Source organism: Sylvia atricapilla, chromosome 21, assembly GCF_009819655.1.
Source record: "Sylvia atricapilla isolate bSylAtr1 chromosome 21, bSylAtr1.pri, whole genome shotgun sequence".
In the NCBI taxonomy this organism is placed as follows: domain Eukaryota; kingdom Metazoa; phylum Chordata; class Aves; order Passeriformes; family Sylviidae; genus Sylvia; species Sylvia atricapilla.
Genome location: NC_089160.1, coordinates 2,033,293 through 2,174,857, shown reverse-complemented (window position 1 = coordinate 2,174,857; position 141,565 = coordinate 2,033,293). Strand labels below are relative to the sequence as shown.

The window sequence follows — 141,565 nt, the reverse complement described above, 5'->3', positions numbered from 1 at the left end:
GCATAGAATTTTTGATACAGAAAAAGATGAATTGTAATTGTGGTTTTGCTCAGCCGTTGTTCCTCTATTCTTAGTAAAACTGGCATTTTTTTTCCTTCATTTTGTTATAGCAATAGCAATGTTTTGTTATCTCATTGATTTAGCTGGGAACCTGCTGGTGAGATTAGCCCCAAATTTTTTCTTACTGCATTTTCATCAGTACTTTCCATGTAAAGAGTTTGATGCTGAAGGGATTGGTAACTCTATTCTGCAGGGATGGAACCCAAGGTCACAATTGTAGATGTCTTCTGTCGAATTTGCAGCCTTGCTGCTGCCAGCTGCAGACACACAAAGTGGATTTCCAGATTTCCCAAGGCCATCTGGTTCATGCTCAACGGGACCTTCATCCTTTCAGGAATTCCCTTTGGTGTTTCCCTTTGTATGTAAAAACATGTCATGAGCATAAAATTACGGCACTGTGAGATGGGAGTAGATTAAAAAAAAACCAAAACTGGAAACTGTGCTTGAACAAAGGGAGTGAGGAACATCCCCTCTGGCATCTGTGAGGTGGGAGGACTGACCCCAAAACCAGCAGGGCTGATGCTGCTCCTTGCTGGGAGTGCAGGTGGGCTGTGGTGCTGTTCTTTTGTGGACATCCAGGAGCTGCAATTCCTTGGGGAAAGGGAGGCTTTGTTATGAGCAGCGATCCCAGGGACTCACTTTTTCCAGAAGATACCTTGTACTTGCTCTCAGATTGTTGCTCTGTGTGGTGATGAATAACACTTGGAAGCAGATGTCAAAGGCATCAGTGCTCAGTGGAAATAGTACATTTTTTCCATTTTATGTCTAGTTTAGACTATATTAAGGAGGAGGGAAAAAATTTAAAAGCTGAAAACATGTTGAAACAAGTTATGGTTGTAACAGAACTGACGACAGCCAGGAAATTCCAAGTTAGGGTCCTCACTCCATCCTCTCTGGGCACTCAGAATAAGAGTTCAACATCCAAAGCCTTTGGGTTAGTGCTGGTCACAACAGCTTCAGCCTTGTTATTTGCTATTTTGTGTCTGCCTCTTTGGTGCTGGCTGTTTTCCTCTTTTCTTTTGATCTTTCATAAAAATTTATCAAGTCCCTGTTCTGCACCATGTGCCTTCATACCAGCTCAAAGCTGTTAGGTAACTATGAACTTTATAAACACTGGTCTAAATTGCTCTGCATCCCAGAAAGGTCACAGAAGGTTTGTTCTAGAGACAAGAATGAGCACAAATATGAACTTCCATCACTGTTTATTAAAGCATGTGATATTCGCATAAACATTGCAATATTTTCTTTGCATGTGTTAGTAATAAAAAACATTCTGTATTACCAAAATATGAATATTTAAATCATGTCATGTTGTTTTTTCTTGAAGGTAATATCAAATTTTATTTTGCTCAAGTGCTGACAATCAAAACTGCTCTGACTGGGCTTGTTTTGATGGCACAGAGCAGTTCCATGTAGACATGGAGAGGCACAGGCCAGGTTACGCATTAATAAATGTGTATGACCATGCCTCTGCCCTGTTTACCCTGCTCCTCTGGTGTGGCTGGACTGTGCATTTCTGCCATTTGTTAGGTTTGGAGAGGTGACGTTATCTGGAGACTTATAGGTCATAAAGATTGCAGTGAAAAGTGGACTCCCGTGGTCACGTACAGCAGTTCTGGATCACAAGGCTCAATCCCCATTGCACAGGGAGAATCCTGATCTTACAGTTTCCACTGATTCATCCCAGTCTGTCTTCACTTATTCCAATAGCTGGTAACCAGAGTGTTTAAATTTGCTCCTTAACTCCTACTCTCTATTTGTGCCCACTGGACTTGAAAGCATTCTTGTCTCTAGACTGAAATGTTCCTCTTCTTGGATTTCTTCTAATTTTTTAGGTACCTCAAAAGTCAGCACAGAATCCTCTCTTTAATAAGTTAAACCAGTGTTGCTCTTGGACTTCTTTACCCAGAACAAATTTCATTTTTAATCCTGAATCAAACTGAATTAAGATTGGGGCAGTTTTTGTCCATACCAAATTTTGGGGGTTGTACCTGCACCAGTACCGTACCCAGAGATGACGTAACCACACTTCCCATATGGGATATTCCAGCTTTGGGAGTTCTGGGTCATCCAGTGGGATCCCTGCGGAGGCTCTGGAGTGGCTGTGGAGCAGAGGGAAGCAGAAGCAGGAGGGCTGGGGGCTGTGTCTGACACAATTTGGCTGCACTGGGGCTGCTGCTGTTGCTGAGCAGATCACCATCAGTGACCAGCCTCTGCTGCTTTCTCCTCCCTGTTCTTTGCACTCACCTTTGGTCGATGTTCATTGTTTGTTTCTTCCATTTAAAAGCAGAAGTTGTTAATGCAGTCTCACAATCACTTTGGGATTCAGTGGGCAGGTACATTTCTGACTCCCCATTTAAACGCAGACAGATGCCATTTAACCAGTTTTAAATCCTCTTAATATCTACCACGCTGATTTTGTCTTTCTCGCTTCTCAATAAACAGCTTTTGCTGATGTTCAGCCAAAAGAGTTTTCTGTAAACCTCTATTGATTTGAATTAATTATCAATCCTCTTTGAGCTGCATGGGTTGAACAGTTGCTGTTATCCCTTTATTTTCTTGTCTGGGAAGTGAGGCTGACCAGGCTGTCTTTGCCACACTGTCCAACCTACCCTTTTTAGAAAACTGGCCCACCACCAGCTTTCTTTTAGTGCTCTGGAAATTCCAGTCTTTCAAGAATTCCAAGTATTCCAAGACTTACGATGTCGTGCGATCTTGAATCCAAACTCTCCACCACATTTCCCTTCACAAAAATAACTATGAACTTTCTAAATTCAATTTATTTCTTTAAAGCATTTCCAAAGGTATAATGTTTTGTAGAATGTCTTTTATTGCAAAACCTAAATTTGAAGCGAAAAGCTAGTTGGCTTTATCTTTAAAAACATGTTTTTTAAAATATTCTCATTGTTCTACCCAAGCAATTCCAGTCTGTGGTATAAATAATTGTTTTAGTGTCTATTATGCTTAAGCACACTGTGTGAAGAAAGTGAAATTCCAGCTGGACATGTGTAGATAATTAATTTTGGGAGCAAGTTGTATCTCAAGTATACAGAGGTTTGAATTTTCTATTTGAAGTAAAATCATTATTTATCTACACTACAAGGCACTAACGTGTACTTGCTGAAGGAATACCATCAAAACACACTTCAAAACAGGTTAATTTAAAAAAAAAAACAGAGAAGCTGGACACCCTGAGATGTTTAGGGTAGGGAAAGCTACAAATTATCAACTCCAAAGTGCCTAAAGAGAAAGGAAGGCTTTAAAGGACAAGTGTCAGAAGGGCTCTGGGATCACTTGGAGTTATTTGTTAGGCTGAGAGCAGGGGTTTGAGATGTCAGGGTTCTGAGGAGGAGATCACGGCATGGAAAGAACAGGGCCAGCAGTGAGGACATCCTGGTGGTGCAGGCTGTGGTCCCACACAGGGGAAAGGATGATCACAGCTCCTGTGGTTTTTGAAGGCACGATCTAAAGTTCAGGAGCCTCTTGGCTGGAGCTGCTCCTCTTCTCTTTCCTTCTTGATGTGAGGGGGAAACATTTTAGCTCTTAAGCAGGTCTTTCAAAGGCCCTTCATCCCTTGTCTGAGCAAGCTGAAGGATCTGTGTGAATTTTAGCCACACAACTATATTCTCCTGTGCTTAATACAATTATTTATTCTCAGAAGACCCCTACCAATGCAGCAGAGGGCAGATGTTATTCCTCATCACACTGGTTCATGCTACAAGCCTGTAGTTGTCCCTCAAGGCTTGATGGCTTTGGTGGCTTTGGTTTCTCTAAAATGCCACTGGAAATTGTCACACACGAAATTAATGTCAGTTATTGTCTGTTTAAAACTGGAAGTGCCTCAATGGTCTGTGCATGTGGCTTACAAGTTTAAAGCATTTTAAACCCTGTAACCCATTAAATACAGATCAGTTTCGTGGCATGAGAACCACTCTGTGTTTTCCAGCTGAAGGAAACTGATGAATAAAAACACCAGTGGCAGAGCTGGTGGGAAAACTCTCAAGTGTTGAACATCAGGGCACCTTCAAGGACCCTGGTTTTTAACCTCAGCTCACATGGCTTCTATTATTTATTGCATTTCACTCTTTTATCAGTGGCTTTAATATTAAAAGATGTTATCCTGGGTGAACTTCTGTTCAGCAAATGTGCTTTCTGCCTTTAATCTGCTACATGCAACCCAGAGCTCCCAAGGTTACTGCCAAGTTATAAACCCCTATGAAAATGGGCAAAACAACCAAAGTGAACCAAAATGAGATCCAAGATGAGTTTCCCTCGCCCCAGTTTTGTTGTCAGGGAACATAAGGACTGATGTGACCTCAGTGGCCTAAATGGAATATTTGGAAGTGCTGCCTTTTGGGAGCACAGCTAATCTCCAGCATCTCTGCCAGCTGATGCTGCTGGCTATGTGTGGCATTTGTGGGTGAGGATGAGGTTTTGATGCTACCTTTTATTAAACTGGAAAAAAAAAATCAACTCCAGTCTAAAGCAAGCTGCTTCCCATCCAATTAGCTGAGATATGGGATATTTGGGGTTGGGTGATGGGGATAATGAGTGTGATTGTTTTGTTGTGTCCATCCAAACTCTGTGGCAATGACCTGGCTGTGGTATCTGCTCCTGACTGAATTCAGCCCTGATTCATCAGGCAGCCACAGGAGGCAAAACATCAGCTGGCCCTGGTGGTGCTCATGGTACTTTTTTAGGTTTGGGGTTTTATCCCTTTTCTTTCCTGCACAGTTTCAGACACATTTCTAAAACTTGATAAAAATAGTAATGACAATCCAGGTGAAAATTCGTGCTCTTAAACTCATATTTGGTTTAGGTTTTGGGCTTTGTTAAAAATCTGCAAATCAAGACCTATGTATTTGTGTGTTTGCAGTGACCTCCCTGAAATCCTGGCTGCCAGGGCAGCACCCAGAGCCCCGTGACCCTTCTGCCACCCTTCCCCAGCCCTCCACACCCCACACCGTGAAACCTGGGGAGAATTTGGTACTTACAGGTCTAGCACAGGAGTTGAGGATTTCAGCTACACTTCTGTATGTTTGGGTCTTCAGTTGTGCTTGGAAATCTTTATTCTGCCAATATGCTGCTCACGCAGTGTGCTACCAAGTGTTCTCACTTCTTAAAGTCTTTGTATCTGGAGCATGAATTTATTGTCTCTGAAAAACAGAGTTGATCTTAAATTAAGATGCTTTCAGCTTTGCCAACCTGAAGCTCATAAAGTAATTAATGCATCGAGTTAGTGAGTCTTTGTTGTCATTATCTGTAGATGGTTCCCAAAATGACTTTACTCCCTACCAGAGCAATAAGTCTTCCCTTGTACTTCTGTGAACATCTGCAGTCCCACAGGAAAACACTCTGCACAATCACAGCGCTGCCTTTTTCCAGGAAATATCTGCAAATCGTGTCAGTCAATCAATAAACAAAACTCCCTCTTGTTGTTGGTTAATTTTTATTTTTTTTTATCTTTGCTTCTTGTAAACGGCCGAAGCGCTGCCTCTATTGGAAACTTCTTTTACAAGTGCTGTAAGGGCTTGGGAAACGTGTCAAACATCCCGAGCAGCTGCTGAGCAGAGCCCTGCGATCCCTGTGTGCTTTGGCACCGGGGGGATGCACAGGAGCAGTGGAGGAGCAGCCCTTTGAAGTCTGCCTGGTGATGTTATATTATTCTTGGCTCCCTGCACGCTGGAAAATCCACTGCAGCGAGTTCTCAGCGCTGCTGCAGCGCACGCTCCTTCTCCAGGCTGGGGAGGGGTGGTTTTAGCATGACATTGGCCTATGAAACACCTCAGTCGTTTTGCTGCTGAGATTATGTTATTTTATTAAATTCCCATTAGGTTTTGCCTTTTTTTTTTACGATTGGAGCAGTTCCCCGGGTTGTTTCTTGAGGTGGTTTGTGCTCTCACCACGGCGCTGATGAGTCCCCTCGTCTGCTTTTAAAACAAGCTTTTGTAATGACTAAATCACAGCTGAACTTTCTGCTTTGTAATTGGATTCACCTACACCCCACACTTGAAAAATAGAATTACTTCACCTTCTATTGCATCTTCCACCTACAGCTGAAAAAGCTCTTTACAACCTGTAATGTACTCAAGCTCAGAAGACAAAACCACGGTTCTGGAGCACTTAATAATTGGAACATGGGATGTTTTCTTGGATATCTGATTGGTGGCCTCTGAGAGATGTATGGGAGTCGGTGAACTCTGTGTGAGGAAGGTGCTGTGCTGCAAGAACTCTTTGTGAGGCAACAGCAACCTGTGCTTTTGGAACAGGAGAGTCTGGAAGGCACTGCCACTCTCGGAGCTGCCAAGTGGCCACGACTGGGCTAAGCTGTTATCTCAAACTCACCCCAGTGTTCTCCCTTTAGCCAAGAGAAAAATAAGAGTCAGGAAGATTCAGGGAAGGGGCAGTGGCAGGAGAGAGGGGACATGAGATGATTTAAGCCACAGGAAAATGTTGGTTTTTTTTTTTTCTCAAGGCAAACTTGAAAACCCACATGGCAGTTCAGGAGAGTCTTAGTCTCCCTCCAGCTGCATCCCAAGGAGTCATCCCCCTCTGGTACAAACAGTGTAGTTTGCACTCTTAACTAGAAAAGCATGTTGAGTCCAAAGTGCCAAATTCTGCTTGCCAAATATTGCTACAGATCTAGAGCGTTTTTCTTCTTCTGTTTCCAATTTTTGGGTTGCTACTCCATGGCTTGGTAATGTTTTCCTACATGCACACTGGCATTCCCACTCGTGTCCTTATTATTATTATTATTATTTGTTGTTATTAGGGTTCCTGGTGTTATTTCAGTGAATGCCTCACAGTTGCATCTTTCTAATCTTTAAATTGCAGTGCAACGTTTTTAAACCCATTACATTTTCTCCCCTCATGACTTGAACGAAGTATTTTCTTCAGAGCTTTCTTTATTCCTTCATGTCTGAAAATACTCACATGGCTCAAACCCCAAAGTGAGCTGTAGATGAACAGTTCATCTCAAACTGACCTTTGATTGTACCTCAAGAAACAATAAGGGACAAAGGAATTCTCATGGACTTGTAAATCCATTGTGAGCCTTTGGTGTGGGCACAATGCATGGATTCATTCAAAATTTGCAGCAGAACCCCCCCAAAGACTTTTGATTTTGCAAAGAGTCAAACTTTTTAAAGGGCTTCACATCCTGACTGCTTAACCATGTCAGGTATTCTTGCAAATGAGTCTCATGTCATGTGAGCAAAGGGTGTTGAAGCAGGTTCTGAAACATTACTGATCCAAATTGCTGCTTTTCTCTCTTTTATTTTGGATATTTTTGTCTTGTCATGCACATTAAAGGGATGTGAGGGGTTTTTTTCTGGACTAAATTAAAAATAAGTATTATTATTGACAATATGCACTAAGATTGTAAATGAGCTCAGTTGTTCTCAGTGTGGGCATTAATCACTGCCAGAGGGGCTTCAGCACCTGCTGCTTTGACTTGGGATCTTCCAGTGGGAGCAGTTGCTGCATTTCTGCCTCTCTACAGCTCAGGGAACTTTGCTCAGATGAGGTTAAAGAACTGGAACTGCCAGGGCTCTGTGTAGCTCATAGGTGAGGAGAAAAGGAAGTTTGTAAGTAAAGTATTTCTGTAGTTCACTGAAGTCTAATTGATTCTTTTCTTTTCCAGAAGCAGTGGGGGCAGAAGAGCACTGAAGAGGGGTTCCCAGGCCTTTAGGGAAAAGGGGATTTTATAAAAAGCAATAGACTGATGCCAGGGAGGTGCCAGTGGGTGTGGATGGGTCTGAGCATCCCAGTGCTCCCAGGGGAGCTACTGGGGCATTAATTTGGTGTATTGTGCACTGTCTCCAGTCACACGTGGCTGGATTTGTTCCCTCTTTTTTTAGTCACCAGAGTTTTGGGGTCTCAGGTACTGAGATTTTACAGAAAGGAAAAAAAAAATCAGTATAGAGACACAGAAAATAATTGATTGCCAACTCCTAAAATGGTTTTATCAGCCTCTGGTTTGTTACTTGAAAGACAAACAGGAGTTTAAATATAGAACAGATAAATTCACCAAGCAGAAAAGTTGCTTCACCTTCATTGATTTGAGAATTCTCTTCTGTCACTGCCTGTTTTCCTTCTTGACACAGAAGTCACCCTGTTGGCCTGCAGGAGATGCTGAGCCATGAGCAGGGGGCACATGTTTCTGTCTTAGACAACACAAAATCTCTGAGGCAGCTGAGGAAACAGGACTGGGAGCGTGTCACAGGCATTGGCAGGACTGCTCTGGTCCCCTCCTGTCTCATGTTCTGCTGGTTTCATTCACAGCAGAGGTGATGGCCAGGTGTCCCCAGCACGCTCCTCTGGGCTTCACAGCAGCTCCTCATCACATTGTCCCCACTGCCCCTGGAGCTGTGGCTGGTGCAGCCACCTCCCTTCTGTGAGTCTTGCTTGGTGTGTGTCACAGACACCCTCCTTCTGTCCTCTGGCAGCACTCCCAGCTCCTCTCACACACCAGAGTCCCACACTCCAGGGAAATGCAGCATCTCCTCAGAGTCTGGGGTTATTTCTGAAGGATCTTTGCAGCTGCTGAAGGCACCAAAGAGCCCAGAAAGTCCGAGGGTTTTGCTGCTCCAGGCAGAGCAGGGTTTAATTGCCCGTGCAGCAGCACCTCTCCAAGCACGTGTTCCAGACAGCCAAAGCCCCAGAAACTTGATGCTCCATGTGAAGAACACAATGTTCACCTGGTGCTTGCTGCCAAGACTTGAAGGATGATTTTTCGAGACCAGGGCAGCCTATAAACTCACACATTAGGCTGAGTCACTGTTCTGGCAGGATAGGTCTCATTTCTCTTTATATAAACTTATCTCCAAAGTACTTTATCATCCAGCAACTGCTCCAACACAACAGCCTCTGAATGGCTGAGGATTGCAGAAGCAATTATTTACATCAGGTGGGGGAAACAGCTCTGTGGTAGGTCTTCCAAAGAAACGAAGCAAACGCAGATATTTTATTTTTGTGCTTTGTTTTAATACTCAACTCCCCTTTGGACGGTTCAGATCTCTCAGTTTTCCACGCCAATTTGTCTTATCCTCCCCCAGAGCATTGGGTCAGTTCGTGCAGCTTTCCATAAAGGCTCCATCCCTTCCACAAACACACACGCACTGACACCACTCAGCAATGGCCCCTGGTCGACAGGAATGGTAATTGCTGGTAATTATAGGCTACGAGGAGGAGGGAGGCATTTAAAAGAAGCTGCAGGCTTTGCAAGACAACAATTTGTAGCTGGATTAAGCTGGAATAAACCCAGGTCCCAGGAGTGAAAAGACAGCGTTTCTAAGCCTAAAGCAACACTTGTCTGCCAGTTGGCTTGGAGTGTGCCGTGCCCAGTTGTAGTTCCAGGCTCTCTGGAAGCATTTAACAGCCAAACATTAAGGGGACAGGAGTTTAACCCTTACATGCTGGAGGCCTGAGTTGTTTAGGGTTTTCTACCTGTATAGATGAGTCTAGGAGGGTGTTTGATAATTTTTTAACCTAAACATAACAAAATTTATTTTTCTGTAGTATCTCACGAGCATCACTTCCTTAAAAAGCAACTCGAACAGTTAAAAGAATTAAGCTGAAATTCTTGGATTTCACTGGAAAGGCATCCTGTCCCTATCCATCAAGGTCCTGTCGCCAACAGTTTTGCCAGGGATTTTGTTGTGCAGAGTGATGGATGGGCAAATGTTTGTAGAAGTGTTTATTGTAGACTTTCCTGTGTCCAAGAGCACACTGGCCACAAAGCTTATCTTGACAGACATTGGAGAGTGGCCATACAGGACAGGTATTTTGTCATTTTGGGCTGTGAATGGTGGGCAGAACTTTTCTCTCCTGGAGTGTTGGTATTTCCAGACCTGAGGGAATTGTCAGAGTTTTGAAGAAATTAATCCCTGTTTTGGACCGTCCCAGAGTCTTTATGTCAAACAGCACAGTTTGTAGCACATGGTTTGTGCACTTGGGTAGTTTTTCCTTTTCCCCCTTTTCTGGCCACAAGTGCAAAGATCAGATGCAAATCCGAGGTTTTACAGGAAAAAAAAAAAATTGTCCTCACAAAATCTGGGCAAACTTTAGAGGGGCCTGGAAAATTATTGGCTTCATCATCAGTATAACTCACGACTGTTAGATAAATACACACAGCAGAAGAGCACTTAAAACTTATTTTTCTCTGCAGATCCTTTGGATGGAGCTGATGCCATCAGGGAAGGAAAATATTCTGTTCAAGGCTGGGTTTTAGCAGAGGTTTGAGGAACTTGGTGCTTCAGAGGAGAACTGCAGGACAGGGGCACGTGGGGTGTGGAGGGGATGTGTGGAGTCCATCAGGAGCTTTTTAGGTGCCTTTGATGCTACAGAAAATACTCATGGAGCTGCATCCTCAGTTTTGAGTGGTAATCTCCTAGAGCATTCTTTAGGGCATGCATAAAGGCTTGGCAGAGTTTTGATATAATAATCAATCATCTATAAGGAATATTCAGTGTCTTTTTAAGTATTGACTTTCCAAGAAAACGCGTGCAGCAGAAGAAATAATTTCAGGCTTAAGGTATTTTTGGGTTGTTTTTCAGCTGTTGCAATTCCGTTTTCTGAAGTTTTCCTTTAAAAATGCCAAGCTGATTAGTCTACCTAGCTGCTTTCCCGGCCCAGCAGCCTCTTGCAGGGTTAAAGTATAAAAAAGCAACAGTTGCTAGATCTTTTAATTTCTGGGCTTTGCTGAATGTGCTGCCTGTTAACCCCTGAGGACTGCTGAAACATTTGTGCTCTGCAGGCCCCTGGCCAAGCTTAGCATGCCACAGATGAAGTAATGCCATACCTGTCCATCTGTTTGGCCTATTGCTTTACAATATTTGGAATAAAAATCGAATTTCATCTCATTTTCTCTGACATTGTTTAGAAATAGACCCTTCTGACGTGTCAGAATGAAATGCAAATCACCCCCTCAGCAAACCAAAGTGTGATTTCTGACTGATATTTTGCAAGCCCTGACTGTTATGATTGCTACCCAGTTGTATATCCTCCCCTTCCTCCAGCAGAAAATGTAATGGAAAACGTAACCCTGACAATTACATACAGATGGCACCGTCCCATGATTTCAGCTCGGCGTGGTGGCTTAGATTTCTCTGCTACAACTGGTGTAAATTAAACTGTAGTCATCCCCTGCACATGGATTATATTGTATCTGCAGCAGCAGTGAGAGCTGCACATCTGCTGGGTGAGAGGCCGTGCTGGCAAAATTCAATTTATTTGCCTGGGACATGGTGCAAGTGCCAGTGAGGGCCCAGGGATCCAGCTGAATTTGCTGGAGGCTGTATGAGACGTCTCAGATCACCCCAGGCAGGATTTATCATCTCTGTGTGGTGACAGAGCAGGCTGGAGTGGCATTTTTTTCTTCATCTTCTCCCATGCCAGGAACAGGAGCCTTTTCCAGTTGGAGTTACGGGATCTGTTATGGGATCGTCGTGTTCAGGGGGAGAGAGACTGGGTCTGTCAGAGCAGAGGGAGGGCAGGGAAACAAGAGTCTGCACCCTGCACACCCCTGAAAATCAGATTTCTGTTCAGGGAAACAACAGTCTGCACCCTGCACACCCCTGAAAATCAGATTTCTGTTCAGGGAAACAAGAGTCTGCACCCTGCCCACCCTTGAAAGTCAGATTTCTTTTCTTTTTCTGTCTCACAAATGCTTAATTTTTCTTTTAAAAAGAATCAGAGTGAGAAAAGCTGTGGTGTCCCTGAGCCACACACGGGATCCAGCTCAGCTCCAGTGCCATGGCCAGTGATGTGCTGTCCCTTGTCCCTCCTTAAACCTGGAACAGTTGTACAGCCCCAGGAGGTTTGGTCTTCAGCTGAGCTAGGTGAGAACCCTTTTAGAGGCAAGGTGAAATGATCTGGGGGTTTGTCACAAGAGTCAAAACATCAGCAGCGGAGCTTTATCCATCCGTGTTCCCAGGGCTCTTGCTGTAGGGATTCAGCTAATTAAAATTCCTTTTACCTGCATTTTCCTTTACTGCTTCAGGTGGTTATAAGAACCTTCATTTCATGTCCCCAACTATTCTAATGTGTAAACCAGATGTTCCACTCTGAAGTGGCAGCTTTTCAACAGTGGATCAAATGATCCTCCTGCATAAGATCTGTTACTGGCTTGTGCCTTCGAAGATTGTGGCAAGAATTTTAATGAAAAGTCTAAGAATAACATGAAATTTTAAGATTATAAGTCTTTGTGCGGTATGAAGTGCTGGGTTTATTTGATTTTACCTTCTTTCCATTCAATGGGTGTGTGTTTATGTGTGTATATATATCTCAATAAATTAAATTAGGAGCTGTTTCTAAAGACCTGGCTGGGTGATTCATGCATGGAAAAGGGACAATACCAAACATGTGAGTTGTTACTGTAAGATTATGAGCCCAGTCTTATTCCCAGGGAAATTGCTTTAAAGCAAGGCCTACATCCTTAATGTTTTCTACAGAAAAGCCTGAGACAGTAACCTTAGGAGAATGAAACGTGAAACCCCCGGGGCAATTTAAGTAGGGCCACAGTTGAAAAGCAGCAAGAACAGGTTCCCTTTGTACTTGTCTGAGCTGCACTTGGCATCCCTTGGGGCAAATGGGGAGAATTTCAGCCTTCAGTGTCTACACAATCCCTCATTTTTCAGGAGGGAGGCTCGTTATTGAGGAATGCTCTCTGTTCTTGCAGAGCCTGGAGTGGAAGGTGATCACTGATTAAAGCAGAGGTTTTTGATCAAATGATGAGGCTACTTTAGTGATTCAACACACACACACACACAAAAAGGTATTTTGGAAGGTGCTTTCTGCAGGAGGTTGGGTAGGAGCTGAAGTAGAAGGGTCAGTGGTGGTTTTGGTGGTTGGGAAGGTGCACAGCTTGGAAGGGGAAATTACAATTTCAGGATTATGCCAGTATTCATCTGTAACTGGATCTCTGTTTATTTTTGTTTCCCGGGATGCTGTCACAGGCCTGTATTGTATTTACCTCTCTGACTCCAGACACACAACGCTGTGTCACTCATCACAGATAAAAGGCTTCAGTGTCCTCGGATAATTACGGAAGTTTTATTAGCTACGATGAAACAATGATAAAAGGTATCAGGGCTTTGATTCCATCTTTTGGAAGGGAGCCTATTTTTTTCATCCACATTTTCCATTTATTGGAGCAATTTTTAAAGGACTGGTAATTTTTGAGCAGTCAAACTACCCCTTTCCATGCAGCTTTTACCCACATTCTCAAGATACTGATTTTTGTAATCAACCATAATTAGCACTACACACAGAGCCACTGTTGCAGAATGATTCATTAGGACAGAAACTCTCTGGTTTCTGTGTAACTCTGCTCTGTGCAATGCCGGCTCGGTGGAACTCCTATAAAATCGTGGAAAAGGGCTGTTCTGCTAACATTTGTTTCTATGTATTTTGCTGAGTTGCTATGCTTGCATTTTTTCGTGTTTACATGCTGCAGGGATGTAAAAAGCACAATGTTATGGGGGAAAGGGCAGGGCTTGCTTCAAATTATCATTGAAAGAAAGAAAGAAAAAAAAAAAGCAGAGAAATGTCAGGAGATCTTGATGAACATGTTTCTGCGGGAACTGGAAAAGAGACCAAGCCACAAACTTGAGAACCAGATCCAGATTCCATATCCTTCAGCCTCACCCCTAAGGGGATGAGAAATTCAGAGCTGAAATACCACAAGTTTGGATGAAGTTTCTTGACTTCAACCCCTCTCCTCACAGCCTGGTTACACTGATAACCCCCTCAGAAACATTAGCAGAGCAACACCTCTATCTCATTGTTATATCTGAGCATAACAAGAGTGTTTGCAATCACATTAGGCATAAATATAATTTCTTCCTATTTTTTTACATGAATGCATTGTTTCAAACAAGCACTTATGCTAGATATTACTGAGTTGCCTAAGAAAAACATTGTGAGGTGTTTTATGCTTTTAAATTCAAACTAAAAAAAAAATCATTGAACTTGTTTACACTCTGGCCCTTGAACCGATAAAACATAAATTAGTGGTTGTAAGAGATGGGCAAACATGTCAGCTTTTGGACTGAACGTTAGAGGGTTTTAAAATCTGAAATCCTAATTTGATTCCAAGCCAAACCAACCCACAGGACAATACCAGAAGCTGCATTTAACTAAATAATCCAACCTTTTCTCCCAACTGTTTAGATAAATGAATATTTATGTCAGAAATTTTTGCCACTGCTTTTTATTTCTAATAGCTCGATGACATTAGGTGAGAACTAGTTGTAACATGTCTTTGGGTACCACAGTATTTCCCCTTCCTGCATAGCAACATTTAAGACAAAGCAGAAAAGAAAATCTTCCTGTGAATTTTAAGATTCACATTAATGTTGTTATAATAATGAAATGAAACTGGGGTTTGGTGTCTTGGAAGAAGTGATTGAAGTGTCTGTGATTGAAGCACAGAGATTGATGCATTTCTGTCCTTCAGTGTTGTACAGAAAATGGTCTGTCCCTGAGCCTTTGGGATTCTGCTGGCTCACCTCAGCTGAGACTTTTAGGGGCTTTACTCATTTCATTTATTATGTAAAACTCTGCTAATTATCTTCACACTCAGAATGGTCTCCTAATTTTCTCTCTTCTGGCTGAATTCCTCTGATAAAATAGAAGTGAAATGATGTACAATGATGGGAAGGAGGGACCACATTTCTTACTAGACATAAAAGATGAGATAAAGAGACTCAGGAACAAGAATACATCACATCAGCCTGATCCTGGCTGTCTGCCTGGTGTCTTTTATCCTCCATCACAGTGGTACCTGCTTGTCTCTCCCCAAGTCAGAAGTTCTGTATCATTGGTGAGCTGCCAATGATAGAAAAGAGTTTACTTTCTTAAAGAGAAAACTACTGTTGAACAGGCGGAACTACAAATTTTAGGGGGAAAATTTTATAGAATTATAATGATAGAATTATTATAGAATATTTTTATCGGAATTCTGTGCAGTGCCAGTTCAGTGGGTTCAGCCATACCTGGTCACCAGAACTGGGCAGGATAACTGACTTTCAATAACAGTCATGTGTTTATAACTAATCCTAGTTCAATACCTTGACTTAGGTCAATTGGTTTATTGATTAGGGCTAGGATATTATAACCTTTGAGTAAAAGTCTCATTTCTTGCACTGTTTTACTCTGTTCAAGCGTTGCAATGCATTTAAAAAGACATCTAGTAGATAAAGGTGATATTTAGGTAAATTTAATCCGATCTGAGTTCTGCAGAACTTGTCTTCATCTGTCGATCTCAAAAGCAGGAACACAAAGCTGTCATTGCACCAGAGCAGCAGCAACTGAACTCTGAGACATGTGAGGAAGATATTTGCCTTCAGCCTCTCTCCATGGGTCCTGTCTTTTGACAGGACTCCCACCAATGTACAGAAACGTTCTGGTAATGACAATTACCTGGATTTGTAAAGGGCTTTTTTGTTTTAGGGCTGTCTGTGCTGGGTTTGTGTTCTGTTCCAGCAGCAGCCCGGGAAGGGGCTGTGGGAGCCCAGGGGACAGGGCTGGGTGTAGGCAGGAGGAGGAAGGTGCTGGGGAAGGTCAGGAGGAGCCAGGCTTGCCTCTCCCAGCCCAGCCAAGAGCCAGGGCCGGCTGCTGGGGCACAGGAAGGGAACCGGCTGAAGGTGTTCAGAGACTTAAATCAGCACAGCTGCCTTTTTCCACCCGGTTTTGTTCTGCCTCCTCTGAATTCCGACACCTACACAGTGCTCTGTCTTTTCAAAACAATGTTGGAGTTCCCGACATTGAACTCTGCAAACAAGTGTGTTCTCAATTAAGGGAAGAACTTCTCCTGCCCCCCCTGCTCCATCCCAGCCTTGGCTCAGATGTGCCGGCCTCCAGAGGAATCACACCAGCACATTTTTCACAAGGTTTCCCCCTCCCAAAATCCCATTGAATGGCTGTTTCTTATAAACCAATGGAGATAATTTCATGGCTTTTCCCTTTCATGGCCACCCACCTCCTCTTCCCAGCTAGCTTTGATATAAAAAGACAAATCCTTTCCCATTCACATCAAAAGCAGGAGGGTCGCCCTGTGTCACCTACCCTGGGATTTTGACTCAAGCTTTTGGAAAAAAAAATTAATGGAAAGAGCAACTCGATTTTAACTCCACCACAGTGTGTGTCACCGAGAGTTTTCAGGGTCATTGACAGATCAGTTTCATAGACCAAACAGATAAATAGGCACGAGTTATTCTTTATTATTATTGTTCATAATTTGTTCATGCCATAAGTGTGCTGAGTGCACTGCAGGGATACCAGCCTTACCTCAGGGAACGCGGGGTCGAAGTTGGACATATGTTTTGTATATTTTCAGTGTGTATTCAGGCACCTCCAGCCCTGGATAGGCACTTTTAAAAACAAATTTGAAGTAATAACAATAACATGCTGAGTGATAACAACAGGCATGAGGGTGAGAGGAGGACGAGGGTTACAAAAATAAAGATCATGTGAATTGTTTGCTTTATGTCACACATGAGGCTTGGGATCTCTCTGTTTTTCTTTTTCTTTGAATGCTTTTGTCATTCCTTTCTCTTTGGCAAGAAAAGCTGACAGACTTCAGAGGCAAAGGAATTGCTGCTGGAGTGAAGGAGCAGTGAGGCAGAGGAAAGGGGCTGCTCCTGCTGATACCTGAGAAACCTCTGGCCTTGCTGCAGGCTGAGGGCTCCCTTAGAAAAGGGGAAAGAAAATCTGAACACAATTTCTACCGTCTCTGGTGTATGAGGCTGTCCCTAGTACGAGGCTTAACACTGATTTTCTGAGGGTTAAAACTAGAAATACTTTTCTTTGTTATTCCAGCTGCCTCTGACAATAGCGAAAGTTTGTGAAAGCAAGAGAAAAACTGAGTGAAGTTCCCAGGACTCAGCACTGATAGTTCAGTGCTCGTTCTCAGCACATTTACCTGCTTCTACACGTATCTGGTGTCTTCCCTTGAATCTGCTCAGTGCTTGGAGCAGTCCCTGGATATGGTGGATAGTTCTAAGACACCTTTGGCCCCAGATAACTGCTGGCCACCCTGCTCTTCTGAATGGTGTAATCCTGCTCAGATCCATCCTTGAGGATCCTCCCTGGTGCATGGTACCAGGACCTCTGTGTAAGCTCCTGTTTGCTCCTGTGGGAGCAGTTTGCCTCTGTGGGGTCAGGAGGCTCTGAAGAGCTCTTGACACACTGGAGCATCTCCTGAGGAGCACAGGCAAATCCCAGCCCCACAGCACCCTCCCTGCCCAAGCCCAGCACAGATTTGTATTTTACATCTGCCCTGGTTCTGGGCCAGCCCTTCAACAGAACCAGGAGTTACTTGGACTCGTGGTGGGAGTCACTGGCTCTTACTTTGTCTCAAAAAGTGGGGTATAAATCTGCTGTTTTCTTTGACAAGGTTGTCATTACACAAATGCCTTTTTGCCATCCTGTTACATCCTGCAAATCCCTTCTATTTCAGTATATTCCCACCACTGCATTCCCAGTGCCAAGGCCTCTGCCTGCCAGGAGATGTGGTCTACTTGTGCTTTTGTTTCCAGTTAAGTCTATTTTTTCTCTTCATCAGCGCTTGAGAAATGCTCTGGCCTGTAGAGATAGAACACATTTTTGCATTTTCTCCATTGTGTGAAGGAGTTAGCTGCTAATAAAGCCAATTCCTTTATCAGATGCTGTTTGCAAAAATATTTGTAACACATGCTGGAACTAATTTTTTTATCAGTTATTTGCTTCATGTGGGGATTACAATGGGCTGTGCTTCATCTGATAACTTTTGCAGTTTATTAGATGTGAATTTACTAGCTGTGAACAGTTGAATAATATAAAACTCACAGAAGAAACAAGCTGCACCATCACTAGTGTAACGATCTCTCTTAAATTAGCTCTGGCCAAAGTTCATATTTCACAATCCACTAAATAGCTTTCTTATGGATCATAAGATGAAGATACACTGAGTGAGACAACTGAGTTTGTAATATCTTTGGTATAAGGTGAACACTTTCTAACAGATCATGACATTATCAAAGTGCTATTTGAAATTGGCTCCATATGCTGCAGCAATGCTGTGAGATTTCACCCAGAATTTCATTTTCAAATGTTTTCCATTCAAGTTCACTGAAGGTAAATTGGAAACACTTGGGTATATCACACTTGTGGACCTGTTAAGACCCACTTAATTTTAACATGTGGATGTGCAGAGAGAGAGGAAGGAGAGGGGAGCTGTAGGATGGGGTGAGCAGGAATGACTCTATCTACTGATGCCTTTGGAAAATCTGAACAGCCTGTGTTGGGCAGGGGTTGCTGTAAACCTCCCCTCACCGTGTCTTGTGTGAAGGATGGGATTTTGCTTTGGAGGGGGTAAGAGTCAGCCTTTGGCTCTGCCTGCTGAAGCTGGCAGCAGGCACTGAGCAAGAGCCAAGGTAGAGCTGCACTGGAGCTGTGCTGTGGCTGGCAGGCTCTGGGCTGACTGCAAACTGCCCTGCCACTGCAGGACCTGCTCAGGATGCTCTGGGCTCCTGCAAACTGCCCTGCCACTGCAGGACCTGCTCAGGATGCTCTGGGCTGGCTGCAAACTGCCCTGCCACTGCAGGACCTGCTCAGGATGCTCTGGGCTCCTGCAAACTGCCCTGCCACTGCAGGACCTGCTCAGGATGCTCTGGGCTGGCTGCAAACTGCCCTGCCACTGCAGGACCTGCTCAGGATGCTCTGGGCTGGCTGCAAACTGCCCTGCCACTGCAGGACCTGCTCAGGATGCTCTGGGCTGGCTGCAAACTGCCCTGCCACTGCGGGACCTGCTCAGGATGCTCTGGGCTCCTGCAAACTGCCCTGCCACTGCAGGACCTGCTCAGGATGCTCTGGGCTGGCTGCAAACTGCCCTGCCACTGCGGGACCTGCTCAGGATGCTCTGGGCTCCTGCAAACTGCCCTGCCACTGCAGGACCTGCTCAGGATGCTCTGGGCTCCTGCAAACTGCCCTGCCACTGCGGGACCTGCTCAGGATGCTCTGGGCTCCTGCAAACTGCCCTGCCACTGCAGGACCTGCTCAGGATGCTCTGGGCTCCTGCAAACTGCCCTGCCTCTGCAGGACCTGCTCAGGATGCTCTGGGAGCAGGGCTGGGAGTTGCTCACTTTGTTTTGTCAGGCTCTGCAAGACAAAGGTGGTGATTTCAGTATCATCCTTTTTTGTGATCACTGGGTAACAGATGCCTCAGAAATTCCAACTGGGTTTAAATTATTTCCTTTCTTTAGAAGAAACTCTATGAGAGACTTTATTTTGCAAAGCAGGGTTCAAGTTTCTTATTTCACCAATGAGAGGAGCTGAGGAAGAGACTAAACTGCTTCAGTGGCCACGAGCTACAGAGGTGAGGAGTCCCCAGGAGGTTTGTTACACTTGTAGGCTAATGGCATTCCTTGTGTGAATATTCTGCATCTGCTGCTAGGAATGGGTATAAAAGATGGGATTTGGTAGCAGTACTAAAGAGTCGTTTTAGCTATTTGTATAAGATATTATAAAGTACTTTAATTTGGATCTCGGGGCTGGACTCAATGATCCTTGTGGGTCCCTTCCAACTCAGGACTCTATGGATCATGATAATTAATTCAATTTAACAGGTTATTTGGAATAATGCCTGAAGGGGAAAAGTGCAATTTTCTTAGTGCAAGTTCAGTTCTGCATTTACATTTATCTGTGATATTTAATTATGGGCAGAAACACTGACTATTATTTGCATTAAGTATCTCGGTACCCGTCTGGTCCTATTAAATATATTCCATTTTTCTGGTGCTGATAGTTGTTTTTGTAGGTTAACCACATTCTCAAAATGTGTGGGTTGTTATCACACTATTCCTAGCAGGTTTTCAGTGCCAGACAGGACATCTTTTCCCTAAGGGGGAAATGCAGAAGAGAGCTAACTAGGCTGGGAGATGGGATGCAACAGCTATCACAGCTCCACCACATCACCCAGCAGAAACCACAGCAGGGGAGGTGATTGCACAGCTTATCCATGGCTGGAAGGGTCTGGTTCTCATTTGGAAACTGCTATTCATCTAAAATCTCCAATTCTTCTGCCTTCAGCCTGAGTGTTTCTGAGTTTTGCATCAGAGCCTGGAGTGGAGCCGCACACGTGCGCACCTTTACATCTGGTGTTTTATGGCTCGTTTGGAGGAGCTGTTACTAAGCAGCAGCTATATCAGGGCTCCATTTTATAAAGAGGAAGGGCTGTGTTACTCATTTTGTTTCCAAAAAATTCATTTGTTTTGCATTCCCAGAAGGTACTTTTATTCTCCCAGAAAGGTCAAGCAGAAACATTGATGTAAGTCCTGTTTATGGCAATTTTGTTAGATTTCCAGCAACTGCAATGGAACATATTTATAACAAGTGTGTTTCTCTCTAGGGTGATACCATTAGTCAAAATATGCTTTCTCATATTTCCTCTACATAAACACAAATATGTTTTAAGATTCAAACTCACTGGTCTTGAGGATTCCCACAGCCACATCTTATTAGAGGTTCAGAAGGCTGCACTAGCCATGGTTTCAATTTGGGATGAAAAGGTTTGGTTAGGAGAAAGAACTTCAACCGAACTAGAAGGATGAAAAACAGGATAATATTCCATGTGTGGGCTGTGGTCCTGAACAACACAGCAAGCCTGAGGAGTCCAGTGTTTCAAACACACGAGTTGTGATTTGGTGTGCTGAGGATCCAGGTCTGGGCTGGGATTTGTGCTGTTTCCATAGCAGTCAGCATCTCCCAAACTTCCACTCAGTGTGCTCAGGATCCAGCTGTCACCTGTGCTGCAGTGCAGCCTCTGTTCTCTCCAGGTATCCCAGAATATGTGGGGTCCTAGCAGAAAGTGTAAGGAGCCAAACTGTGCCCTGCCACAAATGTCAGGAACAGACCTGACAAGTAAAACTGATGGCTGTGAAGGAGATCAGGGGTTGAGAAGATCAGAAGTTGTGACTGATATAACCATGGGGGTAAAATAAGCTCTGTATCTCCACTTCCATCTCATTTCTTCACTCGCAGGGCTTCTCTTTCAATAACCTGAGTGTTAACCTGGAAAGCATCCAGACAAAGAGGTAAAAATCGGTTGAGCTGAAATGACATTTTAAATTTCAATCTAATAATGGACTGGCCATGAATTAATTATTGAAAATGAAGCCTCCTGTGATGCCTTAGGAGGATATGTCTGAGTGTGTGTCAGCTGCTTTCTTCCATGTACATCTCAGTCTGAACAGAGCTGGGTACAGACACAAAAACTGGTTTTATAGGAATCCTAGAACTCTGGTACCTTGAACTCTACATTTAAATGCAAATCTCACTGATGTACATGGAACAAAAGTGAATAAAACTGGAAAGTGCAAAACCTCTTTTTTTCCCCTCTCCTCCTGCTCCAGTTGAAGAGCAGCTGTTTGAAATGCAGAGCCCCCCCTTCCTGGGGTCTACCAGCATATGCATTAACTATTTTTTGGCAGCTGTATCTCCAGCTGATCTCCACGTCCTAGGACCTCAGCGAGTTGAAACCGAATTTCAGGCTGGAGTTCCAAAGAACAGCATTAAGGGCGTTGTTATGGATCACTATGTTAAAAACACTAACTACAATTCAGCAGGAAAAAAAAAGCTGGCAAACCCCTGCCTCCTTTGCTCTGCCAATATTTATGAGCACTCTGGGGGCTCATCGGCGCTGTGAGGGAGGAGCGAAGCGAGTGGTCAGATTGTGTTCCGAATATTTGGGGCCAAAACTTGGGTTTTTTTCACACAGCATTTCAAGAAAAGTATTTTGTTTTTCCCACAGATTAGAATGGGCAATTGACAATAAATTGCATTTTTCTCAGGGTCATCAGCCGTAATTCCCAACATCCATTATATCCTTTGCAGTCACAGTTTAGAGGAGCTTGAGCTCGTGTAAGGCAAGAGAAAAGGGACGTGGGCTGTCAAAGGTGGGTTTAACCAGCAGCAGTCACTGCACTGTTATTATATCCTTTTGGACATTGAAGGCTAAAAGTGACAATGCCAGGTATTTGAGAGTGTCCTAGTTTTGTATGAAATGGATTTATTGGAGATTCATAACAATGAGAACGAAGTATTCATTGCTGATGGACTGAAGGGTATCCCAGTAAATAGAATTAGCTGAAGCTAAGACAGATCCCATGGCAGCTCAGAAGAGAGAAATCGTGTGCTAGGAATAGAGAACAATTGAAATTACACAATACTCACCAAATCTTCTCTGGTATCTCATGAATGGAATAAGAACAGGGAAAAAAGTGACGGAGAAACAGAGGTGGAGAATTAAATAATGGTTTTGAGAATCACTTTCTGTGCAACCAACTTCCACTGACTTTTTGACAGCTAAAAATAAGTTTAGAAATAAAGCCATGTGGATAGTTGCACTTCATCAGTTGTGGATTTCTCGACATCTCCAGCTTCTCTACCCCAAAGCTTCTAGCAGACAGTGAAAGCAAAGGAAATGTATTGAACTGAAGACAAAACAATAATGAAGAAAATGGATGTTATCTCTAAAATGGAGTAAAAATGGAATACTGCGGACAGAGCAATGCAGAGTCTGCTAAGGACAGCTGAGAAGACACATTCTGAGATGATTCCCACTAGAAAATGTTTCCCTGTGTGCACCACAGTCATGCTGGGGTCTGTCTGTCACTGCTGGGGTGGTTGAACATTGTGAAAAGAAAAACAAAGGGGAAGGTTGTCATGATTGACAAGAGATTAAAGGATTAAACAATTACAACTTGGATAAATGACAATTAAGGATGAGAAAACTCTCTGAAAGTAATTGAAGTTGAGGCTCTGGAGAGGGAGTAGAACTGTTCAGGGTTTTTCATGGGGCCACAGGTAGGAAACTGAGAAAAAGAACTTGGTAAAACTGAGGGTAAACTCTGAACTGTGGTGCAGTGGTTCTGGTTAAAGTGGTAGAAGCTCCACATTTTAATATTATAAATCTTTTTATGCTGTGAGGGATGATGTGTTACTGTCAGATGTGCAAACTAAATCTAACATTCTTAATAGATATTAATTGTCTTCTGTGTGTCCTTGCTGCTCGGATAGGGCAGCAGAGGAAAAAGGTCATGGAATTAACAATTCATCAGCTATAATTTGTTTCTCTTTAGGAATATATTTTACACATGTAGTAGGAGATTCTTGTGGGCTTTTCCATATGTTTTCTGAGTCAGGAGTTAATATATTATAAATGAAAGCACTAAAAAATTGTTCACAGGACCAGCTAAACTTTGTGTATCTTGGATTCAGAGCTTTAGACAGGCAATATTTGCATAGATCTTTTTTCAAAGAAATCAACAATTCCAGTGTCCTAGCAACAGTTCCATAGTTGATTACAAATATCAGACTTCCCAGGGTATTGTGGAATTCCTTCTAGCAATCCAATTTAATTAATTCTCTCTTCAAACTGATCACCAGACTGACCCAGGTTCTGAAGCTTGGAAGAAACCTCAGATGTGAATGAGAGTGGAGCATCCTCCATGGGATGGGCCTGGATCCATGAAAAAAGGAGTAAGAAAATCCATTGTCACTAGTGATGGCATTGATTTTAAAAAAAGTGCCTAAAGCCAAAGCTTATTTCTCTTTCATGCTGGTGGAGGAGTAGCAGGATGTTTGAGAGATTTCTGCAGCACTTATCGTACTGAAGGAATGGACACTGCTGCTTCAGGGGAGACTCTGCCTCGGGAAGTGCAAAACCTGAGGAATCAGCTCAGAAGGTTCAGTTTGTGCTTTACTTTCAGAGGCTGAAGAGCAGTGAACTGCTGGAGTCACACCAGCTCTGTCCCGTGGGGCATGGGGGGAGTTTTCAGTGTGAAACCCTTTAAAGAAAAAAAGAAAACTCCAGTAAGATAAGGCAAAATTACATAAATAGAAAAAGACAGTTGCTTTTTCCATATGAGTGGTTCTGTCGGCAAGAGAGCTTGAGTCAAATGCTGCAAATGCCTCCCGTGGTTCATTAAGGATGGCTCCTCCTTGCCTTGATTAGTCCAAATGAGGGAGTTCTGTGCCAGGGATCCTTAGCAGGGCTCATCAGCAGGACCATGGGGTTGGATTTCTGCTGTCCTGGTCCTGTGCAGGCTCTTCTGCCTGGTAGACTCAATTCTGTGGTGCTCTGCCTCAGGCTTGAGCTTTCAGCCACAGCGTGCAGGTTCTCCTCACTGAAATACATTCATCTTTCATTATTTTGCAAAGGACAATCCTGCAAGGACCATGAGCAATATTTTCAAGTCTATACCATGAGTAGAAACTCAAAGCCACGTTGTTCTCCCGATTTCCTTGAGATTTTTTTTCCTCCTTCACTGCCTGGGGGATAAAACCAGTAATTTGAAATTTGCATCCATATTATCTGCTGCCTTCCCCATCCATATGCACCATCTCCAAGAGCCCAGGGCAAAGATGCCATTTATGCTCAGTCACTGCCCAGCCAGGTGCAGTCAGGAGATCTAACAATGTTAATAAAAGGGCTGATGAAGAACAAAAAATAAACAAACCTGCTATTGTGCCTGTAAGAATTGCTGCTACCAGGAAATTAAAAAATTACACGTGGCATATGCTGCCTGGCTGCACTCAGCACTGCTGTTCAACTCTGAAATCACGGCTACCAGGTACAAAGAAAATCAAGATTTGCAAAAAAAAAAAAAAAAAATCAATTTATAAAACCTGGTGAGGTTACAAAAAAAGTCATTTTCTTCTCCGCATCTCTGAGACTGAATATTTATTTTTATGGCCTAGTACAGAACTCTAAGAAATCACATTACTGTATACATCTCATTCTTGAAAGATGGCAGACTTAAATTTAAAAAAGTTTTCCTGAAGCTTCACCACACTCAGAGGACTACAAGCTCTACAGTGTGTTATTTTTAAAGATAAGGAAATAACTAATTGGCTGGGAGTGTGTTTATCTGCTTTCAAAAGTCAGTAATGTGAGGGAAAAAGGATCCCAGAGAGTGTTTGAAAAAGATACAGATTTAAAATAACTAATTATAGAAGGCAGCTGTTTCAGAAACCAGACACTGGGTGTCCTGCTGCAGTGCTCATAGACATGTCAGGATGGATCCATGGAGGAACTGAGTCCAAAAGAGCAGATTTCTGCCATACTTATTCCATCAGACATTCTGTGGGAGCAGAGGCAGGGTTTGTAGCGGGGCTCTGGGCTGGTGGAGCCCTGGGACTTGGGAAAATGCTCCTGCTTTTTTTAGAGAGCTGCACTGATAGAAAGCACTGGGAAGCTGCATTTTCTCTCGTGTGTTCCCCTCGTGGTGTTTTCTGTGCACAGACATTTCAGGGACAGAGGGTGGTGTAGCCCCAGAGGAGCAGCAGCACACACCCACCTGGGACTGGTGGGACTCAACAACCTTAAAGGTCTTTTCCAACCTAAAATCTGTGATTCCAAGACTGTTTTAACCACTGCAGCAACGCAGGGTTTGTCCCAGCATTCATCCCATCCCTTCCCTTCAGGGAGTCAAGTGGGACAAGGACTCCTTTGGCTGAAAAAAACCAGAGATTTAAGATATCACAGATGTAGATGTAGAGCTTCTCTCCACATCTCTCCTTCTCCAAGGGCACTGTGTGAGGAATCCCTTTTTTCTTCACAGAGTCAAAGGGAAAAGAACCCTCTGTCAGGTCAGTAGAGTCAGTTAGTGCCAATTACTGTGGTTAATCCAATGTCAAATAGCAAATGTCTGTGAGAAAAATTCAGGGTTCACTTGGTGAGCCCAGGAGAAGAGGAGGGATGAGTCAGACAGGTTGGCTGTAGGTCTGTAGAATGATATTTGTGTTAATGTTTTGCCTTTAAAAGGTATGAAAGGATATATATCAGCTGTCTTATTAAAAGGATGTTATTTAGGGTGCAAAATGAAGAATTTAGAAAATAGGAAATGTCAGGTTTATGGTATTTCATGGCACTTTTTACCTAAATCTACATCATTAACTGCAAAGATTCAGACGTGAATCTTTGTGGAGTCTGTGAAGACAAGGGCCGAGGGGAAATATTTCAATCGATATTTGGGCAAGGCTTATTATACACGTGACAAAACAAGAATATGATTTTTTCATCCCCAGATTTGTCTCTCTGAGACTCTCCTGTTCCTGTGGAGAACGAGCAGCTCTGGAGCTGGCTGTGGATTGGGATTGTGTGGACTCCAGCACCCTCTAATGGTGCAGGTACCCGCTCTCTGCACGTCCCTAAATCCCTACAAATCCTTTCAAACAATGTAATAATGAGAACAATTCCGCTGCAAATGGCCAATTTTTCACTCGGTGGCAATTAACAGTTTTGTGCTATTTTAAACAGCTCTAATTGCAATCTGTGCTGTCAGACCCTGTTGCACACTCCATATATCCTGCCCGTATTTCCACGTTAAATTAGGATAAAATGTTCCAGTGGGGGATGGGACAAATGAGAAATCGGAATGAGCAGATGCAGGTGATGACTAAGAGCAAACAACACCCCGTGTGCAGCTTGGCAAGGCTGGTACTGCTGGCTAGGAAAAAAACCCCAAAAAACTGAGAATCCTGAAGGGAAAAAGTCCATCCACTTTGGTTTAACGTTAATGGGAGGATAATTGTCTAAAGCTAACTTCTGTCTGAGAGCTGAAATCTTAAAACTGAATGTTCAAACAGAACATTCAGTCCACCTGCTTCATTTGAGCTCTGCTGATTTACACGAGTATGTTCGAGCAGTTTGCTAATTTAATTTCTCCACTGCAAGGTACCATCCACGCATATGTGGGTAAAGGAATGGCAGGACCATTGTGTGTGTGCACAAACTCCTGTGAAATACAGGAGTCCCAGTACAGAGCTGCAAAACCCTGCTGAAATAACAAAAAAAGAGCTTTTCCTGGGCTTTCTGGGAAGGTGTTAATGTGTAAATGTGGCAGCTTATCCCACATAGTGGAGAGCTCTTAATGCTTCTAACAAAAATACAGCTTGCTCGTAGGTCAGATCCAGTCCTCACTGCCTGTTCTAGGAAAGCTTTGCCTGGCTCCTCTGCACGAGCTGGGCTGCAGCAGTTTTGATAGAAAGCCCAAATCTGATATGAGAACATTCGGAATTTTAGATTAGATTTATCTGCTCACCTACAAGTATAGTGTGTGATAGGCCAAGATGGGATTGAGATTGGGGGATGCTGTGTTTTCCTACAGTAAAGGACAAAAATGGGCCAGCCTGGGGGCTCACAAGCTTTTTTAGCTCAGCAGGAGCTCAGGAGCCAGCCAGGGTTGGGTTTAGTTCCCATTTTAGCTCATGGATTATCAAATCTTCTTCTTGGATCTCTGTCACTGATAAGCAAAACCACGTGTAACCTACCCAGATATAAATGTGTCTGACAATTGGGTCACACCTTTATTTAACGTGCCCTGGCTTCAGAGGAGTTTGAAAAGTTGGCTGTGCCCAAGGTTTGGCTCCCTGCAGTTTGCAGGGGCTGGAGCTGACTTTCCCCACAGCTCCAAGGCTCACGTGTTACGAGCTCAAGCAAGAGTTGGAAATGAACAGTGGGGAAGTAACTTGTGCAACTTCGGTTTTCTGGATCAGAATATAATTCTGAAATTCAGACAGTAATCCAGGCACAATTTCACATTCAGCACTGCAACGACAAGCTGCATTTTCCAGTTGGGTTTTTCTTACAGGACAAGACAATTGAGAATTTTCACCCATGAGTGATTTTTTAAAGCATTTTCTCACAGGAAAGAGCATATCAGTGAAATTGGTACATGTGGGGTTTTCTGCAATTGTTGTAAAAACTGACATTTCTTTCCTGATTTCGACTGTTTCCTGATTTGTTTTAGCTGGCTTTGGACTGATGCCAGAGGCATCTTAGCTGCTGTCAGCTCTTGGGGATGACGTGTTCCCTGATGCCCAGAGTGTCTGTGCCACTGGTGAGTCACCACCCTCTTCCTTTCCTTAAGCACCCAACCATTTGTTTGTCGAGAAGAACCAGCCATAATGAACCTTATTTAAATTACTCTAAAGCTGCTGGGACTCGGGGGTTTTTCTGCAGTCTGTGCCAGTAGTTTTGAACAGTGTAGTTACACCGTGGATGCAGACACAGCTCCCTGAACTCTGCAGAAGTCTCCCTGGTTAAAGCTGTGTCAAATGTGTCTTAGCAGGAAACTGCTCATGGTCAGGGTTAAATTTAAAGATTGGGATGTTATTTAGGATAATCCCACTGTTGTAGTTTCTGTGGAGCCCACTGAGGCTGCACACCCAGAGAGGGTTTTTTCTCTATTTTTACAATAGGCTGGAGGTCAATTTAGATTTAATGCTTATTTTGAATAACACCTGCAGTTTTGATTTCTGGAAAGGGCACGAGGTGCCTTATCCCACTTACATCTCACTCCAGCTGTTTCAAATGGGGAGCTACCAGCAGAACCACAAGTGCAGAAACACACCCTAAGAATCACAAGATTTAAGGTCACCTGGTTGTTTTGTTTTAAAGAGCTGTATTTGGGAGTCTTACCTCAGATGAGCTCATGTTTATTTAACTAAGTCTCCCCTGGAAGCCCAGGATAGAAAAGAATTTTGAGGATAATCCATGTGGACCTTAGAGCACATAGAAAAACTGGCTGTTGAACAAAAGAAAAAGTCTTAACTTTATTTGGAGAGGCTTTATCTGACACAGTCTGCTCACTTTTGCATGTTCCTTTGCTGTCTGTTGGGAAGGTGCCTTCCTGCTTTATAGGAACATGCAGGAAAAATGTCCCATGGATGTGCTGTTCATCCCATCTGTCTCAGGAGAGCAGATCCTGTGAGCTGCTTCAGGGAGTGATTTAACTCACAGGAGTGATTTTTAAATCTTACTGATTATAAAATATATTACTGGCAAAAATATTCCTTCTCAGCACTTACACAGTGGGGGAAGGAGAGACAGCAGGGGTGCACTCACATCTTCTTCTAAATCCTCAAAACTTTATGAGTGTATGAGTTCTAAACCCCCTTCCTGAATCTCCTGGGAGGAGGTTTTTCATATGTGTGTCTGTATATACATAAAAATAAATATAAATCTCTAGTTCAGGGTTACATGCACCTCAGGCCAACCTAAGTTCCCCTGTCTGCAAAGCACTTTTGCTACAGCAAGGGCTACCCAAAATCTTGGTTTTCAACCACACACAGAAAATTAAAACAAGTGCCAAAAAGTTCAGGGTTTTATATTAAAGAAAGAATTTAGTAGCCTGGAGAAGAGGATAATACTGATTGTACAGCCTGAGCAGGGTAGAGAAGATGTTAAGATAGCTGTCACCTCAGTAGTGAACAGAGTTTTTGAATCATATCCATTTTAAAATATTGAGAGAACTAAATTGAGACAGGTGTGGTCTGAGGATTTGTGGTGATGTCTTAATTCATTGGTCTGGGCAGGAGAATGAGAAATGTGGTGCCTGCACCCAAAAAGAGAAGAGTTGGTAGAGGCAGCACAGATCCAAGTGTGATCCCAATAAGGGAAGTTTTAGAACAAATTCTGAGGGGAAAAAAAACCCCTAGCTGAACACAGAGGTGACCAGAAAGTGTCACAAATTACACCAGGGGTTTGTCAGAAGAACATTCTGTCACGTAAGTCATTCTCTTGATGAGAAAACTAATTTCCTTACCAGATATAATAGAGTGGAGTTAATTACCTGGAGCTGCAACCCAAATCACAGAGAGTGAGGAGATTCCTACCAGAATTCAGAGGGGTTTGTGGAGCAGTCTGGGGCAGGGAGGTTCTTTTTGTTTTCTTTTTTATACATTAAATGCCGTGTTGGAGAAGGCACTGCTTTTGTTCCACGAGTTGTCTGGAACCTGATCCTCCCATGGCTATTCTGTAGTAATATGTGAATATTACATCTATATTCACTAGTATATGTGTGTTTGTGTGTATATATATAAATTTACACACTCCCAGGCGTGTCCTGAGGGAATTGGAGAGCAAGGCCAAGCTCCTGGCTGTGCAGAGGACAGGACAGGGTTACAGGATCCCAGGATGGGTCAGGATGCCACATCCCAGCACCAGCAGAGCCATCCCAGAGCACAGAGCACAGGAATGTGTCCGACAGCTCCGGAATACCCGCAGGGAGGAGACCCCAGCCCCTCTCTGCTCTTTGTTCAGGGCTGGCCACTGCCCAGGGAAGTTCTTCCTCATGTCCAGCTAAAACTTCCTGAGCATCAGTTCGTGCCCGGAGCAGAGCCTCTGACACCTCTGACACCTCCTTTTAGATATTTATTAACGGGCTGTCTCCTCCCGAGGCTGCTGAGCCGCAGCTCCCTCAGCCTCCCCCCTCAGATGGCTCCAGCCCCGAGTGTGCCGTGCTGCGGAGGCCGGGACGGCGCACAGCGCCCCAGATGTGCCCCACAGGGCTGAGCAGAGGGGCAGCATCACCTCCTGCCCTCGCCAAGAGCACAAAGCGCGGAATTGGGCGGATTCTGAGGGAAAAGCGCTTGGAGTAAAGGCTCCTCAGCTGAGACCCGCCCGGGGCGGCACTGCCCGCCCGCCCCGCCAGGGGGCGCTGCTGCGGGCAGGCCGCTCAGCCGAGCGCCGAGCGAAGCGACCCCGGGCCAGCCCGCGCAGCCGAGCGCCGAGCGCACCGGCCCCGGGCCAGCCCGCGCAGCCGAGCGCCGATGCGCCGCGCTGAGGGCGGCGGGATGGCGCTGTGGCGGGGGCTGCGCTGCTGCCGCCGCGCCTTCGCCTGGCTGCCCGTGCTGCTCATCGCGCTGCTCCTGCTCTGGTCCTACTACGGATACGTCTGCGAGCTCTGCCTCGGTGAGCGCCCGCCCGCCTCCAGCGGGGCCCGTCCGCCCGTCCCGGGCCGCGCCTCGGCGCCGCCGGGGCCCCCGCGGAGCTGTGGGTGGGGGGCGCGGCGGGCCGGGGGCTTCGAGCAATTCCCCTTCTTCTCTTCCTCCTCCTCCTCCTCTCCCTCGCTTTCTCCCCTTCCTCCTCGTTCTCCTCATCCTCTCTTCTTTATCCTCCTCCTCCCGTCTCGGCGGTGTGAGCGCGGCCCCTCGCCCGCCCAGGTGCCCGCGGGGTCCCGGGGCTCCGATCCGTGCCTCAGGAGAAACGCTTTAATTGCGAGTCCTGTTGGCAATGAGTGAGGGGCTTTAGGGCGTGCTGCCCTGATTTCCGCGGGGTTTGTGCCCCAGCCGGGCTGGGTGCGGGCTGTGGGTGCTGTTTGTTACTCATCAGCCCTCGTTCTGTGTGTCCCTGTCGCACGGAGGTGACGGCTCCGAGGGTGATCCCTCAGTGAAAGCCGCCGCTGCTGTGATTTGATAACGTCCAGATGTGATTTACGAGCTAAACAGTAACAAACATCAATCTGTGCCCTGCCTCACAGTCCGTTTGTGTTTATATACCGAAAAGGAAAGAATGAGGTTACATGAAAGCGCACTCAGATGTGGAGTTGTTACAGTAGCACGGAAAACACTGCATTTGAGAAGAGGAAGTTTTATGCTGGCTAGGAATTGTATATTCAGTGTAGCAATTTAACTGTACAGTAAGTTGTAAACTTTCTTATGTTTGTTATTTCTGGTTTAGTGGGCTACTAAAAAAGATTAGTTGCCTGGTCTGGTGGAGAGAAGAGCTGGTAGCATGGATTTGTTGAAATAGTGAGGAGGAAATGTGGCTCCTCGAGACAGAGTAAGGCAGATAAATGAAACCAGAGGTCCCAGAAAGGATAGTTTGAGATGTCTCGGGCAGGAGCTGCCTTCTGGTGCTGCACAGCAGACATAAATCAGGTGTTTTTTAGGCTTGGCAGTGCAGCGAGACCTGGTGTTTTTTCTTGATGGGAGCTAGAATGAAATGCAGCTTCTCTGGTCTGTTTTAATCAGCAGCTTGGCAAAGCCCCCAAACACTTCATCACATTTCTCCCATCTCTGAGACTGTGGGCTGTTTCTTTTGAGAATTCACATGGAATGATATCTCTGAGGTGCATGTAACTGTCAATAGGACATGTGACAAAAAATGTGGTGTATTTTCCTGAAACACTGTCAGTCTTTTGAGATGTGCAAATTCAGTAATACTGAACACGGGCTGGCTTCAGATCTCAGTGCAGATGCTGCAGGAGACTCAGGTGATTTGAGTGAGGTTTGGATCAGGGCTGTGTTGCTCTGCAAGTGCTGGTTCAGCTGGCAGGAGCTCAGCTCACTGCCTGGAATCACAGCTTAAAATCATTCATTTGCCCACACCCACCTGGTTTGGGGTTTTTTCTTTGCCTCATTTCTCTCTCCTCTCTTTTATTTGTGTGTGGAGGAGTTTGTCTATGCAGAAGTTGAAATGACTGAATTATTTGAAGATTTGAGGATGAACTGTTGGCCTGTGCTGTTACTTGCCGAGCAGGACATTGTCTCTCTCCACACTTGTAACACAGCGAGGCTTGCTGAGCTGGCTGCCTCTCCTCAGCTGCTGTGAGCCTGTCAATAGTGAATGCTTTGTCTGGAATCTTGGTTTGCGTTTTCAGCTCTGGGGGTGATGTCTGGGAGGCATCTCCTGATGCTGGGTTTGAGCTCTCACTGCCTGGGGTGGCCAGTGACTCACGGGAGGCCTCAGTTCTTGTTTGGCTGGTGGTTGCTGCCACAGTGACAACAACGATCCTGCCACAGAACCTTTCATGTCATCTGTGTGCGTGCTCTTTTCTCAGGTAAAAGCTTTAGCAAGGCGCTGCTGCAGGTGTGGTCAGGAGGGAGCCAAGGCAGTGTTTGTGGAAATCTAATCACAGCTTGATTGGCAGCAAACCAAAGGAAAAACTGAAGGTTTTCTGCCACTCTTGTTTACCTGAAATCCAGTGGGCAGAAACACAGCAAAGATTCAGTTTCTTTTTTTCATCTACATTGCTGTGTGTCACAGAGCTTTGACTTCCAGGCAATCAAAATATCACAGAACTCTCTATTTTCTGTTCAAGAAAGCTGTCCTTGTCTCTTCTGTTAAATTTGGATACTGGCTTTTAAAATAATGGATGGATTTTCAAATAATCACTCCAAGAAAGCACAATGAACAATGCACCTTTAGCTGGTTGCTCAAAGAGCTTCTGTTAGTAGGGGCTTTTCTCTCATTATGGTAAGGTAAGAAGGGGTGGTACAATTTCTGCTGGTGGGAAGGGCAGAAACAATGAAGTCATTGCAGTTGCTGACTTGGCCAAAGCTGAGAAATTTGTAACTCTTTAATCCTGCTGGTGCAGAAATGCTTTGGGACAGCACAGGTTCCCTCGAGACCACCTGGAGACCAGTAGAAAGCAACTGCAAGTCTGTGGTAAATGCAGCTTGGACAAGTGCTAGAGCAACCCTGGTGATTTCTCACCTTCACCAGAGGATTGCCTGTGTCATATTTCTAATGCAGAACATCCAGAATGTATTTTATAACCAAGGAAAGCACAAGTAACAGTGAGTGAACATCTTGCTGTGGGTGTGTGTGTGTGAGTGATGAAGAGTTGTTACGGATGCTTTTGGTTTGATGCTGATCTATGGGTTCTTTCTTTGCCTCTTGAATTTGAACATTTTTCCTAAAATGGCTACATTTCACATAGAAATGTTAATTGTCACAACCTTCTCTGGGATTCGTATTTCCTCTGTGGACACATGTTTCTTTCTTTTCCAGTGACCGTGAGCAACCCCGTGGAGAAAGGTACGTGTGATAATTTATTATTGGGCATTCAGCCCTTGTGTAAAAGGACTCACAAATCTTCTGGCTGAAATATCAGAAATATTTGCTGTCATTTCATTTTTTTAAAGGTACATCCTTTTTCAGTGATCCTTCCTGTAATTGCACCCTCCTGAGGTACTCAGCCTGCTGCACCTTCTGGGTGCATTGGGAAATGCTCTGTTTAGTCACAGTCTGGGCAGAACATGGAAAGGCTTTGATCCCTCTGACTCTTCCAGGAAAAGCTGTGTGTGTCTGTGCACGCCCACATGCCTCTTCTCCCTTTCCCTTTCACATTTCCAGAGCTGCTTTTACAAGCCAAACAGAAAATACTAGTTCCCATCTGCAGCCCACCTGGCTTTTTTCACTGTTCCGTTTGATCTTTCAGTGAAAGCTATTTTTGATAAGCTTTTTCTCTCAGTTCTGGTGCCCACTAACAGATCCTGAGTCACAACACAGTGGGATTGCTCAATGACACTCTTCAGACTGGTGTGTTGGTGGAGGTAATGGCCATGTTCTAAGAATAAGGAGTCAGTGGCTATTTTAATATTTTTTCCTGGAGGTGCTTTGGGTGCTTTTCGCTAATCCAGGTGTTCTCTTGGTGACTTTTGTCTTCAGGGGCTGTGAAGGACACAGGTAGGTGTAGTGTAAGCTGTTCCATGAAGAACAGTGCCAGCTGACATTTAAAGATCCTCCAGATTGCTGCATCCAGTAAATTCCATTTCCTCTGTAGAGCAGTTCTAATGTTTGAAATTGATACAGAGAAACTGCAGGAAGTGGGATGTTAATGAATACTCAGCAGAGGAAAGCTAATTGTTGCCTAATCTGTTAGTGCATCTCCAGGTCAGCTTCATCTAATGTGCTGCTGGGCTGATCAACAAAATTAAACTTGTTGCAAGATTTATCTCCTTCCATATCAATTAAAAATGGCTCAGCTCCACCTGTAGTGTGAGGATAACATCTCAAACCAGCTTGGAGCATGAGAATGAGTTAGCTGTGATTCACAGCTCCTTCCCACAGTCCATCACATCCTTGTGAGATGTGTCCCATCATTTGCCATCTCATTAGAAAGTCTCACTGATGCATGTGGCCTTTTCTCCCAGTTTGCACACAGGAAAAGAAGTGTTTTGACATAGTTTTAGATTTCTCTTTCCACATAGTTATTTTAATCTTACTTTCTAGAATTTGAAGCTTAAATGAAATGGGGAAATGAGATAGTTTTATTTAAACACATTTTTCATTGCAATAACAATCTTGTAACTTTGATAATGTCTTAATGAGTTGAGTGTTAAAGAAATGGCAAATGCAGCTGAAGCTGAGGGGCAGCTCCTTTGGCTCCCTGTCCATGGAAGGCCTGCTGATGCCAAAGGCTCAGGTTTGCATGTTGAACTCAGACTGCTGTGACATGTGCTGGTTTCACATGATAAGGTTGTGTCTGCTGGTTTGCAATTCTTCCTCAATAATCACAAGCTCTATTTTGCTCAATTTGAGAGTTTTCCTGATTTATTGCATCAACTGTGGCAAATGTAAAAGATGTTTAATAAGAAATTTGTTTATTTCTGGTGATGTAAAGCTCATATTGTTTCTCTCTGCTCTCACAAGAAGAACGTGGTGCAGGTGTGGGCAGTGCACACTCTGCTTCCCACTGTTTTTAGTAGCAACTGAACCCAAATACTGGGAGGTGCTGGAGCATTGCAGAATTCACCTTTACACTGCTCACCACCAGCCAGTTCTGCTGGGCTTGTGCCTGGGATGTGGGAAGAGACAGGAATCCTGTCATTCCCAGGGACAGGGGGTTGTCACCTGCCCTGTGGGACAATTCTCTGGCAGCTGCATCTTCCTCACCCACAGAATGGGAGCAGGGGAGGCTCTGAGATTGGTCACCCCTGAGCCCTGGGATGCTGCTGACCCTGAGCCATAAGGTTTAGCTGGATTGCAGTAATGGGTGGCACTGGATGGACATCTGTCTTTTCTTTCCTTTTTTCTTTTTTTTTTTTTTTTGACAGTGTTGTGAAAAAATTGCATTATGCCCATGGTGGATGAAACCTTTGCCTAAGAAGTCATTGCTCTGTTTCTGTTTTTTTCTTTTCTCGTTTCTAGTGGCCTATCTTGTAGTATTCCATATTCTCTTTGTGCTCTTCGTGTGGACATACTGGAAGTCTGTTTTCACTCTCCCAATACAACCAGGCAAAAAGGTAAGAGAGCAGACACCTTTCATTCCTTGCAAAACAAAAGCAGAGATGTTAAAGAGAACTCAAAAATCCTTAAGCGTAGTTGGTCTGGAGAGGAGTCAGAGGCAAATATGTTTTAATTCTATTCAACCAAATATTTACATTGTCATGTTGCTTGGATTAGTATATTTAATTTTTTTTACATTTTTTTACCTCTCTATGAAATACTAATAAAACACTCAGTTTGAGGCAACAGAATGAGGTCAGTGTTTGTGTGGCACTCCAAATATGCACAGCCTTACTCTGATCCTGGTTACAAGAATGTAAATTTATATATAACAACTAATCCCAGTTTTACAAATTTAAAAATATAAAGGTTCTTGCTCACTAGAGAGGTGCTGAATGTGTTATAAAGGTGAGTAATGGTATTCATCTAAGGCAGCAATAGGAGCAATCCTAGTAAGTTGTTTTATGAGCTTTAATTTGACTTTTACATTTATTATTGATGCGTCTCTCAGTAGTCTGCCTCTCCAGCCTCTGTCTTTGTAACAACCACGTTTTCCCACTGCTTTAATGTCGGGGGCAGGAGGGGGCACGTTCCCAAGCCGAGCTGTGTTTGGGCTGCTCTCTGCTCCCCGTGGTGACTGACTGCTGCTCTGGTGCCTTCCTGCAGTTCCACATGTCCTACGCCGACCAGGAGCGCTACGAGAACGAGGAGCGGCCCGAGGTGCAGCGGCAGATCCTCGCCGAGATCGCCAGGAAACTGCCAGTCTACACCAGGACAGGGAATGGAGGTCAGCTCAGCCCCGAGCCACACACACACACTCACTGCAGCAGCACGGGCTCCACACAGGATCCTGCTGACCAGCTGCATGCCCAGTGTCTCGCTTTAGATAGACAGGTGTCTGCCAGGGGAGATGGGAATTCCCCTTGGAATGTAAGCCCGCCTCCTCCCCTTTTCCAAATTATTGTAAATTGGCAATTAAAAGGCTGTCAGTCAAAGATTTGGGGAATAGGTATAGCAGTTCTTTACTAGGGATATTAAAAATACAAATGTTGTAGTGCAGGAGAATAAGCAAGCAAACACACAAATAAGAAATCCTAGAAAGACTCTGAAAGAGTCAGAAATACAACCTGACTCCCTGTTGGTCAGGGTGTGGGAACAGTCCAAAGTCAGCCCTCGTGGAGTGGCAGATGTGGTCCTGTTGGGAGCAGAGATGGTCCTGTGGAGCCAAAGGGTCCAGAGATGGTCCAGTCTTCCTTTGGGAGTCCCCTGGGAACACCTGGATATCTGGTGACACTTGTGGCTCCTTTTTATCCGGGTGAAGATGGTTTGGCTCCTCCTCCCTGGGTAGAGCATCTTACAATGGGATGATGTCATGTGTGATGTCATTGGTGAGCTTTAATGGCCCATTAACAGGAGATATCCCCATTACCAGGAGATAAAGAACACTGGGATGATGTAATGTGTGATGGCATTGGTGAGCTTTAATAGCCCATTACCAGGAGATGTCCCCATGGGGGCAGTGGAGGAATGACCAGAGATAAGCAGCCCTGCCCCATCAGATAAGCAGCACTGCTCCTCCCGGTTTTTAACAGCTGCTTCTTCTCAGAGAAGGCAGTTACCCCCTCCCTACAGATAAAGTGCCAAGTGCTGCCTTTGGGAAGCAAAATGCTATCCTTTGGATTTACAGTCCAAAAGCCCACATGTGCTGTCTGTATTTAGAAATAACCGAATCTGTCATAATTTATACTTAAAATGGAGTCTGACTTAGAGATGCAGGACATACTTCTGTGAGCAGTTTTCTGGACTGTGTTCAGTGGTTAAATGCCTGCTGCACTCCCATCACAGCTTAAAGAAATCTGTGTTCATATTGGAGGCTCTGACCTGCTCATTTCTGTCAGGCAAGCCAAAGAGTTTTGAAGCAGAGAACTGGAATAAATAGGGAATTATCAAAATGAAGTGTAGGTAGTCTGAGTAAATGTGGATGCCAGTGTGCAGCTTTGGTTTGTCACTTTTGAGCTGACTGTGTGAGTTAGAGTAGGTTTGGGATAGATGTTGGGAAGGAATCCCTTCCTGTGAGGGTGGGCAGGGCTGGCACGGGTTCCCAGAGAAGCTGTGGCTGCCCCTGGATCCCTGGGAGTGCCCAACACCAGGATGGAAATTGGGCTCTGGAGCAGCCTGGGACAGTGGGAAGTGTCTCTGCCCATGGCAGGGGTGGAACAAGATGAACTTTAGAGTCTCTGCCCACCCAAAGCATTCCATGGTTCTGTGATTTTATGCTTTCACTGATTGTTGCCCCATCTGCAAGTGTCTATCAGAATTATGGGTGTTGCTTGCCTGATTGTGACCTGGCAGCAAACACCAGATCACCTGCTCAAGTGACAGAGGAAAGAAAAAGAAGTTAGGAAATGTGCGCAGTATCCACTAACACATTTTAAAAAAAAGAGCACTTTTCCATTGTGTTAATTAATCTCTAATTGCAGGGATTCGGTTCTGTGACAGATGCCAGCTGATCAAACCTGATCGTTGTCACCACTGCTCTGTTTGTGCCATGTAAGTCATGGGTTGTCCTTCACCCAGGTGCAGTCACCACGAGCTTCTGTGACTGGGCTGCTCCTTCACGTGCCTTTTTACACAAAAACCTTCCCCAGGGTCTGTGTTCCACCTGCAGCCAGCGGTGCTCTAGGGCAGAAATCATTTTCATGTCTCTTTTTCTACACAAGGACCAAGGACATTAGTTGGTCTTCAAACACTAAGAAGTGTTCCAGCTTAAAATTTTATTTACCTTAAAAAACTTAAGAGACAGCATAATTTTGAGTGGTGTAGAAACCTCACAAAAATTAAAGTTTTGCTGTTGATCTGCAGTTGCTAATGAAGTACCAATTAAAGATCTTCCTTTTTTCTTTTTTGTCCTTTTGCAGGTGTGTGCTAAAAATGGATCATCACTGTCCGTGGTATGTCCTAGATACTGGTTTGTAGTTTTCTGAAAGGAAAGGCTACTTAGATAGGTTTCTGTACACCTCTCATGTCTGAATGCCTCTCACATTTTAGGCCATCCATCTCTTTAGTTTGGGAAACTTATAAAATAATTGCACTTTGAAATTGCCTGAAATGAAATTTTAACAAATCATTCATGTTTGCTCCATAACCCATTTGTAAAAACGCTATTATATTGATAAAATTTAAACCCTAACTCCTAATTCACTCATTAACTATTATTCAAATTTGAAAAGAACCACAGCTTAGCCTTTCCTTTGGGCTCTCTCAGAATTTCAGCTGTACTTGGGGTACTTCCAATAACAACCTTTGCACATGGATTGTTTCTGACCTGATGCTGGTCAGAAACAGTCTGTGCAGAAAGCTGCATGGATGAATTGAGCTTTACACCTTTCAGAATTCCTGCCACTACATTTCCTAAACTCCTCCTTTTTTTTAAAAAAAAAAAGGAAGATACAAGTATTCAGAAACAACACAAACATTTTCCCTACCTGAACCTTCCTGGTGATCAAAATTGTAGAGGATTTTCCAAACCTGAGTTCTGACACAAACATCTACTCGAGTTTTTTTGTACATCCTCTTGTTCCCTTCTAGAGTTGTCCTGTGCATGGAGAATTCCAGCCAAGGTGGGGTTAGTTGTGCTCTGTGTAAACAAAGAGGCAGGGGTGAGGTGGCTCCTGGTGTTTGCAAAGGAATGAAGTAGCACAGAACTCCCAGCTCGGGGCGCCTTGGCAGACGAGACCCGGACAGCAGGAACGAGCTCCTGCCTCTGTCACCCATTTCCCTGTGGCACCGACCTTAAAACAATTCCCGAATCTGAGCGGTGCTTCTCCTCGGCCCGCAGGAGGGGTTTGAGTGGGCAGCAGAGCCGTCGGTTCTGTTCCCTGTCGGCCGCTAAGGGGAGCTGCTCGTTGCCCAATTCGGGTGTGTCGTCCGGGGCTTTCCAAGCCCCCAAAGCGGTCGTGCTCTTTGTGTTACAACCACCGTGTGCTGCACAAATGCTGATTTCAACTTTGCTTTTGTCCTCCAGGGTGAATAACTGCATTGGATTTTCTAACTACAAATTCTTTCTACTGTTCTTAGCCTATTCTTTGTTGTATTGCTTGTATATTGCTGCAACAGTCTTCAAGTATTTCATTAAGTATTGGACAGTAAGTCACGAAATCCGGTTACTTTCTCATCTCCTGTCAGTCTCGTGGGCTTTGCTGACTCTGGGTGCTTTGTTGCTCTCGGGCAGTGGAGGGGCTGCATTTTCCTGGGAGGTGTTTCCTGGGCCCTTTGGGACTCCACCTCCTGTTCGGTGTCCAAAATGCACAAAGCAGGAAGCAAGCAGACATGAGGGATTTCAGACTGTAGATTACCTTCTGGCCGAGAGGTTCTCTCCTTTCGCTGCCCTTGCGTTTGCATGGGTGTCCTTTGGAAAGTTCGGCATTGATGTGTAAGATGCCGCCATTGATTTGTACATTCACTGAAAAGAAAGAAACGGGTCAAAACTCCTTGTTCATTTTCTAACCCCCATAAGCCTCTTTTCTCAATTTAAAAACTGAATAAACCAAAGGAGGCTTTTATGCAGTTACTGCTGATTGTTTCTGTGAAGGCAAGGCCAGCTGGCTGCTCCCGTAAGACACTGGCCCTTGTCCTCTATTTCTGTCCCCTCTGCTCAATAACTCTGTATGTTTAAGTACCTTTGCTGTGCACTAATTGTTCCCCACACTCAGCAAGGCACAGCCCTGAGCCCTGGAGGTCCCCAGAGCCTGCCTGTGTCACTGCTGGGCACCTCTGGCTCTTCTGCTGTTGAGGGAAAGGAGCTTTTCTTCTGCTTGGAAGGTCCCACTTGGCTTTTAAACTTTCCCCATCCATCTGCTCAGTTCTAACACTCCCCAGTAGCTGCAGATGTGGAGGGCAGGTTTCTCTGGGCTCACCTTGAGCAAGGTGCAGGATTTTAATGTGTGCACAGGAAACTCAGCAGAACTTAACCAGAGCTTCAAGAGCTCCTGCCTGCCCGTTTTCCATGGGCACAGAGTGTTCCTCATGCCCACCTGGGCAGCTGGGCTGGCTCTGGGCCATACCAAGAGTTCATAACACCCCCCACTCTTTGTGCTGTGCTACAGGAGGGGAAATGAACCACATTCATTTCTTTGTCTCTTTTTGCTTTTTATTATAGTGTTGGCTTTTGCCTGTAAAAATTTAAAAACTCCCAATAGGAGTTTTAGAATTATATTTCTAAACACAAATAATTCCCATCTTTAATTTGTTCCTATCACTTGTTCTGTGTTGCTTTCCCTTCCAGGGTGAGCTGACCAATGGACGTTCCAAATTTCACATCCTTTTCCTTCTCTTTGTGGCAGTCATGTTCTTTGTAAGCCTCATGTTTCTGTTTGGCTACCACTGCTGGCTCGTCAGCAGGAACAGATCCACTCTAGGTAAGGCTCCTGTGTCTGTTCCTTCTAGTAAGACACACCAAAGGTGCTGTAAGAAGGAAAAAAAAAAAAAAAAAAAAAGAGAAGAAAAAAGGGCATTTGTTCTATTTCTCTACATTCCTGCTGGTTTATGAGGGGAGGAAGATTTAAGATCTTGGTACAAGCTGCAGAAATTTGTCATTGCAAATGGGCTGCCTTTCTTAGCTGGTGTGACAAAAGCTTTGTTAGGGAAACCAGAGCCTTTAAGTGTAGAAGTCCAATTATAAAAGTGTTATGCATATGTAAAACTGCATTTGCTGTGAGATGAGTGCAGCTTTTCAGGAATAATGGTTTGTTATACTGCTGTGTTGGGGTGCATCCCAACCAGCATGGCAAGCTTGGGAAACACTTTACTGATAAAGGCAAAGAAGTTGGGACTGTAAAACCAGAGAAATTATCATCTAAAATAGTACCATTTTGCCAAAATTTCTTTGCCTTTCCTCAGATAAATGTTCAACTTCCAAAGCTTTTGGGATAAAGTTTTGTAACGAAACAGACACTCTCAAAAGTGAGCAAATATTCTGATTTTATCAAGTTATTTACTTCAAAAGTCATTTCATGGGGCAGTGAAGCTCATCTATCCCAAAACATCAGACCTGTGCAGCAGCTGAGAAGGGAAATCAAACTGCTCCTAAGGAACTCAAGGTTCTTCTCTCCTCTCTCTTCTTAATTTTATGCCTCACCAGAACCCAGAGTTTATTTGCATTTGTTTGTCCCTTGTGCTTGTTGATTATAACATTAATGAATGAGGTGATTTAAATCTGCAGTGCCACTTCTGGAATGTGCATTGAAGACCAACCTATTTCATTCTGCAGAGTTTTTTTTTTTACCTAGAAACTTTTACCCTCTGACTTCCATCAAGTCCCACAGCAAGATCTTTTAACTCCATTCCCTGGGTGAAATGACCCATTGTGGGTTGGGTTGACTGTTCTCCAGGTTCACTTGTACAACCAAATTTCTGGCTTCAGTTGGAAAGTCTTTACAGGCTTTGCAGAATGGGAAAAACCATTATTTTGAAACTTTGTTGTGCTGTATCTCTATAATCTGTTAAATCACGTTGTCTTTAGATGGCTACAAGATACTCAACCCTCTTTCAGAGTGTTTGCCATTGATTTTCTTTTTTTTTTCCACTGAATTGCCTCTGTTTACAGAGGCTTTCTCAGCTCCAGTGTTTCAAAATGGCCCAGATAAAAATGGATTCAATCTTGGCTTTGTGAAGAATCTCCAGCAAGTGTTTGGGGAAGAAAAAAAGCTCTGGTTGCTGCCTATTGCCTCTAGGTAAGTAACCCTGCTAAAAGCTGAAGTGCTAAAAGCTGATATAATTAGAGTTTTTCACATTTTCTGTACAGGTTTAGGACAAAGGAAAGTGGGATTTGTGTCTTTCAGTAAGACTGGGGCCATTTTCTCTTGAGTGTCAGTCAAACACAAGTGAGATTTCTGCCCTGAAGAATCTGTGAGATAAATGGATAAAATTTCTACCTATTAATTGCTTCTTTTTCATAAATGTTTTCCTTAGTTCCCCTGTCACTTCTAACTGCCCACAGGTTAACTTTTCCAGGTGTTGTTTTTTTTTTCTGTATTCAAATTACTTGATCAAATTAACACATTTACCTTCTGCTAAAAAAATTACTTGATTCCAGGCCACAAGTTCCAACTTTTGTACTCCAGAGACCTTGAAAAAAAATGGAGAACCAAGAAGAAAGATGAACATGGGGTACTTTTCAAAGCTTAAATAAAACTTTAGGCAAACATGAGAAATACTGGCAGCAGAAAAATTGTAGAGAAATTGTCATCTTTTCGAGTCACCTGCTGCTTTTGCAGTGTCCCTCTCTGCCTTTCTCCACCCAGCCAGGGGGATGGACATTTCTTCCCCATGAGAGCCCTGAGTGAAGCTCGGAACCCCCTCCTGACAAACGAGGAGCAGTGGGAAGAGGATGGGATAGATGAAGAGCCTCAGGGTAAGGAAATCAGTGAAATTAATATCCTGACCCACAGTGGCCAATAGATGAATTAAAAGAGTTAATCAAATAAACAAAACTCTGTTGGTGAAGTCCCTGGGCAGCTCTGACTTGATTAATGAGCAGAGATTAAAAATAAACTCTGCTTTGGAAACAATTATTTCTTTTTTTTTTTAAGCAACTTTCTACTTGCAAGTGAATGAACTTAGAGGGTGTTTCAAGGGGTAGAGGAACTGAAGTTGCCACAAACTGAGAGTATTGACATGTAAATGCTGCTGCCTGCAGCACAGTTCTTTAGGATGTAAAGTGGTGCTTGCAAGGAGAATATTTAGATTTTTAAAAGAGTATTTAACCTCTGAGAGTATGTGAAAACAGACATGCAAACACCTGAGTGCAGGGATACATTTAGGAAGCTGCTTTATACTTTTTTTAACTTTTATTACCAGAGTAAATTTACCTGCTGTCCCTGCTTGGTTCTCTACATTTTTGTACTTACACAAGGTAACACAAATGACTTTTAAAACCAACAAAATTGACTTTAAAAATAGCAAACTGTGGCATTCCTGTGAATTTTTAATGATGCTTAAAAATAACTCCTTTAGGAATGAGTCAGAGCTTCTTCCAATTTCTATAAACTTTAAATCCTCTGAATAAATAATTAATTCTTCCATATGAAAATGGTGACAGTGAGGTGATTTTTGGCTAGGTCAGACCCCAGATTATGGTTTGGAACTTATATGAAGTCTCCCAATTTATAGTGCTTATAAAATAACTGACATTTCCAGGCAGTTGAACTGGATGATCACTGTGGGTCCTTTCAGCTGAAATATTCAGATTCTCTCTTACACAACAGAGGAAAAAAAAATACTTAAACCAGTAAAAATGTCTAACCAGAAAGACCTGAAATGTTCCATTAAAACTGCAAGACCTTGATTTGTCTTTGTGGCTTTAAAGCTTGTGACTTGGTTATGAAATAAATAAAGCCAATAATAATCTCAGTTAAAAACAGCTGTTCAGTTCTCTCTGACAAGTGGTTGTCTATTTTTGTTTGTAATTATCCTTAAAAACACAACCCCATGCTTAGTGAAAAACGTATTCTGAGTGAGAAAAGCAGATTTCTTTACCTCTAAGTGCTTTGGTTTTCACAGGTTCTGGTGAAGCCTCATCCCTTGCCATAGAAAGGGAGACATAGCAGTGTGAAAACACAGCGGTGTAAAGCTGCATCAGAAAGGTCAGTGCCTCTTTCTCTGTTTCCCTCAAAAGCGCTGCTCTGCAGGGAGTGGGGAGGTGATGCTCAATAGGTTTGGGCTCGAGCAGAGAAACATTTCTCCAGCTTGCCCAGAAATGCCTTGTTCAAGGGGCCCTGAAAGGGGGCAGAGGCTGTCAGTGGCCCTGGGTGGGTGACACCAGAGTGACACCAGCACTCTGTGGAGGGGAGGACACCAACCCTGCAGCTGCTCTGGAAACGTGGCAGGAATGAGCCTTGCTCTGACCTGGGCAGGGACAAGATGGGAGCTGTGGGAAGGTGCAGGGTGTTACACTGGAGCTGAGCACAGCCAAGCTGCAGCTGGGAGCACAAGGAAGTGCCTGGTAATGTCACATCAGCTGTCACTCTTCCCCAGGCTTTCTCTCCCCCTGGAAAAGGTGGGTCCCACACCAGCTGGGGCAGGTGCTGCTTCCAGAACATTCCCTGCTCTGCCTCCTGTTGTGACTTGGAGAACAAGGGAGATGCCCCCACACATCCTGCCCCAGGAGCTGCAGGCAGTGAGGAGGACACAGTGTCCTGCTGCCCCAGGGGGGTGGAACTGGCTGAGATTCCAGGAGCATCCTCTGCTGTCCCACAGGCAGGAGGTGGGATTGGCAGCTGGGGTTTGCCTCTCTCAGTTGCAAGGCAGTGAATAACTGGTGTGGCAGAGCTCTGCAGTCCCTGCCTGGTCCCCTGGCACACAGGGCTCCTCCACTGCTGTCACTGCCCTTCTGGCACTTGTAGGAGTCCACCTTGTTCCACTAAGAAAAACCCCGGAGTGTTTTTCTGTCAGCAGTGAGGGCTGCATCCTGCCATCCCACCAGGGCAGGCAAAATCAGCATTTTCCTCTTGTTCTTCATGGCTTTAAAATGACTCCCAAAGCCCAGATCAATCCCTCAGAAACAGCAGTGCTATGGTTGCACATTTGTATTTCTTTAAATTTCAGCTTCCCTCTCAGGAGCCAACATCCCTTCTCTTGGCAAGGACTTCAGTTTTGAGGGGCAGAAAACAGGTGGAGCTTCAAGATGAGAAAACATCCTGAAGTATTGTCTGATGGGAATCTGCATTCTAGAGTGCTTCTCCAGGAATCCTGCTGTCCAGATGTCCCAAGGCTTTATAAGTTTAAGTTACAGAATTAACAGAACACTTTTACAGAGTGATTCTGGCCAATCTTCTTTGGCCTGCTCTCTTTATTTTATAAATACTATATATTTTTTATTCAAAACAGGGAAAAAATGTTAATGCGAGTGCATTTCCAAAGGCCTTTTTATTTTGCAAATATCAGGGACTCGAGCTCTTGAAATTCTTCCAAGCCATAATATTCTTGGGGATGGTTATTTATTTTGAGGCTGATTCTCCAACCTTCTCTGACAAGTGGCATTTTCTATTGTGCTTAAATTCTGAGTCAGTTCAGCTCAATGCAAGACAGACCCAGTTAAATCTGGCACTAAATTGGTAGCTGAATGTAAGAGTGTTGAAAGCAAAAGTGCTGAACATGCACATGGCCATGTGCAGCTGTGAATGAAAATAAAATGCTCACATTGCCAGGATCAAGATTCAAGAATATTGTGGCCATAGATTTTTTTTGAAAACTTTTTTTTAGGAGAGTATTATTGTCTTAGAGTTTGGGTTACAGTGCTTTTGAATCCTCCTTGCAGGCTCCTAAAATGCAAAAGGGAACTTCAGACAGTTTGCATTAATTCCTAGGGCTAAAATACCATCTCATTCCTGGATGAGTGTTTGATGGAGATTTGTGTGTCCATGCAGTCAGAAAGGAAGATGTGAATTTGAAACATGCGCTGAAAACGTGGCTCCAAGAGTCGTGTTTGGAGTTTACACTCCACAGGAGTGGCTTGAACCCCAAAATGCTGAAGACACAATTAACATAATGATTTTTTTTCAGACTTCTTCCCAGCTCAGTGCACTGACTGGCTTCAGGGATTTCTGCACTAGGAGGTGATCAGAGTTGTTTCTGCATTTTGCTGCATTTACAGTCAAAGAGGTGTATCCCTGTTTCTGTTCTGGGGAGTGAAACTGAGACTTGGCTGCCCGGATTATGGACATTTTTCTAGACCTGAGTCCCTTTTTTTTTTATCTGCATGATTCAGCCCAGTCCATCATTCTTGTTTGAATTAGGTGCATGCTAAAAGTATTGGTGTACTGCCTCTAAGATCATTTAGTCCTGTTTTCTATCCCATTTTTGTGGTTGTTTATCAGCTCACTGGTCTTGGCAGTGACTACAGGAGCAGCTGTGCATGTCAGGAGACAGGAGCTGATGAGTGAGTTTGGTGATGGAGGCTTTGCCTACAGACTAAACCCCTTTTCCCTCTGTCCCTCTGCTGCTGCTGCCCTGGGGAATGTGTGTGTGTGCCAGGAGAGGCTGGCAGAGGTTCCTTCCCTAGGAGAAGGTGTTTAACTCCTGGTTGATTCCTGTGGGCAGGAATTCTGTCCCTCAGCCTGTGCAGTTTGTGTGGGGCAGGCAATGCTGACCCCTCTGGGATGTCTCACTGCTGAATTTGTTCAGGAGGGGCCAAGGTGAGCTGGCCCAGGTCCTGTGGGTTTGTGTCTCTCCTCAGGGTGGCCCTGAACACTGAAAATGTTCCTGCTTCAGCCACCTGAGCCCCGTCTGTGGAGTGGCTCTGTCACCAAACGGCTGCTGGGTGCTGGAAGGGTTTTTCCTGTCCATTTAAAGCTGCATTTCTAGTGTAAATCTGGTGTTGGACCTTGTGCTGTGTGTGGTGCAAGGTGGCAGTTGAATTAATCCCCTCATTCCTGGCAAATGTGCTCTGGAGGGGGAGCTTGAGAGGATGATGGCAGCTAAACACAGCCAGAATTTAGCACCTACAGAGGTGTTATTTGTGCCTTTAAAAACTTTCAATTCCTTGTCTCTAAAACCAGGAAGGTGATTTGGTGACTTTCTGTTCCATCCTGTCAACTAAAGTGTATTTTTCCAGAGCTTGTGAGGATTTACAGGAGTTTTCTGAGCAGACAGAGAAAGGGTTTTAAATGTTGCCAAGTAACTTTTATTCAGCCATTTTTCTTGTAAATTATTACGGTCATTTCTTCCCTTTCCTTCGAAGCAGCTCAGCCTCCCATGGTTGAACAAACTCTTGTCCAGGTTGAAACAATAGAAAGTTTATCATTTCAGAGCCACTTCTCAATATCCACACATCAGATGCTGGCAAGCTTCATGAAATGTGCAACAAACCCAAAAGTGTAAAACGAGGCAGAACAGAATGGGGAAAACCCCCAGGTCTGAGTGAGCAGCTCCATTTTGTTCCCTTCTGCCCTTCTGTGATATCCTTATTTTACCTTTGGCCTTTTAATGCTGAGTAAATGCACTGGAAAACAGAAGTTCCTCGGGCTGCTGTGGTCACTGCTGCAGGTGACAAAAGAGAGAATATTCAGCCCAGTGTGTGGTGGTTCTTTTCAACCTGCAAAGGGCTCTTCAGGGGAAACCCACTGCAGCTCCTCCTTTGTTTTCCATGCCCTGATCCTCATCCAGAGGCTCTCCACCATCATCCCTGACTGTAAGGGCTGTAACACCAAACCTCTCTGCCACCTGCCCTGCCTGCACCCTCCATCCCAGCACTCCAGGAGTGGGATTCATCCCACAGCTCCCATCAGCACCAAGGACACTGCAGCTCTGGGAGTCAGGGATTGCAGTTCGCCCTGTGTGTATCTCACACTGCCTGTGCCAGGAGCAGCCCAAGTGTTCCTGCTGGGATTGTCACCAGTGTTCCCTGTCACCCTCTGGGGGTGTGCTGTGGTGCAGTTCCATTCAGAGGACGGGAGGATTGTCCAGCTTTGGGTCTCAGTGGTGGTGCTGATGTCAGTTGTGTGACTGCAGGGGTTCCACTCCAGCTTGGAGCAGTGTGGAGGCAGCAGAAGAACTGCCTGAACCCCCTGCAGGGCTCTTTTCTCTGCTCAGCTTTGGATCTGCACTCAGCCATGAGCAGCTTTTCCAAGTGATGCCACCATGGGAAAGGAGGGAATGCTTTTGTCAGACTTTGCTGTGATGCCTCCATTGTTATCCCTCTACTCCTGGATTCATCCTCTAAAATAACTGAGCACTAACAGCCACCTCCTCACCTCTCCCCCTTCTCCCCCATTTACATTCAGGTACAAAAACCCCCAGAGTATTATATTGATGTTTCTCTGTGTGAAATTCTCTTAAGTCCAGTCCTGGGCCAGCAAGTGCTGCCCAAGGAACCAGGACTTGTGCAACCCTCAGTGCACTGCCAGGTTTCTCTTGCCGAGTTGGAAGGTTTTGGAGTAGGATAATGTTGTTTTCCTTCAAGCAGGGAGCAGTTCTGTGTGTGTGAGGAGGCTGCACCAGTGTGTGTGTGGGGTGCAGTCACTGGTGAGAATCAGGAAACTTCCAAATCTCACTATGCAATGAATGTTTGCTTCCTGGGACAAACAGGAATGGATTCAGCAAAATCCACACCAGCTGCAGCTCTGTAGTTCTGGATGCTGGTCTGGACTGAAAGCACAACTTGATGCATAAAGTCTGTAATATGATATGAATGTAAAATGTCAAGGGGAAAAAAAAAAAGCTATTTTTTTCCCTGAATTTAGCTATGAAGAATGATGTGCTAAGCAGTGACTCTGTGCAGTTACTCTGTGCAGAGCTGGTGCACTCATGGAAGGGTTTAATTAGCAGGGGAAGGAGCCACTGCTGACCTTGTTTATTAAGCCAGAATTAATTAACTCAGAAGGGTCACGTTTGCATTTCAGTGACTCCTGTGGTACAGATTTCTGAAGTGGATCCATAGTACTTGAAAATACCTCAATTTCACTGATACTTTTCCAATTCTCTCAGCTTCTGCTTTATTACAGAACAGTTGCAGACCTGAACTCATTGTGAACAGATGACTGAAGGTGTTGGCCTGGCAGAGGGGCTGTTTTCATTCCCAGCTGCTCTGTCTGACCCTGCTCTGGCTCTGCCATGGGCTCTGCCTGCTCACAAACACTGAGCTCACACCCACTGCTGCAGGGTTTTACTCTCCTGTCCTTTCTCCATCCCACTTTGAGTCTTCCCTCTTCCTCCTGAACATCCTGTTAGATATTTTCAGCTTTGAGCTGCTTGTGCTGGTTTTTTGGGTACTGTGAAATACTTTGGGTGTCATTTTATGCAGTTGTGCCATGTATTTTATTTGTAATTAATCTGTTTGTCAGGTATTGGTTTGTGTTTCCCATCATCAGGCCCAGCTGGCTTTGCTTAGAGCAGGATCCCACTTCCTGCATTTTCTCTTTCCTAAAAACCTCATTTCTTTGTTCTCCAGCTTCCATTTGGGATGTAAACCTTGTGAAATAAATGTAAGTTTACATTTCAAATACGAGCCTGTAAGTTGCTCATGCCTGCATGCTCCTTAAAAGACTATTTTTTTCTGTATGAGTTTTTAAGATTTACACAGCAGCATTTGTAAAACTTAGTGGGTAACAGCCATTATTAAAAAGAAAGGAAATTATGTCAGAGAGGGAGGAAAAAACCACAACCCCCAAAAAATCCAACATAAAGGACAAAGGGATCATCTCTGCTTCTTATTCCAGCTGTGCTTGAAAAGTGTGTCAGACAGCCCTTGGAGCCTGCAGGTACCTGACCTGACAGCTTCCCTGCTCCTCCAGAACCTCGTGAAGCACCTCCTTGAGTTAAACCTCGGACTAAATCCCCCAGGAAGCCTGAAACCCTCTCCTTCCTGCCCTGGGGGAGGCGTGTGCTGCCCCTTCCCAGCACTCCCCTCTGTAAGAAGCCCACAGTGAAAGTGTTGGTCTGTTATTTGCCCCCCAACTTTTCCTGGAGGATCCAGGAGCCTCCAGACTGTGTCCCAGAACTCCCTGGGCATCTGCAATGCTGCTGATGTCATGCACTGGTGCTGCACTGGTGCAGGTGACCTTCCCTGGGACAAGGCTGTGACTGAGATCTGGGGTGAGGAGGTGGAACCTCTTGTTCCTCTGCACTCACAGAGCTGCTCCAGAGTGATTCCAAATCCAAACTGGAGCAGGGCACTTTGGCTTAGGAACACAGGAAGTAGGAAAGGTCTTGTTATTTTATAAATTTATAATCTGCCTGCTCAGATGGCTGCTCCTCATCTGGAAATGCTGTTTGTGGTGCAGATGGGTCCCTCAAAGACAGAACTGAGCTGAATCTCAGTGTCAGAGAATGGCGGAGCCGTGGTGCTGTCAGTGTACCAGGAGGGTTTCACTGCAGGGGCTGCTGTGGGCAGGGGAGCCCTTGGGGAGCTCCCTGGGGCAGGGTCAGCACTGCCAGGGACAGCAGCAGTGCCCTGGAGTGGCTGTGACTGCAGCCAGCTGCTCTTTAGGAGCCCAGCACGGCCTGGGGCTGGCAGTTGTCCCAGTCAGAGCTGGTTCATACACATCCCTCCCTGCTAATTCAATGGGAGGTAATGATTTTCTAAGGAATGTCACTCCAGGATTGCTGCCCACCTTTTTGGGGTGTTGTGTTCAGGAGTTTATTGCTGCTGCTGGCATTGAGACTTTTGATATCAAATGGGTTTTTACAAAAGCTTTGGATACTCGTTTTTACTGTTGGACCAATGTTCTGACTATGCTGATGCTCTGTGGAGTTTCACTGGCATTTTCCAAGTCTTTGTACAGTTTCTACAGCTGAATATCCTGTATGTTCTGCTTTGTTGTTTTTTATTATGGTTTATACTGCACTGCAGGCAAGGACTGCATTAAAACCATTTTTGGCTAATTCATTAGACTTGTGAGTGGTTATTTCCTATTCTCAGGCTCAACATTCCCTCTCTGGAAGTGTTACACACCTTTAATTAATTGGAATTACTGCTTGGAACAGGGAAGGTTCTTTATCCGTGACAAAAAGATGCATTGGTGGGGGCAGCCCAGATCTCAGCAGTCACCTGATGAGAGGTAAGCACACTCCTTGAGACAACATTCCCTCATCCTGCAATTGTAGAATATGGATGTATTTTAAAATAATAATGGTTTCTATTGTATTTATGGATTTCCCCGAAGTTACAGTGAGGGGAGGTACTGGCCAGCTGGGTGTGGTTTACTGAACACCAGGGGATTTGAAGGAAAAGGGTTTGGTGCAGATTGATGATTAATGTGGCCCAGACAGTGTGTGCTCTGAGGCTTTGGAAAGGCTGCTGAACTCTTGGGCCACGCTTGTCTTCTGGCTCTCTGTGAACAGGACTAGAAATCAAAATTAAAATGTTCCAGCTTCTTGCTGCAGTTTTCCTGTCATTTAAAGGGTCGGTGAGACTGATCCAGCCACAAGGTTTTGTCTCTTACAAGTCCCAAGTTCTGTATGTGTGGAATTTCCACGGACAGTGCTGCTCCCACCCCCAGTTCCCACCCAGTCTGCACCTGTGCTGCAACAGGAATCTGCTTGATTCAGGACCCTTGAGCAAGACAACCAGGGCTCTTTCACTATTTGAGAATAACCTTTGCAGAGCAAAACTCCAAGAGTTGTATCTTTGGTCTTTGGCCATGACTCAAAGACCAAAACTCCACGTGGCTGCTCAGGGGGACACTGAGATCCAAGTGCACCCTGAGATTTGGAAACACTGGGAGTGGCTGTGGCTGGAGTGATGCCAGGTGACCCTAGAAATGAAGGACACTCCCTTGGGGTTTAGTTGGGTTTATTTTGCTCTTGCAGGAGGCCACAGACAGGCTGGAGAAGAATAAATAGGTTAAAGCAGAGTGTGGCAGTTCTAGAACCCCAACGTGGAGATGCTTGACCGTGAAACTGGAGTGCTTTGTCACTGTACCTGATCCCTGTCCAGGCCAGCACTAACCTCAGTTAGTTGGCCAAAAAGGTTTTTAAACATGCCCTCGACCAACTCAACAGTAATAAAATATAAAAAAAACCTCTTGTAATGCCATAAGAGTCATATCCAGTTGTTCCAAGACTGTCAGTCTGTCCCAAAATACTTCTGTCCGAAGTGTGTTGGTGCAACAGGATGCACTTCTGTAGTTAAAATGGTGATTTCTGGGAATTCCTGGATGATGGATTTGGCACCTTGGAAGAGACAGCAAAGGCAATAATGATTACAGTGCTTCAGCCCACATCGAATCATGATCAGCAGCATTCCAAAAGTAAGTCAGGCTCTGGACTTCCATCTCCTCTTCCTGCTCCTGCCTCAGTTAACCATCTATGAGGAAACTGTCTGACTTTAGGGGATTGCATTTTTGGGGTTTTCTTCCTTGGAATTGCCTTTCCCATGCACACATACTGCCAATTAAAGTGCTTACAGGCTGCTCTGCAGTTCAGCTGAGTTTTTTGATAGCAACCTCTGCCATGGCCAATTTCTAATACAACACACAAGGTCCTCTTTCCTCCCAGAGAAGCAGATGTTCCTCATTTAGATCCCCTTTAACCTGCAGCCAGGCCGGTTCTGTAGCTCCACCCAGCTCCCACTCCTGTTGTTTTGGTGCTGGAACAACCCCCCCCGTTGCATGGTCCAGAGCAGCAGCTGGCCTGGCTGTGAGCCCTGGGCCTGGCAGTGCTGCACACTGCTGCTCTGAGGAGCACTCTCCCATTTGCACTTTGGCCTTCCAGTCCCCTCCTCACTGCCCACACCAAACGCTGTTGGCTCCGTTTTCCAATTCAACCCCAAACCCCCAGAAAGCGATGCTGCCGTGGCAGGGGCACAGCTCTGCCCTCCTGTCCCCTGTGTGACTGCTGTCACTGTCCCCAGCAGACACAGCTGTGCTCACTCTGTGCCCTGCACTCACCGTGAGGGGTGGAGAAGAGGCTGAGCAGGATGATGACGCTGGGCTGGACCCCGTGTTCCACCAGCACTTTGACAGCCTCGATGACCGTGTTCCCAGTGCCTGGGAGGGCAAACAGAGGGACAGGGTTTAGGGCTTTGCCCGAAGTTTTCTTGCATTTTGAGTGTTTGCATTTTTGCAGTGGAGGTTCCCACGCAGCCTCAGGTGAACTATGTATTGCTCACGTATTTCTCCTCTGGGAGGGGAAAGATGATTGATGGTGATGTTCACCTATGAGGTTGAAGAGGTGGCAACCTGTGTAGCCAATCTTTTGCCTTTTGATAAAGTGTGTTATATATATGGAGTCAGAGAAATTAAAATAGAGCTTTCCTGCTTGACCTCCTGCTAATTGTCTTGTTCTTTCATGTCCCTAACAGTGACACAGGGGTTTGCCCTGGTTGATGAACTTGTCCTAAGCTGTCTGAGAATACCTGTGGTACAGCTGCTGTGACTGAATGGTGAGTCTATCCTTTCTGGAAAGGCATCACCTCTGCACATGCTCCTTGTAGAAAATATTGGTCTCCTAATGGCCTTGGAGTGGACAAGTCACCTCATGCCAACGAACTCCTTATAATATTAACCTAGGAATGTCGCTTAACAGAATTAGCAAATCACTGTTTGGGTATTTCCCCATGGCAAAATTAATATAATTAAATTTATATTCAGTCTTAATCTCAGCCATTCTCCCCAAAGCAGCCATGCCCAAACGATTTGCTCTGCATTCCCACTGGTGCAGGTGAGTAATGTGTGTCCTGGCACAGGTCAATTCCCTCCTCTGTCACCTAAACCAAGCAGAAAACCCCATCGAAGCCCCTGGAAAGTGGAAATTCTCTTTGAGCACGGGCTCTGAGCGTTCAGGAGCCCGGCTGCCCGTGCTGGGGCACACACTCACTCAGGATCGGGTACATGAGCAGCACTTTCCTCCTGTAGATGTCTGGGGGGAACTTGGCGTAGTACACCTTGGCTCGCTGCGTCTCCTCGTCGCTCTGGATCAGGATCTTCCCGATGCGGATGGATCTGCAGCAGTCCCGCAGGCCCTGCTCCATGGCCTCCCCTGCCACGAGAGCAGCAGTGAGCAGCTGGGCACGGGGACAGGGCTGGGCACGGGGACAGGGCTGGGGGCTGCAGGGACAGGGCTGGGGACTGCGGGGACAGAGCTGGGCACAGGGACAGGGCTGGGGGCTGCAGGGACAGGGACAGGATCCAGAGGGACAGTGCCCAAAAGGACAGTTTACCCCGTGCTGGTGAACAGTTCCGAGCATTAGAACACTTGAAGCTCTTCCCCTTTTCCCTGTGTTTGCAGCAAGCCAGGTCTCCTCAGCACTGCTGACCCCCTGGGTTTGGTGTCCCCACCCAGCAGGGGCAGGGGGCTTTGGGGACATCCCGGTGACACAGGCTGGGGCACAGTGAGGCCAGCACAGATCCCAAGGTTTGCCCAGCACTGGGCAGTACCAGGGCTCTGTCCCCATGGAGGTGGCTGGGCTGGGCCCTGGCTCTGGGCACAAGGGGACAGGGGAGGACACCCGGCCCCTCACAGGGAGCAGCTGCCAGGGCAGAGCCACAGGAGATCTGTTCCAGCCATTTGTCCCCTTAAAGGTTAATGGGGATATTCCTGGACATGCTGTTATCAAGGATACCTCGGAAATAATTAGGGTAAACCTGTTGTTGCACATCTTTGAAAGGAAGTTGCTTACAGGTCTCCAAAGCATTTAATGTGTGCTCCTTCAGCAGCACCTACCACTCCTCATGATGCTGACCCCGCAGTTTCCCTTTTCGAACCGGACTCCTTCATACTTGTGTCCTGTGAGGGAAGAAACCAGGGCTCAGTGACACTGGCTGCTCCCTTCTGCCCTCTGAACACACAGAAGATGGTCCTGGATCTGTCACTGATGGTGACAGATGTGACACTGGTGCCTTGAGAGGCTGACCTGCAACAGAGGCTGGGCAGTGATACAGGAATAAAGTAGGGGTTTATTAAAAAGGCCTTCAAAGGATCCACCTTGGGCAGTGCAAGAGCCTGGCTGTGGCTACACCGAAGATGGACCAGTTTTCACACTTTTATAAGTTTTGGTCTGTTTCCATACTGGGGTTAATGGTCCAGTTACAGCTTCAGGTAATGAAGTCCCATCCTCCCAGTTTGCTCTCCTCAATTCACTGCTGTTTGCACTTTTGGGGCCTGAAGCTGCAGTGGTGTCCTTGGTTCTGGGGCTGGAGAAGGATTGTTTTGTCTGACTGAGCTGTGAGGAGAACCTGCTCACACTTTGTATGAAGTTCAGAGTTACATTCTAATGCAGTGCAGAATCTGGAGAATATGAAAGCTAAAACTGAAGGCATCAACACCAATGCTCAAGAGGTGAAGCAGCTGCTGTTTGACATAAAAGGAGCACAGGTAAGGGTTGGTGCCTCCCGGGTGGGTGTCTGAACTCTGGTTCCACAGCAGAGGGTTTGCACCCCATCATTTCTCTAAGTAAAGCCACACCAATGCTTTAGAGCAGTGTCACCCTGCAGGAATGCAGGTGGAGCTCTCGGGGGGAGCAGGACTCGGCTGGTGCACATCTCCCAGTTGTGCTGGGGTCACACCAGGGAGCTGAGCAGTTCCCCCAGCCTGCTGCTGCACTCAGCAGCTGAGTGCTGCACACCTGTAACCTTACAGATCTTCACAGCTGACAGCAGGAAACACAACTCCTGCAGTGCTTTTCTCTAGAGCCAACACAGCCACACTTCATTTCCTGCTCATCCTCACTCTGGCCCCAGTGGCAGGGCCAGATTTAGGCTGGAAAGGCAGAGTTGCTTGTGCCAAGAACTTTTTCTTTTATGGGCCTGTGAAATGTCATCAGTTTTAATTCAAGGCTGTGGTGTGGGCAGGTGAAGTGATCTTGCACATACATTGTTCCATTTTCATCACGGTTTTGCAAGACCAGTTTAATCCTTAGTGAAATGACAATGTTGACTGTTTTGCTCACTTGTGTTGTTATGGTTGTTATGTGCCTTGTAGCTTTTTAAACCAGCAGGGACACTCACTCTGTGCTCTGGGCTCCCCAGGGAAAGGCTTGTGGCACCAAGTCTGTCAGAGTTCAGTTTTAAGCAGTTCTCTGAGGAGCAGAGAGTTGGACTCAATGATCCCCTGAGTCCCTTCCACCTCGGGCTATTCTGTAACTCTTGTCATAATTCCATGTATTTTTGTATCAGGGGTGATTTCCCACGTACCTGTTGGAGTGGTCACTGTACATTCTGTGTAGGGCAGTTGATTCAGTCCCTCTTCAACCACGAGTCTGATCTGTGGAACCAAAGAGATGGGGCAGCTCAAAGGGATTGTTATCTCAGGAGATAAGGCACTATATGGCAGCACTAGTTACGAGGACTGGGGGAGCCCAAAGGGTCTAAAAGGGTCACTTTAACAGCAATTAGGGACTGAATTTAGAGACCTTTTGGGGATGAGGCCTATGTTTTGGCCACAAATCAAACAAAGGCAATGCAGAACAAAATTGGGAGAAGAGAGGGTTCATAAGCAATCATAAAACTGACTTGATTTACATCTGGCAGGGCAGAGGCTTCATAAATTATTCTCAACAGATGAGTGAGGCACCAATGCAACTTCATTTGCTGACAGGAAATCCTGATGAGGGAAAGGGAAAGCTCCCCCTCAGCCAGGCTGTTTTCCCATCCCTGTTCTAGGACTGAACTGCAGCTGTGCTGCCAGAACAGCCCCAGAATGTGCAGCAATGCACACACACCACCAGTGCCCAGAAACAAGTCAGCAGGTGTAGGAATCTCTTTATCCCCTTCATCTGCCAGCTCTGGTTTCCCTGTGGTGCTCTGCCAATCCTGCACTTTTGGAAGGTGCAGGGGAAGGGGCAGTTCCCTCCAGCCCTCCCCTGGTGCTGCCCTGCACAAAGCACATCCATCTGCCCCAGAATGATTGTCCTGAAGGATGCTCTGGGTACTAAAAATGGGAGAATTCTCTCTGTGAGCCAAAGATTCCCAGGCCAGAACTGCTCAAGGAAAGCTACAGCCAAGCAAGAGCTTTAACTAAAAAATCACTGATGATTCAAAATCCTCTGGGGGATTGCATAAGTGAGGCAATGCTCCTGGGATGGAGCAGGTGTACTGCTCACCTCAGGCAGTTCTTATTCCAGAAACAGGGCAGCCTGAGAGGTTTTTTCTGTCCTTCCATTCTGCCCCAGTTCCTGGCAACACAAACAGCCTCTGCTAGAAATGGCTCCTTATATTTATCATCTTTCTTTTAAGGTATTTTTAGTAATTTTAGTACAACTTTTTCTTCCTGGTGCTATGTTTGTGGTGGCCATACTCAGGGGTTGTGGTCAGTTTCTGGGACATTTGTACCCAGTTATATTTTATGTTTTTGAACTTCACTCACCAAAAAAAAAAAAAAAAAAAAAAAAAAAAGCCAACCTATTTGCTAGGTCTGGAAGAAAAGCTTTTTTCATCTTGCTGTAGTGCTGATATTGCTACACATAATCTGCCAAAAGTTTAGAGTAATCCAGTGAAGGTCTAATGGTCAAATAATCTCTGTGATCTCCCTACACTTATCAGTGTTTTACACAGAGGCTGGAAGGATTCTTTGTAAACTTGTCAGTGTTGATAAAACACTTATTTTTGCACTGTGCTTTCTGCCACCTCCACACTCAGGGATTAATTTCCTCCTCTTTTCTCCTGTGCCCCAAGAACCAGCTGCTCCTCTCCCAGAGATGTGGCTGCCTTAGAAGATAAAACTGATATTATTACAGCCCCACATGAAACAGGAAGCAAAGCTTTGGTCCCAAGGTAGAAGAGTCTGACCAGAAAATCCTCTAAGCCATTATGTGTGGCTTTTCTTGGAAACTCAAGAGGAGGCAGAGCACCCTCTGTATCTGTACAGCTCTTTGCAGCTCAGCATTTCAAACCACTTCTGAATTCTCACCCCCTGAAAGAGGCAGGAGGGCAGAAAGGTGAAGTGACCTGGTCAGTGTTACACAGGGAGCTGCTGGTAGGGCTGAGAAATGAATTCAGGCTTCTGGTCACCCCCCAAAAATGTGCTGCAAAGGAGTGACAGTGACAGTGTGACACCAGTTCAGTGCCTCCAGTGTGTGGGTGCTGGGATCAGGGTGCTGCTCCTGCCCTGAGAGCAGCTCTCTGCCCTGAGCTCCAGCTGTCCCCAGCTGCAGCTTCTCCTCCTCCACAAACACCACACAGGCTTGTCCTGGCCCTTCCTCCTCTTGACTTCGATGTCACTTCTCTCAGCTCCAGGATCACAGCCCTGGCAGTGGCTTTCACACACTCCCTGCCCACCTCCACTGCCAATTGACTCCTGTTGCTCACAAATATCTTCAAACATTTCCTTTATCATCTCCTCCTGTGTGAAACAAACTGCCAGAAGAAAGAACTGCACCACCAGAAATCCATCACCTTTAAAATCCTTCCTTAAGACCTCTCCCTCTGGTGACCTCAGGAGACACTGCCCCAAAGAGCTGCCAAGCTTAACTCCAATTCTCCTTTTCCCACTGCAACAAGGTGTATTTTCTTCCCCTCTAATCCCACACTTTTCTTCATGTATTGCCTCTTGCCATGAAACTCTGTTTGCTCTCTGGGTGGAAAACATGGCAAGTCATAACTGCTTGCACCTTGCCAAGTTTAGTAGAGACCAAATCTCACATGAAATTCTAACTGTTCTTTGTCACACCTAGGAAAAATATTTGGAAAACGAGAGATCACATATTCTTTTGTGCAAAATTCCTCCTACAAAATGGAAATCAGAGCAGCAGGTTCTGTGGCAAAGAGCTGCAGGACCAGCACAGAGGATCTCTGGTTGTGCTGGCCAGCCCACAGAGGACACTGCTGCAAACACCTGAACTCATTCCCTGGATCTGCAGTTTCCAGCAAGGAGAGGGGGAAAAAAAATCACTGTTTGCCTCAGCACAGGGCAGGAGCCCCAGGAAAGGTGAGAAAGTACATGGAAAAAGGTCCTTCACACTAATTACTGGCAATGAGGTACTGGAATGCAGGAAGCATCCTGAAGAAGGGGAAAGTGGAAAGCCATGAAGATGAAAAGCACTGCAGTCACAATCTCAGGCTGTGGTCATATCTAAACCTGAGCAAGCCTGGATTAAGATGGGCTCATCACAGGAAAGCTCCTGCTGTGGCTGTACCTGTGAATGGTCTCTGGACTATGCTGGAAGCGGAAAAACACTTCCCTCTGTTAATGAGAGTGGATCTGCAGAAAGCAAACACCCTTGTGGACACAAGCAGGTGTGTGTGTGGTAGCAAGTGCTGGGGTTTTCTTTAAGCTTGTAATTTAAATGAGATAAAGGCTGCACTCCCCACGGTCTTTGTTCTGCCTCACTAAAACATGTGAAAACTTCAAACTGCTTTGTGCCTGCCAGTAACCACCATATGGCTGAAGACAAATTCTCCATGTGGGTGCACCCAGAGCTACTAATCTAACAAAAAGCAAGTGCCAGGAGGCACTTTCTGCATGCAAGCAATTGGTAACATCCAGGCTGTAAGAAATTGTACTGCTCTGTTCACAAGATCAAAAGTGCTGCTTCAAAAATAAAACTCAATTATCTGCAACCTCTGTGCATCTGTTTTTGAACAGAATTCACTTATTACTACAGGCCTCTGTCCTCAAGTAGCTGTGTCTGGTAACACCATGGTTTCTGGAACCCGTTGAGATGAAACAGTGAACAGAAGTCCCCATACAGAAAGTTGCTGTCACACAGTAATTTCCTTTGAGGACAAAAGTTGCTGTCACACCACCATTCTTCTGTTCTGAAAGACCCATTTTATGGAAAAGTTGCAAAGTACAATATCAAGAAGAAATTTTTCACCTACCAGACGATCAGCAGAAAACACGAAGTCTCCTCTACTGGATTTCCTGAAAACGATAATAATTTACATTTTAGGTTGGGGAATAACTTTAAGAACATTGCTTAAATACAGTATTCAATATTATATTCCAAGGCAGTTCAGAGAAAAGTCTCCTATCACATCCTAAAGTTCTCCCAGAGGTTCTGCATTGTGGCTTTCCTGGTTGGTGGCAGAGCACTGGGCTTTGGCTCTTGCTGCTGCTCTGTGCTAGAAGCAATTAAACACAAGAGGATGATGTTCTGTAGGTTTCCCATGGTACTGACTGTTCCAGCTCAGTTCCAAAACACCTCCTGAGCTCAGATATTCCTGCAGCTCTGAGCAAGGGAGCTTTGCTTGCCTGTCCTCCAGTCAGTCACAAACTGTGGGGACAATGATCATGCAGATCCATAAACTAGGGCTGACAACACACCTGATAAGCAGGAGCTCCATCCTACCTTATCTGGAACTCACTGATGTGATTAGATCAGTGAATGTGAGGTTAAACTGAGCAGGGATTAATGAGCATTCCCATGAAAACACCTCTCTGCCTCTTATTAGTTTTGCTCATGTGCCTGCGTGGTTTTTGGTTCCTTCAGAAGGCAAAATGAAAGGTTAAAAGCTGAATTTTAGAAGCAGCTTTAACACCTTGCTTCCCATGCCAAGAGCAACTCTCATTACACCAGAACAGGGCACGTTTCCAATCAAGGAGCCAACATTCACAGGACAGTAGCCTTGAAAAGCCTCAGACATTCAGCACCAACACGGTAAGAGGTACTTTTAAATGAAATGGTTTATTAATCCCTCTCATGTTTTCAAACCCTGATACTCTGTATGTCTCCTTAAATACCAGTTTGTATTTAATCCCCAAGATTCTGAGACACCTCATGCCTGCATGAATGCAAGTCAAAAGGTTTGTCTGCTCATTGCCTGGGAACCAGTCACTTATTCCTCACTTTAAAAAAGAGATTTTAAAAGAGCATTAACTTAATCTAGTTTCTTTCCTTACGCTAATAACACACTGTTAAAATACTGTTTGCTTTTATTTTTTTTTCTTTCTTTCTGGTAATGACAGGATATTCCTAACTTTCTACTATTTTGACATTAGCTAGATAGGCAATGCTCAAAAAGACTCCAAAACTGAAAAAGAAAAACCAAAAAACCCCAACAAACCCCAACCCCAAATCTGGACAATTATATGACCTGATTTTATTGAGGTTTTTGGAAAGTTTCATACTTCTCTCTGTGGTGTAGATAAGGATTTTTAAAAGAGGGAAGTAGCTAAGTGGCATATCTAGGTTCTTCCAGACTGGCATTTCAGAAAATTTAGCTGAATTTCACAAAGAGGTGTAAGACAGAACCAACTATGTCCAGACCATAGTTTTGACTGCAAAATGATAACATGTTTAGAGTGAATGATCTGAGTTATTGATGCAAATTATGAGGCTTTGAACCAACTCCTCTGTAATGGCAGAGACACAAATGTTCCTCTGCACAGTTCACTGAACACCCTTCAGTGGTCATACCTAGTTTTTGAGAAGGGGAGGGCAGCAGAAAGCCACAGTGCATACAAATAACAGTACTACAGAAAATGTCAGACCTCGTGTACAGGGGCAGCTGGAAAGCTGTGACCACATCTCAAATCCCACATCCTGACAGAATTGCCAAGGGGGGCGGAAAAAAAAGAAAAAGAGCTTATGTGCAAACACTGTAGCTGTTCTTCTTAAATACCAGATAGAAATACAGAGAGTAACATTCATGTCACACTAGAAACTGTTTCAGCTCCTTCATCAAGTAACAAGACAACATCTAAAAATATGAGGCATTAAAACCTAACTTGTAGCAGGAACACTGTGTTACACAATATAAATGAGCTTCACTTCATTTCTGAAGGCAGAGGACTGTGGCTGATGTCATAGTGTCTGTCTTAGGAGGTGAGAAGAAATAGGTTTTTTGGGACTGTGTTGTAATATAAAGCAGCTGCAGGGTTTAGCACTTGGTACTAGTGACAAACACTGTCAGGTCTGCAGGTATTGAGGCTTCAGCAATTCCTGTTTCTCTCATTACCTCATTACAGAACTTACTGAGAGACACCCAGGGTAAGGGCCAGGCTGGAAAAAAGTCACTTCCCTACACAGGATTTGTAAAGGGTGTTTAAGAAAACTGAAGGCACTGGATGAGCTGTTGGCACTCAGGGAGATGATGCAGCTGGTCCACGTTCCACCTGCAGCACTTGTCCTTGGCCAGCACAGCTGAGTTACACACTCCTGAATCCCCCTGCTCTGTGCAGCAGCCAGGGCTGCACACCCAACCACTCTGCCATCTGCATTTCTGTGTTACCACTCTGTTCCACAGGGAAGAAAAAGCTTTAGCACAACACCACAGAATGATCTCACCCAATAGACACTAGAACCTTAAAGTACCTGGATTTATATTGTATCTCTTGTTAAATCAGGAGTTAAAATGACACTGCCAACCTCAGCTAATGAATTTGCTTCTATATAAACGTATCACTGCACTACTTATTTCAGCTTCCAGATCCCTGGTTCACCTCTGTGAGGCAAGAAATTACCCTGAGATCATTCCCTGCTTGTAAAGAGACTGAACTGTTCTAGAATGTTCAGTACTTTAGTGCATCAGCTCACATCCCATCAGAGCACTTGAGGTTTATATCCCAGTCAGTACAAAAGGCACCTGTCCCCATTAAGCATTTGCTGAGTAGGAAAGTGACAAGCCTGAGGGAAAATGAGGAAACCCAGGCACAGTTAAGTTGAGGTGATTTATCCATCTCCATGACTCTGGTACACAGACCAAGTTCTTGTTAATTTTAAGGAAGCAAAAGTGCCATTTTGGTCTACCAGGAGGACACCCCTGACACAGCCAGCCCCCTCTGAATCCCATGGGACACCATGACCAGCCACATGAAGGTAGGTTTTTCTTTACAGTAACACCAATTGAAAGGCCATGATTTCTTTCTCTGAATCCTCTCAGGAACAAGGAAAGAGCTTTCCTCTGAGCAGCTCATGCTATGGACAAAATAGAGTCCCCAAAGTCTTCTGCATCTGGCCTGACCATTCTCTGCTCCAGGTAAGCATTCCTGGCTCTACCTTGCAGTTCACTGGGATTATCTATCTGAGCACTTACCCCTTCCTCACTTACAATAATAATCCAGATTTGACTGGGATTTTCTCTACTTTTTTCCATTTCTCACTTCCCAGGAGCTTGTCTTTTAATGTCTGCATTTTCAGGTGCTGCTGTATTTGGAACACCCATCCTCTGCAGTGTTAAGGAATCTAAACATTCTCCTTGAGTTAAGGTGGTACCTGTTCTTTTTTAACCCAGAAACTCTAAGTGACAGGGCTCTAATTGCCTGTAGATGACAGCTTCTCCCTCTTTCCAAGCACTGTATGTGAACATACCCCTTTATCAGCTTAAAATGGATTTTTTGACCAGTAGCTGCTCTGAGGCACATTGCTGCCAGCTCACACAGTTATGAGGAGGAGGAGTTTCTTTTAGCACCTACTTTAAATGCTACAGTAGCTACAGAGTTGTCTTAGGGCAGATTGCAGCTGCCCAGCGAAAGGTTAATGAACAGTGCCTAAAAAATCCTCTTTTCCCTTCAGCATCTTTCTGAATGTCAGGCACTAAAACAGGCCGGTCTGAGGTCTCTTAATGAGACACAGCTGAAGTCCTGGGACAGAATGCAAAAATGTTTCCTTACCATCCTTACCTACAAATCCCACAGCAGGCTGCTGCCCGATTTTCCTCACTGGTTAGGAAGGGAGCTTGGAAGTGACAGTTCCATCCCCACTCCCAGGGCAACATCACACTCAGAATAAAGTACAGTCTGCGATTGCTGCAGCTGCTCTGAGTAATTCACTGTTTACAAGTCCTATTCTAGACTTCCTCTTATCAAAGTCTTGTGCAATGAAGCTGATGTAACTCTAAAAAATGGCCTTCAAATTTAAATCGCAGCTGGTGCTTTCTGGATAAGCTCACTGTAACCAGAAACCTCTTAAACACATTGGAAAGAGATCAAAACCTGTGTACAACAAAATAATAATAATAAAACCTCTGAGTAAAGCATTTACATTGCTCGTATTTGTCTAGACATCAAAACTATATGGTTTTCACTAACCTCAAAACCTTTCACAGGCCATCACCAAGCCTAGTTTGGATTTCCTCTCTGCTTAACCCACTCCCAGCTTCTTTTTGTGCTCCACAGAGAAGCTGCCAGGTGGGTGTTCTCACCTGCAGACATTTTCTGTGTGGTCTTGTCACAAGTGTCCTTACACCAAGACTGCACTGCCTCTGGGGCTCCTGCTGCCAGGTTTTGTTTTTCCCACAATGCTTTGAAAATTAAGGAAAATCCTTCCCAAACTAGTTTAAGGTAAGGAGGCTCAGCTAAGTTAATAAATTAATGGAGGTATTTGAGAAATGGTGATCAGTTTTGCATTAAAAAATGAATTACTGTTAGCTACAAAGATAAGCCTCAAGAGCCAGAAAGTAGCAAAACATGGACTATGTACATGGACAGATATGAAACACAGCAAGAACAGTATCGCTGCAATGACTCATTGCAGATGTCAGAAAGCCACTGTGTCAGAGGAAGAGAGGGTTTTATTCAGAACCTGATCACTCTACTGATAGGCCTGATTTCACACCTCTTTACTGGTGGTTCTTGCAAACCAGTAGTTTTTATTAAACAGATGATGCTGAAGTCTGTCTTACGTTGCACGCTATATTTAATGCCTTCCACTGTCACCTTCCCAGTGCTGAACAAGCACAGCTACAAAGGTGGCCAGTGGGAGGGACGTGTCCAACACCTGAGCTGCCTTGTGGAACATGGAGCTCTCAGCTGTCTCCAGTGAGAGCCCGGGAAGGGCTCCCGGCCCCATCCTGCCCATAGGGAACGCTCTCCAGAGAGCGGTAAGGAGCCCCAGCTGCCGCCCGCCCGCCCGCGGGGCCAGAAGGTACAGCGTTTTCTCTCAAGGCTTTTACACGCCGCTGTACTGCACGCTCCTTGTGCTGATGATGTGGCACACAAGCTCTGAGCCGCCCGCAGGGCGGAGGCGAGCAAAAACACCCATCAGGGACCGTCCAAGTCGGTGAGGGGTTTACAGCCCCGCCGAGCCGCTGTCTCAGCCCCCGGCGGCGGGGCCGGGCAGGGGACCCCCGGGCAGGGACCCCCGGGCAGGGGACCCCCGGGCAGGGGACCCCCGGGCAGGGGACCCCCGGGAAGGGGACCCCCGGGCAGGGGACCCCCGGGCAGGGAATCCCGGGCAGGGAATCCCGGGCAGGGGACCCCCGGGAAGGGGAGCCCCGGGAAGGGGACCCCCGGGAAGGGGACCCCCGGGAAGGGGACCCCCGGGAAGGGGATCCCCGGGCAGGGACCCCCGGACAGGGGACCCCCGGACAGGGGACCCCCGGGCAGGGACCCCCGGGCAGGGAATCCCGGGCAGGGAATCCCGGGCAGGGAATCCCGGGCAGGGACCCCCAGGCTGGGATCCCCGGGCAGTGGACCCCCGGGGGCGGGTGGGGACCCCCGGCCAGAGACCCCCGGGCAGGGACCCCCGGGCAGGGAATCCCGGGCAGGGACCCCCGGGCAGGGACCCCCGGGGACGGGCAGGGGACCCCCGGGCAGGGATCCCCGGGCAGGGACCCCCGGGCAGGGACCCCCGGGGTCGGGCAGGGATCCCCCGGGCAGGGACCCCCGGGGGCGGGCAGGGATCCCCCGGGCAGGGACCCCCGGGCTGGGATCCCCGGGCAGGGGACCCCCGGGCAGGGGACCCCCGGGCAGGGACCCCCGGGGGCGGGCAGGGACCCCCGGGCAGGGACCCCCGGGAGCGCTGCCCGCTGTGGGGCGGGCGCTGGCCTGCCCCGGGCCCGCGGCAGCAGCCATGGCCGTTCCAGCCGGCACACGCGGCACGGCGGCGCGTCCTGCCGGCCTCGGCCTCGGGCCCTGCGGGGACAGCCCGGCCCTCCGCCGGCAGCGCCGAGCCGGGCAGACAGGGACCGGCCGAGAGCGCCTCGGCGGGGCTGCGGCTCCCTGGAAGACGGAGGGATGGAGAGAAAGACAGCCGACGATCCCCTCCGGCTCCCAGGCCCGGCGCGACTCCTCCCCAGCCCACGCTACCCGGCCCGGCGTGCTCACTTGTCTCTGATGATGGTCTGCAGCTCCCGCAGCTGGTCGTTCATGGGCAGCAGCTTCAGCTGCGGCCCGATGGCCGGCGCGCCGTCCTCCCCGGCGGGGACCGGCGGCTCCGCCACCACGCCGTTGCTGCTGCTGCTGCTGTCCGGGCTGGGGCAGCCGCTGTCATCGCTGGGCTCGGCGAAGCGGATCAGCCGGGAGCCGCCGCTCGCAGTGGCCGTGGCCGTGGCCGTGGCCGGCGGCTCATCCTGCGGCCGCGGGCCGAGGCGCTGGTTCTGACAGGGCATCGCCTCCATGCGCCGGGGCCGCGCCCCCGTGCGCGCCGCCGGAGCGGGGGAAGCGCGCCCGCCGCCCGCGCTCCATTGGCGGCCGCCGCCGCCGCTCAGCCCGCGGCGGGAGCGCGGCGCGGGGGCGGGACCGGCACCGGCAGCGCACGTCCTGCCCCGGCACGGCCCTGCGCACATGGCACACTGCGGGACAGCCCCGCCAGCTCCAGAAAAGCCTCCTTTGCTTTATTCAGTTTTTAAATTGAGGAAAGAGGCTTATGGGGGTTCAAAAACGAACAGTTTTTTGACCCGTTTCTTTCTTTTCAGTGAATGTACAAATCAATGGCGGCATCTTACGCATCAATGCCGAACTTTCCAAAGGACACCCATGCAAACGCAAGGGCAGCGAAAGGAGAGAACCTCTCGGCCAGAAGGTAATCTACAGTCTGAAATCCCTCATGTCTGCGTGCTTCCTGCTTTGTGCATTTTGGACACCGAACAGGAGGTGGAGTCCCAAAGGGCCCAGGAAACACCTCCCAGGAAAATGCAGCCCCTCCACTGCCCGAGAGCAACAAAGCACCCAGAGTCAGCAAAGCCCACGAGACTGACAGGAGAGGAGAAAGTAACCGGATTTCGTGACTTACTGTCCAATACTTAATGAAATACTTGAAGACTGTTGCAGCAATATACAAGCAATACAACAAAGAATAGGCTAAGAAGAGTAGAAAGAATTTGTAGTTAGAAAATCCAATGCAGTTATTCACCCTGGAGGACAAAAGCAAAGTTGAAATCAGCATTTGTGCAGCACACGGTGGTTGTAACACAAAGAGCACGACTGCTTTGGGGGCTTGGAAAGCCCCGGACGACACACCCGAATTGGGCAACGAGCAGCTCCCCTTAGCGGCCGACAGGGAACAGAACCGACGGCTCTGCTGCCCACTCAAACCCCTCCTGCGGGCCGAGGAGAAGCACCGCTCAGATTCGGGAATTGTTTTAAGGTCGGTGCCACAGGGAAATGGGTGACAGAGGCAGGAGCTCGTTCCTGCTGTCCGGGTCTCGTCTGCCAAGGCGCCCCGAGCTGGGAGTTCTGTGCTACTTCATTCCTTTGCAAACACCAGGAGCCACCCCACCCCTGCCTCTTTGTTTACACAGAGCACAACTAACCCCACCTTGGCTGGAATTCTCCATGCACAGGACAACTCTAGAAGGGAACAAGAGGATGTACAAAAATCCCAGGTTTTGGAAAATCCTCTACAATTCTGATCAGCAGGAAGGGTCAGGTAGGGAAATGTTTGTCTCGTTTCTGAATTCTAAATATTTATTTTTAGGTAGGAATTTAAGGAATGTAGTGGCAGCAATTCTGAAAGGTGTAAAGCACAATTCATCCATGCAGCTTTCTGCATAGACTGTCTAAAATGAGAGGCATATATATGTGTAGCAGTAATACATGTTAAAAAAACTTTCTATTCAGAAAAGCACCTTTAAAAAAGCGAAACTGAATGAAAAAAGAAAGTCAGGGACTCACTTTCTCCTCTTCTCTCCTTCCCAGGTTCTGGTGTGCAATTCAAAACCACCCATGTGCTGTGGGAAATGACACTGAGCCTGCAAACTGTGAGTCCTTCTTACTGAGGCTGAAGCGATTCCTGAACGAGAAACAAAGCTGGAAGCACGAACTACACACACTGAGTTTCTCCCTTCCTCTCTGGCACACCTGACAAGCCCCACAGCTTTGTCAGAAAACCATCCCAGCCCACCCAGAGCAGCAGTGCAGGCTGAGCCCCGGCTGCACACAGACTCCCCAGTGTCCCGGGCTGTTGGCATCCCCTCCCGCAGCGCTGGCTGCGAGCAGCTGCAGGAGCAGAGCTGATGTTTAGTGCACACCTTCTCTCTGCCCCCGTGTTCCACACACACCCAGCAGATGCTCAAGGCTGTCACTGACCTTTGGAAGGACAAATTTCCAAGGGGCCTGACAGAGCTGTGGGAGGACAGGACACGGGGAAGGTCCCAGAGGAGTTTCCAGGTCTCTCCATTCTTTGACAGGCTCCCTGCTCCACCAAACACCCAAAAGACACCCAGCCCTGCCTCACAAGGCTAAAAACATCCCCATTCAAATCAGGCAGCTCCAGCAGGGTCACAGCCTCTGAGGCTCCCCTGGCTCCATTCAACTGTGCTGCCAATGGGCTCTGAGCCCCCAAATCTGTCCCTGCCTGTTCCTTCATTTCTCCTCCCACCTTCCTCCCAACATTTCAGTTTTATATTGTAAGTCTTCCTTAAACTGTGCATTTCTCTTACCGGTTTCCATGGGCTGACCCCTCATTACTGGTGCCTTCTGAGCAGGAGGAAAGGAAAGCTGCCATGTGTGCCTGGGCCAAGGCGAGCGCTCTGTGGACAGAAGGCTCTGTGTGCCCTCCTTCCCTTGGCAGGAATAACAACCTCGGCCACTTCAGGGGAGCTGACTGGATTAGCAGGGGAGAAAGAGGAAAAAAAGGGAAGGAGAAAAGCAACCAGTAACAACCAAAAAGTCTCAAGGGTGGCCTGGTGTATTTGCAGTGAGCCAGAGCACAGGTTGGAACAAAACCTGGAGAAGGCAAAGGGATCAGGACAGGACAGAGTCACAAACTGCTCTGGATTCACGGGAGGTTTGATCTTCTCACAGGCACAAAATCCATGACCTGGGCAAGGCTGGATGTCTCTGCTCTGTGCTGGGCTGATGTGGCACATTCAGTTGTTTCTTGAACACTTCAAGGGATGGTAACTCCACCACTGTCCTGGGTGACCCCTTCCAATGCCTGACCACATTTTTAATGAAGACAACTGGACGTGTCATTTTTGTAACACAATTAAACACATTTTAAAATACAGCTCTTTTAGGCTACTTATTTGATTGAAATATAATTCACACTGCATTTCCAAAGTGTGTGCAGTTGCTCAGTTCCTAAATGCAGGGTCTGAGGATTAATAGTTCATATTTTTCTAGGAATAAATGCCAGAGTTGCTCTCTCCAAAAGAGCACTGTGCCTTTCAGCACATATTCTAGTTGCCAAAATTATTTTACACCTCTGAACAAGGGCATCTATCTGCCCCCAAGCTTGTCCTGTTTTTCTATTTTTATTTTCTTTGCATTACTTTCTTCTGATAATTTCCTCTCCTGCTTCATATACTTCCTTGAAGCATTCCTCTCCTTGTGTTCATACCCTTCCAACACCATTGATTCTAAATGATGTTTGAATACTGACACTTTTTTTTTCCCCTCTAGCCTGACTCCTAGGAATTGATTTTGATTCCCACAGCCCTGGGGGACTTTCTTTTAGGCTGATGCCTGCCAGAGCTGGAACTCTCAATGTTACCATACAGAATAGAGGTTTCCTTTGGCATACTGATTATCTGGAATTCAGTGTTGATTCTTTCAGTTTTATAGGAAAGTTATTAGTTATAAATCTTACTTCTATAAGTAGTCTTCATGAAATTGTACTCTGCTTTTTACAGCTGGAAGAAATAAGTACTTGTTGCTAGAAGTGAAATTCATTACAGTGCTAGATTCACATTAAGCACCTTTAATGAGAAAGAAGCTAAGAACTTCAAGAAACTCAAATAAAATGTTATTTCAGCTCCACAAGATGGGTGTTGTATTTCTGTTGCTGAGCTGCTCCTGCAAACTTTTCTAGCCAAAAAACAAACATGTTCTCATTCGGTACACTGACCTTGTTCTCAGGCCCTGGTTTGTTGTCTACACAAACAGGTTTTTCCGGGTCCTGTAAAAAGGCCAGATTAGGTATCTTTTAGGATTCTATTCACAAATCTCCTTTGTGGTGAGTTATTTCCATTCCCAGAGCTTCTGTTTCTTCAACTGAGCTTCTTCTGTCATCTTTCCAGAGTGCCAGCTCTGGAGCAGGCATTGATTTGTCTGTCTCCAAGGAGATCCTCTGCTTCCACAGCTAAATCTGAAGAGAAATAGTTATTTATTTTGTGATGAGCTACTTTAAACAGTGTAAGTTCATAAAACTCCTCTGTTGGCTTTCTGTGTCTATCATGAGCTCTGTTCTCCTGGTTCAGTCACTCTGGGATAGAGGAATGTGGGCTCTTTTCACTCTAGGTATCTCTCAGGGTTTGTGCAGTGCCTTGTACAGGCATCAGTAATCTGGGATCACATAAATGAAGTGATATCAAAAGGAGAAAGAGATCAGAACTGGAAACAAGACTGAAATATTAGCAGGAAGAAATAAAGCCAGTAGCATGGGAGAGTTATTAAAGAAGGAAGAGCAGCTACATTAAAAAATGCAGGGAGAATACTCCTATCAAATATATTACACGTGGAAAAAATAAAATGGTACATTGTCTAACAATGACAAGGCTGAGATGATGCAGGGGTCGTGAGGTTTGACAATAAACATTTGCTGAGTGATTTGTAAATCTCCATCAGAGGCACTGGAGCTGTGAGATCCTGTGATACCACAGCACAGGGTTCTGCTATCCATGTGCAGCATATTCCAGGCTTGACACAGTCAAAACACTGGATGCATTTCACTGTTCTGAGAGCCTGTGCTGCATGTTGGATCAACCCATTTGTGCACCATTTGTGCACGCAAACACTGTGCATGAAACCACTGCAGCGGTGCATGAGGGAAAACTGCAGAAACATTTGAAATCACCCAAAAGAGGCTGCCATGTTGGCCAGCCTGGCCATCCCAGAGTTGTGATTATCCTATTTCTCCTGGTCAAACTTCCATGTAGAGCAGAACATAGGGAAGGAAGCAGGTGTATGGAAGCCAGAAGCCCAGAATTCCTGTTTATCCCTCTGAACGATGCCACGGGGCGGCACTGTTCAGACCCTGCTCTGACAAATGCAATTATGATGAAGAATTAGATTAGTGCCAGAAAAATGTCGCCTCTGTCGTTTGAAGTGGATCCTGGTCAGGAGCAAAGTTGCGTATCAAAGCACAGACTAGAGAAATCCTGCCTCATTAAAAATCGACTTTAAGCCAATTGTCCTCTTCCTTTCTGTCTGTCTGTCTTTCTCCCCTGCAAATGAGCTTACAACTCTCCCTCAAGGCAAGAGCATCAGCAGTCAAGCTCTGGCAGCTTTGAAGCAATCTTTGTGTGATTAGAAACGCCACACAGAGTTACAGCCTTCTGACAGCTCTGCGTGCCGATCACATGGGAGTATATAGGCCATTGGAAATGTAATCCATGGCATAGCTCTATCTTCCTAAGTGGGTGTTTAATTAGGAATCATACTATTGCTGCATCATTCTGGCTCAAAGGAACTACAGCTGAGCTGTGTGGGCTGGAGGAGGCCTCTGAGGTAGCTCTGAACTTAACCCTGGGAAGGGTGTGGAATAAAGGATTAAGTCTGTGCAGAGATATATCATCCCACATGCCATCTACACCTTCCCCTCTGGCATGTCTCTGTCACGGTGCTCCAGGCCAGAGCTTTTCTGCACAAGGAAACTGCCTGGACTGCTGCTCTGTGTGGGACCTCAAATCCAGAGGGACTGTGTGTCAGCTCAAGCACCTCTTCCTGTCTGCAGTGATGTCAGTGTCCAGCTGCATCAGGACAAAGTGTGGGAGTGCTACCAGCAGCTTGGAATGAGCACCCTGTATGAAGCTCTGACAGCTGCTGAGCAGCATGAGGGATGCTTGCAGCTGTGCAGTTTGTGCTGAGGACACCCATATTCCAACAGTGCCTCAAAGAGAAGGCTTTTATCTGCACAGTCAAAACAGAAAGCCTTCTGAGAGGGGCATGGCTCAGAACAGCCTGGTTCATTCTGGCTCAGAAGGGCCTGGTTAATTCCCAGCTCAGCAGGGGCTGTGCCTGTCCCCCTCAGGGTGCCATGGCAAGACTGAGAGCAGCCCCTTTCTGGATGCTGTCGTGGCACTGAGGGCAGCCCCTCACTCTGTGCTTTGGTGGGGCTGTGGGCTGCTCTCTGGGAGTTGCCATGGTGGCACTCAGGGCAGCCCCTCTTGAGACACCACAGCAGCTGCTCATCCCTGGGCTCCATGGTGGGACAGAGGGCAGCCCCTCTGAAAGTGCAATGGCAGGACTCAGGGCTGCTCCTCCCTGAGTCCAGTGGTGAGGGCTGCCTCTCTCTGGGTGCCATGGTGGGACTGAGGGCCGCTTCTCCTTGGGCATCATGATGGAGCTGAGGAGGGATGCCCCTCTCTGTGCGCCATGGTGGAGCTGAGGGCTGCCCCTCCTTGGGGACCATGGTAGAGCTGAGGGCTGCCCCTCTCTGTTTGCCATGGTGGAGCTGAGGGCTGCCCCTCTCTGGGCGCCATGGTGGGACTGAGGGCCGCTTCTCCTTGGGCGCCATGATGGAGCTGAGGGATGCCCCTCTTTGGACATCATGGTGGAGCTGAGGGCTGCCCCTCTCTGTGCGCCATGGTGGGGCTGAGGGCTGCCCCTCTCTGGGCGCCATGGTGGGGCTGAGGGCTGCCTCTCTCTGTGCGCCATGGTGGGGCTGAGGGCTGCCCCTCTCTGGGCGCCATGGTGGGGCTGAGGGCTGCCCCTCTCTGGGCGCCATGGTGGAGCTGAGGGCTGCCTCTCTCTGTGCGCCATGGTGGGGCTGAGGGCTGCCCCTCTCTGGGCGCCATGGTGGAGCTGAGGGCTGCCCCTCTCTTTGCGCCATGGTGGGGCTGAGGGCTGCCTCTCTCTGTGCGCCATGGTGGGGCTGAGGGCTGCCCCTCTCTGTGCGCCATGGTGGGGCTGAGGGCTGCCCCTATCTGTTCGCCATGGTGGAGCTGAGGGCTGCCTCTCTCTGTGCGCCATGGTGGAGCTGAGGGCTGCCCCTCTCTTTGCGCCATGGTGGAGCTGAGGGCTGCCCCTCTCTGGGCGCCATGGTGGAGCTGAGGGCTGCCCCTCTCTGGGCGCCATGGTGGAGCTGAGGGCAGCCCGTGTCAGAGTGCTATGGTGGTGCCCATGCTGGCGCACCATGGTGGAGGGCAGCCCTTCTCACAGAATACCAGGAGGCGGCCCAGGGCAGCCCCTCTCTTTGCCCCACGGCGGGTCTAAGGGCAGCCGCTCTCGGGGTCCCGCCGTGGTGGCTGGGAGCGCACCGAACTCAGTTTCCGCCATGGCGCCAGGAGCCACCTTCCCTCAGCGCGGCCAGAGCGCCCCGCCCCGCCCCGCCCCTCCCGCGGGTCCGCCGCCGTCCCACAATCCCCTGCGCCGCGGCCCTCGCAAGATGGCGGTGCTGGGGGCACCGCGGGGCCTGGCGGCCGCAGCCTCCCGCAAGCGGCGGCTGCTGCTCGCCCTGGCCCTGCTGCGCCCGCCGCCCGCCGCCGCCCTCGCCTGCTTCTCCGGGGGGACGCTGGGGAACGGGCGGCGACGCTTCCGAGCCGCCCCGGGGGGCGCACAGGTGTGTGAGGGCGCCGGGCGCTGAGGGGCGGGCGGTGAGGGGCTGAGGGGCGCCGGTGGCCGCAGCGCTGTTCCGCCGGCTCTGCGGGCACCGCCCGGTTTGTCCTTGCCTTGCCGGTATCGGTGTGCACCGGCCGGGGGACGGGAGGGACACCGGGGGCTCCGGGAGGCCGGGACAGTCTTCCCCCGAGGTGTCCCCGGGTCTCTTTGGGGACGGGCATTACAACCCTCAGTGTCTTGGAGCGGATGGTGAATACGTGTAAGGTGAGTCACTTGTGCCGAGAGCTGATTCTGCCCTTATGTGCTGTGGTAAATGTAATATCATTTATAACATGTTGGAGTTGGAATGCTTTCTGTAAGGCTGTAATCTGTCCTAATGAATTACTTTTTATTAGAAGTAAAGTACTGAGTACTTTATCTCAAGCTAAGTCCAGCTTTCAGTAGTTCACGTGCTTTTTGCAGACTGGTTTAAGGAAGTGTATCCCAAAGACTGAGGGAATGAACTTTCATAAACTCTCAGCTTGTAATTCTCTTTGATAATAAACTTTTTTATCCCCTCAGATGACTGCTGTTTATGAGTAACTTTGTCACTCGCCTTGGTTAGTTTATGTTACTAGATGAGATGAGCAGGACTGAAAAGGTGAATTTTGGAGGTTTTAATTTTGGAACTCGTGCAAGAGTCTGAGAGCTAAAGTCGATGCAGATGAAATATTTTCCCCATGTATTTGCATACATTAAACTATACCTGAATGCTCAGTATTGGCTGGTGCTCCTGGAGATGCATTTCAGCTGTTAGGGAACAAACAGCAATGTTATCATGGTGATGAATAGAGGTATTAATTATATCCCTGCTTTCCTTTTGAATGACTTTATTTTCATGTGAGAAATGCCAGTCCCTGGTGATAGTTTTAATTGCCACGTGTCACTAAATGTGGATTTGCACTAGATTTGCTGAACTAGAAAGCTAATACTGCATCTGTGGGATGTAGATGTGTGTTCATCTCTTTGCCTTCTTAGTTTCTTGGCGGTTTTGTGTTAGAATGTGGTCAATTAATGCATTTTTAATGGTCTGGTAATGAATTTTCACTTTCGTTTCAAGCTCTATTTGGCTGAAAACTAGAATTCATGAAATGCACAAGCATTTATTTTATTACATAAAAACTCTTAACAGGAGGCTCAAACTCCAGTGTTGTGGACTTTTTGGTTATAATGCCTTTCAGAATTTTGGGACGTGTTTTTTTCAAACGTTGAATTAAATTTGCTGCCAGAGGAAGATGTGTTGTCCTGAAAGTCAGGGCTTTACACCTGCAGTGGCACAGTTACACCAGAGCTCCTCACTGCTCTGGGGGTAAAAACCTCAATTGGGAGTGAGCTCCACAGTTCTGCTTTAATTGGTGCTTTAATTGTTGTAATTACACAAATGGCAGAGGTGTGTGGCAGCAGAACTGTGCCAGTCAAGAGTTGTGCCTGTTACAGCTCAGGCTGGTGGACAGCACAGCCACAGCTGAGCTCCTGAAGAAAAATGGGATTAAAGGAAGGAAAAGTGGTAAAATGACTGTAAGATCAAAGTTATAACAGTCTTTTTGAAGCAGTTAATTTCGAAGACTTGGCTCTCATCCTCCTACTCTGCTTTGCATTCATGTGGTACTTGGTCTTCGTAGTTTTATGTCCACTGTAAATTTTTTTAAAGTTGACAATTAATTCTAAGCCTGGTTGTGTTGTAAAGCAGTATATGTATTTTCTGTGGCACTTAGTACCACGAGAGTCAAATACTGTAGAGTTGTTTGAGTGCTGTTGTATTACAGATTCAAATATTTTTTCTCTTCACACTTACATTTTTTGGTAGTTTTGATTAGACTCTTACTTTTCTGAACACTGAGACATGCAACGTTTGTATCCTGGAGAGGAAAAAAGCGAAATTTATGGAGGAGAAAAACAGATTTCCTAAATATTGTGGGAACTGGGATCAGGCCTTATTTTTTTGATCTTGAGATCAGTTTGTATTTCCATGACCACAGCTCCTTCAGTTCCGCCTCCTGTGGCTGGAGCAGGCAAAGCTTCATCATGCCCAAACCTGTGTTTGGAATTTGGGATCTCTGCTGAGTAACGGACTGGCACATTGGCATGATAAACTTTCTCATGAGTAACTGAGCAATTGTTGTTGGAATTTTTATTTTTCTAGGAAACTTGTGGGTTTGTGTTTTTTTTGCTTTGTTTTGGGTTTTTTTGGTAGACCAATGCCTGTATCTAAAATAAAAGCAATGACAAAATCTACTCAACGTAAATACGGAAAGGAAATTAATCTAAAAATCAGTTAAATTAGCTAAATGGAAAGTAAATAGCTTTTGACTGGAAGAGTCTAACAACCCTTAACTAAGGATAATTATTTTGCCAGGGAATCTTTATAAGCAAAGAAATACACTGAGGAGTTTCTTTTGGGGAGAACTTTGGCAGTTGTAAAAAGCAGAGCTGTGTAAATTATTGTAACTGTAACGGTCCCAAATAGAGACTTTCCTTCCATTATCTCGCCCTTCCAGCTGCCAGTGATAAAGAGCTTGTTCTCCTGCATGACTTAATAATATCCCTTGCTCTGGAAAGGGTTGCAAGAGAAGTTTCAGGTATTTTTGTTTGATTTCTTTATATTTTACCTCGGGTTTTTATTTATTTCTTTTCACCTGAAGCTTGGTCTGTTCCGTAGAATGGCACCGATGTTTGTTGGCCAGACCTTTCAGGTGTTTGTGTGCATTGGTGAATTCTCTTCTCTGGGCTCTGAGGGTGCACTTGGGCAGTCTCTGGCAGTCAGCAATCCTCACTGCTTTCTAAGGGGCAGCTTGTAATTCCCTGAATTTTCAAATGGACACTGGATAAGCTTTAAGGTCCCTTATTTTGCTCTGAACAATCCATCCAGGTGTCCAGAGCAGTTGCACGTTGGCCACTGTTAAATATACCTCCAGTTCAGTTTATTTTGTTCATACTGGTGACATTAAATGTTAAATATACCTCCAGTTCAGTTTATTTTGTTCATACTGGTGACATTAAATGTTAAATGTACCTCCAGTTCAGTTTATTTTGTTCATACTGGAGGCAGTTTAGTTTATCTTTATATCAGATTATTTTCACCTTTTTCTCTCATTTTCCTCCACTCTTTCCTGTTCATCATTTCTTTTCTTGCCTTGTAACCTCGACAGGATTAACCGTGGGACTTAAATGCTGCAGAGGAACTTGAATCCCACCTTCAGTTATCTTTTCTGCTACTGTTAAAAAAAAAAAAAATTAAAAAAACCCCAGGAGATGAGTGCAGCATGTCTGGAACACAACGTATCATATTCCAGAGAGAAGCTTCTAAGTGTGGGTTTGACCTTGCACAAATGTGTTTAATCCCTGTTGTTTGTTTGCATTTGTAGTATTTAAACTACTACCCACAGCCGTGACACTTTAACAACGTGACTTTTCTCTGCAATCAGTACTAGACATCTGTTTCATCCTTTAGACTTTATAGAGTCATATCCAAAAATACATTAAAAGAACATAATGGTGCAGAGTCAGGCATTCAGGAGTAAGGAAATGCCAGAATTTGAGCTCCCTGTGTTATTTCTTAAATTCTGAAATAAGCAGGACTTGCTCCTGATTCTTTAAAGCAAAAACCTGCTTCTTTTATGTGTTGTGATGAGATTAAAGTATGGCTTTTCTTTGTAGTTTTAAAGCTCTTGGGAACCCTGGTGAGGGAAAGTGGAGGATCCTTGCTGCAGATGTGTGGAGAGTGGCAGGGAAAGCTTCAGCCCCTCTCCTCTGGGCAGTTTTGTCCTCAGGACTGTGATGGTCAGAGGAATTACCAGAGAAGGAAATTGTTCACCTTGTTTAACTCTTTGTTTCTTTGCCCAGATTTGTTTTTTAGCAGAAGCTTGAGAGAGAGGACTGAATGCACCAGTCTTCCAGGCTCAAGGCTGAAATAGTTCAAATTTCAAAAATTCCAAGACTGAAATAGTTCAAATTTCAAAAATTCCAAGGCTGAAATATTTCAAATTTCAAAAATTCCAAGGCTGAAAATAAGAACCAGTTTTTCTGTGTATCTTGTGCAAAACCTTTAATGTTATTGCTGTCTTAACCCCATGACAGTTCATAGCTTCAGTCAAGAAATCAGGCTGTGTATCTAATGCAGTAATTGAGAGCAAATCTGCTGGTGTTTCAGTAGAAGTTGTTTCTGTGGTGTTGTTTGCTTCATATTTCAGTCAGAAGTGAACTCTGAGAACTTTGAGGTCAAAGGAGACAGATTTTTAGTAAAACATTTTGATGATGTCCTGTGGGTACACTCTAGAAAACAGAAATTAACAGTAATAGTGCTGAAGCATCATAATTTTCCATTATATTTTCTGTTTATGACACTGTCATCATTCCTGTGGAAAGTGTCTTGCTTTAGGTGGAATCCTCTGTGCTGAGGATTCCACCAAAAAAAAAAAATAAAGCTGTCAAGTTTTGAGTGCATCTACAAGGAAGAGCTTTAGAAATACAACTCCTTTGTTTAACCCAGCTCTTGGAAATGTCAGGATGGTTCACTCAGGCCAGTTAGCTCTACTAAATGCAAAATGTGTAATTATGGTGTTCATTCTTTCCCTGTATATATTAATATAATTTCTATTATACTAATAGAAATGTTTGGAATAGCAGGCCCATGGGATGATTTGTGGAGAAATGGTTTTAATTTTCTTTGAAATGACTCATGAAATTATTACTTGAGATATGTGTCTTAAGAAGAAAAGGATGTTTAGGGCAAGGTATAAAATATATGATGGTGCTGCTGTTTGTCAAGGTTAAAATCACCCTTTTTTATTATCAAGTGGTGCTTTTTTTTGTTTTGTTTTGGGGTTTTTTTGTGGGTTTTTTTGTGGTTTTTGTTTGTTTCGGTTGTTTTTTGAAGGGGTTTGGTTTGGGTTTGTTTTATTTTGGTTTGGGTTTGTTTTATTTTGGTTTTTTTTCTGTTTGTCCTTTTCCCATGGGCTGGTGAGCAGCTCTTTTGCTCTTGGTGTGATTGTTCTGTGGAGTGAGGTGTATGGTTAATGCTGTAACAGTAAATTCACTGAGCAGTGAGTGTTGAGTGTCAGAGCTGCTGTGGCACCACCAGTGCTGACCAGGAGAGGTCCCTGTAAAGAAATGGTCCTTTTAAACTATTTTTGTCCTTTAAAATATAAAAATATGGATTGCTTTGCAATGTAACATGTAGTACAGCTGGTGCCAGCAGTTGGTGCCAGCTGTGTATTACAGGTTAAGGTGCCTTGAAAGATCTCTGAATATTCCATATATTGTGTTTTGATGACCTAAAACTTGCTGCCAGCCCTGCTCCCCTTTCTCACAGTCCCAGAGCTTCCCAGGCAAGAGCTGGAGCTTTGATTTGCCTTCTGGAGACAAGCCTGGCATGAGCTGAGCTGAGAGGAATTGGGAATGGCAGAACCCATAAGCATAAAAATAACATTTCTTAATGAAAACCAGGACAAAAGACTGTTTGAAAGAATTCAGAAGACAACCTGGGAGAAAATTAAAACGAGAGGAAAGGGAAAACTGGTCTTTTGTTGTACAGAAGAAACAAAGTCTGATGAGAGTGGGGATCCAGGGAAGGGAAATTCAGTTCATTGTCACTGAGCATTTCTGGTGTGTAGATGTAATTTATTTTACAGCTGCTCCCCACCAATTTTCTTTTTCTGTGGTCACTTGTTAAAAAACAAAGCCATCTGCCTTCTTTTCATGTTATGCTTGTTTACATAAACTAGATGAATATTCTCTGAATATGAAGTGCATGTTCTGCCTGACTCTGTTTTCATTTCTCTCTTTTTTCTTTCTTTATTTTTTCCTCCTGTTTTCTGTAGATCCCACCAATCTGCAGGCAAAGATCATGGCACAGTCTGGGAGGGAATTATTCAAGGCCATTACTGGAGCATTCAGAGGTGGGTATAAATTGTTCTTCCAACTTACAGGTCATGAGAAACTTAAGCCCTTGGAGCATCTTTCAGTTTCGCCTGCTATTACTTTCATTTCTTTTAATTTCACTATTTACAGTTCTGAAGTTGCTATTTAACTTACATTTCTGAAATCTTTTTGAATCTCTGCAAACTAATGATAACACATTAACTTCAAAAAGTAAGTTCTTAAAAGTGTGTGGTGATATTTAGATTCATTTATTAAGCACAGCAAATACCCAGATAAAGAGCAGCCAGGTAGGAAACTCTGAGTTTTCCTTCAATATGTAGGGCTTTATTCCTTCAAAATGCTGCTGAAGTTGTAGAATATTCTCATAATTGAGTGCCAGGATGTCAGACTCTTCCTTCTATGAGGTCTGCTTGCCTTAAAACCAGTGTAAACACGAAGGAAGATGCAATTTTTCCTGTTCATGGAAGAATTATTGCACATTTCTGAGTAGCACACTTGTTTAAATGGAGCTGAGAAATGTATTTGTCTTGCTTTTCTTTCTTGTTTTTAGTTATAAAAACAATAACCACTCATAACTGACATAAATAGCTGAAGTCTTTTGAGGGTCATTGTGACTTCAGAGTACAAAATCAACTTGGATTGGTTTTTTAATAATGTTTTCCTTTAAAATGTGAAAAGTGACATTTTGATCTGGGAAACCCTGTGGTCTGCTATCAAGCAACATGCATAAAATAAGATTACTAATGAGCTTTTACATAACTTGAACCTGGAAATTGTCAACGCCTAGCTGATCTTTTAAACAAAAAACAAATTCTTTTTGGAAAAGCTTTAACAGGTCCATTGTCTGTGGCAGGCAGTTTGAACTTGGAAAGATGCCTGGTGCTAGTGAGTAGTTATTTTTTCAGTACATCTGCATGCATAAATAAATTCAGAAATTTTCTCCAGGGACTCTTGGCTACATTCTAAGAGAAGTGAACATTTGTTTTTACCAAGCAGGTTCTTTTCCCAACTGCCTCTCTACATGGATTACATCAGGAGTGGGATAACTTGTGCCCATTCCCATCCTGGTAGGAAAGACAAGTGTGGAGCAGATTTATCTATTTATTTTGCTCTCAAGTAAAGTTACTCTTACACACATGGAAAGAGTATTGCTTAAATGTGTTCCACTTTACATATTAATGTGCCTGAGTATGGTTATCCTCCCAAACCTAAAGGTTTTTTTCTGTGTTCTTCAGTTTATTTTCAATATTTAAGGATCTGTTATCTTTCCCTCTTGGCTGCTTGGAGCATGCTCTTTGCTGCTAGCATTACTATATCCCTTTTTTATTATTGTTTTCTTAGGCAAGGCAAGATTTTTATAGGGAGGTGAGATCTTTTATTAAAACAAGTTTAAACTGTTTGATGATGAGGGATGCAAAACAGGCCAGGAGTTCCTTCTGCTGGCTTTTATGTGCCTGTTTCCTGAGGTTCTTGTAAATTGACTTTTCATTTTCATGCAGATCCTGCCCAGGTGGCAACTGATAGAGAAGAGGATGTGTTGGCATGGCCATGCTGGTGGAGGGCTTCACACAGATCCAAAGGAAGGGGTAAAACTTGCTCAATTATTATTGCTTTTTAAATAAATAAAAAAAAATGTTACCAGCTTCCCCCAGAAAAACTAAACCTAAAAAACTGAAGACCTCAAGCGACAATTTGTCCAAAATGCTCTTGGTGGATACATAAATATTGTAGTTGATACTGTTAAATTGTCAGTATAGACTTGCTAGCTCTTAAATCACCAAATGTTTATGATGATGGTGTTGAAGGGCTTTATTTATTTTATTAAAAACGCCATTTTACTGTTACACACTCCCTTGAAGTTGGCCTGGATTAGATTCTTTGGATGGAAAATGTGTTTTCTTGTCATTCCCTGGTTTGTTGATCTTGTTTGTGAGTGATACTTCCCTGTGACTTGGCAGACAGGATAGCAGACATCAGCTTGTGGGTTATTGCATCAGTTGGTAAAATCACACTCGAAATGGGAGGGGAGGAAAGCAATTAAACTGTGTGTATTTTTACTTGGAATTAATGGTAATACATCTGGCATATTTTGTCTGTGTTTCTATTCAGGAAGCACATTAAAGTAATGATGATGGTATATGAGGAGCAGCAGGATCTTTTATTAGACCAAATGATTACAATCAGAAAATGAGGCAAACTTTTGGTTAAAACAGGACAGTATCAACTGTGTGATTAAAATTGCCAAATCAAAGCTCTTGAGTGTACAGAACTTGCATCTTCTCATTTCCTGGGCACACTTATTTCTGATGCTTTGTGTATTTGCAGGATCATTCTGTGTGGATGGTTATAACTTGCTCAAACTTGGGGGGGAATCTTCCCTGAAATTAGTGAAGACCACATTGATGACAAACTGAATTTTCAGTTTTAGAATCCAGGTCTTTCAGGGCTGCTTTGCTGCTTTAACTTTTCTGAGGATGTCTTTCCTACAGCCTCAGTTGTAAAGAAATTGAAGAGTTCAGCTTAGGATTTTCTTTCAAGTTTTCATCTGAGAGTTGTCCCTTCATTGAATCCAGAGCTGTTTGTGCTACAGGCAGAAGTCAGGAGAGGTGTGTGTTTTATAGTAAGAGGGAATTTCATAACCTGAGGTGCTGGAAGCTTGTTTTAGTAAACATCTGTGATCTTTTCTGCATGAGGCACAGGGGGAAACAGAATAATTGGCCATCTCCAGTCAGTGGCTCTGCATGTAACATTAACTTCAGACTCATTTTAAGACCCTCCTTGCAACAGGGGTAAGCTCTTTCCAGAGATACCCTGGGCAAAAATGACTTCAAACCTGATCCTCCTTCCCTGTTTCACATATTTAAATTCCAGGCTTTTCTCTGGTCAGAAAGGAAATGGAAGGTTCTGTTTACTACAACACAAGTAGCCTTAAGGGATGTTGGATGTTGCTTAATGCTAAAACTCACTAGCAGTGTGTTATCCAAAAAATTTTGATGCCAGATGATATTTTTTTTAATTTGCTGGCAGTGTAAAATTCCATTGGCATTCTCCCTTCAACCACTACTTGCAGCTATTCCTGTATAAATCAATCTCTTCACTTCTTTATTCCAATAAATACAGCTGTAACGTGGTTAATATAGGACATGGTCAGTTAAGGCTGTTGTCTAACTAAACAAATACCAGCTGTCCAGGAGCAAGCAGCAGGGACCAGCTGTGGAAGAGGTGAAATGTGTGAAGAGGGGAAAAAAACAGGGCAACGTTTGGTTTGCCAGGAATTTCTCAGCAAAACTGAAGGGAAGGAAATACTCTGCTGCTCCAAGTGCAGCTCCTGTAGCTCACATCTATATGCACTTGTATTCAGTGTGTAAAAATACATTTACCACATTTTTTCCCCCCTTAGGATTATACTTTTAGGGGAACTGCAGGTGAGATACCTGTCAGCTCTATTACACCTTTCCCTATTCCAGATTTTTTTTCTGACAAACCAGGCTGTTCATTCTGACTTTGGGAGTGACATTTTAAATTGCTCCTTTTATAGCAGCTTCTGCAGGTACAGACCTGAATCCTAAGGATGAGCGGAGTGAAGGGCACATTACCTTCATCTCACATGTAACTACTGGAGAAACTTGCACTTTATAAAATTCCAAAATAACTTTGACTTACAGCAGTGGCTGCAGTGCTGAGTAGTGAGATCAGAACTGGTCTTTATCACCTTTGGGGATTTTTTTTGGTGGTGGTTGGGAGAATAACCTCATGCAAGGGGAGAAACTTGTGCTGGTACAATAAAAGGGATGATAAAGCTCCTTGAGGGAGCACACAGGGAGCCAGAACTGTTTCTTTCTCTCTTCATCAGCAGTGACAGCTTAAATTCAAGTCAAACTACCACTTTCTTGCATCCCACTTCTGACAGCTCATCATCCTGGCACAGGCTTTATCTACCAAGTGACAGGGTCAGCCCAGTGAATGCCTTGCAGTGCTCAATAACCATGGAGATTGTGAAGAGGAATTATGGCTTTCTTTTTTTCCCCCTCTTTAGGTATTTTAAAAGGTCCAAAACCTGGATGGGATGGGTAGAAGGGACAGGAAGTTGGTCAGTGGTCATTCTTTTGCAAATAATCTTCAGTATTGCATAGTGTGTTTTAAAAACATTCAAGAAGAGGAAAAAGCTTGCATTCTTTGCTCCCTGCTGTATTTGATTTATAATATTTTTCCTTCCATTCCTTGCATTTCTGTAGGAATAGACCTTGAAAGAAAATGTAAAACATTACCACCATTTAAAGGGAGGCAAAATAAATTCATCTCTTAACCTTTTTATGTACCTCAGAGAATCAAAAAAGGGCCTGAGTCCATTGAACAGATTGCTCATTTTAATTCTTAATGTTGCCACTTGCATATTTAAACAATTTTTAACTCATGTTTCTGTACAACAGTAACATTTATTTCATGGTAAACTTTGATGTAATGTGTGTGCATTTTGCATCCTTTGATATTTCTTCTTGTTCCTTTGCAAGGCCTTTGGCAAATGAGTGGCTGCCTCCTGACTTTTTTCTAAATGGATTTACTTCTGTCACAGTTCAGAGCCATGAAAAAAGGAAATAGATTCCTTGTTTGCAGCCAGTATATTTTGTTCCTTTTAATAGCTTTTCTGTGCAAAGTCTGCCTAGCCAATAGCAACATATAATTAGAACTGCTCTGATTGCACTTTTGTATCTTTTGTGTTAATGTGGTCCCGTTTTTTTTTAACTTCCTTTTAACCTGTAAGTGGTGATCAAAGATATCTTCCATGTGTTTGAACTGCTTTTTATGCATGTCCTTGGCTCAAATGGAAAGATTCATGTATATGCTGCAGCAGATATCTCCATCTTTTAAGTGGGTAGGGCACGACAGAGGCACTTTTGCATCCTCTCTCTACTGACAAATCTTCCATATATCCATTCTTTAAAAGTAGTTTGAAATGTGCTTATCCTGTGTAATGTTCCAATACATTTGCAGTTGGTGACAAAATGCCTTGGTTTTGCTTGAAGCTGTGACGAGGAAAACTGAGATGAATTTCCTGGTGCTTTTAAAAGCTTACCTTTATAGGATTGGCTTCCCTGGTTGCCTCAGCAATTTTACCTTTTAACAGACCTCTCCTTTCTTGCTTATTCACCCCAGACCTTAAGAGAGCATTTATTTTCTAATTTGGTTTATCCTCCAACAGTAAGATTTGTTATAATACTCCCTCTTCCTACTGACTTCTGTCATAAGAGTCATCTTTGAAAGGTGTGCACTAACTGTTTGTTTCCCTCCCTCCTCCCCACTACAAAATATTGCCTGAAAGGGAGAGATTAGCTGCTCTTGCTGCCCTCCTTTCTGTCTTAGATAAATAACCCTTGTGTCTTTCCAGTTAACCCCAGTGTAGCCAACACAGAAAAGTGGGTTGTTGATACTTGTGCTCTGTGTTGCTGCACATCCCCTTGTTCTCAATTAGGAAATGTGGTTTAAGCTGCAGATAATTCAGCCTGAGAGTTCAGTGGGATAATCAGAAGTGTCAGTGATAGACATCCATCCATCTGGAGAATAACCTGCATTGCTGTAAAAAAATACAACCACCAAACCTAACAACAGGAAAGTAATCCCAAAGCAAAACTTAAAATAAACCCAGACAGAAAAAGTAATGTCTCTCAAGGTGTCTTGTTAAATGGATTGCTCTCTGAGAGCAAAATTTAAGATTTGGGGGATAACCTATTTTAAGAATTCAGTTAAAATTGATAGAATCAGTTAAGCCAGCACCTGGCCATCTGCATCTTCTGCCTGGTGAAGCCTCATTGTCCAGCATCAGGGAATGTTCTCCAAACTGTTCAGATTTATTGTGGACCATTCAGGCTTCCTTCTTACCTTAGTTATTTTGTTAATTTGTTAGGTTTTTTTCATTTCTCTTCTAAGCTATTTTAAAATATCTTCCAAAAAAGAAGTAGCAAGCCCTTGAATTTTCTACAGCAATCTTGAGGAAATAAAAAAGCAGAGTCTGGTTTGCTCTGTCCAGTGTTTCAAGATGGGGAATTGTGGCATTCTGTGTTTGATTTGCAGCCAGCCAGACATGCCCTCTGGAGAACATGGAGCATTTTAAAGGCATGTCATAGACACAAACCTAAAAACTTCCAGCTTGAAGTGCTCATCTAGAGATACAAACCTAAAACCTTCCAGCTTGAAGTGCTCACATGGAGATACAAACCTAAAAACTTCCAGCTCGAAGTGCTCGTATAGGCAGTCCTAGTCTCAGACATTGTCAGATGTCTGCTTCCCATCAAATAAAATACAGGAGTGATCCAAATGTATAAAATTCGTTGTTCTTTATCATTACCCTCCTTCCCAAGGTCTGTTGGTAAGGCAGTGCCTCTGTTTGTCCTGTCCCACAGCTGAAGGAGATCGATGGCAGGAAGATCATCCGGGCCATGCTGTCCTACGTGTGGCCCAAGGACCGGCCGGACCTGCGGGCCAGGGTGGCCATCTCCCTGGGCTTCCTGGCCAGTGCCAAGGTAAGAACAGGCCTGTGTTCTCTTCTCTCGCAGTTGCTGTCCACCTGGAGCAGGAATGATTTTCTTTTCTGGTGTTTAAAGGCTTTTATGCTCTTAAGATGTCTGGGTTTTTCACAGGCGCGTATATGAGAAATATTAACTTGGGTTTTGGAACGGGGTGTATCTGCAGGTAATACCCATGGGTGTGTTTAGGGAGGTGAGGATGACAACCAGAATTCTTGTTTCCCTTGATCACATTATTTTAGCCCAGGATTTTTTCATTGCTGGTTAATTATTTGCCTCAGAAATGACAGGAAATGGGAGTTAAAGACTGGTCTCTTCTTGTGTGGTGCTGTCAGACAGGATTTCTTCAAGGCTCTGTGCTCATTCTCAACCCTGAACTTGATCATTGTGGTGGTGCCTATTCACAGGTCTTGCTGTGCTATAGGAAGGGGATTTGACCTCCACTCTGTTGATATTTCTCTATGAGATAACAGAAGAATTAATTGTTTCAGGGACTCCTCTGGTGTCCTAATATGAGGGAAGCTGTATAACCTTTTGTATTTAACAACCCTGCTTTCATTCAAATGATTTTTCATGTAGTTTTGGATTATGAAATGGACAATTGCTCTTACTTTTATTTCATTATGTGAAAGGATCTTCTGTTCTTACCTGCAACAACTTCAATATTTATTTGTTCTTTCAAAGAATTTGGCATGCAAAAGTGTTCTGCAGATTAAAAGAAGATATAATTCAAATTCTGTGCAAACCTTATAGCAATAGTTCAGAAGAGCAAAAGTTAGCTTCCTTTTGCTTTAAATTAAAAAAAGAAAAGAAAAAATTTGATTGCAAAATACTGAGAGGAAGTTTTGTGAATTCCATTGAGACATACAGCTCAGCTGGGTTGCTTTTAAGTACAGCAATTTTAACCAAACATAAAGCTAATATTAGCACTCAGCACCATTGCCATGTTATGAAAAGAGAGAAGAGACAAATTTCAGCTCTGTAGGTGTTAAAAGAGGAGTGCTTGGGAGAGAAATTTCTGTGAGCTGAAGAGGAATTGCTGGTCTACAGTGCTTTCTCCAGAGGGTTTTATCTCTCAGGTACTCGTGGGTACTGTCTCCAGCAGATATTTGGGTTGTGCTGCAGTTCAGGATGCTGCTGATAAGGCAGGTGATGACATGCAGAATATGGCTGGACTGTGCAAGTGAGCTTTTTGTGTGCCTGGGCAAAACACACAGCAGTGCTTTCCTCTGCATTTTAAATCTCTGGGGGAAACTCTGCTCAAAATGCAGATGCCTTAAGGTTTTCTAATGTAGATCTACCAGGTGGATATGAAAATTTTTCTAACTCACTTCCTTTTTAAAGATTCTTATTAGTAATGTTAATAACAATCTAAAGGCAATTTTTAAATGTTTGAAGCATTTTTTTCTCTTCTTCTTCCCACTTCACTATTACCTGATTTGGACTGTTACATGAATATGATGGAGAATGTGAATCCAGCCTCTAATCCTGCATGTGGCAGCACTGTACCCTGCCTTTAAGAAGTCTTATTAATGTTTCAAGCAGCTTTCTGGGGGGTTAAGAAAACAAAATTGTTGACCAAGATACCTTGACTCTTTCAAATAGCTCTGTATTTGGTGTAAAAAAGAGCTATTATATGTCTGTTGAGAGAGAGAGATGTTTCCCCCATCAGAAAATCATTGAACTGCTCTTTGGGGAAGTAACTGGACATTTGGATCTCTTCAGTGTTCTCTTACACTTTACATTTGTACAAGGCAGCACAGAAGCCCTGATGTCCAGAGCAGACTCTCAGAAGCAAAGCAGAAAACCTGTTGAGCTTTGCCCAGGCTTTAGGAGATGCTTGTTAAAAGCAGAAGTGTTTTGTGGGAATGGTTGTTTGGGCAAACAAGGATTTCTTTGGGAAAACACACAGTGAGCTCTCTATGGAAAATATAGCTGTCTGTTCTTCGTTTTGTTCTGTCATTACAAAGCTGTGTTGGATAAGTGCAAATTAAGGAGTTACCCCTCATCTTAAGGGCTGTGCTCACTTGTCCTTTTTGAGAAGAACTTTTCTTGAGTTGCTTCATACTAAGTATGTGTGTCAGTGTGACACAAGAGATGTGCAATAGTTTATTCCAGAGCTGTAGTGAGTCTGTCACATCTTTGAGCCCTGAATATCTGCTGCCCTTCCAGAGCACAGAAAAGGTCACTTTGTCCTGGAGAAAATGCAGTACAAAGTGGTTTACCTGTATCTTTCCTGGACCATGTGTAATTGTGTGTGGTTTCCTCATTACCCCATTTGGGAGCCCTTTGTTCTGGTTGCTTGTGAGGTTAATTACAGTGCACTCCACAGACCACACAAGCTGTTTGTTAAAGTTTTTCTGCTATATAATTGTGTCAGCACAGGAACACCAGCATGTTTTTCTCCTCACTGCAGTCCTGGCCTGATTTCTTTGTTCACTATGGAACAAAGTGAATTCTGTGTCTGAAGGATTTACATCCTTATTGTGGATTTTGTCTGAAGGCCCCTCGTTCTGAGGGGGTTTGCATAGAGAACTGTATGGTCATGATGGCTGCTGCAAGTCACCTTCCCCCAAAAGAAACACATCTGTAAGCCTTTTGGACAACTCCTTCTGAGTTTGACAAAAGATTTTCCTGTTTTATACCTCTGAATTCACAGCATTAGGTTTCCAGTTAAACTACAGAGGCTGTAAGGTGGCTTCAGTTTTATTCTGAAAACTCCAAGGAATCACAGAGGACAGGTAGGTTATGAAATTCTCAGCCGTGAGGGGAAAAATATAAGAAATAAAACACCCCCAGTTTAATTTGGTTACTTACCCACAAAACAGCTGGAATTCATTTCTCCTTGTCCTGCTGCTTGAGAATAATTTATCTCTTTAAATCTTCCTGTTCAGTAAAATACACTTTGAAAACAAAAGCCAGTTTGTGCAGTCCTGAAGAGCCTGCAGTTACAATCTGTCTTGACGCCTTTTGTGGGGCCCAGTTGCCTGTCATTGAACAAATTATTGTGATTTTTGGTTCCTTTTTGTCTCCACATAACTGCCAGTGGTATTGTGAGCCTTCAAAGCGAGCTGTTAGTATGGCTTTTTATGACAGGATGGAGTCTGCTCCAGGGCTAGTGAGGTCTTTTCTTCCTTGCAAGATCTGTTGTATTATTATGACACACTTTAAATTTTTACCTTAAATATTTATAGCCTATCTAGATGTGTGACATCTGAAGGACACAAGAGGAAGGCAGGTGAGAGGAGTGACAGGGCATTATCTGTGTTTTCACACACGTAGCTCAGCCTGCTCAGGTTCTGCATATCTGGATTTTCTATGTTCTCCCCCCCTTTTTTTGGCTTCTCTACTGGTGAATGTATAGCAAGTGTTTCCTTACTTTTCTCTTTCTTCTCTTTTTCTTCTGTGGCACAAGGAAAAAAGTGCTCAGGCTTCTGAGGAGCTGCATTAAACACATGAATATGACAAAATCACTTGTCACCTCTGTCAGCCTGCAATGGGTTTTGGCCTCCTGGTCACAGACCAGGCATGTGTTATTCATGAGCCAAAGAATTCTTTCAGACTCTCTGCATTTCTACTGACTGCTAATTCCTAAGTTTCAGAACAGGAATGGTTGGCTAAGGAGGCAGGACACAAGGGCTGAATTGCAAATTCTGCCTGCACTCGAAGATAATGATATTTATCTGATCAGTGGAGCATGTTCCTGTGATCTGGGTGTTTGAGCTCTTTCAGGGGGCTCAGATGGAGTTAGATAATTGCAATAAACCTTTAGAAATCATTAGCTTTTTGAGGAGTTTCAGGTGAAAAATATTTAAAATCAGTTTGGGTTTTTTTTCCTGCTGGAAAAAGTGTAGTTCAGGTCGTCATTAAATCTGAAGAAGCCATGAAGCCAAGGTGCTTCCTCCCTCATGTGGAGCACATTTTGGAGCTTCTTTAGCAGTCTTGCCTCCAGAAGAGATGGAGATTTGTATCTCCATCAATGGAGCTGTTGGGTGTGTATCTTTATATTGGTCCAGAGATAAATTCAGTCATCTCCATGCCAGCATTTCTCACTGAATTATTGACAAAAGAACAGTTCACCATGGACCAGTTTTATCTTGTTGGGGCTCAGGCTGTCATGAATTCATCATCTTTATTAAACAAAAAATGCTGGGAAGAGCAGAATGAAAGATAAGGCTGTTTGCCTTAAAAGTGGTGTAGTCCCATGGGGGAATAAAGATGATATTGCACTGTCAGCTTAAAACAGTGCAGTCATTAAAAAAATGTTTAAACTCATTTACTCATGATTCATTCTAGGGCAACCTGCTGTTAAATGTGGGCAATTGAGTTGGGATGATTTCATGGGATGCTGTATGTGCTTTCCAATAAATTCAAGCGAGGATAAGCTATTAATTCAAACCCAGAAATAGAAAATGTACAAATTCATATTAAAAGAGTCTTTTTAATGGGAATTGTTATCAAGCTTTCAGGCATTAGGCAGGGGAGGGAAGCCTGTACAGATATATTGTGTAAGACAATTGTTTTTCATGGTAGATTTTCATGGTCTACCAAGGTGTGCTTAAAGCTTTTTGTTCTGTGCCAGCAAATACAAGGAGAGAACTGTGAATTTATGCAGAAGGATGAAATTTTGTTGCCATTACTATGAACATGATCTCATTGACTTAACAAATTGAGTAGGAAAGGCCTGTTTCTAATAATGGCCTCTCATCTCTTGCTATAAACTTTGTAAGATTAACTTTTTTCTTTTTAAATTACTGGAAAGCAGCCTGTCTTGATTGCTAATGAAATGCAATACCGTGCTGCCTTGTTCTTATTCAAGCTTTACCCTCCAGGAGTCAGAACAACTATAACCTGAGACCAGGCTTTAAATTTCATTTAAAACTCTATTGGGAAGAATTATATTGATGTAAAAGAAGACATTTCTGCAAAATTGTAGGCTGTTACCAGTTAAATTAATTGTGAGTGGAGAACAGCAGTTTAAAGAATACATTTCTTTTCTTTAAATGGACTTTAAATATATATATAGTTCTATTTCAAAACTACCTGTAGTGTAGCACAGTCTAGTGAGGAATAAAATCCCTGCAGAGAGATTTGTGAGAATCTGCAGCAAATGAAGACCATCTACATGACAATATTCTTATTTTCTCCTGAGAGGTCTCTCCCAGGAAAACTGGCACTTTATCATGTTGGTTGTCACTGGAACACACATGGCAGTAGATTCATCTTTATTAAGAACAAAATACCACCCCAAAATCGAGTTTCAGTGTCTCTGAAGGCAAAGTGGAGTTGTTTGGTTATCCTGGGGGAGGGAGAGGGATTTGAGGTCTCCACAATTCCCATCTTTTCAAGGGGAGCTGTGGCTGGAGGACTCAGCCTGCACTGGACAAGTTCCAGAGGAAGGTTTGAAGTAGGACGTGGTCTTTGAGCTGCTTTCAGTCTCTAACAAACCAGCACTAATCTCACTCAGGTTGCCCTCAAATCTCATGTATCACTCCTCAGGAGTTATCTAAATTCTGCTGTGTTGAGAATTTTGAGGTGTTTTTTATAATGTATTTCATAAGGGACGTGTGGGGGAAGAGGAGGAAAATTAATTCCTTCCTCATTTGCATTTAAATCTTTAGCCTAAAACAGTGTAAAAAAAAACCCAAAAAACAGCATAGATTCAAAAAAATTGGAACCCTACATTTTTTTTTCTTTAAATGTGTAGTCTGCAGAAATATCTTCAAAACTCCCAATTACTCTGCATGGTGAAGTTTGTACCTTCCACTGTTTGCCAGAATTTGTAAAACTGGCAATATTAGATACTGGGACAGTCATTGAGAACTTCTGGAAGTCTGTGTTCCCCCTTGAATTTGGACTGAACTTAAGAGTGACTTTATCACGGTTTCCTCTCAGAATCTAGTTTTATCCAGTTAATTTACAGTTTTTTTCCCTGGGCTTTCAGCTCTGACAGATGTCCCTAAATACAATTGAGATCTAAGTGGGTATCCAAAACATTTGGTGGAGAGAGCTGAAATATCTGTATCAATCTGGTTTCTGTTTTTTGTTTCTTCTCATGTGAAATGATTTGTCATCTACCCAAAAGTTTTTTCCAAATACTAAAAAAAAAAACAAAAACCCAACTTTAAGCAAAGGCAACTTGCTGTAAAGTATTTAAACATCTGCTATGATTGTAAGATTGTAGGGCATATTTGTTCAACTGCTAAAAAAGTTGTGTCCATATTTTCAAATCCCAACAGTTAGGAGCAGTTTCAGTTAAGAAACTCTATTAATTTTATGAAGTTTGTCTGTAAATTGTCTTTCTTGTTGGTGTAAGTGAGCAATGTAACAATGGTGCCTTAACAAGACTTAGGAATTTTATATTTTCTGTGAGATTTTCCATATTTTCTTGTGCTACAGTTGTGCAAATAAAAAACTGCTGAAGTTGGTGTGATTATATATCCATTTGTTTGGGGTTTCACATCTAGAGGGGCCACCACTGTAGACACACTGGGTGATAGATGGTGGATGTGACTTTTGTTTGAAAAGTCATATTAATTCAGTAATTAATACTGTACAGAAAGTCTTTTGTGCTGCTTTGCCAAACCCCAGTTTAATGCTGATACCAAGTTCATGTTTGGAGTGATGCTGCGAATGTGAAGGATTATTTAAATTTTAGAGGAGTATTAACAGAGTCAAAGGAGGGGTTGGTTTATTTTCTTGGACTTCCCAGAAGCTTTGGTTTAATCCATCCCAGTGACTCGGTGTTAGCAAAGTGCAGCTGAGTGGTTTCCTGTGTAACAGAGCTTTTTCACACTGAATACTGTGTCAGCATCACAAAGAGCAAACAGCTCCAAGTGATGGCACAGTTTAGTAGCACTGTGTGCCATGCAGTCACTGCTGCTTGATTCATTTCCTTGCCATGCTGTCTTGAGAGCTCAGCCTCCCTTCAAGGGCCTTTGCAGTGTAGTTTGGGGATAGAATTCTGTATTTAAAAGGAGACAGTGAGAGAGACAAAGTAACCCTGCAGTCCCAGCAGAGCAAGGATTGAACAGTGGAGGACATTGTGCTTGCAATAAAGAGCCAACTCACCTGCACTAAGTGCTGAAGGACTCAGTGTAACAGCAGAGCAATTTCATAGAAGAGTAGTCATGCTCCATATTTTAATGCAAATGGTCTAATTGGTGTGCTCCTGCTTTCAGGCCATGAACATATTGGTTCCCTTCATGTTTAAATATGCAGTGGACAACCTCAACCAGGTGTCTGGGAACGTGCTGAACCTCGGCGACGCCCCGAGCACTGCGGCCACCCTGGCAACTGCTGTCCTCGTGGGCTGTGAGTGATTCCCAAACGGTGCAGGGGGGTTCAGGGCCTGCAGGGAGGGAGGGGCTCCTGCCCATTGCACTGCTCAGCATCCCAGCTGGCTGGGAACACACAGTCACCCGGTGTTTTGGGCTGGGAGGGACCTTAAAGGTCATCCGTGGGCAGGAAATTCCATGTCCCACTATCTCTTGTCCAACCTGGCCCTGGACGCTTCAGGGATCCAGGGGCAGCCCCAGCTGCTCTGGGAATTCCATCCCAGTCCCTGCCCACCCTCCCAAGGAACAATTCCTGCCCAGTCTCCCATCCATTGCTGCCCTCTGGCACTGGGAGCCATTCCCTGTATCCTGTCCCTCCATCCCTTGTCCCCAGTCCCTCTCCAGCTCTCCTGGAGCTCCTTTGGGCTTTGGAAGGGGCTCTGAGATCTCCCTGGAGCTTCTCCTCCCCAGGTGAACCCCCCCAGCTCTGCCAAAGCCCCCAGAGCAGAGGGGCTCCAGCCCTCAGAGTGTTCTATTTCATAGTTACTCTGTGTTGATGTCTGTTCCCAATATTCTCTGACCTTGCTTCTGGTATTCCAATTAAAAAATGAAATAATGCTCATAGAAATTATTCTTGATTATAAATCCTGCCCTTTCTTATAACCAGCTGCAAAAGAAACTGATTTAAATGTGTGCACAATGGTTTATAAATGAAAAATTGCATAAAGCTTGGGCCAATTAAGTATAAATTACCTTTGAACTGAAATGGTTGAAAATATATAAAGAATGAGTCTAGTGTAATTTCATGCATGAAGGGAAGTTGAAAATATAATTATTTTCGTTTTGTAAACTTTTTCATCCCTTTTTAGATGGTATCTCAAGAGCTGGGGCAGCGTTATTTAATGAAGCGAGAAATGCAGTATTTGGGAAAGTAGCTCAAAATTCAATCAGGAGAATTGCCAAGAATGTTTTCCTGCACCTTCACAACCTGGATCTGGCCTTCCATCTAAGCAGGCAAACAGGGGCACTGTCCAAAACCATCGACAGAGGCACCAGGGGCATCAGCTTTGTTCTCAGTGCTTTAGTCTTTAACCTGGGCCCCACAATGTTTGAAGTGGCTCTGGTCAGTGGAATTCTGGTAAGTGTGGTTTAGTCATCATTGGAGTTGTTTCATTTAGGAATGACGCTCTTACCAAAGTCTACTGAGTATTAATTATAATAATTGAATTTTCAAGGTGGTAGCAATTACTGTAAAAGAGAGCAATCCATAGTTTTCAAATTTCAGTTACTTTAAATAAGCTTATTTGAAATTATTTTTACATTTAAGGCCTCTCTTCAGCCAGTTGTATTTATGTGGATGGTTTTTAATGTTTTTCTTCAGAATTGTTGGAAAAATGAAACTAGAAACGGAAACTGTGCACACAAGTATCAAATATACTCAGGTGAATAGTGAGAAAACAGAATAAAAATGGTGTGGTTTAGTGTATTCAGGATAGAGGAGGGAGTGATTATTGGCTCTTTCCTGAGCACTGATCTGGACTTACCCAGAACTTAAAAGTGAAAATTAGCTTTTGGAAAATAAGCCTCTCCTGACAGGTTTTAAGCTTAATGCCCTGAAATTTAAACTTGTATAAAATAAATCACATGTTCTGTCTTTGAAGTCGAGATCTTAGGGTATTCTTTGGGTGCAAAAGTCTAAATCTTGATTATGTATCTCAGACTAAATTAAAAACAAGAATCTTGTTCTGGTTATTTGCCTTTTTAGAAGCACTTAATCAAGTTTGAATGGAACAGTGAAATGCCTGTTGATGTGAGGATACAGTTTCTAACCAGTGGAAGTTACAGACCAGGCTGGCTGTCAGCCAGCCCTCCTTAGGGCTTTTCTCTCCTGATGTGCCCTGAAGTACAGAAAATGCTTCCTAAGTTGTTTTTCAAGGCCATTTATTTCTTTTTTTACAGTCTTCAGCTTTCTTCCAAAATCCATTCAAAAAGCATGGAAACAAATACTTATTTGTGAAAACAGCACAAGCATCAGCAGCATTTATGTTTTATAATGTGAAAAATAACTTTGCAGTATTATATACACTAGCTCTTGGTTATTGCCTCCAATCTTTTCATCTAAATCCTTCTTGCTGCTTTCCTTTTGAGTTTAAGCTTTTATTTAGCCTTAAGCTGTTCAAAGCAGGGATTGTGTTGGGAGGCACCATCATTTCTTGTCTTAAAATTAGGCTAGCTTAACTGGAGACAACAGACAAATTTTGATGACGATGATTCTTATTTTTTTTTTTTGATAAATTTGATTTGAAATCTTGCAGTATTACAAATGTGGTGCCGAGTTTGCTTTGGTCACTCTGGGGACACTGGGAGCCTACGCAGCGTTCACGATAGGAGTCACACAGTGGAGGTAAGGCAGGTCCTGCCCTCACAGTCCTCAGGCTGCTCTGGTGCCTCAGCCTCAACCCGTGATAATGCCTTTGAAGGCCTTTAATAAATGCTCACTTTATTATCTTAAAGTGGGCATTTATTAAAGGTCTTCAGTAGGTTGGCCTTGGGCAGTCAGACTCCTCCGAGGCTACACCCAAGACTGATGATGGTCACAAGTTTTTCAGCCAGTTATAGGTTTGGTCCATTTACATATCAAGGGTTAATCCTCCAATTACAATGAAGTCACATTCCCCCAGTTTGCTCCCCTCAGTTCACTTTTGATGACACTTTTTGGGGCCTGAGGCAGTGAGGTGTCCTTGGATTTCAAGCCTAGAGGAATTGTTGTGTCTGACCAAAATGTGAAGATAGTTAACTATCACTCTGTATGGAGTTTAGAGTTACACACTAATGCAGTAGAGGATTTGAAAAATATGAAAGCTAAAATCTGAGGCATCAGTGACTGGATCAAACCTTCCTTTCCCAGGACTAAGTTTCGGATAGAAATGAACAAAGCTGACAATGATGCCGGTAACGCTGCCATTGACTCGCTCCTGAATTATGAGACTGTGAAGGTAAGGCCAGTCTTTACTACCAGCCTCTTTGTCTTGCTTCTGTCAGCCTTAGGGAAGTGAGTCATGATTCATCTTTAAAGGGCTGCATATTTGGAGCAATAGCTTATTTTTAAGCATTATTCATTTGAAGAGTAGTGCATGGCATTGACAGAGTAGCAGGAAGGTTGTTAGCGGGGGCTGGAAAAAAATCTCTTTGTTAATAAAGAATGAGAAGTTTCTTTCATGGCTGAATCACCTTGACCATCAATTTCTAAGTGAAGTGTAAACTTAGTCTTGAAGAGGAGGTTTAGGTTGGATATTGGGGAAAGGTTCTTCCCCCCCAGAAGAAGAGACAGTAGGTGTGAGTGCACTCAGTCTGTTCATATCAGATTTTACAGCCACTGAAACAGTCCAACATGTTTGTCACTGTCACATTTACCACTTTTGTTTATATTGTAGTACTTCAATAATGAAAAATACGAAGCCCAACGGTATGATGAGTTCCTGAAGACCTATGAAAATGCCTCCCTGAAGACTACCTCTACTTTAGCTCTCCTCAACTTTGGCCAGAGTGCTATATTTAGTGTGGGTTTAACAGCCATCATGGTGCTCGCCAGCCAGGGCATTGTTGCAGGTAACTCACCTGTCTGTAAGCCTAAAATGAATCTCCTTTACCTCAGTTCATCCATAGCAGAGGTGTTAGTTTGAATTAAGTGAGGATTGACATGAGAGTTCATTTCCAGAGGTTTTGGTTCACAGTTTTTTTGCTTAAGTTTTGTCTATATTTCTGCTTCTTGGAGTATTATTAATGCCATTATATCTCTCTCTCAATGACTCTTTCAATCATACTATGATTTTATCGAAAACCTTATAAAAGTTTAGCAGTTAAAGAAGATGCCAAGAAAATGTTACTTCGGGAAGTTTTTCTTGAAGGTTTTTGAAAGGCACTTCTATAGATAAAAATATTTCTGTGGACATCCTACAAAGATCCTTTCTTTTTTGCCCTTCTCTTTTCCCATGTTGGCAAGACTCTGTATCTAAACCCCTGTGCTTTGTCTCCTGTAGTTTTGTTACCAATAATTCACCTTCCTTCTGTTAATAAGGGCACATTATTAAAAGAACTGCTTCCATCTGTTCTATACTTATCTAATTTACTACATAAAGTAAAGCCTGCTTGATTAGGAAGACACAGTGCAAGCTTCAAATACAGAATTGGGATAGCTCTGCTAAAGCAAGGTGCTTTTAGAGTAAAAATAATGATGCTTTAAAGACTGTTAACATCCAGAAGTGTTTGAAGGGCAGACCTTAATACCATGTGCTCTTTCTTGCATCTGCTTTGCCCTTTTTAAAGCTGCCAGGGCAGGGAAGGGTTACTCTGCACAGATCAGTCAGTAGGTGCAGTTTATGGCTGTTCTTAGGAAGATTTAGAATAGCATGAAGCATGATGGTAGAAATGTGGCTTTAAATCATCTTTCTGGGCCTGTTTCAGCTGAACTGACCTGCCACTTACCTTTAGCTGCTGTGACATCCTGAGTTTTCCCTTGATCAGCCTGTTTGATACCGAGCTGCCCAGAGGTTCTCAGTGTGTTTTAGCAGCTCTGTGGTACATACAGTATGAAAGCTCTCTCTTGATCATGACAAATTCTGTCATTTGGATTTCTCTGTAATTGTACTTAAGATTGTCTTTCCTGATTTGTGCTTCCATATATTATTTCCTCCCCCTTTAACTTCCTTAGGCCTCTCTGTGGATTTTACAGTCTGTTATTGTATATGCTGCTGGCCCTATTTGCCAGTGCTATTATATCTTTTTAAAAGTGAAATCCACACAAACATTGCCATTCGTTTCAGGCACCTCTCTATAAAATCTGGGAATGGGTTCTGGGGTTTTGTGTGCTGTTTAAACATCTGGGTTTAGAAATGGGATAAAAGAAATTATATTTGATTGACTTGATTCTTTTGGTGCATCCTAAAAGGAAAACCCTTCAAGTCTCCTTATTCTCTCACACCCCTTTTGTCTTAAGGCAGCCTTTCTGTTGGAGATCTGGTAATGGTGAATGGATTGCTGTTCCAGCTTTCTCTGCCCCTCAACTTCCTGGGAACAGTGTACAGAGAGACCAGACAAGCACTGATAGATATGAATACCTTGTTTACACTTCTCAGTGTAGATACCAAAATTAAAGTAAGTAGGAGCTTATTTACCTAAAGTATCTTGGCATTTAACAGGGCTCTTTGTGGCAATGCCATCATTTCACCACGTTCTGATCTTCCAGGTTTAATTTCTATTCATGAAAGAGCTGTTGTGTGTGAGGTTGCTGTTCTGCCTCCTCTTTATGTGCAGTTACTGCAATAGCAGTTGATTATTTTTTTTCTTGCAGAGAAGCAAAAATTGCTTAATGGAAGCTGTGTTTATATCGAGATTTTTTTTTTAATTTAAGTATGCATGCCTCGTGCTTACTTTTTTATTGGTAATTAATGATGCAGAATATATTGCAAAAGAAGATATGAGGCAGAGTGTTTGCAGCAGGAATTTTTACCTCCTTTGGGGAAAAGGAGGAGCAAACCAATGCCACTTGTGTAGCAAATTATGGTTATTTTCCACATATCTGAGCTGGAGTGTCTGTTTGCCTTTTTCTGAGGTGGGAAAGGGACTGTTGAGCTTGTTCAAGTGTTGGAGATAATTCCAGGGCAGCAGATAAAGTGGATCTCTTCTTTTCATAGGACAAAGAGCTGGCTCCACCCCTGCAGATCACCCCCCAGACTGCTTCCATTGCCTTTGACAATGTGCATTTTGAATACCTGGAAGGGCAGAAAGTCCTTGCTGGAGTGTCCTTTGAAGTCCCTGCAGGAAAGAAAGTGGCCATTGTAGGAGGTAGTGGGTCAGGGTGGGTAAATGGACTAAATATGCCAATCAATGCAGAATTTAGTTTCTTAAATGTTGTGCTGCTTGTGTTTGCTTTTTATTAATGTTGTCTGTACATCACTTCCGATTGGAGATTGTAAATGGCAAACCAGGATGTAACATTAACTTCAATTCTTTTCAATTCCAGGAAAAGCACCATTGTGAGGTTATTATTTCGTTTCTATGAACCTCAGAAAGGAAATATTTATGTTGCTGGACAGAATATCCAAGATGTCAGTTTGGAAAGTCTGAGAAAGGCAATAGGAGTTGTGCCTCAGGTATTCCATGTTTCCTTCTCCCTAGATGGTGCATTGTAACAGTAATTCTGGTCTATTGTGACAGTAATTCTGGCACTGGTTCAGTGAAGGCCAGTCCTAATGCAGTGGTGTTGCATGGTGACTTTCAAAGTAACTAGACTTTTTTCCCCCCAGGAAATATTATGGTTTTATATGCATCATCATATAGATCCAATTTCTGAAATGTGTTTAAACCTCCCCATGAGAAAGTGCCTCCAGCTTTAAGTGATTTAGCTTTATAGTTTATTACCACCCGTAATGAGTTAGCAAAATGCTGAAAGTATGCATGACATACATATTTAGGACACAAAACACATTAATCCCTTTTTTGGGAAAAGAAATTTCCCCAAACACTTTTACCTTCAGGCTTCGTAAAGAAAAATAGAAGCCCTTCTGTGTTGATTTTTTTTTTCCCCCCACGGGCTGGGGACAGTTTTGAAGCTGTCATTCACAGTTTCCTATTTGAAATGTGCTTCCCCACGACTGCAGGATGCTGTTCTCTTCCACAACACCATCTACTACAACCTGCTGTACGGGAACACGGCGGCCACGGCCGAGCAGGTGTACGCGGTGGCCAGGCTGGCAGGGATCCACGATGCCATCCTCAGGATGCCCAATGGCTACAACACCCAGGTCGGGGAGAGAGGACTCAAGCTCTCAGGTTGGCTGCCAGTTTCTGTGTGTCCCTTTCTGCTGCCTCAAAGTTTTGTGCAGAGTTTAGCGCTCGGGTTTGCTTTTAGGTTATTTAGCGCAGAATCGTTAAAGGTGGGAGAGGATCTCCAAGATGAAATCCAGTGTTTGAGTAAATCCCACCATGCCCAGTAAACCACACCACCAAGGGCCACATCCACTCCTCTTTGGAACACTTCCAGGGATGGTGACTCCACCACTGCCCTGGGCAGCGTGTTCTAATGCATGACTCTTTAGTGAAGGAATCCTTCTTGTCATCCAACCTGAACCTTCTGTGGAACAGATTGAGATCATTTCCTCTCATCCTGTCCCTTGTTCCCTGGAGCAGAGCCTGAGTCCCACCTGGCTGCCCTCTCTTGTCAGGGAGTTGTGCAGAGCCCACCTGAGCCTGCTTTCCTCCAGGCTGAGTCCCCCACCACAGTTCCCTCAGCTGCGTCTCATAGGATATATGTTCCAGACCCTTCCCCAGCTCTGCTCCCATCTCTGGACACACTCCAGCCTCTCAATGTCATTGTAGAGAGGAGCCCAAAATACCTGCCTGTAAAGGCTAAATATTAATATGGAGGGCTGCAGTTTAAGGCAGCTGTAGTCCCCAAGATATTCAAAAGAATGTATTTTCAGGGGATAGTGTTAAATGAGATTATAAGTGAGGCTGGAGGTTCATCTAAGTAAAAATGATTTTTCTCATTATCTGTTTGGGTAGTGGACTAAAATTGGGAACTTTATGTGTGCTTTGGGCCCTGCTTGTGCCGAGGGATGCAGTGGGGGCAGACAGAGATGCTGCCTGTTGCAGAGACAGTTTTGAGGGGGAATTTCTTTCTCTGCAGCTGCTGCAGTCAGGAGTCCTGGTGCCTTTGAAGCAGGGCATCAGAGGGTACAGCCTGTACCCAGAACGTGCATGCAGGAGAAAGTGTGCATGCTGCAGGAGAGGATTATGCAGAGACCTAAAAGGAAAATAAAATATGTGAAGCACAGATCTGGGTGAGGGAATAGAAGGCGCTAAATAGGTACTGGCAGAACTGAAGAGAATCGTGCTAACAATGAAAGATTTGTCTTGCCTGTCTCCCCACACTAGTAATTGCTAGCAAGAGGATTTGACTGACAAGGTTTGAAGTGTCTTGGTGTTTATAGAAGAATAGAATAGTTTCAGTTGGGAGGGAAGCTTCTAAAAATCATCTAAACCAACCATCTTGCTTTGAGCAGGGGCATCTTTCACCAGACCAGATTGCTCAAAGCCTTAACCTTATGTCGAGGTTTAGATTGGATTTTAGGTAAAAATCCTTCACCCAGAAGTTTGATCAGGCTGCTCAGGGCAGTGGTGGACTCCTCATGCCTGGAAAGATTTAACAGCCATGTGGATGTGGCACCTGGGGACATGGGGCAGTGGTGTCTGGGGGAGCAGTTGGGCTCCATGGTCTTGTGGGGCTTTTCCAACCTGCACGATTCTGTGTCCCTTTCTGAGTCTGGAGCATTGTGTGTGGGTGTGCTGGAGTTTCCTTCTGACCTCAAGACTCCTGTAACAGAACCTTTCTGAAAATGGTTCTGCCTTTGCTCCATCCTTCAGTCTGTGCTGCCACTGGGGTGGTCATAAGCACCAACCTGCCAGTGCTTCCACAAAGGTGGTGTTGGGAAAGGTAAGGGAATTGTGTTCTTTTCCTGCTTTGTTTGTATTTAAAGAAGGAAGAGTATGTAAAATATTCAGGAGAAAAAAATGGAATTCTTTTGAGCTCTGAGTAGGGATCTGCCACTGAAAGAACAGCTTCAGTTTCTTATTTTCAACAATTAGGTGAGTATTGACAAATAGCAAGCTTCAGGAATTTGTGCAGCCAGGGTAGACGAGTCTCAGGCCAATGCTCTCAGAAATGGTGTCATTGTTGAAAGGATTGGAGATATCAAATGGAAGGCTCTGAGTTCCTTCAGTGGTTCTGTAAAAAGCTACTGCTAATTGGAATCTTTAGTCCTCTCAATAGTAAATTGGCTCCCTGAATTCTTACAAAGATATGTATTGGATTCATTTCAGAATCAGTTTGTGGGGGTTTTTTATGTTGGGTGAGGCTTCTTCATGTCTAAGGAGAACACAAAGTCCTGATTTGTTCTGTTGTTTTGTGGCAGGAATAGGGTGAGTAAACGCTGTGTGAATTGAAGTGGTTCTCTTTAAAATCCAGAGGTTTATGTGCACAGTGGAGAAACAAAATTTTTGCTGCAATGACAGATTTGCCAATTTAAATGGTGATGCAGCATTTTGTGCAGTTCTTACTGTTCTCAAGGATTGATTCATCAACTGTAAAGAATGAAAAACAAGTTGTTTGGGTTGTTCCAAGTAGAACCCACATCAGTGTTGTCTAATAGATGTGTAATAGGCAGAGCTGCAGCAGCTCCACGTCCCTGACTTTGTGAATGGAGCAGTTACTGTGCTGCTGCCCTGAGTGTGAATGGGGAACAACATGAGACAAGTGGATCTGCTGCAAATATGAAGGATCTGGTTACTGAAATATGTCCTTCAAAGCTGGATATTGTCAAGCTGTGAGTTTTGAAGATGCTGCACAGGGGAGGGAAGGAGAGCACACTAAAACAGACTAAATCATACCGTTCTAATTGCTCCTGAGCTCTGCCAAAGACAGTTTAAAATGTGAACTGCAGCATTACCACCAGCCTTTTAAATGGTTTAGGAAAGCATGTTCTCTCCTGATAGAAATGGAATATTAACAAGAACATAATAGTATTAAATGGAATGTTTTGATGTCTGCAATAAAACAAAGGAAGACAAGTGCAGAAATGTGACGTGTTTGAGTCGCGTACCAAATGTTTAGCAGATTTTAAGTTCTCAAATGCACCTGTTTTCCTGGCTGTAAAAGTTGCCCTGAGTTATTCTTGAGTAGCTGTTGGCTGTAAGAATTGTTTAGGAAAGAAACTAGTCTGAAACTGGGTTATATCAGAAACCACCAGGCTGTAGATTGCAGGCTGAAGGTGGTTTTCAGTACAATATTGACTGTTTTCAAGTGAAATTTGCCATTATGGGGTGGGAAGTTGGATGAATATCAAGGAGAGACCTGAAAGACACAATGAGTGAGGAAGATGCCCAAAATCCAATACTGCAGATGTGGACAGAGCAGTGGTGAAAGAAAACTGCATTTGTGTGCAGAGTTACTGGAGCATAGCTTAGGCCAGGTGAATGGGCTCCTACTCCCAGGTGTACAGAGTGAGTAACTGTACAGCATTGTTACTCACCTGTGTCAGACTTGCCTTGGAGCAGATACAAAATAGTTCTGTCCTTTTCCAAAAGGATGAGTAATCCTGAATCACTAAATTTACCAGGGAGCAGGAACTTGTATGCTATCTTATGTAACATGTCAGACATTGTCAGCAGTGACTATGATGTCTATTAAAAAAAGGAAAAAGACCAACAACCAACCCTCAAAAATCATGTCTGCTGTTGAATTTAGATTATCACAATTGTATCCTAATTTTTTCTCTTTTTTTTTTTCCTCTTTCCCCCTCATTCAGGAGGAGAAAAGCAAAGAGTTGCAATTGCTAGAGCAATGTTAAAGGAGCCACTTATTTTTCTCTATGATGAAGCCACATCATCTTTAGATTCAATTACAGAAGAGGTAAATTGGGATAAAAAATTGTAAAATATAAGTGATGCAATGATATTTGATTCTGATGCTTTTCTACATTCTTTTCCTCTCAGAATTCTGTTCTTTTGCAGGTGTTTTCTCAGTATTATTCAGAGATGCTGTGTCTAAGTTGTTGTCCTAAAGAGCAGAGCAGAGATGCTCAGTCCATCTCCTGGAGATAGTGAGGGTTATCAGCTGTCTGTGGCATATTTTCTGTGTCCACTCTGGAAGCCCCATTCACCTTGACACATTCTTCTTTGAAGCTGGTGCAGGTGGCCATGAAGTGTGAAGCTTGTCCACTTCAGAAGGTGTTTAGATGCCATCTAGCATCCATCAAAAAAGCCTTCTAAATAGTTGGGACATAATACAGGACAGACCCCTCTTGTTTGTTGTGCAGTAGCTGCAGGTGAGGTAGGTGTGACCTGCAGTGCTGCTGTTCCTTTGTGTTCATTCCTCAGGAAGGGCTGTGACTGTGAGAAGAGCTGCATCAGCCTTCAGAGCAACATCTTTGCTCAAGCACAAAACTCTCAGCACCAGCAGTAATTTCCCAAACTAATGTCATCAAAAATGAGCTAAGCTACGGCTCTGTTCACTTATGCAGATTATTGAGTGAATTTATTGACCTGTAATCACTAAATTACTTTCATTTTCCAGATGCAGAGAATCCAGAGGATGAACTGTACATTCACAGAGCACAGCACTGAAATGTAGCACACCAGAAATGTCCATATCACACTCAGTTCTCAGATTTTTCCTCTCGTTTTGCTGTATCTATGCAAGAGATGAAGCATAAGCAAAGCAGAAAGTTTCAGGGTAGAGATGCACTTGGAAGACAGCAAATAAAAATGAGGCTTTTCCACAGGAGTATGCCTGGAAATGGAAATGTTGTTTTACAAAATATTCCAGGGAAATGAAGTGGACACTTCACTTACAGTAGTGAGGGCACAAATTCCTGGTCAGTGCTCCTTGCACAGGGATGGTGGCATGGAGCTCACAAAGGAAACTCGGCATAGATAGATAATTCCCAGAATTGCTCTGCCTCTGTTCCACATTGGCATAACACTGAGAGGGTTTTTACCTTTAACAATCATGGGAAAGCATTAATATTACGACCACGAGGAGTTCTTATTTTCAGATGCTTTTACTGCTGTTTGCTGCTTGTGCAGCATGGCTCTGTGGGGAAGTTTTTCCTGAAATGAAATGACACATCTCTTCCTTTGTCCCTGGGGATAGCTGTGTTTTTCTGTGAATACCAGCTTTTTTTTTTTTTTTTTTTTTTTTTTTTTTTTTTTTTTTTTTTAGTTTGAGGCTTTAGCAAAACCACAGATATTTCATGTTTGGGACTCTTCTGTTTCTCCTGTACATTCTCCTTTGTTATTGGGAAGCTTTAGCAGTACCAGAGATGATTCTCAAAACTTACTTACAGTGATTTGCATATTTCCAGCAGCATTTTATTTCTCCTCATCTCACTGAGGAGCATGTAAGAGTTTGTGTCTCTTCCAATCTTGCAGAACATTCTCAAGGCCATGAGGGACATGGTGAAGCACCGGACGTCGATTTTCATTGCCCACAGGTTGTCCACGGTGGTGGATGCAGATGAGATCATCGTGCTGGATCAGGTGAGGGTTCATCTGGGTGACTTTCACATCATGCCACAGTTTGCTTAAGGGACTCTGTGTGTCCTGTGTGAATTGTGACACTCCCACCAAGCTGCTGGAAAGTTTTTTGTTTGGAATTGAACTGTTTTTGAAAATTCCAGTCCAAGCTTGGCGTGTGTGACTGTCTTGTATGTTGTTATTTTTACACCTTACTGTTGCATGTTTTTAATCTCATTTTTTGCATGCTTCTGTCCAGTTTCCTGATGTGTTCCCCCAATTTACATTTCACTCTCATTGCTCAGTGTCTGTTTTGCACATAGACCCATTTTTTCCTCTCAGTGAAAAGAGAGAGGACAGCATGTTCCGTTTCCATGCAGATAGAACTATTGCAGGATTGTTCAACCTAATTATGTTAAAAATCTGAGCACCATTCTCTGTTGTACCTGTAGAAAAGTGTGATTGTTCCTTTTCTGTAGGCTTCTTTTCTAAGAAAAAACCAACATGTTTCAACATTTGATTCCCTAATATCAGCATTCAGCTTTTATCTCATGCTCATCCAAAGTCCATTTTTTCTCTATTATTTGTGTCTGGAAGAGATTTAAAATAAACAAATGTCCAAATGATAACTTCATAATTATTCTTTTAACTGATAAGGCTGAAAGTACAGTGCTCTAATCTGCTGATAATAGATGTTAAATTTATCTCTGCATTCATTTTTATCAATTGCTATTAACAAGCCTGTGCTCATAGGTGTCTTTAGTGACTTAAAATACACATCTAAAAGCAAATAAATTATTCTTACACTACGTTCAGTGATTTCTTGGACAATTAGAATCATACTTTAAGAAACAGTGACATTTGCTACACAAAACTCAGCTTTATATGAATCTCAGGATGATGTAGTGGAATAAATCACTTGCAGTGCTCCACGGAGTTTTTATTTGCTCTTGAACTGCTTTCTTTTTTCTGCTTTTGCTGAAAAACTCTCTCCTAAGGTGTATCCTTCCTACAAGTGCACGTTAAAGCATCTCACAAACATTTTGTAACGTGTCACAAGGCAATTGGCAGCTTTTTGTTTTTCATGTAAGTTTTCACAGCTTCTTAGAGCGTGTTTTGTGTTGTAGTGTAACTGTTAAATTAAAAATAAAAGCACAGCCTCGAACTGTGAAGGAGCCAGGGTGCTCCCTTTGCTGAAAGATGGAATTGTGGATGAGGGAGGTGTGCTGCTGCATTCCCAGCAGGATTGATGTCTTAGCAGCCAGATAAACAAGGCTCAGGAGCAGGGATGAGACAACGGGAGATTGTGGCTGCTTTTGCTTAGCAATGGTAATCGTGGAATCACAATTCCAGCCCCTTTGCTGAGGTGAAATCAGAATCATTCCTGAGTGAGTAAACGTTGGAGTAACGCTGCAGATCCTGATGCTGTGGAGATGAGCAAAGAGGTTCCATTTTTGAGGATTGGTCAAGAGTTTAAAAAAAAGGCCATTATTAAAAACCTGATCTCTACTCCAAATTAGTCACTTAAAGGATTTAAGTAAATTCTGCAGTTCTGTTGATCAAGTGTGTGTTTGTTCACATTCCACTGACACAACTACTAACAGAAGTGCCAAGGCCCAAATTTTTTCCCAGTTTGCCCATCAGCAGATGTCACAAGGGGGTAGATTTAATTGTAGACCAAAATTTAGAAGTGGTATCAAATCCATGTGGTTGTCTGTGTAATGCCCTCCTTTCCCAGAAGGAAAAATTGCTGGAGAATGAGTTAATATATTAGTTGAATTTGAAGTCAGTGAATGTCTCTCGAAGTAAAAAATGAGTTTGGTTTTTTGAAGAGTGGTGATACTTCTCTGGAGGGCTGGAATTCTCATGGAATTCTCCTCTCCAACTCTTCCTTTCTGTGCTGAGAGTCAATAAATCATCTCTGCTCTGAGAACAGCCCAGAGAACTGAACTTTAGGTGGTGGTGATTGTAGTGATAAAAGCAGAGTTTACACTAATTGTTTTCAGGATTTGATCTTAGATGTGCTTTGCTTGTCTAATACAAACCCCTCTCTGTCTGCTCTTCTCTTTTAGCCTCTTCACGTGTGTCTGTTACTGAGCAAAAACAAATACACGTTTATTTTGGTACCTTCATGTGACCTTTGCAGGAGTGGTTGAACACCAGCTTCTCATATAGAGGTCCACATTTGCTTTAGATCATTCAAGTTTAGATAGTAAAGCTTTCCATGCTCTTGGGCTTTAGATTTTGTCCAGATGGACAAAAGGCACCTGCAGTCAGAGAAGAGCACAGCTCCCTGTTTTCAGCTGGCAGTGCCCACACAAGTGAGTGCATTATGCAGTCATTCCCTTGCTGTTTGAAGCTCCTCCTCATTCATAACTGCTCTAATCCAAACTGTGGATCTGTGGTCCATGGGCTGGCCTGTTCCTGAAGATGTGGGGATGTGCATTCCTGACTTCCTGCCCTTGTTTTGCAGGGTAAAGTGGCAGAACGTGGTACCCACGCAGAGCTCCTGGCAAATCCCAGCAATCTCTACTATGAGATGTGGCACACACAGAGCAGCAAAGTGCTCCACACTCACAACCACCCACCCTGGGAGGAGAGAAATAACCAGACATCCAAAGAGGAGGAAAGGAAGAAGCTGGAAGAAGAAATTATCAACAGTGTGAAAGGCTGTGGGAACTGTTCATGCTGAATAGGATCCTGGATCTTGTATAGCAGGTTAAAAAATGCACAAGAATACAGTGAAATGCAGCTCTTGTTTTTAAGTCAGCATTCAAAAACTTCTGGGTTTCGCAATTTTTGGATTTTACAGTTTCACAGAGGGACATAATTTCAACCAAAGGAGTTCTATTTTTACATCTTTAGGATTCTCTAATATTCAGTGGCATCCAGAGCAGCTGAGCTTTTTCAAAAACTTTAAACTTCTCAAGCAAGGGTGTAATTTATGGCAATTTTTAGGCATTGGTAAATTCTCCTGGTAGTCGCCTGATGTGGATTATTAAATTGTAAACAGACTTGTCCTTGATTTACATTATTTCTCATCATTGATGGTTGATAAATGCGTCATGTTTTAATTGTAATTGGGCTAATTTGAGCTCATTTGCCAGCGAGGAAGATGCCTTTTAAATTCTACAGTAGTGGTCTGGTTAAAAATCTTCCTTGCAAAGAGTAAGAACAGCCTCAACAAAATATTAGGCTTCTAGTAGCAAACTAAATATTGGAATCATCCCTCTCACCTTTCAGAAGCACCTTTCATACTGCACTATCAGGAAATGGATTGGAATTATTGTAAAGGAAAACTAACAGTATTTTTAAGTGAAAGATGAACAAATCTGAGTTCAGGATTCTGTATCATCAGCATCTGCTGTAGTAGTCAAAGCAGAATGCAGTTACTCTTTCTAGTTCAGTCATGGTCTTAGGGAGCAATTAAGATTCAATAAAGACTTCCATAAATTTCTATTATCTCATTAATGTATGAGAAAATGGCCTGGATAATGCTGAACACATTGCTGTAATAATCTCCTCGTTTCAACAGCCTAAACTTCTCCAGTGGGAGGAAACCTGAGTCTTTGGGATCTGCAGGACACTGTGGGTGTGTCAGCTCTGGGTGGGGGCTGCAGGGGTCACGGCTGGGAGAAGGTGCCAGAAGTCCAGCAGAGCCAAGGCTGAGCACATCACCAATGAACTGCTGGGATCACGGATTTGGGAAGGGAGGAAAAGCCTTGTGAGAGTAAGAGCAACTGCAGCCAGAGAGAGGAGTGGGAACATGGGAGAGCAACTGCCCTGCAGGCACGAGGGCAGGGAAGGAGGAGGGAGAGGAGGAGCTCCAGGGACTGGAGCTGAGATTCCCTGCAGCCCATGGGGGTCCATGATGGAGCAGGTAACTCCTGCAGCCCTGGAAGGAGGCCTGGATGGAGCAGAGATCCTCCTGCAGCCCTGGAAGGAGGCCTGGATGGAGCAGAGGTGCACCTGCAGCCCTGGATGGAGCAGAGATCCTCCTGCAGCCCTGGAAAAAGCCCTGGATGGAGCCAGGGGAATGTTCCCAGAGGAGGCTCTGACCCTGGGGGAAGCTCACACTGCATCAGGCTCCTGGCAGGACCCTTGGAGAGAGGAGCCTGTGGTGGAGCAGGTTTGCTGTGACCCCGTGGGACCCTCGCTGGAGCAGCCTTTTCCTGAAGGACTGCACCCTGTGGCAAGAGCCCACATGGAAAAGACACCCTGGGGCAAGGGAAGAGAATGAGGAGGAAGGAGCAGCAGGGACAACTGATGAACTGACCACAGCCTCCATTCCCCACCCCGTGCACTGCCTGGAAGGAGAGGGGAATTCTGAAGTGAAGTTGAACCTGGGAAGAAAGCAAGGATGAGAGGAAGGTGTTTTTAAGATTTTGTTTCATTTTCTCATTACCCAACTCACACTTCTAATTCACGGTAAATGAAGGTAATTTTCCCAAGTGGAGCCTGTTTTGCCCATGACAGTAATTGCTCAGTGATCTCTCCCTGTCCCTGCCTCATCCCAGGAGCTTTTCAGGAGGTTCTCTCCTCTGCCCAGCTGGGAGGGAGAGGCTGGGTGGGCACCCAGCATCCAGCCAGGGTCATCCCACCACAACAGGCTTGTATTTTTAGGCCTTGTCTCTCCAGGGAGATTCACCACCTCTTTAGCACGAGCTATCCTGGTGTAATTTTTCATCTTGAATTCAAGAATTAAAAATCTTTCTCTTGGATGCTGAAAAATAACTTTGTTATTTCTGGGGAATTACACCGGTATAATTACACTGATGTAATTACGTTTGTAAATCAGATGCAAGATTTCTCAGTGTGGGCACTAGGGAAGGGCTGAATTTGGTGCTTCTGGAAATTTAATTGCAAATAGCGTTTATTTTTTTTGTTATACCCTCCCCTACAACTAAAAATAGGAACATAACTTACAAGGAGTGAAACCTTTGCTAGTTACTTATTTTCTCTCTCTTAAAATGATGGATGAAAAAACAAACTGCCATCAATCTCCACTTAAAAATGGTTCTTAAAAGCATTTTAATTTTCATCCTTGGAGTGCAGAAGCAAAGTGCAGTCCAGTTAATGCAGTGGCAGTGCAGAATTCCAGCTTACAACCATCCCCTTATTTTCCCTAATTGTCTCCTGGTTGAGCTGCTGACAGCAGTGAGGGGCTGGAATGGTGCAGTTTCTTCCAGCTGCCAGAAATTGCAAAAATTTATTGAGAAACTTATTTATGAGGAATCTCCCTTTCCTGCATCATGACAAACCCCAAACTGTGGCTCTTACCCTGCTCTGCAAGAGCTCATTTTTGGAATTAATCTATCTGCTGTTCATGTAGCAGGTAATGGGCAAAGGCAAGAAATAGTAATAGTTCAGTCCTAAGATTGTTTTCCTTTTGGCCCAGAGATGAAAAGTTACTCTGGTCTGAAATAATGGAGGGAAAGGGGTTTTCTAAATGAAAGTTTTCCATGTTCCAGAGCTTGGACATCCCAGAAGTCCTGACAGGGTGCACAGAACTGAGAATTGTCTGCGAAATGTCTGGAGTCAAAAGGCACTTTTAATGCCGAGTTTGATTGTGTTTGTGAGGGACAATTTCAGATGAAAGCTGATGGGTTTTATCACTGGGATGGACTTTGCAAGGACCGAGTGTCTTGGGCATTATAGGTTTGGACTGAGGATGGTTTTCAGGTGGTAAATGCCAGGAATGAGCAATAATTGTGTAAATATGTAGGGTTTGGTGCAGCTCTAAGGCCATTACCTGTCTCTGCCATCCTTGTGGTGCCAGTGGATGTGCTGCAGCTCTGTCCAACTTCAAATGGAATGACAGGAAAGAACTCTGGACAAAGGCAGTTCCTAAAACAAGAGGCCACTCATACAGCAGAATCTGTGTTTTAAAGAGCTGCAGAGAGTTTCTGGAGATGACTGAGAACTTTCCCATGTCATGGAATTGCTGGATAAACATTCCTGGCTCGGTGGTGGCTGTGTAGGTTTGAATTGCTGTGGAGAAGCAGCAGCAATACTGAGTGAGTCTCCTGTCTGCTGCAAAGTCAAACTTGTGCTCTCTTCATTTTTTTTTTTCATTTAAATTTAGATGTTTTATTCCTGTCCTGTGAGTCCAGAGTGTCGCTAGTGAAGCAGATGCTCAAAGCACTGAATGGGAGAGTGGCTTTGGAGAGACTCATTGACCCTTAGGACATTCTGCCTGGCACCTCTCAGGAAAGCCTTTCAATTCTCACAGGAACACATTGATTTGGGAGCTCTCTCCTGGCCTCAGTGGATCTTGGTAATTCTGCTCTGCTGCAAACTGAAACATCCCTTTTCTAAGCAGCAGCTTTTCATATTCTGGACTTACAGCTGGTTGTTTTTCAAAATTCAAGTTATCTACTCCCATTATAAAATCTTTGCCTGCAATTTTAGAGTAGAAAAAGACATTTCATTTTTTTCTTCATTTTCTGTTTCTCGAGGAAATGTGTTTGTAGAAAGTGGACATTAAAAAGGGGCTGCTGCTCGCAGTGTGTAGTGATCTGTTAACTGTGAATTTACAAAAATCAATCCTAATTCCCATGTAAAAACTTTTTAGGCTCAGGATATCAAGTCACAACACACAAAATTTGGGTTATTTTAACCTCCAATTTAGGAAACTTAATGAGTTACTGGCAGGGAGGTTGAGCTTTTTCCAAGTGGATGCTCAAAGCTTACTCCTTGCAGATGATGCCTCAGGTTATCTCAGCTCCTCTGTTCCATGGAGTTATAGTTACCTACATCTCTCAACACCGAGATTTTGTTGAAGTTTCTTTTCAGAATGGAAATGCAAATGTACAGGAAGGTGATGTGTTCCAGAACAACACAGAAAGCTCTGTTGAGATGAGATTGTGTAACCCTTCCCCTGGAAGACTCCTTACCCCGACTCTTGTCCTTCATCTGCGTGTAGATAATTCTTACTAAATAAAGGATTTATCTTTGTGAATAGAAATGGCTGTCTTGTCACAACGGCTCCTTCAGCTTTGCAGCAGATTCCCAGAGGAAACAGTCATTGCCATGGAATGTGAGCCTTCATTCAGCAATTGTTTGTGGTGCTTGGTGGTGCCAGTGCAGCTGGTAACCAATCCCAGGGTGTGGGTTGGCATAAGGTGACTGAATTCCAGGTGATCCGTCAGGTAAGTCCATGGATCACACGTGGATCCTGTTCCCACTCAGCTTTCACAGCCCTGCATTTGTGTGTGGAGCTGCAGAACCAGGTGAGGGGCCCGTGTTGGCTGCATCCCCTTGTGGGAATGAATGTGGCTGTGAGAACCTGACTGCTCCTTGCTTTAAAACACTCGTGTTTCTATAAATGTAAACTCTTAACGTGTGCTCAGTCCAAGCAGAGCAGTTTTAAGAATCTGCTTGAGCTCTTGACATTGCAATCAGTGGATTTCGACTTGCAGCTATAGCTCGTTATCAAAGCAGAATGCAGGGGAAATTATTATTATTAATAATAATTACTGCACTGCACTGTGTTGGTCTGAGCCACAACAGCCACTGTCCTGCTGTCACTGTCCTCTGTCACTGAGTGTGGTTGTGCACAGGGCATGGTGAGGGATGGATGGGAGATCCTAGAGCAGCCTGGGGTGTTTCAGGTCTGACTGGATGGACTTTCAGCTGTTGTCCTTTAAGTGTTCATTTGTTCTGCCTTTAAATCCTGTAATGGTACAGTTCAGAAGTGCTCCATAAGTGTTATTAATGGAATGGTCATGTCATGGATGGAAGAGCAGAAGAGGCAAATTGTAGATAGATATATAATAATCTATAGAACAGATAGAATTCATCTACTTCTTGACTTCAGTGGATAAATCTGATGTCTTTATAAGAAAATCCTTAAATGGTTTGTTTTTGAAAACTATCTTTTAAATTCCTCCCAGGTGACTTTTGACCAGCTTCTGCAGATGTTGGGACTAAACTCAGAGAGCAGCCTTACCTAGCCTGGAAAACCAGCAGAAACCTTGAGAGAGGACTTCTCCAGAGGCAGGTCTGCAGGCTGGCGTGTGGGATCTCCTTCAGACAAGGAGTGTCAGTTGTACTAAATTGCACATTGGATTTATTAGTTAAAAGAAAAAGAGCCAAAACGCTTTACTGGTGTCTTTGGGCAGAATTTAAAGCAGTATCCCTAAAGCTGAAAGAGTCGTGTAACATTTCAGCTCCCCCACATTCATTTCCAGTTTCTAATGCCCTTTATAAAACTGTCAAGTAAAGCATTTTAAGTCACACCAACATAAACTTGTAAAGCTCTCAGCCTTGTGCTGGAGAGGGAAAAGGAGACAAGTTCTTCCATAATGGAGAGAGGAATAAAGAGTCTGGAGCAGAACACATCAGGTTGGGTTATGTTTGAGTGCCTTGTGCAGGGCTCTGCAAGGGTCAAGTGAAGATTTTACTGCCCTTGTGCACACACCAACAAATATTTAGAAAAGTGCAGGTTGAACAGATGAAAAGTTTCCATATTACACTTGTTAGAGAAGATGGAATGTGGGGGTCAGTCTGTAACTGGGAGGGAACCATTCCAGAACAGCAATGGAGGAATTAGAGAATGGACCGTGAGCTTTTAAAACATGGAAATACACATTTATGTGTTTGCTCACAGAGTTGTACAAATCTTTATTTCTTCAGTGAATTGAAAAATCTTCCTGGCTTTTGAAGAACACAGATAAAAGATTCAGCTTATTTACAATTAAAACCAGGGAATGTTCTCTGGGGAAAACAGTGTTTGCAGAATCTGTAAAAGGTGATGAGTGATATCGCGTGTCGAAGCTGCTACTTGTGATTGCAGGAACGTAGGATACTTGGCAGGATCCAAGGGAGGGGGAAGAGCACAAGGCACAAGTATTTTAGGCTGGAGTTGTTCCTTCTGCCTTGTGGAAATTGCTTCACTTCAAAGCCCACACAGGGACTGTGCTGGTAACACACACACACAGTGTTTCTGAAGTCTGTGGGGTAAAAATTAATGACCTGATGTTGCACAGTACAGTGACTTCTTATTTTATAAAAACCAATATTTTATTTTACAGTAGTTAAATGTCAGAGGAAGGGAAATGCAGAGTGGTGAGCTTGGGTTAGTGGGGAAGGAAGATTTTCTCTCCTCCTTAGACATGACCTTACCTTGTGCCTCCTCTTCCTCCCTCTGCCCTTATTGGGGCTGTAATTCCATAACTCTCCCTAAAACGTGTCCTCTCTACAAACTGAAGGAAGCATTAGCTTTATCCCACGTGTTCTGTGCAGAGGTGCTGCCTCCAAAGGTGACCTCAGTGGAGTGGGACACTGAAGGCTCCTGTGCTGCCTTTGCACCTCTGTAGCCAGAGTCTTGCAGGGAGGTTTGTTCAGTGAAATGCTGCTTGGGGAGCTGTGTCACAGCCTCTGCATGTTCCAGTTTGGGCTTCACCTGAAACAGCTGGGGCTCAGGTGTTACTGGGCTTCTCCAGGTCTCTCATTTTCAGCAGCATGTCTGGGTGAGGTAGCTGTGCTTCCAAAATGCTCAGGGAGCTTTGCAGACAGCACACGATTCCCACAGCATGGAAAGATCCATTTGAATGAAAAATCAGTGTTTGCCAGAACTCTGTTTGGTGCAGCAAACCTGGCTGCTGAAGGTGTGTTTGGGTGCTGTGCTGCTGTAATATGAGTAGCAATTGCATTCAGTCTTCTGCTTTTGTATTCCCTGGAATTTTTGATGTTAAAAATCTCCAGCTGACCACAGAAACCTTCTGTCACCAAATGTAGAACACCATGGCTAAAACATTAGCTCCTGAAGAGCAGCATGAGCAAGATTTAGCCCATTAAGTAGGTTTTTAATAGTTGCTGTTGCCTGAACTATGCTCCCAGCAAAACTGGTAGTTGGAATTTCCAGCAGTTAGTGAATTCTCAAATCAAAATACGTTGTACCAAAAGTGTCTGAAAGTTGCTTAAATATCCCTAAGACTTTGTGCGACTTCTGTCCTAGATTTGTATATGAATTATTTAATTCTACCAGATTTAGGTGGATATTTTCATGATGCAATGGCATCAAGCTGGGAAGAATTTATTGGCACAGCAGCCGTGTGTCCAGCACGTGCTGGTGTGTTTCCAACACTTGGTGTCTTCCCTGAGGAGATGTGTGTGTGATTCACAGATGAGTAACACTCTCAGCTCCTAATTCATATAGGAAATGCCACACCATCCATGGATGTATAAATGTACTGAGTACGTCCAGTGAAAAGGGAACAGAAGCTGGGCTGCAGTACTGAAATGATTTCCTGATGGAAATGGGCCAGGAATCATTGACAGCAAGTCAAATGCAAATAACACTTGTGAAAACAAAAGGGAAACATAAAAAAAAATACTTTTTAGTGGATGATCAGCTCTGGAAGCTGAAAAAAAGTGAGTTTTGTTGATTATTTTATGGGATTTGTTTAATTTAATTGAAGGCCCTAAACTTTCTAACTGTTTTTTAGCCTGCTGGGAAGCAGTCAAGTTCTAGCAAATAAATGCCCATGTGATTTCAGTAGGTATCTAGAAAAGCAGATGCTCCAAATGGCTGTTTTCAGACTTGATACCAGAGTCTCTGTGGAAATTCCTTCAGTGGGATATAAGCTCACATCTAATGGCAGCCCCTGATTTAGGCCAAAGCTGCTTTACTGACACTCGGGCCGTCCTATGGAGATCCCGCTCTAGCTGGAAACCACACGGACTTTCACAGCCCATAAATCCCGTGCAATACATCTCTTAAGTCCTTTACTCAAAGGAATGTTAAGCTCTTTTACTAAATCTGCAAATTACAGCTCCTTGACAACCCCGAGTTTACAGTCTGACAGCTCACGTCATCAGTCGGAACGGGATGAGCGGAGTCACGGCAGCATTGCTTGCTGCTGACTTGCAGGGATCTGCTAATAACAATCCACTGGAAAATGTTGGAAAGCTGTGACAGCCTGGGAATGGTTTGTGACATCTGTTAAACACACTTGTTTTTATTCCTACTGACTGCGGCAAGATCAAGCAATATTTCGTGGGAAAGGGGTGGTTGTGTTCCAAAGCAGGAGCCAACAGCTATCATCCAGGTGGATTTCTATACAAATGACCACATCCCAATACCTGAGCCAGATTAAAAAGAAGTTTCTCAACAGATTGTCCCTCCCTGACAGCGGGAGGTAATGAAGTGCGACAGTGGCCTGTGAACTGTGCAGGAGCAGGAGCTGGAGGAGGCTGCTGAGTGCCTTGGGGTGCCCCACTCTGGCTGCGTGGGCAGTGAACACTCACTAATGGCCTCATGGTTCAGAGCAGCTCAGCCCTGACTTAAACTGAAATGGGCAGTGGCAGGAGAGCTGTAAACTCACAGGGGCACCAGTGTCATCTGAGGAGCTCACACGAGGCACGAGTGTGAGCAGCCAAGGAGAAGAGCTGTGTCTTTCCAAAGAAGACTCCCTGGATGAGTCAGTTGTGCCCTGTGACTGAATATAGGGTTCCTTGCAGTGCAGTGAAGTTTATGGTATGTTTTGTAGGCATCATCTACTCGTTTTAAGACACACTTGGCCTGAAGTTCTTTCTGAACTGCTGTAAGACCTGTGGGAGTGATGGCACAGGAACTGAAGCAAACATTGGTTTAGCAGGTAATGGCAGCATAGCCACTCAATCCAGCCAGTGCTGCCCTTTAAAACAGGTGCAGAAAAGCTGTACCATGGCTGTAGAAAAAGCTGTACTTCCTGAAACACCCAGCTGTTGCCAACACAGGTTTTGAATCTCAGACCCAGTTTTGGCAGCAGAGGTGGGCAGTGGCTTTGAGTGTGGTAATGAGTACAAAGGGAAGGCCTTGGCACTGTCTGAGTGCTGAGTTACTGTTCAGCCAGAGGTTATCTGGGCCAGTGACAGGCTGGGATCAGCCTGGCTGAGGCTGATTGAAGTATTTGGTTACCCACTGGCTAAATATCCATGAACAGAAGAAATTAAATAATGGTTATTTTAAAAACTCACACCCACCTAAAAGATAAAATCTAACGCTCCCATTTTTTCCAAAGGCTTCTCCAGCAGTCTGTGATTCCAAGGACTCCACACACCTTCCCACCAGCCTTGGGGCTGACAAGGTATGAGAACAATATCATCTATAAATCCTCAATCTTGAAGGTCTTCTCCCACCTAAACACTTCTGTGATTCCATGCTTTTATTATCTATAAACTGGCTAGGACAAATAAGGGGCAAGTTTGATGCAAGCAGGGTCTGTTTACCTAAACCCTGGTGTTTCAACCCACTGAAAACTGAGTGTTTTATGCTTGGGAAGTGCAGAAGTGAATCCTTCAAATGTGTGTGTCCTTTTCTATAAGAGTTGCCACAAGTCCTCTGTGAACACCTGCAGCCAAGTCCATTGGTTACACACACCTTGACACCATCTTATTGCTGAGGAGCAGGAACAAGGTAAGGAAATGCTCCCACAACTGAGAATATCTGTTTGTCCTAGAAGGGAGATCTCTAAAAATACCCAGACCAGCCTAGATGAGTGTCTGTGGATCTCAGAATCTTGAGACTGCCATCACAAAGGACTCAATAAAAAGGTTGGAAATGGAGAGGCTGCTGCAAGTCCCGTGGATAATTGCCTGGCTCCGTGTGCCGCGCACGGGAAGGTCACTTCACACAGGCACTGCAATTACCTCCTGGACAAATGGAAAATGAAATTGCAACCTTGTGTGTGATTGCCAAGAAGACAACCCGAAGTGCTGGCTATGAGCAGAACCTGTGCCCTCGGCGTGGCAGGAAAGCTGGCACTGTTCTCCCTGGAAACAATGCATTTGAAAACGTCCATCTTTGAAAGCGTGCCCTTTCAAAGTGTCCACTGAAAGATGATGAGCTGCTAAGTGTTTACAGTGGTTTCTGCAGCTTTCAGTCCAACAGAGAACTCTCATCACCTGAGACCTCCCAGGGAAGCTAAAATTCAGACCGAGTTTAAGCAGAGCCCAAGCTGACAGCAGATACAGGGCTTAGCTACAGGATGCATTGGAGAGGGATTGAATGGTCCTGTGCTGTCAGGGATGGAGTAATCACTGAATATGTGGGGTTTGGGTTTGGTTTTTTTCCCTTTTTATTATTCAAATTAGGGGCAAGAAAAAAAAAATCAGTATAGCAGCACTGTGCTGCCCAGAGTGTGTGGGTTTCAGAGGATGCAGAGGTGGAAATCCTGTCCTGTTGAAGGCAGAGACAGAGGATTGAATTTGCAGCATTTTTTCTGAAAAAAATTCACTGACAGATTATGAATTACAAGTTTTTTAAAAAAAGCCTTGGTTTGTAATCAGTCAGCATGCAAAAAAAAAAACTCCTTTAGTTTTAACTTCACTCTTAATTATGGGGAAAGTAGTGAGGGATGCAGGAAGTACCTTTAATTTGTACTTCCTGTCATGTTTCTTTGTCTTGTTGAGAGCAAACATTTGGCTTAAGGAAGATTTGCACAGGTGTAAAGCTTTCCTTGTATGAATATTTAAACAAATGGGGGTCTGTCACTGAACTGCAGTTTAGTAATTTTTTTTTTTACCAGGCTTTGCTGGGTTGGGAAAGCATTTCTTCTGTTAGGCTACAAAATAAAAGGATTTATCCTTAAAATAAATTAATCAAAAATCTCTTGTGAAAATGCTGAAGCTAAGTGGAAGGTTTCCAGAAAAATCGAACATTATTATGATTTTTTTAAAAGTGTGTGTAAAATAATCCAGTCTTCCAAAAAGATACTTGAAGTTGTTTGGATAGAGTTGGCATCTGCCAGAGTCGAGTCACACATAAGATAACATGATTGACCATTTTTGGCATGGGATGGGCTAAATTGGCTCATCTGTTGGCTGTCAGTCTCTCCTGAATTAAATCCAACGCTTTGTAGGCACGTTTCCATCTGGTTAAGTTTAGGACTCAAGCTGTTTATATATTAAAAAAAAAAAAAAAAAGTATTTTGTACCAATAACAATTTCTAGAAAAAGGGTTTTGCTTATGTTCCATTTTGAAACTATTTCGTTTTCTTTCCTGGTTAAAATAACCTCCTGAAGAGTGAAAAGAAGATGTGCCCATGTATTATGTTAAGACCCTTGAAACATGCAAATAAAATGGAAAGAAATTAAAAAATTTATATGTACATATTTAAATATATGTATATATGCATGCATATCATTCTGTAATATGTGACTCCTCTAAATTGGAAAACCAGATTTTAAGTCTGCTAATATTTTAACCATGTGCATTAGGAAAGGAGGATGAATACATGCTGTTACACTCACATTGAGTCTTTCTAAGATTGGCCTTGCATTATTTTTATTCTGAATATTCGCCATCTGGCACTGGGAGCTGCAGTATTTAGTGCCACAAATAATAATGAAAAATATGGTAATAGCTCGTGATACTTTAACGTAAAAATATAAGACAGAGGGTATGAAGCTCTGGGCGTATGATCTTACAGCTGCCAAAGCATGTTGTTCTCTCTGCCCTTGTTTTCCATAAATGAGTCTTTGATTGGAGACAGCAGCAGTAATGGGAAAGTCATTGGTTAATGCACATTAATGAAACTGCGTTACTGGAGTTAATGAACTACAGTCCTTAAGAAAAATGAGCAGGGAAAACGCCAGGGCTTGTGCTGTTGTGTTCAGGTAGCTGTGGCTGCACCCAAGACACACCAGGGAAATGTCTTTGACTCCAGATTCACCCAACAGAAGCCTCTGTCTTTTTCACATCAGACAAACCCCAGAGAAATGCCTGAACTTTAAAGGAAATTGCCTTTTCCTTCACTTCCCCCCCCCTCATCAATACAATGAGGAGACTGTTGCATATTCAGCAAAGCTGTTGTTCTTGCTGCAGTTCAATTGCATAATTAGATGGGCCTTAAAGAGAGCTGAACCTCAGTGATTGTGCAGGCTGAAGCAGAGGTGGGCCCAACTCAGGGAATTCACCGAGGTGAATTGCAAATCTGCTCATGGAATATACCCAGGTGAGCTGCAGACCAGCTCAGGGAACTTACTGAGGTGTGGGCGCTTCAGGAAAACAGTTCCAGGATGTTTGGGTTCAAGGCGAGCAGGCATTTCCTGACTGTTCCTTTCAGAGAACACAGCAATTTACCTTTATGGTTTCTGTAAGGCTGGGTTTATTTTTGAAATCTGGCCAAGAAGCTCTAGGGATGGCAAAGAGCTCTGTGGGCATGAACATCAACCCCTTCCACCAGCTTTGCTCTGTGAGACCTCTGCTCACCACTGCAGCATCCCCTGCACTTGAAACAAGAGTGAAAAGCACAAGGTGCCTCTGGGCACGAAGAGTTTCATGTTTGTTAAAGAAAGGAAGTCATTTATTATAGAACACTACAAGTAACAGCTCCAGCCACAATAAACAGGGCTTGGCTCTGCTGGTCGGTGCAGCTTCCCCAGGAGAGCCACAGTGCAATGGGAAGGATGGAATTGCAAAACAGAATTTGAGTTTCCAGCTGTTACCAAAGAGTCCTGGGCAGCCCTTTGGGCTGTGCCATCTTCACCCAGCAGTCCCAGGTGCCACCAGCTTGGCCAAAGCACCAACTGGCTTTGAACCCTGGGATACCAGAAACTGCCCTGCACCTCTGCAGTTCATCCTTGCCCAGGTCATGGATTTTGTGCCCGTGAGAAATCGCCAGTGAATCCAGAGCAGTTTGTGACTCTGTCCTGTCCTGATCCCTTTGCCTTCTCCAGGTTTTGTTCCAACCTGTGCTCTGGCTCACTGCAAATACACCAGGCCACGCTTGAGACTTTTTGGTTGTTACTGGTTGCTTTTCTCCTTCCCTTTTTTTCCTCTTTCTCCCCTGCTAATCCAGTCAGCTCCCCTGAAGTGGCCGAGGTTGTTATTCCTGCCAAGGGAAGGAGGGCACACAGAGCCTTCTGTCCACAGAGCGCTCGCCTTGGCCCAGGCACACATGGCAGCTTTCCTTTCCTCCTGCTCAGAAGACACCAGTAATGAGGGGTTGGCCCATGGAAACCGGTAAGAGAAATGCACAGTTTAAGGAAGACTTACAATATAAAACTGAAATGTTGGGAGGAAGGTGGGAGGAGAAATGAAGGAACAGGCAGGGACAGATTTGGGGGCTCAGAGCCCATTGGCAGCACAGTTGAATGGGGCCAGGGGAGTCTCAGAGGCTGTGACCCTGCTGGAGCTGCCTGATTTGAATGGGGAGGTTTTTAGCCTTGTGAGGCAGGGCTGGGTGTCTTTTGGGTGTTTGGTGGAGCAGGGAGCCTGTCAAAGAATGGAGAGACCTGGAAACTCCTCTGGGACCTTCCCCGTGTCCTGTCCTGCCACAGCTCTGTCAGGCCCCTTGGAAATTTGTCCTTCCAAAGGTCAGTGACAGCCTTGAGCATCTGCTGGGTGTGTGTGGAACGTGGGGGCAGAGAGAAGGTGTGCACTAAACATCAGCTCTGCTCCTGCAGCTGCTCGCAGCCAGCGCTGCGGGAGGGGATGCCAACAGCCCGGGACACTGGGGAGTCTGTGTGCAGCCGGGGCTCAGCCTGCACTGCTGCTCTGGGTGGGCTGGGATGGTTTTCTGACAAAGCTGTGGGGCTTGTCAGGTGTGCCACAGAGGAAGGGAGAAACTCAGTGTGTGTAGTTCGTGCTCCCAGCTTTGTTTCTTCTTCAGGAATCGCTTCAGCCTCAGTAAGAAGGACTCACAGTTTGCAGGCTCAGCGTCATTTCCCACAGCACATGGGTGGTTTTGAATTGCACACCAGAACCTGGGAAGGAGAGAAGGGGAGTCAAAACCTCATCCTGCCTCCTGGAGTGCTTCTGATTCTGCCAATGTTACACTGTTCTTGTTCAGAAGTTGGTCCTGGAAGTCTGAGAGAGCGGGGAAGAAATCCTCTCCAGCTGTTTGTGGTAGAGTGGGATAGGAGGGTCACATCTCCTGCCACTCTGCTTTTGTAAGGCTGAGTTTATAAGGTTCATAACATCTGGGCAGCTTTCTGCTTGAACCATGCTTTACCAGGTTCACACAGGAATGCAGGATTTGAGATCTTCTGAAAATCCCATTTGTGTTCTACTTGTGCCATGGGCAAACCAGAATCCTCTGGTGAACGCCTGCCTCTGAGGTGCTGTGTATGGCAGAAATTAATTGGGCCACAGAAAAATAAGGATTTGACTTGTATTAGGTGTGCTGCAGTGAGGCTCCCATGAATCTGGAAAAAAAAAAAAAAAAAAGGAATGATGAAAAAAAGAAGGAATGGTAGAAAATGGGCACTTGGAGACCTGGAAACCACCATGGCATTGGCCTCTTGTCATAACCCAGGTTCTTTTTTCTTAGACTGACTCCTGCTTCCTAGAGAGACCAGCAGGCAGAGGCTCCTGGCATTTATCCATGTCTGGGCACATGGATTGTGTGTGAAGACAGCTGGAAGGCTGGGACAGATGTGAATGTCTGATCTGCTCCGTGGTTCAGGCTGCAGTGAATGATCATGCTGCTGGCTACAGCAGTGGAGCTGCAAGGAGGGGACAGGAGAACAGCAGGGCTGGGCTGGCATCACAACCACCCCTGGCTCAGGGGCTGCCCATCCCCTCCTGCCAAAAGGAGCTTTCTTAGCACCTTGTTCTCACACCTGTGAGCCTCTATTCGACAGCCTGGAAAATGAACACCCTGCCAAGGTGGGTGGATGTGCTTCCATCACATCAGTGCCCCTTCCACATCTGTCTGTGGCAGTACATGAAAAAAAAAAAAAAAATCACAGTGCACAGAGTGATAATTTTTCAGCTTGCCTGAGATGCTGTGCAGAACTTTATGCTGCCTATCGATCCCTATTGTGGTGGTTCTGTAATTGAAGGACCTTCAATGAGCAGCGTGGATAAGTGGAACTAAAGGTATTATATTGTTTCACAGCCCCAAGGATAATCTTTGAGCCTTATGTTTGTGTTCCCTTTAAAACACAGCACTTAAATAAATACCTGGCTTGTCTTTCTAAACTGGATCCAGGTGCAAGGCTCACTTAATTGAACGTGTCTTTTAATCTCCACCAAGGCCCTCCCCAGGTTTATCTCTAATCTTATCTCGGTGATTATACTCAGATGATTGCCATCACCTCCAGCACACAGCTGCAGTGTGGCACCTTCCCCAAAGGCACGGGCAGCACTTGGGTGGGTCTGACCAGGTGCTTCTGGCCACGTTATTCCTGTCCTGGGAGGTGCCTCAGCAGAAGAGCTGCCAAATCTGCTTGTGTGTGCCTTTGGTGGCACTTTTGAAGGGCACAGCCCCTGTGTGAGGTTGCTGAGGGCAAAACCCGCCCCCAGCTCATTTGGAAAGCAGTTCATGACCACCATGCACCTGCGTGTTTATTTTAGTGAGCACTGCCAGGTGTGCTGTCACCATCTCACCTGACCCTGAGTAATTACTTATTTATATGACTCCAATCTTTCTGCCAAGAAAATGACAGGGGAGTGAAACAAAATGCAGCATTAGGAACCTGCAAAGGTCTAGCCACTAAAGTGTGTGATTCCCACAGCAGTTTGGTGAGGCTGGAGAGGAAAACCATCACTTGGCATAGGACTGGGAAGTGCTACTTCCCAGGAACTAAGACACCACCTCACTCTGTGGCCTTGGTGAAATCATTTACTGCTGGTCTCAGTTCCTACACCCCTTCAAGTGTGTGCCCTGACACAGTGGGAATGAATAATTCATTCATGTGTGATGTATGGCATGTCCTGGCCCTGGGTACTGCTGTTAATGAAGAAAAAAATGAGCTTAGTTCCTTATTTTGCAGTGCTGAAGCTTCATGTGTAAAGTGCTCTGAATTCAGAGAGCATTCCATATGTTGCCCTATGTTCCTGTTTTCTTACTGCATGGAGGAGAGTCTCTGCTGCTGTGGGAACAAGGACTAAAGTGCTCGATGCTTTAGTGTTTTAGCCACAGAATTAGCTAATCGATTTTTAGACTGTACGTGTTGTTTAAGATGAAAAAGCAGTAAACTCAAGCGATAACTTAGGACTAGAAGCCTCTTTTAAACAGCACGGTGAACTTAAATAAACCTAAAGGCTGAACAGGTGTGTCTGCTTTGCCTTCTATTTGCTAAACCACGCTGCTGATTCAGGAGATGAAAGTTTCCTCCAGTCCCCAGTGCAGAAACTCCGGCCACGGTGCACATGTGAGTGTGTCACACACGGGACTGGGGGTCCTGCGACAAGGGGAGGATATTATCAGCTCACACACTCCGGAGATGTTGGCTCCTGCCTGGACTGTTTGTTGCCCTCCTGCTCGGCAAAAAGCAGCGTCTGGTGCGTCCCTGCCTTCCCTCTGCGTGCCTGGCATCTCGGCAAGTCCCCAGCCATCCTGAGATGAGGCGGCCTCCTCCCGGCAATGGGCATCTGAAGGTAAACCACCGCTTTAGACGCTGTTATTAATAACGCGATGATGCAAATCGATCAGAAAAGCTGCCGCAAAGCCCTAAGGTGGTTCCCATACCCGCTGGGGAGAATTAAGCCAGATGGGCAGCGCTGGGAGCGAGTTTCACTGCCGGGCTGGGGCCGAGCCGTGCTCGGGGGGTGACACCCGCTCGGCCCCATTGTCCCCGTCCGTCCTTCCCCGCGACCCTTCCCTTTGCCCGTGTCGGTGCCCAGCCCCGGGGCGCGTTCGGCACCTGCCCGGGCCCGGCGGCCGCGCGCCCTTTATGGCCGGGCCGGGCGCGGTGCGCGCTCCCGCCGGGATGTGCCGGGCCGAGCCGGGCTGAGCCGAGCCGTGTGTGTGCGGGCCGTGCCGGGCCGTGCCGTGCTGTGTGTGTCCGGGCCGGGCCGTGCCGTGCCGTGCCGTGTGCGGGCCGTGTGTGCGGGCCGTGCCGGGCTGTGCCGTGCCGTGTGTGTGCGGGCCGGGCCGTGCCGTGCCGTGTGCGGGCAGTGCTGTGCCGTGTGTGCGGGCCGGGCCGTGCCGTGCCGTGTGCGGGCAGTGCTGTGCCGTGTGTGCGGGCCGTGCCGTGCCGTGTGTGTGCGGGCTGGGCCGTGCCGTGCCGAGCCGTGCCGTGTGTATGTGCGGGCCGTGCCGGGCTGTGCTGTGCCGTGTGTGCGGGCCGTGCCGGGCTGTACCGTGCCGTGCTGTGTGTGCGGGCCGGGCCGTGCCGTGCCGTGCCGAGCCGTGCCGTACGCCGCGGCCAGCGGGCAGACGCCGGCCCCGCTCCCAGCGAACAATGGCAGCGCTGCCCGGCACCTCCTGAATGGGCGCAGGCCTGGGGAGGGGGCGGCGGCGAGGAGGAGGAGGAGGAGGAGGCGGCAGCGGCGGCGGGGCGAGGCGAGGGGGAGCCGCCGCCCCCCATCCATCCTCCCTCCCGCCCTCCGCCCGTCCCTGCGCAGGGAGCGCGGGGCCGGGGCCCGGCCGTGGGGCGGCGGCGGCGGCGGCGGGGGAAGGGGCGGGGGCCGGCGGCGGGAGGCGGGGGCCGGGGGCGTCCACCTGCGTGCGCCGGGCCCCGGGCGCATGGAGCAGCGCTGAGCCGCGGCACCGGCAGCGCCCGGCGGGCGGGGGGAGCCCCGCTCCATCGCGGGCCCCGCGCCGAGGTGAGTCCCGCCGCCGCGGAGCCGCAGCCGCGCACACACCGCTGCCGAGCCGGCAGCACCGCGGGGGCAGCGGGGAGGAGGAGGAGGAGGGGATGCTGATGCTGATGCTGATGGCAGCGCCGGCCTGCGCGGAGGCCTGCGGGGAAGTTGCGGAGTGTGTGTTTATGTGTGTGTATGTGTGTGTGTGTGCCAGGGTGCGCTGAGGTGACGGGGGGCGGCGGCAGCTCGGCGCCGTGTCCCCCCTCCCCAGTGGCCGGGCAGGTGCAGCGTGGGGCGGGGGCGCCGCCCCGCCGGGCCCCGGTGGCCGCGCTGACTTCAGCCGCGGCCAGAACAAAAACATAATGAAGGAAGAAGAGAGGGGGGGGATGGGATTTTTTTTATTATTATTTTTATTTATAGGAAAAAAAAAAAAAAAAAAAAAGCCCCAGCCTTGGGAGTAGCTGTCACCGCGCGCATTAAACTAGAGAACTGGCTAATCAAATAAAACTGGCTCATTGTCTGAAACTCTATCCCAGCGCAAAATGCGGCTGTGAATGTAATTAACCATCTGTCTGGCGGGCGGCGGAGCGCCGGGTCCGTGCGGTTGGGCGGCCGGGCGCTGCCATCCCCGGGGTGTGTGTGTGTGTGTGTGCCGGCAGGATGCCGGAGCCGGGCGGGGAAAACCCTCCCCGGGCTCCGAGGAGAGCGAGCGATGGTGGCTGTGGTGGCTGAGCCCAAGCAAGGCGAGAGGGAGCGGCGGGGAAGCCTTGGGTTCCCTGGGGCGATGCTCCGGGCTCGGTGCGTGTCCGGGGCTCGGCGGCCGTGGGCGGATGCGTGAGGCCGGAGGGAGCGGTGCGCCTGTGCGAGCCGAGGCCTCAGCGAGCCTCTTCGGCTGCGAAAACAAAACGGCGCCGTGGTCCTGAAATCCTCCCGGAGCTTTTTTTTTTTTCTTTTCTTTTTTTTTTTTTTTTTTTTTTTTTTTTTTTTGGGTTTTTTTGGGGTTTTTTTTTTTTTTTTTGTCCTCTCCTCTCGGTTCGTTCATCCCCTCCTTGCCCCCGCGCCGGCCCCAAAACCTCTGTGCAGCCATCAACATCCTGGTCCTCGGCTGTGCGGCGCCGGAGGTACCTGCTGGCATCGCTGGAGCGGCGTGCTACTGCGGTACAGCGAGCCCACGGCACACGCTGCTGCCAGCGGGGCTCCCCGTGCCTCTACACACGCTCCTGCCTCTTCGCTTTGCTGCTTGAATTATATATATTTTTATTTTTTTTTTTTTAATTTTTTTTTAAATTTTTTTTTTTTTTTTTTTGGTGCGTGTGGTTTAGTAAAGGACTGTTACGGAGGATAATAAATAGCGGCGGCGGCTCCGAGCAGGTAGGATGCAATTTAAAGTGACTCGCAGTTAATACCCCATGCAAGGCTGCATTTGTTGAGGTATGTGAGCTTGTGCAGGAGGCAGCAGTCTTTAGCGAATCACTTTTGGAAAAACAAATACTTGACAAAAGAAGCAGACCTGCTAAATGGATAACAATTATGTAAGCCTATAGTAGGTTTTGATGTATGTCAAGTCTGTTAAATAAATCAACCTGTTCAGTGAATAAATCTGCTCTGCACCAATGCTTTATTATAATTTTTTTTATTTTTTTTTTAAGGAGAATAAACCTGTGTGTTTAAGCCGTTTTTACTGACGTGGATCTCGTGGCCGAGCCCCATAGCTGCCAGTGCCACAAGACAAATCCGTGGGGAGGGTGGGGTGGATATTCAAAATACACAAAGATATGCATAAGGATTCCTGGTGATAAAATTCTCACTGATCCATGTCTTGATGGAGTATTTGCTTTGCAGTGGCAATGGCCCATACAAAGCTACATTGATTTAGCTTGCTCTGTTCACGATGGCAGTTCTGGTGAATAATTATTTTCCCAAAAGCCCTAACCGAGGGAAGAAAGAGAGTCCCTGCTTGGCCTACACAGTGGTACAGTATCTTTGAAAGCGCGTATCCGGCTGCAAATAAAGAGAGCCAGTTCAAGTGTTACTACACTCAGCAGCAATAAAAGGGAGGCAGAAAAGGGGAGCCCCCGGCTGCCTTCTCCCTGTGCCTCGTCCCCCTTTCCCCCTCTGCTCAGCCTTGGGGGTGAGGAGGGGGGATTTTTGTGCATTTGTTTTTCCTTTTTTTTTTTTTTTTCCTTTTTTTTTTTTCTTTTTTTTTTTCCTTTTTTTTTGTGTGTGTGTGTGTGTTTGCTGTTGCCTTTTGGAGGCGAGGCTCTGGCAGCCCACTTGAGCGTTGAGCTCTGAATGCTGAGGAGTCTCTTTCAGATTGGAAAAAAACAAAAAAACAACCAAAAAAAAAGAAGAGATTGTGGCCAGTGGGTTTTAACTTCTGTAGCTGGGACAGGGAATACGTCTGTGTGGGGCAGTGGCTTGGTGGTATCCTTCTCTTTTGAGGTGGTGAGGCCTGGTGGATGTTTTTGTGCTGGCTCACGTGTGTGTATCTTTTTTTTGGCTCTGCAAAGAAACAGATGAAAAAACTCCAACAGGGCCAAGAAGACCCCAGGCTTGGGGAGAAAGTGTCCCCAAACAAAGGGCTCTGGCTCAGGTTGGATGCTGGGTGTGGGACCCCAACCATCCCATCAAGGTTCATTTTTTTTTTTTTTTTTTGTGGATATTAAAGATATTAAATGCTTTTTTTCCATTGTAGCAGCCAGCCAACCGTGCTGCCTTCCCCCAGCACAGCAGTGAAGCAGCCCCTTGAAGTTTATGCCCCGTTGCAAACAAAAAGCAGCATTAAGGAATAATCTTTTCCTTGGGCAGAATCCAGGGAGGAGAGCCATGGATGCTCCAGGCCTTGCCCTGGTCCTTGTGTGGAGGCTCTTTGATGCTCCTGCTGCTGAGTTTGTGTTTGGCCCTGAGAGAGGTGGGTAGCCTGACTCTTAACCAGAGGAAAATCGCCGCTGCTGCTCAGTAATGACAGCTTCTGGTCTGCGAGGGTATTTAAAAAAATACATATTTTGAGAATTGGGAGCAAAAATAATTGTTACATAATCCACCTGTTATGTTCAAAATCCTGTTTTCCACCTGGGAGAGGACTGCACTTTTTTTTTTTTTTTTTAAATTTTTATTTTTATGCTAGATCTTTGTGTACTTTTAGCCCCGCTTGAGTTGGCTTTATAATCATTACCTGTGTATACAGTCAGGTGCTTGACGAGGCTGATGTTGTGGAAGCTGCCAGCAGTGAGGAAATGAGCCATGTGGTATAAAACTGAGCAAACCGTGTTCTGCTGGTGCCTCGCTCTTCCCTCTGTTCTCTGAGCTGCTCCTACACACCCATAGTGTCACCTGGCACCTGGGCAGGGGGCTGGGCTGTTCTACAGCAGGGACACACCTGATTTCTGGTCTGGGTGTGAGAGGTGTGGTGGCATCTCAGCATTTGGGGTTGTTTTTTTTTTCGATTTGAAGGTTCCTGGGTGCTGTTACAACCAAACATTAAATAATTGCCACGCATGGTGTTGTGTGGAAATCAGTGAAGTTACAGCTGCTGGAGACAACGAGCATCCAGGTGTGGGGATTTGCCTGAAGGATGCAGGAATTGAGGATAAAACCTGTCCTGCTGGCAGTGCCAGAGGGTTGGCAGCACTGCTGACCTGCCTGCAGACACGAGGAGGAATGGGGAAAGCTCAGCCAGAGGGAAGTTTGCAGGAGGAGCTGTCACTTCTGCAAATGAGTGTGGAACCTTTATCCTCAGCAAATTCCTCCTGGGAGCAGCCAGGGGAAGTGGCTTTGGTGCCGTGGTGCTTTGGGCCGTGGTGGCAGTGCTGGGTGGATTTTGTTTGCAGTTCAGGGGAGTAACATGTAATCTGTGTAACGCTGCTTTTTTGTGCGCCTCTCTTGCAAATTGATGTCTGGGGAATGACACGAAGCAAAGGCTCTAGACCAGCAGGTCTGTGATATTTCTGTAGCAATGTCTTTTTATTCAAAGCAGGTGTCATGGAGATCTTTCATCCCAGGATTTCTTTCATCCCTGGCGTTTGTTAGCTTGCGTTAAAACTTTCGATCTTGAGAATTTCTCCTGTGCAGAAGGTGTTCCTCATGCTGCTCTGGCATGGGCTGAGCTGTGATTATGCAGTCTCCAAAGAGTGACACGGGTGATGTCTGCATTGCTCCATCAGCCCTGGGAATCCTGCAGGGAGGTGGCCCAGTGCCCTCCAGTCCAGGCAGGGTCTGTGCCCAGTTCTGGGAGTGGGCAGTGCTGGGGCTGTTGTCCCTGGGCACAGTTCCCTTCTCACTTAATCATTCAGAAGGTGATTTATGCCCAGCAATCTCAACTTGTGTTTGCAGTCTTGTTTGCCTCTAAAAAAAGAGCTTTTGACTACGAGACAACTGATTTGGTTTAATTTATCCGAGCTCTTGTCTCGATAGTCTCCCGTGATGGAAAATTCTGCTGGCTAATCGTCGCCTTTCACTGATTTTATACATCTTTGTTGTGTGCTGTATCTCAGAATCTGGGTGGATGTGTCACTGGAGGTTTGTGATCAGTCTCCTCGTCTGGATTTACTGGTGTTGCTCCTGCTGGGAAGGTGGAACCAGAGTCTGCTGGCCCCACAGCATTGCTTCTGCTTGGACCCCAGCTTTATTTATCGTTTTTTATCAAATTCATTCACCCCATCAGTTAGCAGCTTTCTGAATGGTCACTGTCAGGACTGTAGCTGTTGTTTTCCTTAGGCACCAGAGCACTGTCTCCAGAGGGAGTTTGAGCTCTGGCTCCTGCTGTCACCTTGAGTGGCATTGCAGTGCCACCAGCGTGTCACCGAGGCTGGCAGGAGCAGCAGGGCTTGGTAGGCCTGGCCTTGACACCAGGTAGGGTTTTGTTTGGGTTTTTTTTGCCAGTTTATCCTCCTCCTCCTCTTGCTTCTGTGAGGTTTCTGTTGTGCAGAAAGGATTTCTCATGATGGCTTTGGTGTGAAGGTCCCTTCCTGCCTTGTGCTGTTCCCTGCTGGTGTCTGGAGCTGTTTCACACTGCTCCACTGAGGCCTTTGGAGAGAGGAGTGTCAGGATTGCTAAAATGATAAAATGACACGGTTTTCTGCCTCTGCTCTGCCCCAGGGTGAGGAGCTCCTCACGTGCTAAAACCCAACTTTGCCACTGTCCTTCTGCTGACCTGCTGAAGCTGGTGAGAAGGTGGCTGATGCAGTGTCACTGTCACCTTTTTCAGGGTATTTGGACACTCAGATGGAGCTTATCAGGAAAAGGAGCTCTTCTGAACCTTGCAGGGCACAGCCGGACCTCCAGGAGTGCCTTGGTGCAATGTGGAGCTGCTTGGAGCACTCCTGAGAAACTTCTTTATTGTTCCATCCCCTGCATGAGGCTGGGGCACAAAACCCCAGCTCCTTCCCATTTCCAGTCCAGGTGAGGTCTCTGCCACGAGCTTTAGGAGCTGTGCCTTTATTTTTAAAAAAATCAGATTATTTAAAAAAAAAATCAGATTATTTTCCTTGCACTTGGGAGGGTTTTAATTGTGACTTGCAGCACAGAGGAGCCAAAGGTGGAAAAGACAAGTTCTGGGGGTGAATTTTGTTCCCTGCACAGTGTCCCAATGAATGAGTTGAGTCTTTGATGGAGGAGAGAAGCTGAAGCCTTATGAAGGGCCTGTTTATTGGCATTAATTATTTTTTATTAGTTACAGCATCCGTAGTCCGTTGGCAGTAGAAGAGCCCAAAGTAAGAATATTAATTCTTCAGAAGTTTTTCAAAGCTTGCATTTTTCATAAGAAGCTTGTGAAGCTTCAAATCTAAAGCTTCCAAAGCCTTTTTTTTTTTTTTTTATTCTTCAGAAGTGCCACTGAAGCTCTTTCTTTTAAAAAAAAAATTCTTGTATTTTAGCTGAAACTATGAGTTTTACACAGAAAAAAATCTATTTCTTTCCCATCCACTGTATTGGCCCCAATTTTCAGGTCCCTGGCTGGGTCAGCTAAACCCTGTGCAAGCATCAGCTGTGCTCTGGAGATCAGATGTGGACCCTTTACTACAAATTTTCTGTCCTTTTCCCCCCTCTGGTTGGGGTTTTACTCAGTGGCTGCAGCACAGATGGATTTGTGAAAGGTGGATTTGTTTGTGACTGGCCAGTCAGGACAATACTTGACCTTCACAGTTGTTGAATAACTTCAGAGAAATATTTAACTGCTTCATGGGAACGAGGAGGGTGACTGGGAATTTAACCAGTGCTGGTGTATTTTGGCCAGTAAGTAGCATTTTTTTTTTTTTATTTTTTTTTCTGGTAGCCTCACAAAGTTGTGTTTTAATGACTCTCTGAATAGGAATTTAAGGGTCATGCTGGTATTTCAGATGGATGTTGGATCTTACTTCATATTGCTCCAGGGAATGGAGCAATTAGTAATCTTGGCTCTCTCTGAACCTCCAGGGGGAAAATGAAAATCGCCTTTTTCAGGGTGATCACTGTTCTCGTGTGCACGAGGAAAACTGTTGGGGATTGATTTTTAGCTACAAAAAGTTGTGACGTGGCATTTTTTATTTTGTTTAACCTTACTGCTGACATTACATGGACAGGTCAGCTTCACTGACAGCTGTGCCTTTAACATGGAAAAATGGGTAGAATTTTTTTTGGGGGGAAGACCAGAAGGGAAAAATACTGCAGTCCACAATTTCTCAGCTTATATTGAACCACACAACCAAACCCCAACCTCCCTGGCACCGCTGGCTCACCAGAATTTCCCAAGGTTTGTTGATGCCTGCCTGTAAGAAAAACCTCCTCTATCAAAATCACTGTCCAGGCAGTGACTGCTGTGTGAGAGACTCACTGTGAAGGAGATGGAGCATCCTTTGGCTGCTGCTGCAGGGATTCAGCTGGCTGGGACACAGGCAGCATGGATAATGGGTGACAGTGACTTCAGGACCATTCCTAGCCCATGGGCTGATGTGGTGTTGGCAAAGCAAATGCAGAGGAACCCCTCAACCCAGAACAAATAATTTATCCTAACCCAGTAACCTTCACTTACTTCATTGTAATTTCACTTATTTATGTATCTGGTTAGCTTATCGTGTGATGGAGAGGGTTTGTGCTGCAGGAAGAGGAGTTTTGTTTATTTGTGACTGTTTCTTTGGTTAATTTGTGCTCGTTCCTTGCTTGCTGCGTTTGGAGGGTGCCTCATCAGCAGTCCCAAACTTTTAGGAGGTGAATGGGAGGCTGGGCTGTGTTAAACACTGTGTTTCCAAGGAGTTTCTGGTTTGGAAGAGTGAATTTTTGATTGCTTTGATCTCTCAGCATCACAATTTGTGGCTGTTTTAGACAGCACAAAGTTGTTTTTCAGGATTTACCCTTCAGGTTATAGTTTATGTCGCTGGACAGTGTTGAGCTAAGAACCACATGCTACTCACAGTTCTCTCTACTTCTCCAAAGGGTGTTTAAAATCTGAGTCATCAGCAGGGTCCAGTGCTGATTTCACCCTTTGGAAGCATTTCTGGCTTTGGTTGTGGTGCAGAGCTGGAGCTCCTTAGTGACTGGTGGCCGTGATGTGGTTCCTTTTGTGTGGAATTCCTTTGTGAATGGAATTGCAGGTTCCAATTCATGTGTGAAGCAAAGCCTGGTATCTCAGGTTCTCTCTGGGTTTGTTTTTTTTTTTAATTTTCTCTATGAACTACATCCCTTGTTCATTGTGTTCACCTCTCTATGCACAGTCTCTGGGTTTTTTTCCCCTATGAACTACATCCTCCCTTGTTCATGGTGTTCACCTCTCTGTGCACAGTCTGTGCTGGATTCCTCCCTAGGATGAGTCCAAACCTTCCTAAAGGTTGGTTCAGGGGGAGCTTGGATTAAGTGGAATTATCCAATGAATAAATTACCCAAATAATTATTCCAATTATTAATTAATTAATTGGAACTTGGAAGTCTCTTGGATTAACTTTTCAACCACTGCAGGTGACCTGGAGGGATCTTTGGGTGAAATGAGTGGCTTGAGACTAAAACCAAAACAACCTCAGTGCCAGCAAAGAGCCAAGAGCAGGAGTGGAGGAAGGGGAATCCCTCTTGGAGGGGATTGCTGCTGGGACATTTCAGTGAAAGTGGTGGGGAGAAGAGGAAAATGCTGCTTAAATCGTGTTTTGAAGCTTTTTGGTGTGATGTGGGAAATTCATCTGCAGTGTGATCAGTGAGTCTGTGCATGGTGGAGTCCAGATGCTGTATCAGAAATACCTAATGACTGTCCTGTGCCTTAAAGCTCGTGTGAAAGCAGAAGGGTTAGGAGCAGTAAACGTCAGATATCTGAAATCTGCAGCTGCCAGGATCATTTGTGAGTTCTCACCCTGCATTCCTGGGCTGATGGTAAAACAAAAGGCACTTTAAGGGTATTCACAATTTTTACATAATATATAAAATAGTTATTGTATCTATATAATACATGATTCTATTTAAGGGTATTATCCTCTATTATATTCTGTTATTCAGTGAGGCATTGGCTGAAGGGGCTGTGTTAAATCACTCCTACATTTGCCAGGGTCAAGTTGAAAACTTAAATATCATTTGTGAGTTCTCACCCTGCATTCCTGGGCTGATGGTGAAACAAAAGGCAGTTTATGATTATTCACAATATTTACATAATATATAAAAATTATTTTATCTATATAATAGATGATTCTATTTAAAGGTATTATCCTCTATTATATTCTATTATTCAGTGAGGTCTGGGCATTGGCTGAAGGGGCTGTGTTAAATCCTACATTTGTGAGGTTCAGGTTGAAAACTTGATGTGTAGCTCTGAGTTTCATCAGCATTTTTGTTATTTTGTTAATCCCTTCCTCCCCTCCCTGCATTTATGGGTACAGCCATCCCCTGTGGTGGTGGCTGCTAAACTTGTTATCTGTGGCTGTTTGAATCCTTTCTTTTTGGGGCAAGATAAGGCTGCTTAAATCTAAATAAGAGGAGGGCAGTGGAGGGGTTGGAATGAGGATTTCCAGGTCTGATGGGGGCTCTGCATACTTCTATTTCTTCATATTTTGGGGTCCCCAAAATACTTCCCACTCTGCTCTGTCTATCCTTGAACAACTTCTGTGCGTTGCATGGTAAATGGAAGTCAAACTAGTTTGTTTGATGTTATTTATTCAAATCTGGAAAGGATGGGTTGTGCAAAGACCAAAGAAAAATGGTTTTAGTCTGACAAATGCCAAGGGTTTTTGTTTTGTTTTTAAAGCCCAAACAAACCCTTTGGGATCCTTGGCTGGGTATATAATAGCATGAAACACACCATTCCTTTCATTCTGCTCCCTAAAAAATCTAATTTTTTATGCATTTAAAGTGGGAGTTGAGGCAAAAAACAGAGTTTAGCTCTGTTGACCTATATTTATGAAAAGAGAAGGCTTGCTAAGTGTTGCAAGAAAAGAATGTACAGTGCTGTTGGTATACACAGACAAAATGTACACACATACTAAAATCACTTTGGGGATTCTTCATCTTCTTACTGAGTGTTTAAGCCCTTTCCAGCCAGATTCAATCCATTTTTTTGCAGTTCATGGCGTGGATATTCGAGCTGCCATTAATGGCCACGAGGCACCAGTGAGGAAGAGCAGCAAAATAAGGAGTCAGGAATAAGAAAGAGAGATTCCTGGTGCTGAAACCCTCCCTGATGTCAAGGTTTAAAGGTGAACTTTTAAACTTTTACTTTTTTTCCCCCCCTGTTTCCTTTCTGTTGTTTTATTTTTTAATTCAGCCCACTCTCTACAAAGCTCAATTTAATGGTTTATCGTGCTGCTTGTTGCATAACTGTGGCACAGATGTTATTTTTTTTTTTTTTTGGAAATGTTGCTTGACATATTTAAAAGGGAAAGAGAGGAAGGGAATTTATACCCTTTGGAGATGAATATGTGGAGCCTATTAGTCTTTAAAAAAAGTGTGAAGAGCTAGTTAGAGCTGGGAGCTGGCACATCTCTGAAAGGCTGATCTGCAGAGTGCAGCTCTTCAGATAAAGGATGAACACGTTTTATCTCCTGGAGATTGTTGTGTGTGTTACCAGACAAGCCTCAAACCCAGACTTGGTGGGGTAGGTAACGTTTAGGGCACGTGAGTAAATATTTTATGGGGCTGAGACCGAATCCGAATGCATATTTAATAAAAAGCTCTCTAGAATTAAGTTTTACGGGGTAATCACTGGTGAGGCTCAGAGTTAAAGGATGTGGAGATGAAATACCTCACTCAGCACGGGTAGGACTGAATGTCTAAGTGTTTATTTCACTGCAGCTGCAACCAACACCTTTAAAGTCGCTTTCTGATGAGGCTTTGACTGAGAAAATACGGTTTTATTTTTATTGACTCAGAAAATACTGAGTTAGAAGCACGGTTTTAGCAGAAGGAAAAAAATTGCATTCAGGCCCACCATTTCCTGGTGGAATAGGCATGAGAACATGAAATCATCTCCTTTTGGCATTTCTAAGAACATCAGAAGTTTCTAAAATAGTAGGAATGCAAATAAGGGTGGAAATGGTAGATGCTGTATTTATATTTATTTATGTATCATAACTGAATGCCTGGTGTTCTCAGATCAACACAGTGTGCCTGGATTCTCAGAGTATTTGTTTTATAAACAGGGATAAAGCTGCACAACCCACCTCTCCCTGCTCTGCAGAGGGGCAAAGCAGCTCACAGGGAAATGAATGACCTGCCAGAAATGCAATTGGGGAATAAACTCAAGAACCTTGGTGTCCCAGCCTTGTGTGAGCCTCTGGGCTGGGCAGTGGGCTCATGGATAAATGAATAAGGGGCAAAGAGGAGAGAAAAAAAGGGAGAAATGACACCCACTGTCATGGAGCATCTTTTTGAAGTTGTGGAGCGGAGATCATTCAAATGATTCTTCTAAAAGAACTTGAAAAAAAAAAAAAACAACCCACCCGGTGAACAGTTATGAAAACAAACAGGATGAAACCTGAGAGTGTTTCTAGCTTGTTTCTGCCTAGGCCCAGACATTTTGGGGTTGGTTTTTATTTTGCTTTTGTTCTGCCCTTGGTCCCTCCCCTTTGCTGGATTACCTACTGCAGGAAATAACAAATTAGGCAAACCAAATCCTGAATTACAGTGGCAGGAGCTGCTGTGTGAGGGTGACACTGCAGAGGCTCAGGGGTCAGTTTTAGGGCAGTCCTGGGATTTCCTTCACCAAGAAGGTGAGCTGTGAGTTCATTGCTCAGCTCTGCTGGTGCTGGGTTGGGGAGGAGATGTCTCACCTCCTCCCTTGCTCCATCAGAGGGAAGATTTGCTCACCTGGCGGGTGGACACAGCTCCAGGGGTTGGGAATTTTGTCCCTTTCCAGTGCAGTGACCCCCATTTCCAGTGACACCCACGTTCAGTGCCTCCTCTTCTGGCTGAGCGAGGAAACGATGGAAAACACGAGGCTCAAATAGAAGGTTGGTGCTGATGCAGGCTGTGTTTACTTTTGAAAATTCAGTTTATTAAACTCAAGGCTGCAGAACTCCAGGGATCAGTGATGCTGTCTGAACATCACCTTCCGCACCGCGCACAAGCAATTTTTCAAAATTACTTTTTTAATTAAAAGTTGTATCGGTTTAATGCGAGTTAAAGGAAAGTTCACGGGCTTAGCGTCGTCTGAAACGTGCTGCAGATTGGGGAAAGGACCTTTTCCTGCCTTTTAAAAGTTTATCCAAAATAGTGAATGTGCATGGGAAAAGAGGGGAAATCTCCTGCTGAACTCGGCCTCTGGTGGATTTTGCAGGGTGAAGGTATTTATTGATTATCAGCCCCAGCCCCGCTCCCGTTACCTTCGGAAGGAGCTGCAGAGCAGCAGAGTTGGAATATGAACATAAGGAAAACAAGGAGGACTCGAGGTGCAGCCGAGGAAAGTCAATACAGAGCTTATTTAAATGTCAGCTGCCTGGAAGAGCTGTGCCCAGGAGCTGCGAGGAGAGATTAGGGCTGGTGCTGTGGGCACTGCCTGCTAAAGGAGCGCCTTAAAGGGGGGAAAAGAAACTGCTGGCTGATAATTGCATCTGGCAATTAGCTCTGAGTGGCTAATTGGGGGAGTTCGGTGGCTCTTGGACAGGGAAGAGCCTGTGGTTGGAGTTGGTGGGCGATCTGATCCGTGTTAACAGTGTTATTCATCAGCGCTGTTGACGCCCAGCACAAATCTGTTTACTACCTCCAGATGATGTATTTAATTTCTGAATGTATGTGCAGGGTGGGGAGTGTCTGTGAGCGCAGGATTTCTGGAATTTTGTAGAGCTATAGGATATCCTGGCTTGGGAGGGACCCACAAGGATCATCAGGTCCAGCTCCCAGCCCTTTGAATCATTTTAAATCACATTGACTTTATTTACCCAATAGGTCAGAGTTGTAATTCTGTGGCATTTGGCAATGTGAGGGGTTTTATATTTGGGGAGAGCTTGAGCAATAACATCACTGGTTTCTAGAAGAATAGCCTGGCTCTGAATTTCATGGCCATTTTCATTTCGGAAAGTTAGCCACCAATTAAGTGTTGTAATAAGAAGCAGTTTTATCACAGTTGTGAGTAAAATAAAATTAGCTTGAGCACTCTCATGCAGGAAACATTACTGGGGTCAACCTCCTGAATGGTGGCACTTGGGGGACGTGGCTTAGTGTTGGGCTTGATGGTCTTGGAGGTCTTCTCCAACCTCAATGATTCCACAAAGTCCTCAGTATTTTTAGGCAGGGCTGGAGGTGGGAAGGATGGGGTGCTGTAGCTCGTTGCAGCTCAGCCAGGTTTTCCTTTATTTTGTCAGCCTCCTGCTTAACTGTGAATGGAGTTGAGTGTTTCTGTGCTCAGGAAGGTGAGTGCCCTGTGTGTGTGGTGGCCAGAAGACCTGCAGGCTTTGACATCCAGCCTGTTCCTGGCACTCTTGCTCCCTCAGCGTGGCCAAACTTTGGCTTAACCCTGTTCAAAACCCTGTGTGGTGTAACAATTGCTTCCTGAGGCCAGTGGGACCACAAACGTGGGAGCAAAGGACAAAAAAACCCACTGTTTTGGATGTGTTTCTTTGCCATCCCCATAAAACACATAAACAAGTGCTTGTGTTCTATTTATATTATATTCTGTTATTCAGTGAGGCATTGGCTGAAGGGGCTGTGTTAAATCACTCCTGCATTTGCCAGGGTCAAGTTGAAAACTTAAATATCATTTGTGAGCTCTCACCCTGCATTCCTGGGCTGATGGTAAAACAAAAGGCAGTTTATGGTTATTCACAATATTTACATAATATATAAAAAAGTTATTGTATCTATATAATACATGACTATATTTAAAGATACTATCCTCTATTATATTGTATTATTCAGTGAGGTCTGGGCATTGGCTGAAGGGGCTGTGTTAAATCCTACATTTGTGAGGTTCAGGTTGAAAACTTGATGTGTAGCTCTGAGTTTCATCAGCATTTTTGTTATTTTGTTAATCCCTTCCTCCCCTCCCTGCATTTATGGGTACAGCCATCCCCTGTGGTGGTGGCTGCTAAACTTGTTATCTTTGGCTCTTTGAATAATTTCTTTTTGGGGCAAGATAAGGCTTCTTAAATCAAATAAGAGGAGGGCAGTGGAGGGGTTGGAATGAGGTCTGATGGGGGCTCTGCATACTTCTATTTCTTCATATTTTGGGGTCCTTAAATACTTCCCACTCTGCTCTGTCCAGAAGGGCAGGTTTCCAGGCTGGGCAGGGATTTTACAAATAGATGGAGTGTGAAGCAGTGAGCTAAAGTTGCTGTCCCCTTCTCTGGCACTGCCTTTTATTTTCCAAAATGTGTGATGACAGCAGAGCAGTGGACAAGGGAAGTGGGTTTGTGTTTAAAATACACAGGAGGTATCACTGAGTCAGCGTTGACTTCTCTCTTGGCCCTATTAACAACAGTGCCATCATATTTCTGTCCTGTTCACCCCACTTCTTTAATGGGATTATTCCTATGGATGTGTTTGCTTCCCAGGAGTGTCCTGAAAGTCAGGTAAAGTTTCAGAAGTGTGTTGAAGAAGTCTCTCGGTGCTGCTTTAAAAACACTTTTTGATTTATTTTAGTAAAAAGAGGTTTAGTTCCTCCCCTGCTGGAGTTTTCCTCCCCACGTTTTTCCTGTTGCTTGTGTGTGGTATCCCATGGCTCTTCCATTCTGCATCCTGCTTTGTAAAAATGTTCCGTTTTATCCTGTATTGGAGAGTCAGATTTTCAGCATCTTATCACCCGGAATAGGAATAGGAGGCAACCTTCAAAGTTTGGGCTGTAAAACTTCTTCCCCTTTAGGTGACATAGTTCTCATGCCTAATTGAAAGGTTCAGGATTCTATTTTCCAAGACTTCTATTCTAGTGAAAAGTGGAGAGCTCTTTTTTTTTGCAGATTACTTGTGGCCAGGGCTGATTCCTTGTCCAAAAATTAACCTCTGCCAGCAGTATTTTCAAAAGGCAGCTGGGGAGCCAGTGGCAAGAGGAGGTGGAGAATAGAGGAACACTTTCTGTAGCCTTGAAATGAGACATTTCTTGGAGGAGATCCTTCCAAGGGATTCCAATAAAATCCTTGGATGTTTCTGGAGGTTGGGTTGGAGATGAAGGGAGGGAACAAGGAAATGAATGCTGGGAGGAGTGAAGAATTTGCTCTTGCAGGGCAAGGAGCCACGGCACCTTCTCCTTTACAACTCTCACCTGAAGCCCATGTTTCTTTCCTCACGTGGATTTCTTTGGTTCTCCTTTGGTTCTCCTCTGGTTGTCTTTCCCTTCAGTATCAAAGCTGCACCCCCTGAAGGTTTTTTTGGCTTCTGGTACCCGAGTTCACACAGGGAATGAGATGAAACAAGGCAAACTTGGTTCTAATCGCTCTCCTCTCATTCTGCTGCATAATGGAGATGAGCAGTACTTACATAACAATATCCTGGGATGTTAATAGATTTAATAACCCAGAAAGGTGGGAAGAGGTTCTGAATTACCTATAAAATGGCATCTAACTAATGAAGTTTACGGGAAGCTGATGTCTTTGAAGGAGAGTCAGATGGTAGGAGCGAGACTTCTGCATGTGCTCAGAAGAGGAGACAAAATGAAGCTGCCTGTCCTAATCAGAATAAAACTCCCATTAAAAATAACTTCTGAGGTGATGTTGGATTGTGCCAGTAATACAGGGCTTCTAGTTCAAGCCTTGGAAAAATGTAAACAGCACAGACTCCTTTAGATTTAATCTATTTTTTTTTTTCCAAGTGTAGATATGTTCCAATCTTGGGGATTAGAACTCTGTATGTGCCCAGTGAAAACAATCTGTTCATTAATGCTGTTTTGTTAGACCTTGCCCCCCTCTTGCCATGGTGATAAGGGACCTTAATTAGATCCCAGAACAAATGCTGGAGAGCTTGACAAAAAGGAGAAACATGGGGAGGGGGTGGAGAAATACTGAGATGTTGTTAGCAGATACATGCCGGGAGCTGTATCCTGCAGAGGAGAAGGCTGTGCTTTATG

At 44.9% G+C, this 141,565-nt stretch overlaps 3 protein-coding genes and 1 long non-coding RNA gene across 7 annotated transcripts; 3 read left to right on the top strand and 1 right to left on the bottom strand.

Annotated features, from left to right (window-relative positions):
• The first annotated feature begins 30,657 nt into the window (after positions 1–30,657).
• ZDHHC15 (zinc finger DHHC-type palmitoyltransferase 15) lies at positions 30,658–51,220 on the top strand. The gene is made up of 12 exons (XM_066333920.1): positions 30,658–30,799; positions 33,623–33,649; positions 35,765–35,859; positions 36,509–36,629; positions 38,323–38,392; positions 38,761–38,793; positions 39,867–39,987; positions 41,127–41,259; positions 42,447–42,573; positions 43,144–43,253; positions 44,402–44,484; positions 45,446–51,220. The coding sequence occupies exons 1-11, from the start codon at positions 30,658–30,660 to the stop codon at positions 44,443–44,445; spliced, it is 1,023 nt and encodes a 340-aa protein (XP_066190017.1). The 3' UTR covers positions 44,446–44,484; positions 45,446–51,220.
• Positions 51,221–52,113: 893 nt separating this feature from the next.
• On the bottom strand, positions 52,114–66,564 carry UPRT (uracil phosphoribosyltransferase homolog). The gene is made up of 7 exons (XM_066333919.1): positions 66,260–66,564; positions 60,094–60,136; positions 56,470–56,539; positions 55,001–55,063; positions 54,155–54,316; positions 53,227–53,325; positions 52,114–52,510 (listed from the first exon to the last, which is right to left on the bottom strand). Exons 1-7 carry the CDS (start codon positions 66,550–66,552, stop codon positions 52,404–52,406), a joined length of 837 nt encoding a protein of 278 aa, XP_066190016.1. The 5' UTR covers positions 66,553–66,564; the 3' UTR covers positions 52,114–52,403.
• A 7,113-nt stretch (positions 66,565–73,677) lies between these two features.
• ABCB7 (ATP binding cassette subfamily B member 7) lies at positions 73,678–112,632 on the top strand. Of its 4 annotated transcripts, none has more exons than XR_010745183.1 (17): positions 73,678–73,877; positions 79,735–79,812; positions 81,295–81,381; positions 86,194–86,313; positions 93,498–93,630; positions 94,463–94,731; positions 95,909–95,997; positions 96,502–96,589; positions 97,028–97,202; positions 98,590–98,747; positions 99,287–99,450; positions 99,616–99,745; positions 100,253–100,424; positions 103,958–104,061; positions 105,582–105,689; positions 108,139–109,545; positions 109,656–112,632. XR_010745183.1 is itself a non-coding variant. In XM_066333917.1 (16 exons), the coding sequence occupies exons 1-16, from the start codon at positions 73,704–73,706 to the stop codon at positions 108,355–108,357; spliced, it is 2,268 nt and encodes a 755-aa protein (XP_066190014.1). In that variant the 5' UTR covers positions 73,678–73,703; the 3' UTR covers positions 108,358–112,632. The 4 variants fall into 4 exon arrangements, 1 of the variants encoding a protein (XP_066190014.1); XR_010745185.1 differs by having other exon boundaries at positions 108,139–110,036; positions 111,391–112,632; XR_010745184.1 differs by having other exon boundaries at positions 108,139–110,103; positions 111,391–112,632.
• Positions 112,633–113,415: 783 nt separating this feature from the next.
• On the top strand, positions 113,416–123,326 carry LOC136370482 (uncharacterized). The gene is made up of 5 exons (XR_010745186.1): positions 113,416–113,667; positions 117,161–117,268; positions 117,674–117,739; positions 121,454–121,617; positions 122,267–123,326. It is a non-coding gene; the product is annotated as an uncharacterized lncRNA (long non-coding RNA).
• The last annotated feature ends 18,239 nt before the right edge of the window (positions 123,327–141,565 follow it).

Coding starts and splice junctions, on each gene's coding strand:
- ZDHHC15 (XM_066333920.1), top strand. CDS start 30,658: ATGCGCCGCGCTGAGGGCGGCGGGATGGCGCTGTGGCGGGGGCTGCGC. Junction 41,260..42,446: donor CAGGAACAGATCCACTCTAG/GTAAGGCTCCTG, acceptor CTCTGTTTACAG/AGGCTTTCTCAGCTCCAGTG. Junction 42,574..43,143: donor TTGCTGCCTATTGCCTCTAG/GTAAGTAACCCT, acceptor TTCTCCACCCAG/CCAGGGGGATGGACATTTCT.
- UPRT (XM_066333919.1), bottom strand. CDS start 66,552: ATGGAGGCGATGCCCTGTCAGAACCAGCGCCTCGGCCCGCGGCCGCAG. Junction 53,326..54,154: donor GCTCATGTACCCGATCCTGA/GTGAGTGTGTGC, acceptor TTGCCCTCCCAG/GCACTGGGAACACGGTCATC. Junction 52,511..53,226: donor CCTCTTCTCCACCCCTCACG/GTGAGTGCAGGG, acceptor GTCTCTTCCAAG/GTGCCAAATCCATCATCCAG.
- ABCB7 (XM_066333917.1), top strand. CDS start 73,704: ATGGCGGTGCTGGGGGCACCGCGGGGCCTGGCGGCCGCAGCCTCCCGC. Junction 86,314..93,497: donor GCTTCCTGGCCAGTGCCAAG/GTAAGAACAGGC, acceptor TCCTGCTTTCAG/GCCATGAACATATTGGTTCC. Junction 100,425..103,957: donor GAGAGGACTCAAGCTCTCAG/GTTGGCTGCCAG, acceptor CCCCTCATTCAG/GAGGAGAAAAGCAAAGAGTT.